A 117,288-nucleotide genomic window follows, 5' to 3' on the forward strand; every position below is an offset into this window, starting at 1 on the left:
GCACCAACAGCTCTAATCATTTCCAGAGGGAGACATTGAGCGAGAGAGACGGATATTTTTTTTTTTTCTTCAGCCAAAACCTCTGTTGTGAGTGCACGTTGAGCAAATCTAAAAATTAGAACACGTGATCTTCGGATGAACTCTAGCCAGTCAGCGGAGACCTGTGAAGGACACTGTGAATGGAGTGTAGAGAGGTCTTTTTATTCAAGGCATGCACTCTCTGCGGAGCGTTTTCTCTGATTGCGTGTTTTTGTGTACGGTCAACCTGTGCAGGAAGCAAGGTTTTAAACACAATCCCCCCCGGTGACTACAAGTTAACCTTGTGGTAAGTCAGGGGAGTCGTTCAAACAAAGATCGGGAGAGGTTATGTTCTCCCGAAACCGCAAAGGAGCTCATTGCTGGGAGCAGCTGGGCGCGTGCGATTCGGAACAAAGTGTTGTCAGGTTTTACTTGAATAGCGAATATTTGATCTGAATCCTGCTGGAGCTGAGACCTCCTTTTATTTATGTCCAAAACAAACACTGTGTTTGTCGTCCCTGGGAAAGTAAATGTAGTGTGACTATCCAGAGCAGGATCTCTGTATCTCCAACCAAATGAATTGATATAAATGACCAGGTGCTGTATACACAAAAAAACAAGTCATCCATCGCTCGAGTCAATGTGGGCTGCGAACAAAGAATGGGATGAGTGTTTGTGCACCTGTGGAAGATCTTTTATGAAGGACACACTGTGGTCTTGATTTTGAGTTTTAGAAGAAGAGGAGGGTGGGACGTCCTCTCACTTTCACTCAGGCTGTTGGAGAGCAGAGAGGAAGGCACAGGAGAGATCAGGCGGGATTCATCGCCATCAGGGGAGTTTGAGGAGCTCGAGAAGCAGCAGATTGAAGTACTTAAGCATCTGAGGCACAATATGTAGGCTCACACTCAATATGAGTACAGGACGAGAAGGAGGAAGAGGAGTCGACTTAAGATTCCCCGAGTTAAATTCAACTTTTCAACTGGAGGAAGTAAAAAAAACGACAACAAGGATAAATGGATGCATTGTTCCGCAGACACAAATGGACAGATTTGAAAGAGAGAGAGAGAAAGACCATGTGTAGTGACAGTTGGTCCCCCACCCCCCCACACACCCCTTGGCAGACCAGTGAGATGTGGGTGTACTGGTTGGCTGGCTGGCATCGCCGGTTCATGTCTGATTGGACAACGGTCAGCGACACAGCCACGCCCCTCTGGGAGCAGGCTAATTCCTAGGTAGCAGGTCCACTAGATAGAAGGCAGTGTGTGTGTGTGTGCATTCATACACACACACTGCGTAAGTGAGAGAGATTAAGAAAGATAGGAGCAGTGGAAACTTTCCTATCTGCACACACACACAAATGCATTATCTTCCACCCCCCCCCCCCCCACACACACACACACCTTTCCAGTTCTCATCCATCCACATGTTTGTGGTTGCAGCTCCATCGGCGTAGAAAGTGACAACATAGAGCAGATCTTGACAGTAAGTCCTTTTCTCAACTTGGCAGATGAGGGCTCAGTGAGTGTCATCAAACAATGGCTGTGCACAGTGAGCTGTGTTTAAGGGGATGTACCTCTCAACACATTGTCTCCGCTCAGCCGTCATGTCTCAGCTTGTTCCTCCGGGTTGGATTTCAGTCCAGCTCAGTCTGTCCCCTTTTCATTCCGTAAACCCTTTCTTTTACGTTTCTCTATTCTCTCCTTTCTTTCCCCGACGACAAGGTGTGTACATTCATTTTGTGTTTTGCACAACCAAGGACATGTGTCACATCTTTATTATATATGTCAGGGATGTTTAGATAAAGCCTTGAAAGCTGCAGAGCCTTGAAAAACAGCAGGAAATTCACTGAAAGCACGTTATGTTCTTCTTTTCTTTTCTTCTCTCACTTTCTTTTACTAACAAGGAAAAACTAGAATTCCACTCAGTAGAGCTCTGACCTCCACCGAGGCCCAACAGTCCCTGGAAATTCAATCAAGCTGCACCAAATCTCTCATAGATATCACTTCCACAAACATGCTGGGTTTTCTATTCATTTGAATACATGAATTATTCCCTGGGAAAATGTTGAAAATCTCTCAAAGTGAAAATAGAAATTCTGGATCTGGACCAAAATTGAATGAGTTCTTTCCTGACCCATATCGAATCCTCCCACCCAGCGTCTTGTTTAGAGACAAAGAAATGGAGAGGGCTGAAAAACATAAACCAATAAATCCTTGTGGGAGATAAAAAAGAGCCAAAGTTTATGGCAGTTTGAGAATGTACAGTTTGTCATTTTGTTTACATACTTACATTAAATGGAGAGCTGGTTACAAAGTGACACACTAGCTAAATAAATGAAACTCTCATTCTAAACTCTGTGGAGTAGATACAAAGGAAAAGGTTATATCCTAATTCATCAGTTAGAGACAACCTGGTGCACAGACCCACTGAGCCGTCGCTCACACTGTATATGAAACCACCAGGTTTCGTTTTTTGTCTTAGTCACGACGTTGAGACACTCATGTCCAGTCTTTTCCTCTTTCTCTACCACAGCTTCTACTTCCTTCTTCAGTGACACTTCCATCACACCCTCCCACTGTATTGCCAGTGTGTGTGTCACGCCTGTCACACGCTCTCTGACACGCCGAGCGCGGCTGCTTATCTGGCTCGCTCGCGAAATTGGCCACGATGCTCCGATGATGCGGTCGGACAAGCCGGCTGTGCACAAGACAGGCAGGGGCAGAAGGCGAGAGAGAGAGAGACAAAGAAGCAGAGTGCGGAGGCCTGTTTCCTGAGAGGAGTATTGATCTTATCGTCTCTGCCTCCGCTCCTCCAGCTGCAGCGCCTCCACTTGGGCGGCCGGCGGAGGAGGAGGTTGAGTGACAAAGACAGGGGGAAGAGGATAGAGACTGAGAAAGAGTGGAGGAGACGGCGAGGAGGAGACAGATAAGGGGGTGACGGCGCCACAGCACTACTGTCTCTCCCTGTCGGGCCCACAGTTCTGCACTATGCGAGGGCACACAGAGGCAGATTAATAATATATCCACACAATCTCTCAAGTGGTGTGGCTCCCAAGCGCTCCATTACAACCACAAGTGCACAAGCTGCAGTAAAGCACTTTAGTCAGCAAGCCCTCAAAATTGCTCTATCTGTCCGTCTAAAACGCACACCCCTCCTGCTCAGGTCCATCTTTATCAATCACGAGCTTAGCCGGAGGAAAGAGGAGGAAGAGAATAAAGGGTCACGGCGGATCCCTTCAGCGAAGTGCATTTTAATTGAAGCTTCCACATCCATCCTTCATATCCCGGCGGTGCAGCGATGACGTGATGTACAAGCTCATCGGGAGGAAATTAACCAACTCAACAGGCCCCGGTTCGTCCGGTGAGACAGAGCGAATGAATATCCTGAGCCGTCTGACCGATCCTTTACGGCGCCGAGGCCACTTCCTCTCACTCTCTTCAATTTAGTGTCGCGAGGGAGGCAAGTGTGTACTGTCAATCATCTTTATGGCAGCATTGTCAAAAGAATCAATGTAGGGCATTCAAATTATCAACTTTATTTTTGCCTGTTCTCCCCATGTTCTGTTAGATTAACTGGAGCCGTTTGCAGACATGAACTTTGCCTTTCACATTTTAAGAACGCTGCGTTGCATGACCAGGAGATTGTCCAGGTCACCTCTTATCACCTCTTATCACCTTAAGCTCTTGAATCTCGTCGTTTTCCCAAGTTGACGTCTTCTTTGGCGAGTTCTTCAGACAATGTCCTGCTCACTTGGGCCTGACTCAGACATTCTCTGAAGTTTTTCTTGGGGGAACTGGCAAGCTCTTGGCTTGGACATTTGCCCTCCTTCTGATAATTTCAGGGGGATAACCAGAGTTTAGTGCAGCTCAAGTCTCCAAAGATATGTCTGGTAATGATTTGCACACAGGAAAGTAATGCAGAACCCTCAACATCTCATTGTAGTTTATATTGACGTGCACCGAAATGAGTAGAATTCAACTGTCATACTGATTTGGAGAAAACAGACTTGACTCACCAACCTGCCAATAAATTCATGCCATATGACATTTCCCTTCCGGAAGGTCATGCAACAGAAGTGTGGTTAAAATGTAGCTTACGTTTTAACTTGTGTTTCACAGGAGGAAGACTACATGTTGGTTGGACTAAAGTTAAAACCTGAAAAGTGAACCCTGAAGCTTATATCATATACAGTTTTAGACACGAGACACAAGCGCGTTTGACAACTGGTACATGAAACTACGCTAACTGCTGAAAACAGGCTGCAGGCTGGGTTAATCAGACCGGACAGGTTTACGGGCACATTTGGTGGGGCCAGTCCTCCCTGCTATCAATGCCCCTCGCCCAATGCCGCCTCTCTGTAAACCTGAGCCTGTCCCCCTGCTGCTATTGGCATGCATGCTGCTAACCTGTAAACAATTCATGAGGGCCCTCTCCATATTTCATGGGGCGGAAATGGATGTTTCATGTCAGGAGTGAGGGGAGAGTGGAAAAAGGGGGAGAGCCAGAGCAACGAGACCGATCGAGGGACCGACGACAAGATCCTGAGCAAAGAATCGAGAGCAGAGAGAGAGAAGAGGAGAAATGAAATAGGAGGTCAGAAACAGGGTCGGAGAGAAAGAGAAAGACAACTCGGGAATCTGTACAATCTGTGCCATTGATTCCCTCTCAGCTCATCGCAGATCTCACCACAATTAACTTCCACCTCACTTCATTCATTCACCGGCCTACCCTTGACAAGTACGTGGAGCTCCATGGACTCGCTGACACCGGCATGGTGGAGGAGCGAGGACGGAGAGAAATAGCAAGAACGGAACAAAGGCCGAGAGAGGGGGGGAAGAAAAGAGAAGAAGAGAGATGGAGAAGGAGTGAGACCCAATCACTCTGCTCAGCTAATGAATGTACGGCGGCGGGTGGCGGCGCCTCCACAGGGAGCTGCCCTCATAACCGACAGGGCCTGGCTGGGTGTAGTAATTGAAAGTAATGATAATTAATATCATCGGCATAATCACCATTCGTTATTACGGAGGGGATGTTTATGGCTTCTTCTCTGAACGGGAGGAATAAGGCACAGTTTGTTCAAAAGAAGGGAGGAATCTCATTAACCTTTCAGCCGTCCTAATCTTGTTTAATATCGGGAAGCGGGGGAAAGTGGTGACGATTTTCCGCAGGAGCGTGGCGGGGCTGTTATTAATAAAGATTAAAAAAATATAACATTAATTCATATCCAAGTGCTTTTCCTCTCTGTTGAACTGAGAATTGATGTTAAATCTGGATAAAGTGGGTTTGATGTCATGGATAACAAGTGGGGATTAACACACACCAAGACTCGCACCGGTGGAATATGCATTTGGCAGATATAGGCGGCCGCAACGTCACACAGCCGAGCATTTGAGAGGCAAATAATGGGAGTCAAATATCGGAGATAAGCAGCGGACTGTGACCAGGAACAGAGAAGGTCCTCAATAAATGGTGGCTCCACGGTTGGTGATGTATCAGCCTCACTAATGTTGTCGGAGTCTACGCGGAGTCGCAAAAGGAGAATGTCAAATTTAGTGCAGAATAAGCGAATGCATATCATGAATACATTTCCATTTGTTTGAGTCAGATATATTATGTATTGCCATGGGAAACATGGAGGCAGATTAGTCACATTTTGAATTCAGGGGGAATGTGATGCCGGCCGTCGGTATATTTATCACATGTGAGCAATTAAGTCGACTCCACTCACTGTATTTTTCACCCTTCCCAGTAACCACCCGAAGAGGAAATGCATTGTGATTGATATCCCACAGAGAGGATGGCACTGGGAGCTTGAATCCAGCTTAGAAAGAAAAAAAAAATCTTTCCCCCTCGCGTACCCTAAAAAAAAGAAAAAAAAGCTAAAGTTATTCAGTTAGTTCAAGTACAATTACGTGCCTTTCAATTGCAAATCAGAGCCGACCTGTGAATCCGAATAGACAATCAGGCGAGGTCGCTTCCAAAAACACAAACCTCGCGTTAAGCCAACTCCAGCCTATTAGGGAAGGGACATATGTAGCTAAATTACACCGTGCACCCCGGGGATATGCAAATGTGCAGGACCTCCCGCGTGACTTACCTTCTATTTCTTTCCTTTTTTTTTATCATGCAAACCATGTTGGCGTAATAAGCCTCCTATGAAAGAGCACGGGGATACTGCCGCACAGTTTGCAGGCGAGCGTTTCTCTTTTGTGAGGAGGTTATCAAACGCTTTCCTAATAACCCAGGCACGCTAACATCGCTGATGCCAAATTCAATTACATTGTTCCGATAACAGCAGCTTTTTAAACGGTCACGGCGAAGAGGTGGGGAGAGGAGGTGAGAGTGGTTATACAACTTTCTGTTTGGTTCATGTGAGCATGAATAGAAATTGTAAATTCTCCGTTCAAGCAAAACGGAAGAAGCCAGTTTTTATAATTATCGTCCAATCCTGAGGCGTCGGCACTGATTTTAAATATTCAGCGGTTTGTTTTTGTTCTTAAAAGTGAATTCCTGTGTATTTTTGAATTACACCTCTTCGGCTAATGAGGCTACTGGAGCGAGAGCTTCTGCGAATAATGAGATATTGACGCGTATCGATTTGCCATAATTGCAGGGATAAAGGGAAACTTCACAAATAGCTGCTTTCCCCTCAGCTGTATTTCACGCCTCCTCCTTTTCTTCCTCCTCTCTACCTCATGGCCTCTATTTTCAACGTCGCTATCCTAACCCAAGCCCTCTCTGTGTCTTTCATTCACTCATTTCTCCTCGGCTCACACCCTCTCTCTCTCTCTCTCTCGCCCTCAGACCACCCAGACAGCCATCCCTGTGTGCTCCAGCTGTTCCCCTGCTGTGGCTCGAGTTTGTGTTACTTTGTTTCCGCATGGCTACGATGGAGGCAGTGCACGCCCACCCCCCCCCCCCCCCCCCAACTCCATTTCTTTCTCCCCCTTTGCTCCTGTTCTCACCCACGTCCCTTTCCTCTCTCTTTCTCTGCTCATGCCCTCGAAGAATTGGAGAGCGATGGCTTTTGTGTCCGGTGCAGGTGTCCCCGGGCGGGTGAAAAGGGGCGCCGGGGCTGCGGCTGCCTACTGTCAGGGAGGGGACGTTATTCAGCCGGGGATCCCCCACCTGTGGCAGGTCCTGACCCACATGAGTCAGCCAGTCTCTCCTGGGCTATTGAACCTTTGTGGCTGGACGCTATTACTCTCTGTGTGGCTAGATACACACAAGAGACCTGGCAACGCTGCAGCGCTGCCTGTTCCTCATGAGTGATTTATGCTGAGCTACTCATCCACGCCGTACCCTCCAGTCCAGACTGGTTTGAGGTGAGAGAAAAGGGAACGGGAGTGTTGAATTTGGTGAGGCTGGATCTTCAGTGGAATGGATGAATAAATGCAGATGGTAAAAACATTGTGCAGGAACGAGAGCCACATGGTGATGTTATAAGGTTTCAAAACACTGGATTTGTAAAACGAAATTGAGGCATGAACTAAAATGAGACAATAGAAATGAGCTTGTTTTTCTTTTTACGGCCCGGCAAAGTGTTTCTGACTGTGTGGCTGGTTGGAATTAATGTCGTACCACGAGGTGTTGCTCATAAAGACAAGGACAAAACCATGAAACTTAAACACGGTGGGTGAAGAAAAAAGCTTGATATCATTCCCTTAAAAAACCTGATCACCATTTTCCCAGTCGTATGCTAACTAATCCAGAGCGCTGTAACATCTGCAGTATACCAGGTTAGTCTGGTCCCGGTTTGCAGTCCCAAGGTGAGCTTGGGGATCACCGGCTCATTAGTGAAACACAACAGCCGCCTGGGGGGGGCAGAAGCAGCAGCAAGCCGTCCCCTGACTCTGATCTTCACACAGTTTTTTGCATTTAGCTTCAAGACAGGTCAACTTAGGGCGCCGCGAAGTGTGCGCTGAGCCTGGTAACGTGCCCGGAGGACAACTGCACCCTGGAGCCCGAGGGCGTCGGTACTCCTCCTGCTGATCGCGCCCCTCCACACCACAGCCGCCGCAGCCCAGGAAGTACAGACGTTCAACATGTGAGCGGAATTAGAACGACCCACCGCCAAAGGGGTTTGAGCGTGTGTTTCGAATCCAGAGCCTTGTAGTTGAGGTTGGACCGAGCCTCGGTCTGTCTCCGTCTCGTCCTCGCTCATATTTGACAAAATTGCTGTGAGTCTACGTGGCTGGTGCCCGTTTTGTTTTGGCAGGGGATTTCTCATGCTGGAGGTGTCCAATTATCCATGGTAGTAGAGTGGGGACTCTCAAGTCCCTCCAGAAGGGGACGTGTACATCTGTGTGTGTGTGTGAGTGTGTGTGTGGGCGCAGGAGTTGTCGAAAAAATAAATTGTGTTTGTGATCTCAATGAGTCCCTGAACACTGGATCGGGAGAGGTGGGTGGGTGTGAGGTGGGGGTGGCTGCGGAGAAGGTTAACCTCGCTTTAATGAGAGTACTTACCAGATTCAAATTTCAGCAGAGTAATTTAAAGCCACCCTGACCCCCCAGTCTGTCTACCTACCATCATCAATACTGAACAAAAAAAAAAAATTACTGAATCGAATGTGTTGAAACAGGGAGAATATGAAGCCTCTGCAAAGCAAAGTTTGACCAGAAAAGTGCCATAAAATGCAGCTGCAACTTTAGAATTGTGTTACAAGTCATTAAAATGATTCCTTTCCTTCAGAGTAGGCTTTAAGATGCAAAAGCATTTACAAAAATAAAGATTCTCTTCCTCTAGTTCAGAGCAGTGTCTCTAAAAAGGATCAGCATCAGCACGTCCTCTTAAAAAATGCATTTCCCAGAATTTGAAATTAGCTGTTTAATCTTATGGAAATATGGATGAATGGCAGAATTTGCTGACTCTCCGCCCAAATGTAATAATGAATTATTTATTTCCAGTAAATATCTTGTCGTTAAAACCAAACAAAGAATGACTTATGAAGTTAAAATGTCTTAAACCAGGCATGAGTACACCTTTTATTCTCAAAACAGGTACAGCATCATTTAAAATCTGAATATCTGCCCTTTCTTGGATGTATAGTTTTGCAGTGTAAAGCTTTATTCTGTCTCTCTTTCCATTTGCCCTCTTACTCTCTTTCACTTATACGCCGTATTCAATATCCTCAGCGCTCGTATTACTTAAGAGTTTTAACAGGCGCCGTGAAAAGGAGAGTGTTCTATAAGCCACGGTTTTACTGCTTCCTTATCCACCCAACCTGCCCTGCCAGCACTGAGGCTGGCTTGTCCCACAGTATCACACTCTGCGAGTTAATTCCATCGCCCACACACACACATACACACACAGACACACACACACACACACACAGACACACACACACACACACACACACATACCTTTACTGTTATTGAACAATAAACATAGTTTTATGAACCCAGTAGACAATAAGTACACTGAAGAATAAAAGTCAGGACTGGATTTCATGACTTCTCCCGTATATGTTATATTCCATTTCATTTGAGTTGTTCTTCTACTCCATCGCTGTGCTAACATCTATAGGAACGTTTGAACTCTCCACAACTTTTGACTGCATCTTTAATATTTTCTTCTGTTCACAGTGTCGTAGGACTTTCTTCAACAGCTTGATTCTGCAGAGTGAAGCTATTGTTTCTACGGTGTAAGTTCATGGGAACTGTTGAGTGATTAAAACATCAGGTCATTGTCAAACTAAACCCAAAGGAAGCATCTCCTGAAAGAGGAAGCAGAATGTGCTGTTATAAAAACATAAAGACATCAAACCCTGTTAATTACTGGCGAACGAAACAATAGTTGGCTGGGAATTTATTTCTTCTTTTATTTTAAGCAGATGTGATTACAATCGCTTGATTTTTTCTTTTCTTTTCCTTCCCTTTGAAAGAAACTCCTTTGGGTTTATTTCCACAATGTGCAATATTTAACCATTCAATCTTTCAACATTAATTTGGGATTCGTTGTCCCCCTTCCCATCCATTCTGCTCAGTGAATCAACCCCACCCACCCAGCGTCCCTCCCTCACTCCCTCCAGCACACACACACACACACACACACACACACACACACACACACACACACACACGCACGCCCTGACTCCCCCTCTTCTTGGCTATCGGACATCAATCTAGCCAGCACCGTCTGCTAAGCCTCACTGGGCAATTAACCACATTGAGAGTGAAAGCTCTAATCAATCCCTGGCCTTCTCCATCACACACATTTACGCACACAAACACACGCACATACACTTAAATTCATTGGCCTAAATGTCTCCATCGCTTACACAAGTGTGCAGCAGTCCAAACAGCACTCGAGAAACCTGCCGTCCCTTCAAGGACACACATAAAGACGACAAGGTGAAAACCCATAACGTTGGACTGGACCATGTGGGGACGTGTGCGAAATTGAAGATGAAACTATTTGTTAATTTTTCCTCATATAGACATTAAGCTGTTGACAGACACACACGTCGCACTTCCTGATGGTGTAATAGCACCTGCTTAACTAGCCAATGGTGTTTCTTGGTCAGTCAATCAGTTACGGCAAAACAGAAAACACACACATCAATCTTTTGTGTCTTTTACTTGCTTGGATTATGAATAAAAACAGGCCAGCCGTGTGAATCCTCACCTCCAACTAGTTTAAAGCTCATAATTTACTCAACACATTAGTCTCTAACGGACACACTGAGTTATTGTACCCAGATACTTAATCCTGGTCTCATAAATGGTTTTGATTTTGTCAGTGAAGAAATACAGTTCGTCTTTTTACGTAGTTTTACACCCTCTGCCCGAGAGGGATTCGGGCTGAAATGTCTCTAATTCCCTGCTTTCCCCTGCACATGGTGAGAGGAGGGCTATCTGCTGTGAAATTCAGGCATCCCTCCACAGCTTGTCTCATTGATTCACGTGGGCCTAAATGTCAGCACCGGCAGGGCAGAGGACCCTGGCAAACCCCCTGAGAGCCGGGGTGATGGGGGCTAAAGGCAGCGTGTTCCACTGCGTCGTCTCAAAATAGCCTCGCTGACTTCCACGCAGCCAGAGGACAAGACATCATTGATTAGAGGTAAAAGGAATACGCTCATATTAAAGGGGCAGCAGCCATTTTTGAGTTTTTTGACATGCCCATGGATTTACCTGTAAATAAAAGATTAAGAATCATTTTACTATATATTAAAAAATGCAAAAAATATTGAGCCGTCTGCTATTGATTTTAGTGCCTTTGTTCATGCAGTCATGGGTAAGTTTAGCGCTTTGATCATTTGCCGCGTTATGCTAAATCGACATCAATCACAGGAGAGCGATCGATGGCTCTTCCTCGTTACAGGAATGATAATGAAATCAGCATGATTGTGCGGATGCTGGAGATTGATTGTGGGAGTGTAGCTTCGAGGGGTTCAGGGTGATGCTGATGCTTCTCTTAACATTCCTCCCTCATACCTATGAGCTGGTTTCCTCAGAGCAGAGACATGTGGGTGAAGTAGCTGTGAATGTTGGGGAACTGCCTGTGGATGTGAGTGTCCGGCCTCAGCCTCTCAGCCAGCGGGAGCTGCAGGGAAGCTCGAGGGGGCCAAACATCCTCAGACTGATAAAGAAGGAGACTCACATGAGAATGTGATAAAAGAAAAAATCAAGCTCATGACGTTCTAGAAGGAAAAGTCAGGGGCTCAATGAAACTCTGTAGGAGGGATTCTCTTTGAATCACGTGTGTACATTTCATTTATGGCGTATCCCCATGGTGGATTGACAGACAGACGGTCTGGTACTTATGGATAGATTGAAAACTTAAATTCAGTTTTCACACCAACTTTATCACACACACACACACACACACACCCTCAGTCATGTCTCAATGACTTCAGAGGACACTGACTTCATTTCCTGGAGATATAATCTACCCTTAAACATACTACTTCCTTATGCCCAACCTAAATGTAAAGCTAAATCTAACCTTACTTTAAAACAAGTCTTCACCTTAGCATTTAGGAATCAAGGATAATAATTATACATGGAATTCAGGCCAAACTCTATGTAACTAACTTCTACAGTGAAAAGATCCCTGAAAGCACAGCCTTTCTCAAAATGCAAGTCTCTGCTCCAATGTGTAACCACACGGTTAGGGTTTGTGGGGGAGGTGCGGGGGTTTGGATCGGACATTTACATAAGAAATTGGGAACCTCCACTTTTTGTATGCCTTTTGTACCCCTACAGGCTCTTCTGGATATTCTTTAGGTTTTTATATAACAATTAAAGGAGCTAAACGATTTAAACTGGACCTTTGGGGGAGGGGTATTTATGATAAGACTCTAATGTAATTAAATCTGGTTTCACAAGGGCCTTGGTTGAGGTATTTGCTCTTTGGGTGACAAGATATGTCCCTAACATCCGCTTGTGGTGACTAGCATCCGCTCACATCAACTGGTGCGATAGGCTTTAATAAGCACAGTAGAACATACAAGGGATATTCTCCATCTTGTCCCATGTTTTAAAATTGGCAGTGTTAACCACATGGCTTTCATAGTACTGCGCTACAAGCCTTTAGCCTCGGCAGCACTCAAATTCGGCCGGGTATCATTCATTACGGGGCCAAAACACTTGATGAGGCTACGGTGGAAACCTGAACTTATGTTCTTAACATCCGCTGGGGGCCACTAACTTAAATTGAGCAGAGGAACTTCACACATACAGGGGACATTTACCATCTTGTCCTGTCTTCTTATGACGGATACCCGGAAAATATGCTATGAACTTACATTATTTCTATAGATATAGGGACACAATGTAAAAAATGATTTAAAGAATAAAATGAGTAACTGAGGGACTGATCAGAGGACATTTAGACTAAAAACATTGTAGATATGACGCAGTTTTGAATCAAATATTCATGTCGGGCCTAGGGACACTTTGATGACACAAGAGGAGCATGCCATTTTCTGATTTTTTTTACGTATAAAGAACTGGTCACCATTGAGTTCATTTTATTCATTTGGCTGCAACGCGGTTAACCTCTGAAACTCCAAGAGGTTTTTATGGACCTAAACACTTCACCCATCCATTGGCCTAGTGGAGAGTAGATGATGAGTCAATTTCCATTTATAAGTGAACTATCCCTTTAACCTTAATACCTGATGTTATAGGTGATGAAATCTCCCCTTTTCATGTGAGATCACTGTACACAGTCTACCGCAGATACCGCAGATTCCATCCAAATGCGTGAGGGGACACGGCGAGGGCAGATTACGTGGTGTTCAGTGTCAGGCGGATTTTGAAGTTGCCGCTGAGTGGTGCAGGATGTGATAGGCTGACGGGGGCCGAGGCTGGGGAAGAAAGGAGCTGCTCTCCGTCAGTAGAGCAGTGCCGCTGGAGAGCTCACTCCCGTCGACCGCAGGCTCCAGCCTCAGAAAGAGAAAAGCCCGGAGAGAAAGAAAGGAAGGCGAAAGGACGCGAGCTTTTTTATTTTTTAACATTTTTATTTATTCGTTTCTCGTCGCAAGATGTAACTTGTTGACATCACGTCGCGCACATACATGCATTTGAAAAGAGCCGGGAGCGAGTGCGCAGCGACGAGGGGAAGAAGAAGAAGAAGAAGCCGCCGACCGAGCCGCTGCTGCCCCGGCGCATGGAACTTATTGTTGTGCGTCCTGCGTTTGACTATGTTACCCGCGAGTGAGTTCGGGTCCCTGCTCGCCGTCGTCGACCCTTGAATCGGTATCTTGTTTTTTTTTGTGGGGGAATATAGTCGAAGGAGAGAAAGACGCCGAGGGAAGGATCGCGCGAAGCCAGCGATCTTTTTTTCCTTCCTACAGAGCCGGGGATTTAAATCGTCGCTTGTGGCTGCTGGTGCTCCGGGAGAGAGAGAAGGAAAAGACATTCATGTGGCCATTCTCTGTTTATTTGAAACTCCTGGGGATTGCATGATGAGCAAGGAAAGACCCAAGAGGAATATCATTCAAAAGAAATACGTAAGTACCCCGTACCGATATCCGTGCGAATGTGCTCGCTCGGTTCAACTTTGGCTTTTTAGCTCGCCTCGGCGAAAACGCGTAAACTTTGATCGGGGGGGGGGGGGGGGGTGAAGGTGACCAGCACCACCTCGATGTGCTCGTTGTGGGTCGAATACCATTTTCTTTCTCAAAAGACAAGTTCAACGTGTTTGCACTTACATGCCTTTGATTTAAAGGGACAGGAGTGTTTATCCAGTGTCCGTGTTGCAGCGTTTCTTCGACACCAGACATGTTTAGGCTATATGAACATTACGGTGGCTGGGGGGGGTTGATGAGGCTATTTTGACCCGTTTGTACAAGATGTGATGTGGGGTGTGTATGTGTGTGTGGCCCATCGTGTGTCTTGGCTGCGTGCTAAAGCCACGCAAGGGGGCTCGAAATGAAAGGACTTGGCAAAGTGTTAACAGGAAAACGGGCTTTTGTTCGCTCCCCGGCCGCCGGTCCCTTCCCTATTCACGGCCGCGGAGACGAGCCCGTGTCGGCCAATGCTCCAGAGGCGATCTCGGCTTCCACCTCGTCCCGGTCCTTTATTTGGTTACGCACATTTTAGAAACCCAGCCTCACGTTATAGCTCCCACCTTGAGTTCACGGGAGAGCTGCGTGTTCCTTCCCCCCGGTGCACCGACATGTTTCCCGGCTCCTCCAGGCAGAGCCGGGGCGAAGGGGGTCAGGCCATTCAGCACATCCGCCCAGGGGGGGTCGGTTCGGCGGTTGTCTTTGCACCTCTTCTGCCCCACGAGGGTCCCTGAGATTTCGTTCTGCAGGTGACCTCTAGTGCAGCAGCCCTCCGAGGGGGTAACACCATCTTTTTTTTGGTGGTGGGTGGGGGGGAGGATTAGCTCTCACGCGTTTGGGTCTCGTCCCCTCTGAATTCACATGGCTGCATGGGAGACGGAGCCCGGCGGCTTCTGAACGAGCAGTCGCATTGCAGGGGCTCATGTATGAAGCGATAACCCAGAAGAAGAAGAAGAAGCGACCATTTTCTCTCCGCAAACACATGCGTGAGGAAAGGGGGGGGGGCTCGTGAGATAAAGTAGTCCCGGGCCTCGTCTGGGTTTGGATCGTAGTCCCGGTTCAGGTTCTGGTCTGGTGAACACATTCATCCTCCTTCAGGCATTAAAGACACAAGAGCATTTTGCCTCCGATAAGTTGCCATGCATCCTCTTTTATTTGGTCACGAGGGGACTGGGCTTTAAAGTTTGTTGCCCTCCTTTTGATGTCCTTCTAATATTGTTGCCCTCACGCGCACCCGTGGACACACTGTTGTGTTTTTAATTGCACGAGGCGTTTCTTTACCCCCCCCCCCCCTCCTCTCTATCTCCCTCCACCAACACTTATCTAAACAACACGTGGAGCCTCTTTCAAAAAGTCTGCTTCTCCCAGGGCAGACGCTTTAAACTGAATTGACCCAAAGCTGAACAGTCTTTGTTTTTGCTAAAATAAAATGATAGACAAAAGGATCAACAGGTTTGCATGAGCAAACAAACAATAATAATTTATATATAGAACTTTGTGTTTAATCTGAACTATTTTTCTGTTGTAAAGTGAATACATTTCAGGCAATTAAAGCATTATTTATGCTGACAAAAGTAAAGAAACTGTTTCAGTATTTGTAGTTTCCCCATGGCTTCAGCCTTTACTATTTAACCAGGTTAATATATATAAAAACGTAGATCTGACACCAGCAGAGCACTTCATTGAGATTTTGTACAATTTTGCTGACCTACTTCTTATTATTCTATTATCTAATAACAGAAAAATGTCTCACTAAAGGGAAGCAATCTTAATGCATCTCTCAAGCTTCTGAACACGATCTGTGTAAATGAATATGAGCTTCCACATTTATTTGTTGGAGGGCGACACAAATGTAAGTCGCTCCAACAAAGACACTGATCTAACATGGCACGCTGCATCTCTCCAGTGTATTAAGTGTTACTGGATGTGTTCTGCTGCAGACATAAACATCCCATGCATTTCATTCATTAAATGTTCATCCATGACAGTAAGGGTTTTTCTGGTTATGACCAAGAAGTTTTAGTCTAACCAAGTATAATTTCCATGCATTGAAAAAGTGGGTGGAAATTTGCAAAAAATGTAGATCCTGTCAAGTTGTTTTTAAGTCTTCCTCTGAATTGAGGAAACAGGATGTGCCATAGAAATAATGACTAACTGAGACAAAAGTCCCCACTTTAAATTGAGCCGGACTGGGACGGGCAACAGTGTCACACTCCCTGAAGCTGGATGGGTCTTTTTTCTTTATTTTGTCTATTCATAACTTGGTGGTATAATTAGAACTGGAGCCAGAGAATGAGGGTTAGGGAAATGATGTGTCTGTGTGCCCTACTGCAGGATGCGCGTTTCTGTTGTCTGTGTGTGTGTGTGTCTGTGCACGCATGTGTGTCACATCTGTCGTGTTTTCTGCAGCTGACGCATTACGACCAATAAGGCTCACAAATGTGCATTTCTGCAACCAACCTGGAGGAGTCCAGATCCCCAGGCCCCCCCTCCAGGCTTTGAGACAGGACTCTTGGCCCCTACTGATCCCCCCCCCCCTCCCCCTCTCCTATCCCCCTTTAATTAGCGTAAGACAATTATACATGCTTGGCTTAACCATTTCCCCTGAAACATGGGTGTGAGTTGTTACCCCTTCCCCACCCCCACCTCATGCCCAACAAACACCTACTTTCTGCGAATGATATTAAAATCCATCAGTCATAAAATTACACAGAAGAAAAGGGGAGGAGGGGGGGGGGGTCCTTAATAAAAGCAAACAAGGCGAGGCAATTGTCATTTTCCACAAGGATTGATTCATTGTGAACAGAACCAAAAAGTAAAGCCAGATTGCTCCCTCAGTTTTTTTTCTCCTAAGATGCTTCGTCACTAACGTCAACTGAAGACAAACTCTGAGCTCCTTTTTTGAAATAATAATAAATATATTTGCTTGATAGAGTTTTAGGGGAAGATGGCGTGTAATGACCGAGGTACCAAGAGCTAATGTGCAGCAGTGTTGTTCGGCCTAATGAAACATGACACACAGTTTGTGTGTGCGTGTGCATGCATGCATGTGTTTGTGAATGCATGTAAGCGAGAATAGCAGAAGAGCACGGCAGAGTGCAGCCAGGGCCATTTTGTGCCGAGTCTGCTCTTCCTGTAGGCCCCAGCTGGGGCTAGGCCTCTGATTCAAAGGTTGTGTGTGAGTGTGTGTTTGTGTGCATGCATGGTGTGTGTGGGACAAGCACAGCTGCTGCAGGGGCCTTTACAAATGTAAAGAGGCTGTCAGTGTTTGTTTCATCAGGCGCACAACTGATGAGGGCCAAGTTGAAAATCCATTGCACCGCGTGTGTGCGTTGAGCATGCACAAAAAGAGGAAACAAAAACAGAGAGTGGGGGCAGAACGGGGAGTGCAAAGGCACAGACTCTCCCCCTCCACTCCTCCTTTTTCCTCTCTTTATCTCCCTCTCTCTCCCCGTCTCTCGTTCTTGGGCTGTCCAAATGAAATGTGGGCCTCATGTAGGACCATGAAGAGAGGGTCACAGGGTTGTTTTTCCACCGTGCCTGGGCGTCAATGCGCTTCATTTAACCTTATGTTTCAATGCAAATTCTTCTTTCATAAGCTCCCCGCTCCTCACGTGTGCAACACGGCAGGGTTCACTTTTCAACCTCCCCGTCACTATGGCTACCAGGGCAAACCAAAGTGTACTGTGGCAAAAGCGACGTTTTACTGCCCGTTTATTTGACTACGTCCATTACGGTTATATTCCACTTGGCACCAGTGAAAGTCCCCATGGTAAAAGATAAAGTGCTCGTCCAATTTCTCAGTGTCGCTTTTTACAGGACAATTTTTCCATGAAGGAATCCTCATGCAAAGTTTACGGTGATGAGTGTATTTCGGGTTTTGAGACAATCAGGATGCAGCGAGACGACAGGTTTAAATTTCAAAGTAACATCAGCCAGCTTCATTGTTTTTCTTTGAGATTTCAGTCCGTGGGGGGAAAAAAAAAAATCAAAGCGGGGCTACTTTGATAATGTTGCCAAACTGTATCAGTGAGAAACTGCCAAGAACATAAAAAGTCCTCATGACGACTGCCAGCAGTTGAAACACAATGGAGCCGTTTCTGTGTCACACACACTCTGCAGAGAAAACCCACCAGACTTCATACTGTGTGGACGAAGCAGCTCGACACATCAGCACTTAGATCTCACAGATCTGAAGTTTACCTGAGTAATTAATGATTGCCAGGCCTCAGTTCATGTCCCGACCTTAGTGTTGTGTTGGAGCATGGAGGAAGCCGTCCTTCCCACGCTGCAGGAACACAACCTCGCGTCCCTCCGGCCTCGTCTCTCCTCTGCTGGGCCTGCCCACTCCACAGGCACTGCCTCTGCGAACCCAGCCTCTTTTTTAATTCAGCCTTATTTATGTATTTATTAAGAGCTCAAAGGACGAGATGGGAAAGCTTTTTTTTTTCCTTTCCCCTTTAAATAATGTCTGCTTTGCCAACAGAAAGTGTACTGCATCATTACAAGCGCTCTGAGAGCTGCCTGTTGCAATTTGGACCGCCGATGGATGTTCGGCGGCCAAATGCATCAGCGCGTAGCTTTTTTTTTTTCTCTTCCCCTTAAGACATGAATACAGACTCTCTCCATGTTTACCCTTTACCGTCTCTGCCTCGCTGTTCTTCTCCAACGCCTGTTTCCTGCAGAATTATGTCACATACACGCCACAAATTCCCTGTTATGCAATATGACCTTTTCTGTTATCAGCTGCTGGCACTGGGAAAGCATCTCCGGCATTTTGCTGGCACCAGCGCACGCTCGCACACGGAGGCAAAGGTCTCTAGGTGTACGGCTGCCGTCAGCGGGTGAGAGAAACCGGTTTTAAGTCCAACCTCGCGAGCTGTCAGCGGCGTAGGTCCAGAGGAGCACTGACACGAAACGGGGGCGTGACCGTCTTTGTTGGACACGACGTGTGTTTCCGTCATGAGCAGTTTGTGAGTAGGCCTGTGTAGGTGTGTTACAGCATATGCTCCAAATGTTGGACACAAGGCATGGTTGGACCCGGTGTGAAAGTGGGCGGCCAACGCAGGCGGATGTGAGTGTGTGTGTGTGTGTGTCACGTACACCACATGCGCTCCCTCCGCACTCGTCTTAATTCTGCCGAGTGATTTATATCCTCCTGCTCCTGTGGGTTTGGACGAAGATGGGGGGGAGCAAGACAGCTGGTCAGGCCCTGAGAGGCTGGCTGTGTGTTTGTGTGTGTCTGTATGTGTGTGTGTGGCTGCCACAGCTTATCCGTTCAGGATCCCTATGAAGCTGAATCAACACTTTAGCTTCGTCTTTGGTTTGGCCTTGCAGGCTTTATAGGGGCCAATGAAGGACGTTTAGACGTACAAGACAATTAACAGTCTCTTTTATTATTTCTCTATATCTTTCTCCAGGCGCTTTGAAATATCTCTTTTTGTTCTTGAACTATCCACAAAATAATCAGACAAACGTTCAGGTGCTGTTGTTTGTAGCTCAAATCAAATTTCAGCTTAGCCCCTGGCTTTCCTCTAAGCTCTCTAAAGCTGGAATACCGAGCATTAAGTTGTTTTTGTTTTTTTTCACTCGTATTTTTTTTTTTGAATCACCAAGCTATTGTAGCTTAGACTGGCATTAGCCTTTAATGACCATTATGTACATGTTTGAGACAACCTCTCGACCGATCTGCGCCCGGCTTTTCCCCCCACCGCTTCATCTCGGCTACATCAGTTTAATAAACACTCCTTACATTTTCATCCTGTGGTCAATCCCATCTGATCCCCTATTGTGACACCGTCGCCTGTACTCATCCAGTGAATTAAGCCTCGGGGGGATGAAGCAACAGCGCGGAGGCTCAGTCGGTATTGATCCTCCATTACTCCCTCTCTTTCTGCCCGGAATACCACAGTTTCACCGTCAAGCGTATGCCGACAGGGCTTTGCAGGCAACATCCGGAAACATCTGGACTGTGCCGCTGAGATTAGTAAATCTTTCTGCCATTCGTGTTCTCCGGTAAAATGCTGAATTATTTGTATTCTACCAGTCAGTGTGCATTCATAACTGCTATGATGCAGCGACTCTCCCTGCCAACAAGCCACTGGCCACTCCTCAGGTCCTCTTGGCTGCCTCATTTAATATCCCATGAGGGTATTTTCCCGTGATAACTGACAACTTGTTTTTAAATATTTAACTCATTATCCCTTTTTTTTGTTTTGGGACAGCTGCCATTTGTTTCTCTCCAACACACATTAGCCAGTTGTGGAACAGTGACCTCCCTTCTGTGAGAGAGCTCTCGAACGCAACCCTGTTTGTTTTTTTTGTTTTTTTTCACAGAGCATTTGGCCTCCTAGTGAGATCTTAATGTGGGACCCCCCCCCCCCCCCCCCTCTCCTCCAGTGGGTGAAAGTGGCTGGATTGACCACAGTTGCTGCTGCAGTTCTACTTTTCAGCCTCCGAAATATAGAACTGTGGCGAAGGTGTCATGGTGTAAATAGGTTAAATGTTAACATTTGTTGATTCTAGGAGGAATGGCCGTGGTGAATCTTTTAAATCTGACTGAATACAGAGGTGTTAAAACTGCATCGGCTGACTCGTGCTGATTATGCAGTCCGGACTGTTATTACAGGACCGGGCAGGAGCACGTTTTAATGCTGTAACATGGTACGAGGGGAGAGGAGGAGGAGGAGGGTGGGGGGGTGGGTCTGCACTGCTGCTGCTGAGTTGTCGGATGCGCTGGTTCACATGTCAGCTTATATGTGAGAAAACAGGAGGTGGTGGTCGGTGGTTGTGAACTAAGAGGCAGAATAAAGGGTTTATTTGACTTGTAGGTCAATATTTATACGCACTTCACTTTGCGTCTATCCCACACCCCCATCCTCCCTCTGCTGTGAGAAATGCTTCACCCCCCCAACCCCAATCTTGTGTCGTAATAGAATACCATGTGCATTTGTTTCCTCCGTTGCACTCACTATCTCTCTCACCTCCTCCCGCTCAGCTCTTTCACTCTATTACTCAGCGCAGCTACAAGAAGTGGGCCGATTTTCTCCTCGTCGAGCTGTGGAATTGACTCGGTTGCAGAGGTGGAGCCCGCGTGTGATCGGCAGCACCTGTTCCCTTGTCTTTGCTTTAGTTTTTCCGCAACGGGCGATTTTGTGTGATAATTGTTTGCCTGAAAGATCCGACTGCTGAGCGACGTGATTGCTGGTTCTGCAGCTCGCACTCCTCTCCGTCTCCTCGCACTCAGTGGGCATCTCGCGTTCTTTCATCCGTTCTGTTTTGATTTGGTCCGCCAAAGGAAACTTTGGAATCCCTCTCCAGTTTGATCCTGCACAGCTGTGTGAATTAACCCCCTCCGCCAACACCCTGCAAGACACACACACACACACACACACACACACTACAACATACATGCATAATTTAGCCCTCTGTGGTCATTTTCCACACAGGAAACTACTTTCCATTTTGATGCTTCATTGCACACATTACATTAACAGTGTTAAATGCCTATTTTCTTGCCATTTATCAAACACGGTTTATCCATGCTGTGATCTTCTTTTTCAGCTTATGTGGTGCACTTTGGTGGTATCCTTCCCTTCTGTTCCTAATCTATTAATATAGATGAAAAGCAGTATTTAAAAACAGTATGAGCTGACGAAAGTCAGTTCAGTAGTATTGATTTTTCTATTCTTTTTTTGCCTATTGATTTTTCTTTTTTTATGAGCAGTAGGAGCTTTTAAGTTTTGTCCGCAGAGAGAAGCAGAGTGTGTCAAAGGTATTGTTCCCCCCGTTCCTAACCTCTGCTCAATGGATGAGGGCTTTCACTTTTCTCCTGGCTGCATGATTTCCTCCAGGCCTCTCAGCAGGGGGCTAGAGTGCATGGTACACGGAGGGAAGGGCGCCATAGTCTGGGCTGAATGTCTGGCCGGCCTCCCCTGGCCCTGGATCAAACATCACAAGGCCCATGGGGTGGGGGGGATGGGGAAGAGGGGGCCAGCCCTGGAAATCACAACCTGTGATTCAAGAAGATAGAAATAATGAAATTAGGCATCATCTCAACTGGAACCTGGCACAGTGATGGCAGTAGAGGTGAGGCCTGCCTGCTGATCTGTGGTTCTAACTCTCAATATACAATGCAACAAATGCAAATCTCACAGAAAGCTCACTCAGCCCTTTGCTGTTTTGGGGAAATGAGGTAACCACTGGTTGACTCAGAGCCCGACTGTCGTACATTCACGCTCACTTTCATACATTGGAAATGAGTAGTGCATGTGTTATGAGCACTTGAGAAAAAAATCGAAACAAACTTACTGTAAAGCGAACTACAATCTGATAGCCAACAAGCAGGACGTTACCATGGTGACAAGAAAGTACCCCCCCCCCTCCCCCTCCCCTCCCTCCAGCCACTTTGCGCTCTCCTCTATGGCGATGTTGTGTCTGTGGGATGTGAGTGAGTGTGATTGTGGGGCTTTCTATAGAAACTGACAACATGCGGCTGACAAGGTTTCTGAGCGAGTGGAACAGCTCTTCCTTTTTGTCTCGGCTCATGAGGGTGTGCGAGAGCGGCAGATGAAGATTAAAGTTTTATTGTTGGTGGAGCATCTGGCTCCCGGCTGCTTTCTGGGGGAAGTGACTAGATCTGTTTTCCAATCACGCGAGTCTGAGAAATCAGGTGTGAGGCACTGAACATGAAAAACTGAGAGAAAGCAGAAAGGGACATTTTCATGTTCTATCATTAGCATCCTGTGTTTGTGGTTAATTTTTTTTCAAAAGTTAAAATAGAAATGTACAGATTCATGATTTGATGTTTTTACTAAAAGCTCTATGAGACCAACTGTGATTTGAGAATATGGGCTGTATATTTTTAATAATATTGTTCCATATTCAGCCACCAGGTATTCTTGTATAACCTTGCTGCTGTGACCTCGTTCAGTAAATTGCAATTCTTCATTGATATTCATTTGAATTTTGGGACAAACACCTTCACTACTTGTTGTGGAATTTCCTATTACTCTTAACTCTCAGTCAGAGATGACAGTTTTAATCCTGGTTTTAGTTCTTGTCTTGTCCCCGAGAAGGATCTGTGATGCATGAATTTATTACAGGTCAACCACTGATGCATTAACAAATATGAATTGGAACCCAGTAGTTTGGTGATTCATTCTAGGAATGGATTGTCGACTGGTTTCCACAACTTAGAACTGAAATAGAGATTGCTTGGTCTAACCCTTTTCAAGTATTCTGACTCGGCTCCAAACTAATTGAATAGTCGACCCTGTGGCTTCATCCGGTTAAAACAGACGCCCAAAAAGCTGCAGTTCTCAACAACCAGTCGTGCACATCATCAAAAACAGGCTGACTTGTCTCCGTTACGATGCTGAGGCTCCGAGGGTGAACAAATCAGAACTGGCACATTTGTACACGCTGGAAAAATGTGGTCATGAATAAAATGGCAGGCCTATGCAGGAACAGGTGCAAGCAGTAAAACCTTGAGCACTGGCCACAACCAGGGTGGGCTGCAGGTCTGATAATGAACCAGAGCTCTGACTCTCAAGCTTTATTATAGTGCCTGATTAACCATTGATAAATTAGAATGAATGAGACCAGTGTGATGTCTTTTTCCGCTTGTTTACCGCCCTCATCATTGTGTATTTATTTGAAAGGCTCACTCACAGAGAATATGCACATTCCAGTAATGATGCTATGTTATTCGTAGATGACTACCAGTAAGCCGAGTGACTCATTAACAAACCCGCTACTTCTACTTGTTGTCATCAAAATATCTCAGAAGTAAAGATGAATCTCCGACTCTCTGAGCCCTGCAGCTTGAGTTGTTCTAAGGCTGACACTTTTTTCCTCTCTTCTCTGAGCTTGGACCTAAATTAATTTATTTCACTTCCAGTCCTGCTGCCCTTTCAGGTCAATTACCAGTGATGGAAGCTGCTATCGGCCTGTGAGCGCGTCTCTCTCATCTTTAGATTTCTAGCTATACACGGACACCGTCTAATTGCTCCTCATGCATCACCCTCCTTCTTCATCCCCGCTGAACTGAGGCCATTACTCACAGCTTTCTCATACTCCTTTGCTTTCCAATCCACTTCTCCATACACTGCATGTTTCTTCTCTTTTGCAATAAAACTTGTCTCCCTGCATTCATGCATCCAGCGCTCTTCTTGCCATCTCTCCGTACCCTGTATCCCGTCGGCCTCGACCCCTGCCTTCTTTTTTCGGGCCCCTCAGGCACCAGAGACTTTGCCTTTGTGTGCATTATAGTGGAGTGAGGTGGGGTGGAGGTACGAGGGTTTTGTCCCGAGCTGCGAGGTGAAAATCATTTCTTAATTGCCTCTTGTCTGTTTTTGTGCCGGTGGCTGTGCCAGGGAATGGACTCCTGCAATACAAGTCCCTTAACAGAGGAAGTCCCTCGCCTAAGCCTTGGCTTTGTTTCTTAATGTTCTCTGGCTACACTATAATCTGCAGACACACACACCCACATGCACACGCACGTACACACACACACACACACACACACACACACACAGAGAGCTTTAAAAGGCTTAAGATGTTGGACACAACAGAACACAGAGAAAATAGGCTTTGGATGTAGCACTGTGAGGTCCAGGTGAGTTGTAAACGAACAGTTGTGCTGCTTTGTAAATGGACTCCATGTGGGAAGCACAGTGTTTATAGGTGTGTTAGATGTCGAGGTGGCAGTTTGAGTCTTTTGCATGGTAAATCATAGTTATCCATATTGTACAGCAGTCTATTTTTCATGGCTACCATCAATGATTTAGTTTCTCTTTTGGACAACTGTAATCTGCTTTTAAATCTAGACTCAATGTTTTTACGCCCTGTCAACATGACTGTGGCTATTTAGCAAAACTTACTTCTCACAAAAACAATGGCGTATCTATGTGATCATGTAAAAGGGATCGATTGGGAAACGAAGACATAAATGTTAGTTAGCCGTTCAGGTTCCAGCTCGTATCGCCGAGGCTCTTTCCCATTGACCACAGAGGCAAGTTAAACTCTCGTCACAGAACGTTCCTGAAAGGGGGTATTTTGTGTGACCGTGCTTGAAGGCACCGCTCCTGCTTTTCCTGTCAACTGTCAGTGCAGGGCTGCGGTGGCTTCTGTTAACCACCACGCTAACTTGTAATCTTATCTCTCTGACAAAATGCATTAGGCTCAGCCTGCTGCTGGTTAACCCTTTACAGGCCACAACGCAGACACATTTTTTCCTGTTTTTCCGTCCCGAGTAGTGCAGCAGCGAGAGGAAGAGTTGTCGATCTGAGTTTAGAGTTTGACTCGTCGAAGCGGCCCGAGCTTCGGTTTGATTGACAGGTCGTGTTCTGCACAGGATCAGTCTGTCATAACTGCGTGGACATGGAACGAGTTTCCTTCTCCTGAGTCATCCTGCTGTCAGTCCCATAAAGAGGCTGTATTCATTTAACAGCCGGCTACTTGCTTATAACAGTGAGCAGCAATTTACTTTAACCAATTTAAATTTACGAACGAAAATCATAATTGCTCTTGGCTGCCATGTGGCACCTAGACCCTGATTGTTGTTCTCTGAGCGCCGGGGCAGTGTTGCTGGAACATAATCATTTAGTCTCCCTCCTGTTGCTCTGGCAAACTACATGGCAAAATCTACCCACTGCTCATTTTCATGGGGAGCAAATTCACCGCAGCTACTGTGACTGCTGCTGGCTCGGCCTATACACCGGATTTACCAGCGTAGATGGATATCTCACCCCCCCCCCCCCTCCCCCCTGCGACACATGTTATGTTCTCGCTTAATATTCTCCCAGAGGTCATGCTCGTGAATTTGATTTCCCTGGCTGAAAAATGATGGTTATCGAGTGACTTGGCCTATATTTAATGTTTTATCTCGGTGCTAACGTTCGTCATTGTGGTGTCATGAGTTGAAAATACCAGAGCAACCTCTTGTATTTTTGAGGTGATGATGTATTTATTTTTTTCTCCGCTCAGGTCAGACTTGTTGACCCTTATTTGATTCAGCAGAGCAGTTAAGCCTTGTGACACATCATCTCGAGTGGAACCGATGGCCAAGGTGGTATCATGGGAAATGAAGCTGCTTGAAAACCAGCTGTCCGCTCCTTCCTTCCGCGTGCACACACATCCACCCGGCCTCTTTCCTCAACATGTCTTTTCTTCTTATGAACGTACCACCGTGCACACTCACCTTTCCTTTCCCTGAGCATGACACCAAATTCGTCCGAGCGCGCATTCGCACACGGCTCTAAATCTCTCATTCACTTGTCTTGTTATGGCGTCTGTAGCACAAGCTAAATCCCATTGATTACTCCTTTCACTCGTGTCACAGACGGGGGGGGCGCCGTGTGGAGAGCGGGGAACCTTGATTGATTCGGGGGGGGCCCCAGAGCTGCACAAAAGCCCTGTAACATGACAGGGATTAGATGTTTATTGTTTTAGGCCTGGAGTGAGATGTTGACAAGAGGCCCAGAGTTCCTAGTTGTGACTGTGGTTTACGAGATCATAAGAGTATTTTAATATCTATTTTTTCCTCTAAAATCTGCTTCAGCCAAGAGAGTTAGATTTAGTTTATGTCACATTTAGCTCTATTCCACGTCAACACCTCAGAGCTCTCCAAGTTCCTGCAGTTAATCATTCTTTCCTCCATAAAAATCATCTTTTCTCCTGCACTGAAAGAACAATCAACCAATCCCGAGGGGGGAATTGAATGAGTCTAACCCTCGAAATGCATCTTGTGCTCGGCGGCATGTTTGCTTATGATTTCCATAAACGAGGGCGCTGATGTATGAATAACCTGTCAGACGGATTGATTCGCCGAGGCAGCTGTCACTCACCGGTGGAGTTTATGCCGAGCGCGCCCAACCTGACCCGTCGGCGGCTGGCTGACTGTGTGATTGAGTGACTGCATGGCTGACTGATAACCAATGCCAGTTATATCTGCATCCAGCGCTTCCTCTATTGGGTTAATTTCAGTAGAGCTCATCTTTTTCAGGAGTGGACTGTATACGTCCTAATGAGAGGAGAGGGTAGTTTTCTATGGGGAAAGTGATCGGCAAAGCACGGAGGGGAATGAATATCCATTGACGGGCTGCGGTGCCGTTTTCCTTCCATTTCTCTTTGTCCCCTCTGTGTGCCTTCACCCTCCCCTTTTGTATCTCTCTAGCCCGGTAGGTGTTATCGCTGCTGCTATTGTCAGGGTTTGAAAGAGCAGGGGGGGGGGACTCATGACACCCCCTGACAATGGGCACATGCGCTCTCCCCCTCTGTGGGCTACCAGTGTCTTGGGTCGGTGTGTGTGTTGTGGTTGGAGACCTTTTGTGAGTCTGGGAAGCACCTCTCTTCCTTGCTCATGTTCACCTGTGTTAGCCGCAGGTGTCATGGCACAAACCGTTGCCATCAACCAGCTTTGTGTCCATGACTGTGGCAAACCGCAAGGCCGTTGATTTTAGGTGGAGACTTCATAAATATCAAGTTTTATCTGGAAATTACCTGGAACTCCACGTTTAACCTCCAGAAGCAGGAGGTCGATCCGAATATTGTTTTAAGTTTAGGGGTGAAACCTGACACAGAGGTGCTTTCTCAAGTTGTTTATCAAGCCACCTTTTTAAGGAGTCGCCTAAAAAAATATAACCATTTATTGGTGGGTTTCTTCCAGAGTATTAAAGTGTAGATCCTTTTTTTTTTTTAAATAAATGATATTCAGGTTTTGGATGGGTTTGGTCAGACTGGCTGGGCAATTTATTTAAGGCTACTTCAGCCTGAGATTTCTCTCGGTTTGATTTCTATAATTAAATTTCACTGCCTGGAAATGACAGATCCGTTGACTGTGTGTGGTAAGACCCTTTTAACACAAGCTTTTACTAGCTGAAACCAACTTCCAGGTGTTAGTCATAACCTGCAAACAAACAGAAGTGGACCTGAGGCCGCGCTCAAACACCTGGTTTTCACATCTGTTTTTTGTGATCCCATCACAAGCCGACAGCTCAAAATGCAGGTGTAAACGCACTCAGATCGAATTTGGTTCCGATCACGCCAGACCGCATTGGGAGCAGGTCTGGACCACATATGAAGGACCTCCTACTCAGCTGACATCCTCTGAGACACTGCAGTTTATTTTGCTGGCTTGTGCCGACACACACACACACACAATGTAAACTCTGACTTCCTCAAAACAACATTGTCTGGTTTTGAATAACACAAATGATGTACGTGTTAATTTGCATGTAGAGCAGGGAACTGAGATCCGATCACAGGAGACACATTCAGGACGCATGTTAATACCAGGTTCTGAACACGCGTACACGCTCGGCCACTTGTGATCGGATCTTTCAGGGCGGATGTAAAAACCAGGTGTGTACGGGGGCCTGAGTGAGGTGAAGAAATCCTTGTTCATGCTTGAGGTCCTTTGAGCTGGAGATCATTCCGGAGAAGAAGTAGAAGAAGCAGGAGATGTAATGGCATTGGCAGCGCTTAGGATCCTTCCATCACAATCATTTTCTGTTTCTAAAAGGGAATCACTAAAGTACGGCAACAGAAAAAGCTTGCCAAGGCTGTTTGTGGTCTAAAGCAGTCTGCAGTGAAAAAGAAAAGACTCGCCGTCTTAGGAAGATCATAAGATAGAATTAAAGATGCAATCTTAAAAATGGTGACATTCATTCAGAATAGCTGAAAGTTTAAAAGGTGCCCGTGTGATGATAATAACACACGTCCAACTCAAGACATCTTTCTGCCTCATTTTTTAAAACTCTTATTCTTCCATTCTCACCCGCACAAGCAGACAAGATGGCTGCTGGAGGCTGTAGCTGGCTGTTAACACCTCCAGTCGAGAGAGAGAGGGGGGGGGGCTCTTTTTGTTGCTGACTCCTCGCCACAGGTTAAAGGAGGGAGCGGGGGCCCTGATGTTAGAGGCCCCCTCTTGATCCTAAACCGTCACACAATGCACACAGTGGTCTTTAAAGCCGAGTTTGTGTTGAATGCGAGTTTGCCCAGTGTTTGCCCCTGAGTGACAGTAAAGAAGTAGGTCAGCGAAGAGACGCCGCTCAACTCGAGCTGAGCCGCTTGTGAGCGAGTGCATACGTGTGTGTGTGCGGGGGCATGTGTAGTGCAGTGTGTAATTTGCTTCCTTCCGCCAGGAACCAACCTGACCTCCCCCAGCTTCCAGTGTTTGTGTGTGTGTGTGTGTGTCTGTACGTGATGGCTGAAGCCCCGGCAGAGCTCTGTTCAGTGTCCCTGTGAGAAGCAGGAGTCAGCAGTCATAAGCCGACTGACAGCTGAGGGAGCAAGGGGGCAGAAGACACAGGGTGAGGGAAGCTCTGTTCTTGAGACGGAGCGAGTGTGCATGAGAGACGTGCAGAGACACACACGAGGTCTCCGGCTGTAAAATACTGGTGGAGGCTAAACCGGCCGAGCAAATTCTCTCCGTCTCTCACGCTCACTTTCACAGCACGCTGCTGTTGTTGGGGGGATGGCTGAGCTGCTCCACCCCTTTCCCCACCACGAGCCAATCCACTATCATATTCCTCCCCATTCTGCCATTTGATTGGTGGGCTGTCGGAGCTTGTGGAATAAAATGGGATTGATGGGTAATCTGGGACCGGAGCAGGGGAAAGAAGGGCTGGGGTAAGGTAACACTGCCTTGGCCTCAGGGACAGAAGATCACACGTGCAAAGACACTGTAATACAAGACAAAAAAAAATAGCAAGTGGTAAATCTATACAGTTAATTTAAGGGTTTCATTTTCATTCTGTAAAAGCGTATGACCCCTCTGCCCCCGGGTTTTCCCCAGGGTCACTAAGGTTGGAGGTTGAATGCCTCCTTTCACACTCTCTGTTCTTAGAATGAGCGGAGACAAAGTATGGTAATTCATTTAAGTCAGACTTTTAGTGAAGAATATCATCATCCTGCAAAACATGTGCGTTCTGGAAGAGTTGGTGTGGTGTATATCTGACGAGAAATGACTTTACAGAAGTAAAAAGCCAGGGCTGCACTGTCTTCCCCCCCTGGGTATTGTCATGGCTCTGAATGGCTAATGGGAAGTGAAACCAGAGCTGGAGATTGCCCCGTAATGGTTGCTGAGTGTCCTTGGGTATGCTGCACACTTTGCCGGAGCTGCATTTGGTCTAGCTGTGTTTGTAAAGGCAGAACAGTGTATAAACATAAGCAAACATTGTGTAAATGCAAGTTTGAGAATTTTTTTTTTTTTGCTTATAGATGTTGTTCCAATACACTTGACGCCATTCGTCTGTGTGGTTTCCGTCTCTGTAGAAGTTGGCTTGTTGAACGCACATTAAAGCTTCACGTACATGGAGGATTTACCTGAAGCGAGTCTGCACATCTTAAAAATGGTCCTCTGTTGTTTTTCTCTCTAAGTGTGTCTGAGTGTAGCTGTGACCACAAGCAGCATTTTTTCTCCTTAAGATGCTTTAAAGCGTCCAAATGAATATAGATGAGCACATGTTCCAATCAATCGTCCGACAAACACAATACAAACCGCTGCCCCGCTACCAGTGGCGTCAATAAAACATTGATTCGGATATGCTGGCGCTTGGCTGCGGCTCTTTACTCTCATCTCCACTTAGTGACTGAGGGTCAGGAGAACTTTGTATATGTGTTTGCTTTTACTCACTTTTTGCATTTGCATTGAAACTGTCTCTTTACAGTATTAACAAATATCGATAGAACAGGTTTTCCATTGCTGTCACTGCTGCTTCTGCATATTTCTCATCATATATGTATTATTGTCTTTGCCTACACCTTGATCTCAAAGAGCACATTTTGCAGAAATCCCCGTGTTTAGGGTCATAACAGATAAGAGGTGCTATGCGTCACCTTAGTTTGCAGAGGGAGTCTTTTCACCCTTATTTAGTTTCTTTCTGCAATGACCACAAACCGCACACTTTCACACCCTGCAGACGAGAACGTGTGTGTTGTGTCTCCGCACGGTCCCTTAAGAGCGGCATCGTTCCCCCCCCCCCCCCACTGGTTTTAGCCAAAAAACCAGGAGGAATTAAAAAGCTTGAGTCAACGGTCCAGCAGCTCTGAATGAGCCCAGAGGATAAACAGGCCCCAAGTTAATTATTCAAGCCAGCAGGAGAGATGCTTGGCACGCAAACATGCACAGGGTTTCCCCACTAATGGGGCAGGGGCCTGCTGCTCGGCCTCCCCGTGGTTTGGTAGTGCAGAATAGTGCTGTGGTAAAATAACGTTTGACACAACAATACACATTTTTAAGGGTAAATCATGTGATGGATGTTTTTTAAAGGGAAAAGCTTCTGTCATGGCTTTGGTCTTGCGAAGAAAAAATTACTTTCAGATAATGATTGGCTATCTTAGTCATCTTTACACTTCCCCTGCGCCACCTCCTCCTCGGCGCTTTTGACAGTAAGACTGCCTGATTTCTGAGGAGTTTCATAATGACGCGGCTGGCAAGAAAAGTCTCCATCACCCAAAAAAACATCCAGAGATTAGTGAGGGGAAATACTGCAACACGTCAATGCTGGTTTTCCAAAAGTCATCATATCCACGGGTCCACTCACCTTCTTTTATTTTTTTTTGCTACCCTCAGGTTCCAGGAATCCTGCATCACTTTTGAATGTTGGCCCTGTGAAAATATCTTGTCAAACAAAAACACACACATACACACACACACTATGACACACTTTTCTTTACAAATAGTGCTGTACACCGCTGTTTTTGAGCAGCAGCTCGGAACAGAACCCATCATTTCCCCCTGTATGCTTCTCCTGTCTTTGATCCCACTTATCCACTCATAACAAAGGAGAAATGGCACCATGCTGTTTCCATACAGCGCATGGCATCATTACGTCTTGTTGATGGTAATTTCAGAGGACTGCTGTTTGTGCTTGTGAGACGGAGTGAGTGACAGCGTGTGTGTAGGTGTGTGTGTGAGCAGGGGGCACCAGCGTTTCTTGACTGCATAGGCCTCGCTTTGACTTTAGGGAGCTTTTCACTTTTTCACGAGGGGAAAGCGGTGGATGTAATGGACGGTGAATCGAGGTGTGGGAACATGTGAATGCACCGACACGTACTCCTCCAATGTGATGAGTAAAGTTGAGATGATGCTGAGCCACACACTCGCACCTACTCCTCCATTGTGATGCGCTGTACTGATACGAATCAAAGAGTCACAGCAGAGAGACGCTGGGAGTTTGTGTAGGTGCTAATGTGATGAAATGCTTGTTTACTCCAATCGGGTGTGACATCTAGAAAGAACAGCATCTCGATTCGACAGTCATTCAATTTAAGCATATTTTTTTCCGTTGCTTCCCAGCACTGCAGCTTGTTGGTAAAGTACCTCCTAAGCTGCGTCTCAGTTCCCAATCATTCTGGTTGGAAAAGTGTCCAAAAATTCAAATATGCTAAATCTAGACTATGCATAATTTCCCAGATTGTTGAGACTGCTGTTGATTTAAAACTGTTGTCTCACGATGCAGCGCACAAAATAAATGAAGGAACTCGGCTCACAGCTGGAAGAACAAAAACAGACTGTGATCCCCTCCAGAAACATCTATGTAAACATGAAGTGATAAATCTTTGAAAAATCCTGCTTTCTCTAAAGTTTAATTGGCATAATTGCTGTTTGTCTGAAATGCATCTTTGCCGTAGCTGCAAAACACCAACACTTAAATAGCGTGTTTTTTATATATATTTATATATAATGTGGATTTGGGACACGGCTCTTGTCCCTCCAGTCATAAGAGCGTATCTGTATCTGCTGGCCGAGAAGCACGTGTGGGTCGCTGGCTGCCTCACAATGGCTTCAGTGTACCGGCCTCTTTTTCCCCCTACTGAGTCCTTACTGTACTGAGCGCTCACACAGAGAATTTCTGGCTCTGTCTGACAGGATACCATCCTCCCCCACGCTCCGCAGCGTTAGTGGGAAAAACGAGTGATCGCAAAACTTTGGTGGTGGAGGGGGGGAACCCTGACGATCGTCAAAATTCCTGCGTCTCCCTCTTGATGGTCGCACGGAGGGAAAAGGAAAACACAGGTCTCCTGCGATTCGCATCATCCTGCGGCCGCACACACAGGGATCGACTGTGTGGGAAAACAATCTTGGGAAGTGGAGCAGAGGACAAAATGGGGCCTTTTCATGTTGTGCATGTGGTTTGTGTGGCTATCAGTAACACACTGTCAAGGCTACACTGAGTCAAATAGGCTTCCCCACCACACATACCCACCACTTACGGGGGGGGGTTGAGGAAGAAAAGAGGACTTTAATTCAGGGTAGAGTGTTTATTTTTTATTTTTATTTTTTTGCCTGGTGGTTGAGCTGCTGACTGACGTAGCTTGGCAAAGACAGACGGGAGGGGCAGAGTCAGTGGTGGGGTAGAGGGGAGAAGGTGAGGGAGCAGGTGTGAGGGAAGGGAAGGAGAGAGAGGGAACAGATGTAGAGAGGGAGGCAGAAAGGGAGCAAGAGGGGAGGGAGAAAGAGGGAGATCAATGGCTGTTCCCTAAATAACGGATGTTTGGGGCGGCAGTCTTCCGTTGTGTGCAGACATTGGCAGTTAACCTGTCTCCACTGCACAGGAACACACACACTGACACACAACACACTCACACACACACACACTCCCTGATGGCTCGCTCCCCTGGTTGGTCTGACTTGAGACCGTGTCAGCTCCCGACTCCCAGACTGCCCCTGTGGTCAACAAATCCCAAAGGGCCTCCTGGGATTTGTGGTTTTTAAAGGCCACAGTCACAGTCAACCCCCCCACTCCTCACTCTTCACCCCTTTACTCCGCGGGCGTGTAGAGTTGATACCCAGCCCAACAACACTGCCTATAGCTGATGCGTCAGAAAGAGACTGTTGATACGTCATTGCTTATTTTTATTGGCTGCCATCTTTGGTAAACACTTCCCTCCTCACCTATTCTTCCTCTTCGCTGTCAGGTGTCTGAGGTCAAACCCAACGCTTAGCCTCAGGAATCCCAGGAATGCAGACGCGTTGACACACACACGCCCATTGCCATGTCATTGTCGCCACAACACATCTCTCTCCTATTGATTCGGTTCTCCTCCCTCTCCCTGCGTCAATGTGAAATGAACGGGACGAGATAGATTAAGATTGATTTTTTTTTTTTCTCGCAGAGACGGCGACTGCAAGCATTTTGCTTTCAGCGCCACACTATGATTGATAGCTGTCTGTGGAACCCCCCGCCCCCCTCCCCCCCACACACCTCTTTGAGGAGCGAGTGGGTGTGCGTTGTGCGTGAAGGTGTTAAGTTTTCCGGGCGTGATACACTCGTCACAGATCCTGGTGAACTTGTTACACCTGCCGGGCCGAGATAAGGATGCACACAACGAAACGCACACTGGTGCACGTTTGATTGTTTTATTACGTGCGCCCCCCCCCCCCCCCCCCCCGCCTCCTTGTGGGCGAGCTGTATGAACGGCAATGTGAAGTTGAGGCTGATGCAAAATGACATTTGAGTGAGAGATCCATGTAAGTCATTGTCTGAAGCCCAGGAGGAGCTCTCCCCCAAAGAAACTCTCTTCTCTCCTCTGCTTGTCATTTGGGAAGGAGGGGAGGGGGGGGGGGGGGACCAGGACATCTTTGGAATGAAAGTCCTCTCTGTCCCTACGAGCTCTTCACCTGCTCTCAGATACACACTGACGTTCAGACATTTTCCGAATGAGCTGCATGTAAAAAGACAGTCAATTGCGGCGCAGATGTTTTGGAATTTTCTCCTTTTCCAGAAAATTCCAAGTCAGCCCATGTGAGAAAATGGTGCGCGAGTGGGTGTGTTGATGATTTTCTAACGCGTGACGGCTGCACCACTGAAAAAAATTCCGATTTCCACAGCGGAATGGATCCATCGTGTCCACACCGGATCGGCTTGATATTTTTCCAGAGTTCATGTCTGAGATCAGTTAGTGCAGCGAAATCGAAGGCAGAATGTACTAATACCTGACCACCGTGGTTTCAGTCCCTTCTTACTCATTAGGTACAACAGTCTGGCAGCAGAGTGCATGAGCAGTGGAATCTCTTCTGTGCACAGAAACCTGTCTGCTCTGTTTCTCATCGCTCGATGACGACATGCCCACACAGCAGCTATTAGCACAACTTCTTTCCCCTGCACACTCGATGCTGTTCTTTTTCTCATCTCGCTTCCCTTACTTGTTCCATCATCATCATACCCCGACTCCCCTGCACATAAATATTTCCTCGTGATAAACCTCCTTCTGGCTTTCATAAAATGATGACGCTGACATGAGAAAGTGATTCAGGGGATTCTGACTCAGACCCAGATTCTCTTATAACCCCTCAAAACTTGCATCACTGCGTCGTTTTGTCTCTCTGTGTGTGTGTGTGTGTGTGTGTCTGTGTGGGTGTGTGTTTTTAAATAACCGGAACAGGTCACTGTGCCTTGTCCGTGACCCAGATTTGAGTCAGCTAAACGATTTCCTGCATGTGCCGCAGCAGCTCCTTATCCACAGCAACGACATCATGGCTTTTGTTGTGGTTGTTGTAACGGCGTCATTTTCCTGAGACTCAACACGAGGAAACCCCTGGAGGTATTTCCCCCGGGCGCCGCATCGGGTCGATGATGTAACGGGGACCGCTGTGACGTGGCCAGACAGAACGTTGTGCGGAAACAAAACTCTGTCTATGGTTTTCAAAATGTGTTTTCTGTTTTCATTATTATTAGTGCTGCCGTTTCCCCAGCTGGAGACGGGCAGTAAAAAGACCCGTGACGGGGGGGGGCTGCACCAGCGGGGACAGAGCCGGGTAGAGTTTCAGTGGAGGGACGAAACACGGCCAAGTTCTTTTGGGGGGGATATTAAACAGACTGCTTAAGCTCGGTCTGCGGTGAATATCAACATCTCACTTGTGGTTTCGAGGGGGGCTTCTGTCTCTTGTAGCTGGTCTGAGTCACAGCGACAACTTTGTTTCAGACTTGAAGGCCGAGATGACGCCGGCTATTAATCCCTCATGGAAAAGACTTGGTTCCTCCCTTCAAATGATGTGAGCGAGGCCAAAAGACAGACACCTGGACTGTCGCAGACACTTCATTCGACCCCGTGACACGAACCTGACCTCGCAGCTCCCGCCTCTCCCCTCTCCCCTCTCCCCTCTCCCCGGCTGGTGTTTCTCTCAGCCATATCAAAGCACGGCCTTGTCTCACTCACCAGTGACACCGCAGACATCGCATAGCCCTCTCTCTACCGTTTCATTAAGAGCCCATTTGGCCGGAGTCATTTTGGAGGCCCCATAAATTGTCCACATAAATCCAGGGGGGGGGGGGTTAATGTGGTTAGGACGCCATATGAAGTGTTTTTATGACAATACGCAGACAGCCAGGAGTTGAACTGGCGAGCCGCGCTCTCTGTTTCTAGTGTGCTCTCCTCGTCCCCCCCCCCCCCCCTTCCCCGGTGCTTACACATCACTCACCCGACCGTGCTCCTCCGGTTATTTAGGTTCGCCTTCGAGCTCGCTTTGATCCTGCCGCGTTAAATCCCCCAGCCCCCCCCCCCCCCCCCGACCCGGTGCACATGGCCGATGATTAAATCAAGGGGTCACAGAGTTTGGTCGGGGGGGTTGTGTTTGCGTATATGTCTACGAGTGTGTGCGAGCACGAATTTGTGTCAACGCAGGGGTTTGAGTCGGAGGATTTCTAATAATAGGCTTTGTAAATCGGTTTCAACAAGCCGGTTGGGCAGTGAGGCCAGATTTGCAGATATATGGGGAATATGCCCTTCCTGTCGGACCATTGGAACAAGTAGGAAATATCTGGACACTCCAGACTGGGGGGGGGGGTAAATGTAAAAGGAGATGGATGGCCGCAGCTGGAGCCAGCATGTCTTGTCCACGTTTTTGTAAAGTGGGGACACGCTGAGGTCGGAGCTGGAATGCAGTTTATACTATGGTGCGGAAGCGCTGATGCTCTTATATGGATTTATAGCAGGCAGGGGAGTGTTGAGTGCAGAGAAGGGAGGATTATTCTAAAGCTTTTTGTTGGCTTTGGAATGTGAAATGTTTGGATCTCCCTCTCTCCGAGCTGCAGGGAGTTTGGAGTGTCCTCTGAAAACGTGCATCTTTCTTAAGGGATGGTAAATCAGGGGGTCGCTGAAAGATGGCTGAGTAACGAGTTTTGTGAAGCAGATATACGAGTGTTGGACTGGAGCAGGAAATGCAACAGGGACAATGAAACCGATAGGTCTGAGCTTTTTTCATGCAGCTGCCCCTAAAGTTTACAAGTATGAAACCGTTTAGGTTTAGTGTTTCCAAGAGATCTCGGGTAATAGACCAATAAATGACATGAATTCAGGGAGATCCATCTCCATACGTTTGTTTCTATATTTAAGAAGGGCTTCTAGTCACTGCTGCCGATATTGGGGAGTAAAGAAACGCTGGTACAGCTAAATTGGCCTATATATCAGAGGCGTGATATATAGGTATTACTTTAACAATTAAAAACACAAATACCACCAAATGTACTTCTATAAAAGAAAATACACATAAATTCACATCTTTTCATTGATTAATCAGTCAAATAAGTTTTTTTATAGGTGTATATCAGTAAACATTATTGTCAATACAGATATATTTTTATATGGATTTGTCGGGGCCGATTCAGATACCTGATATTGGCTGATATATTTATTCAATTCTTTTGCAATGATTGCTAAATTGTCATTATCACACCCTCATGACAAAGAAATTCAATTTTAAAGTACTGCTTTTTCAATCAACTGTGTTAATAATTAAAGAACTGTATTATAAAAAACACAAATACATCCAAATATATAGAATTTGCATTAAGAAAATAAACATTTATATATAAAAAGGAAACATAAATGAACATCGTTTCTTGATTGTTGTCCGGTCAAATAAAAGTTAATAACGATATGTCAGGCTGTAATGTATTTGTGTGTTTTTTCCCGAGCTGTATGTGTGCATGGAGAAATGATCAAAGGTACCAGCTTTACTGAACTGAGGTGTACAAGATTAAAAAAGTAACACGATCAGAAGAGATGATCTGTTTTTACTGTTTGTGTGTATGTGTGTGTTTTAGTGAGGCTGTCTGAATGAAGAGTTGTGTACTTGCTCAGTTGTGTTGTGAAGAAGCCACATTTGCTGGCTGCACATCAAGATCACTTCCCCCTCGCTCAGACCCGATTCCTCTCTGTCTGTCTGCTCGTCAGCCTGACTCACACGGGTCCCCAGCACAGATGCCTTGGCCCACTGTGCATGTGTGCGAGCGTGTTTTGTGTTTTGTGTGTGTATGTGCGAATGTGAGTGTGTGTGTGTGTGAGTGCACCTCCTGCTAGCTCTCAGCAGGACTGCCAGTCAGTCTGTGACTTTACTCCCACACATCTTTTATCTCTTCTGCTTTCTCACCATTCCTCTCGCTACCTCCTTCCCGCCTGTCCTTTCGCCGTCTTTAATATCCCAGCGAACGCCATGAATCACCTCCTCCACGCTGACAAATGAGGTTATAATTACACCGTTCGCCATCTCGCCTTCATTCGCATGACTTCTATCTCGAGTGGAGGGACGGGGGTTTGGGATTTGGACGAGGGCCGGACAGAAGTGTGTGAACTGGTTCTTTCTCAGGCCGCGCCTCCATGATGTAATGTCTGCCACGCTTACGACCAAGCTGTGAGATTGTGTCCCCATCAACTCGAGCTGGTGTTTTGGGGAAGTTGATATGAACGTCTCTCAGAGGCCACATCGTGAGCTTCCTCCCGTCGAACCAGTGCATCAGCACTCTTGATACTGGGGGGTGTCGACTCCCAGCAGAGCCACTGTCTCTCTCTGCTACAGCTACTGAGTAGAAATAGAGTGACAGGACATTGTGCACACACACACACACACACACACACACACACACACACACACACACACACATAGGCAGCCGTCTATTTCTCTCTCTCTCTCGCTCTCTCTCTCTCTCTCTCACTTTGTCTCAGTAATGCACTATCGACCTCTCCTCTACTTTGCAGACCTTGGGCTCTCCAGTGGCCTCAACCTGTTAAGTACACAGACGCGCACGCATGCACGCCATGACCACACTGACCTTTCAGCTCTCAGAACGAGACTTGATTTCCAATATGGGTTTGTCTTACAGCACTCCGCTCCCTCCATCCTTCCTCCAGTCACTGTTAATGTGATTAGGCTCGTGCGCCTGCTTCCGCCATGTTCTTTCCTTTTGTCTTCCCGTCTCTCTCTCTGTCACTTTGTCTCCTTCTGCCTCCCCCGTGTTCCCTCCCTTTTTGCCGATAAAGCTGAGGTAATGCCACGCTGGGGTCCTTCGCTGTGCACCTCCGCTGCAGCTAATTCACTAATTCACTTTATCAATCCCTCTCTTCATGGCGGACCATTCCCTCCGTTCTTAATCTAATCTGGGTTACTGCTGGCCTGTTCCTCCCTCTCCCCCTGTGGTCACTCCCTTTCTCTCTCAACACTCCCTCCACTGCTGGTAACGCTAACACAATGTAATTTCCTGTCTAAATTGGGTAAACGTAGCGGGGCCAAAGGAAACGCAGCATGCTCAATGAAGCTTAGAGGCCACTTCACCTGATAGAAGCCTGAGCTCTTTGTCCCAGCACTATGTGCATGTGCGTGTACATTATATTGTGGCTTTACGACCTCGTATTCCCCTTTGTTTACTTACCAATATGATGTATACGAGTTAATTATAAGTAAAGAGTGCTGCTCAACGCGTGATGACAAGTGTGGAGGGCCCTGCGAAAGTGACTCAACAATTCCAGTCCTCACACTGTTTGGCCACACACTTGTCTTGACCTTTTAAAAAAGCCTCTTGCAGAAGCCCCAGCTCATTTCTGAATATGCTGAATATTTATTTTTTCTTGCCGCACAGAAAATGCCACCAACAGTCAGTCGACACGGCTAAAATATTCAAACGCGGGAAAGAAGTTTATTGAAACCAAAAAATGGTCGCTTCGGCTTCACAGCTCATTCATCCCCTCCAGTGTTCCCAAATCTCATTAAGCGGCGGAGGCCCCCCGTGGTTGGTGGGAGGAGCAGAAGCATATCCAGCTTTGACACACAGAGACGCAGGTTTCTTCTTTTAAAGCGGAGCCTCGTCAGGAACAGTCTGGGCTTATATTTAGCCGCAGTTATCTTGATGTGCAGACTGGGAATAGGAAGAGGGCATTAAATGGAAGGTGGGGCAGACTGAGATACGGTGAGAAATGACAACCAGGGGGGGGGGGAGAAGGTGACCTCACTTAGGAGCCCTCTGTGGCCGGCGCCTCCTGGATGTTCCTGTTTGTTCATCTCTCTTCTCCTCTGCTGCCCCGCTCCAACCTCTGGCAGCAGGCGCCAGGCTGGCAGACTTCGAGTGTGTGTAGCTTGTGTGTGTGTAAGACTGTACCTATATCCACTCGCTGGACAGGAAATTGTGGGCAACTGGAATCCCCTGTGTCTCCTGAACCCGGGGGGGCTGGGGGGGGGGCAAAGGTAATAGCGAGAGCCTGGCAAGAGATGGAAATTTCATGCTGCATTTGGCGGCTTGATCATTTCATTGCATTGTTACTGCAGGTATTGCAGGGGTGTGCGTTTGTGCCTCCTGCCAGAGTGCATGTCAGAGCGAGGCTGAGTGGAGTCAGACGGGGACGGGCATGTGTCTGGGTTGGAGTGGGCGAGGGAGGAACAACCCCAACTCTGTGAGGGCCAACAGCCTATTTGGCCCGAGAGCTTCAGGCTGTTCCCCCGGCCAGCCGCGTCTGCCTACAGCAATATTTACAACCATTTTTTGGCAGGTGAGAATAATTGAACATGCATTTGTTATTTGGCAAACAAGCATCTGGCTGCCACGCCGCGCTCAGGAGAACGCCCCTCGTGTTGTCGTTTTTTTAACACTCCGCTAATTGGGCCGCGTTCAAACAGTGGTTGTAATGTGTTTTTAAATGATCAGATGTAATGTTTTACTGCTGGACGCTTTGCTACTGGTGGAAATGTGACACTTACGGCCCCTTTTTATGCAATGAGCTACATTTGGGATCGCTCATATTTTATTCAAAGTGACAGCTGATGTTGTTATTAATGTGTAGGAATTGTGTTATGTCAGATGTGGTCGATTTCATGAGTTTGAACTTCACTTTCTTGGATAAAGTGGCTGAGACAATCAGGAGAATTGTGCCGAGGAAAGATTCTAGTTCAACTTTTCCACTTCTGGCCTTATTCTCATCAAATGCACGAATGACTCGGCTGGAATATTTTTAGGAGAGGAGGCAGGGAGTTGTACCTGCACGAGAGGCGGCCAATATTTCCATGTCGTTGTAGATATAAGTAATGATTGGAAGGCTTGTGCACAGCAGGGCTTTGCTTTTTCTCACATATAATTGCTCGAGGCACCACACTTACATATGGAACAGGTTTTAATGTTTTTTAATGCAATATTATAATTGAATTCCTTATTTCTTAGCTCTTTTTTTTGCCTCTTGTGATTCCACTGCTGCTCTGCCACGCTCCCTTCTCCCTCCCTCCCTCTTCTCCTTTTTCAATCCACACTTCTAAACGACAGAAGAATTAAAGCCATTGACGGCTCCTCACTTAGCTAATACAGGAAAACGATTGTGAGCATTTGCTAACCTTACACGGGCTTAAATGGCACATTTTATGAGAGCTCAGTAAATCACACAACCAGAGCTCCAGAGATGTAAAAACACAAGCTTTCCTTTAAATGGTACATTGGGCACAATTAAAGGTACTTAACACTGATGGCACCTTCATTCCGGGAAAGGTGGCGGATGGAAAACTGCTCTTTATTGCCAGTCAGCCAGAAGTGAAGTGTATATATATATTGTGAGTGTGTGTTTTGTTAACAGGAGCCTGGTCCCTCGTAACGCGTGTCTCTGCTGTTGTGAGGGTGAATGGGCTGTTTTATCATAAGCTCCATTTGCGAGAGAAAGGGGGAGACGGGATGGCGAGGACAGGGTGTCACTGTGCCGTGAAGCCACCAGGCTGTGCGGGTGAACCGGGCCAAGAGCAACAGCTGACCCACACACAGCTCACAAAGAACCACACACACACACACACACACACACACTCGCTCTCTTTCACAACAGCTCGAGGGGAGCGTGGTTTTCTACTGACATAATTTTTCACGAGCGGACCCACATCAGCTGCAACTGTCTGTCCTCTTATACCCGAATGCTTTGTGCACTCCTTTTTCCTGCTCTTGCATCTGTGCGTCTCAGGCGCTGTGGCACGGGGGTCTTCAAAGCCCCACATTGTTCTCGCTGCTCCTCGGCTGATTTCATGTAACAGGTGCATTCCTCCGGGAGGGGGAGAGCGGGAGCGTTCTTTATTAAAACCCATGAATCAGTTACGAGGCACGGTGCTGCGGGGCACAGGGACGAACATGCGCTCTGCTCCCTCCTCCTATGTTGGATCCTGACAGGAAATGAGCCAGCCTCAATAATGAGCGGAGCGGGGGGCTAGCGAGTATCAACTGGGCGTGTTGTGCCTGGCTTGGTGTCGGTTACCAGCCTGTCCAGTGATAAGTGAGGTTGCCATGGTTGATACTGTGGGTCTGAGTCATAAAATGAGGTTTGGCAGGATGAACAGGTGATACAGGAAGGCTCCTGTCCACATGACGCCATTATCTTGTGAGAGGTCATGGTTGGTTGCTAACAGAGGCGGATCGGGGAAATGGTGTTGGCACCGAGGAGTTGTGACAAAACAATTTTCTACTTATTAAAGCAGCAGTTGTCAGACGTGGAATAGGGAAACGTTTTGGTAAAATGTATCCCAGTTGTGAGTAGATTTTTTTCTGACACAAACCAATTCGGATACCTCTGTTTTTAAAACCATAACAGCTGTATGCTAGGAACCCTGTATAGAAGTCAGGATTGCTCTCATTGTTGTGTGGCCTGGCTCAGGTGAAACCCTTTTTTAAAAAAAATAAAAGCATACAGCGAATAAATGCAATCGAGCTTCTTTCGATATCTAGTTTGATGTCATAACTGAAAAATAACTCGTATAAATAACTCGAGGAATACAAAACAACTGCCTCCATTGAAAAGCTGGTTAAGTGCAGCCACTGTGAGCCTCACTTTTATTAAGGTGAAACTAATTTCTTGAAAGACCTGGTATCGGATCAGTACACCGAATTTTGGGTTGTATCTGAGGCATAACACAAAAGCATAGTCGGGCCTTCTGTTGTATCAGTTACGTTTCTGGACACAGTCAGAAACACTAAAGTATCAATGTGAAACACTTACTGGAAAATGCGTGCCCTCGATGTGAAGCTATCGGCCGTGGACAGGGAAACACTTTCAAATCTAAGGAGAGATTACAACACGGCCTAAAACGTTTGACTCAAACGGATATTTATTTCAAGGCATATGTACTTGTACAGGTCAAAGCGTGCACACAGACATTTAGCCCTTTCTCCTTCTCTTCCCTCCTTCCCTCTCTCTCCTCCCCTCCTCCTGCTGAGTCTGTGGCAGGTTAATAAAATAAACATACATCCAGCAGTGGAGGTGGCAGGCATGTCAGACTCCCTTAGCTGTCATCATCCGCGTGCGAGTGTGTGCCTGCGTGTGTGTGTGTGTGTGTGTGTGTGTGTGTGTGTGTGTGTGTGTGTGTGTGTGTGTGTGTGTGTGTGTGTGTGTGTGTGTGTGTGTGTGTGTGTGTGTGTGTGTGTGTGTGTGTGTGTGTGTGTGTGTGTGTGTGTGTGTGTGTGTGTGTGTGTGTGTGTGTGTGTGTGTGTGTGTGTGTGTGTGTGATTTGATGTTTGTGTGTGAATCTATTTCCAACACAGATTGTCACTTTTAGCCGGGGCTTGTCTGTCAGAGCCTTCTCTCAGTTAGCGCAGCGGAGCCCATATGGGACCGGGCATTAGCTCCGGCACACAGTGAACCAGTCCAGTTAATGGCTGTTCATCCGACTTCACTGCTGTAATTCTATCCTGGTGGGTTAAAGAAAGGACATCCTCCCGTTGGAAAATTGTGATCCCTGTCATTTGATAGCTCTGACTTGGAGTCGTCTGCTTTATTATTGTGTTTCTAAAGATCTTCAAATTGAATATCCTGAGAGTGCAGGAAATAAATAACAACCTGCAGTATGTGTGTGAGGCCGAAATGTGTTTTAAAATCATGCGTTTTTTAAGCTAGATGCAGAATTCTTCCTGAATATTTTCTGATATTTAATTTAATAGTTTGCAGGGTTTGAACTCTCAAAGCTCACCTTGGGCTTTTCCCCCTATTTTATTTCATTCCACGGACCAATAAGGAGATTATTCAGTAATGGAAATAAGAGTTAGTCGCGGCCCCGGTGTGTATTGCTTTGCACAGTGTCGGATTTGTTGTAAATTGATCAGGTCTTACTGTACCTAGTTACTCTCTCTTAGGTGATTAACTGCGGAGGGGATGGTGAGGATTTGAAAGAGTAGTGTGTGTGTGTGTGGGCCCTTGTCCTTTAAAGGCTTTATGGTGTGGGCCAAGCACAACACAGCTGCCCACCCACCCAATCTGTCTCTCTCAGACACACACACACACACACACACACACACACACACACACACACACACACACACACACACACACACACACACACACACACACACACACACACACACACACACACACACCACCTCTCTCTCTCTCCCCCTCCCTCGCTCTCTTTGAAGTCCGTCCTAGTCCAGTAGAGTTGTACAGGGTCAGGATGGAGAGGAGGATTAACTAGGCCCCTGGTATAGACGGATGAAAGGACGGTGGGATGAATGGTCTTTATAAAGAGTGTCAGATGAGAGGAGCGAAGGCCAGGTGATGACGGCCGGGAGACTTTGGTTCTAAAGCAGACATGGCGATAGAGAGCCCACATCTGAGGTTCAGATTAGAGGCGGGATCAGTCCCGACTGCGCTGATATCAGCACCAGGGGCCTGATGTACTTCTTCTCTGTGGTCATATTTACAGTGTTAGTGTTTAGTGCGTCTGTTTCACCTCCGGCTATCGTTGGATGTCTAATGTTTCTTTGTAGGATAAAATCTATAATTTAAGATAAACCTTTTTTCTGCTGTCTTTTTAAGGTGATATACTCAAAAGTCCAATTTGCTTGGATGAGGATGACCTGGTTTTGTCATTTCACTAAATGCAGACTATAGAGAAGTAGTCCTGTTCATAATGTTTCTCATACACAGCGGTGTGGTCTTCTCTGGCTGTTGGGTTAGATTCCTCCTCAACACAGAAACAAATGGCGTCCGTTTCTTTCTGTGTCTTTCATACGCTCAAAAACGATATGCACGCCGCACACTTGCAGGAGCACACAATCCACTGTGCCACTACGCCGCCACTCGCCTGCGCGGCATTAAACAGACAGTGATTGATCTACGGCATGATTGTTTATTTTGCAGTGCTGTCAGTGATGGATGAAGATTTGCACGCGTTTGAAAAGTCTCTGGGAAATATGGAGCGAGGAGAGCAGGGGAGGGGAGTGGGGGTTGTTTAAAATCAACTTCCCCCCCAAGGAGAAATCCCAGCGGGCTTGTGGGACAACCTGCCATCCTACCATCACCTCTTTCTCAAATGAAATGCCCCCCATACTGCAGCGGTAAATCTACAACTGTCACTTCAATAACTCTAATGATTGTAAACAGGTATTTGTCTTGTGGTGTAAAGGGTTTGAGTGTCAGTCGGTCTGAGCCTTGCTTAATTTCAAACCAATAGTTTCAATAGTCAATAGTTCAAAAATCAGACTATAGGCAAAGGTGTCCGCATCATCACTCGCTAACATCTGGCTTTAGTCTGCAATGGGAATGGATTAAATCGCCATTCACTCCCAGGTCAGATGACTCTGCGGTAGAGACAGGATTTTATCGGCTCCAGCTCTGAAACGCTGAGATGGAAACGTGACACCTGAATGAACGCGCTAATTTGGCAAGACAGCGAGGTGAGAGAGGGCTTCAGGTTACTGTGCATCCGTGACATCGAATATGACCCACCATGGGAAAACCGAACAGTTGGCAATGGGAATGGAGTCAATCGACTTTATGGTAGGTCTTTGCCCCCTTTTGAAATTAAGAAATTTAAATCCCCCATGTTCACCCTTTAAATTAGGTGTCAAAGAGGTATTTCTTTCTAATGCAGCCCGAAATTTAAAAAGTAAAAAGTGGGCAAGCAGAAATTCCAAACTTCTTCTTTTGGGACTCTCTAAGACTCCAGATTACTGGAGGGTGGGCCTAAATATAGCAACAGTGATATGTCTTAAACTAAACTGTAGACGTGTGGATGTAGCCTTTATCTGTATTGGCACTGCTGCAGCATTTTAACATACACTCAGCAAGCACCCCATGTCTCTTTTAAATCCTCTGTCTATTGATATTCAGTGGGCCCTGTTGTCTTCGACAGATGCCAGTTGATTGCATTCCTTCATCCCGACACAGAGCACAGCAGACAAAACGTCCCTGTCCACAGATGAGAGCCTCCAAGCAGCAAGACATTTCTAACACCCTCTTCAGTTACCTTCCCCCAAGAGGCCAAAAAGGAACCGGGGTGAATGAATAGAAAGGGGAACTCGAGGCACAATGCTTACCTGTCCTCCCTCCCTCTCTTCCTCTTACCAACTCCCCGGTGACATCCCTTCTTTTCTTCCTTCGCTGGCAGAAACTGTCTGACTCCTCCGATTCCTTTGGCCGCGACTTTGGCAGATGGCTCCGGAGTTTCTCCGGCCCAGACTCGACAACAAAATCAAAACCCCAAATCCTCCCTTCTCTCCATATTGATATATTTCCTTTTTGGCCTCCCAAACTTGACTCATAACAGACGCCTCGTTTGTCTGCCAGTTTTTTTAAACCACCGAAACCAGCCTTCCCCTTTTCTCACATTTTGTTTCTCCCTTTTGCAAAAATGTCCGCTTTCACGTGCCAGTACATCTCTCCGAATCCCAGCTCATTTGAAGACAAAAGGAAGATGGTTTGCGTCTGTTTTCCGGTCCCGTTTTTTGAAGCATCAACCGCTTTTAACAGATTTCACATCATTAGCGAGGGCGAGGTTCAGAGCGAGGTGAGTGCGCCTGCAACTGCGAGCTAAATTTGTAACGCGCTGCAGAAGGATCTCTGATTTGTCTTGTGTTCACAGAGACTCCAAGCCAATTGGTATCTACAGTCTGGCTTGTCTGCTGTTCCAATGAGCAATTCTGATTTCTTTAAATATTGTATCATCAGTGGATGAATTAAAGAATAGTTTTAAAGGACATTGTTTTCTCAGCTTTAAAGGTTAGAAGCAAGGATTCAGGACAACACGGATAATTTCTGATTTAGACACTTGATACGATGCTGAGCCAGGAAATCCAAAGTTCCACCTTTTTCAGTAGTTTTAAATTAGAACCATGTGACCATAACCTCTTGTGGGCAGAGGATTTGCGCCCCATCAGCAACTGAAAGGAGCCTCTTTCTTTTCTCCGTGCGGGTCTTCCACTGCACTTTGTCATGTAAAGAGGCCCTTATCGGGCTCCGGTTGGGGGTAAAGAGGCCGGGGAGAAATAGCTAACTGGATCCCTGGGGCCGGCAGAGATCCACGCATGGTAAATAAGTGACTGTGATTGACGGGTCCTTTTGGCAGAGTAGCTCAGGCCCGCCCACTCCTGTGTCTGCCGGGAGGTCAACTTTGACCCCTCCCCTCCGGCCACCTGCTTGACCCTGACCTCTGACCTTTAGCTGGACTTCTCTGCTGAAAGGCCCAGGATATCCTTTGATGAGATATTAGGCGGTTGATTTGCAAGTCAAATTTTGCTAGTGTTTTTGTCTTTGGTCAACCATACATACATTAACCATGATATAGTTTAATACATACCTGAATTCAGTTTATTCTTATTTCCATCCTCCACTTCTAAGTTACATCGATATTTTTCCACCCGGAAATAGTCACATGACCTAATTTTGCAGATAAAAACACTTATCCATCTTATTATACAGCTCATGATTTTTCTTATTTGGCCCAGGTACCTCACACCCACCCAGTGTTCTGCAATTTCCGCCCATGTCCTCTGGCTTTCCGCTGTGCTCCTCCAGCGTTAACATTTGTAACGCGGCGTCTCATGAATAGCCGGCCGACAATGACAATTTAATGGACGAAACGAGGGCCGGGAAGCGTAGTGATTTCACACGTCCTGATTTAATTTCCCTCATTCGGGCTAAAGTGGGCCGCAGTGATGGGGTAAATAAACAGAATGCGTCTGGGCTGCGGTATAAAGGGGCTCAAACGATGAGACGCTCTGTGAGTAAGAGGTTGTGCCGCAAAGGTTGCTTTTTCCATTCCCCCGTGAACGACTATTGCTTTATTACATAGTGCTTGTCTTGCACTTTGCTCGTGGACCAACTTAGCCTTTTTTGAATGGCGCAGTAAATAAAACTGTAGGTGCTGGTGTGTGTGTGTGTGTGTGTGTGTGGAATGGCCCTTGAGCACGCTTGTGTATCACTACCTCTCGTTACTCATTGTGGTTTGCAGCTTCATCTAACTTTATTGGCTGTGATTGGTAATTTTGGAAAGCTCCAAGTACATGAGATTATTTTGGCACCGCTCCACTATAGCACACTCGATATACATCACTGCTCATTTAAAATTTTGCACACCGGTCACAGCTTCCCTTTTTTTTCAGGGTTTAATACTGAGAGCACATGTGATGGTCTTCGCTCCCAGTTCCTAAGAAACCCTCATTGTGTGTAGTAAGGATTGCAGAGGCCATAAAGCAGCCATTTTGTTGAATGAAACACTCGGTCATGTGTCTGCGTTCGCGCGTGCTTCTCCACTCATGCACTCGAGTGTACTGTTCGCCCCCATACAGGATGAATGATATTTCCATACTGGGGCGTTAAAGACAGGATGAGGAACATTCTGTTGAGCGGTCACAGAACGAGCGACGTAAAACAAAAGAGCGTTACGACACTCGCACCCTCCCTCCCTCCCTCCCCTTTGATAGGACATTATCTGAATGACCAGGAGAAGGAACAAAGTAAAAACAGGCTTTTTACTTTTGACCCACCCCAGAGTGTCCCTGTAGTTCTGTCGTCAGCTCCCTGCTGTTCGATGCAAGCCTCAGTGTCCACATGGAGTCTCAGTTCCATAAGGAAACTAGTTCAGTAGATGCAGAGCCAGAGAATAATTATTTGCTGTGTTAGATTTAGATAATTAACTTGTCACCCAAAGTATATTTGTGGCTTGTTGGCAACAGTTTGATTCGCCCCCCACCCCCCATGTTTAGCAATTGGAGATAATTGTGTTTGTGTAATAATAGTCACGTTGCCCAATTATTGCTTTGTTGGAATGGTCTCATCAATCTGGCATGTTTCATATAACATAGATTTGTTAAGTACATGTCATCAACTTGCCAAGATTTTCAAGAAACGCATAACACATGTTCTGAATTTAGAGTTTGGAGTTATCCCTGTTTGCACTTAAAGTTTGAGCTCAAACACCCGGTGTTTACATCCGTAGTGCGTGATCGGATCTCAAGTGTTCAGTGCCGGTCTAAACGCACACATAAAGGCGTCCTCAGATAAGATCACAAAAACCACATTCCCAGGTGGCCACGTTATTTGCCCTGTAAATGCCCCATATGAAGGAACGCCAACTCAGCAGACATCCTCTGACCTGCTGCAGTTTAAACATACGTATTTACCATACACTGATTGGTTTGTATCCACCACCACAGTATCAAGGCTGTTCTCAAATTGGTCAAATCTTTCTTGATGATGACTGACATATCTATCTATCCATGTTAAAGCCCAGGTGCGACCACACGTACTGAGCCCAGACCACATGTGATCGGATCTCTCAGGAGGGATTTTAATTCCAGGTCTGACTGACGCCTCGGTGCTTGAGGTGTCTTTGGAAATATTCCTCTTCGCTGCAGTTGAGGAGGATGTTGTGTAGGAGGCTCAGGTTCACGTCTTACGCCTTTTGTCTCGGGTTTGATTCAAATGGAAGCTCCAGTAGAAGGTATATAATTAGCAACCCATGGGTATACATAAGTGTGTGTTCACTTTCAGACGGGCATGCACATGTACATGTATAGCACTGAATTGCTTGTCAGAAGTAGCTGTTGTGAGCGGGCATGGATATGCACCGCTTGGCCCTGACTTCGGTGTACATGTGTACTTAACAGTACACAATGTGCCTGTAATGATCCAGACAAGCACTTGTATAGCTTGATCCTTTAAGTCCTTCAGTGGCAGGCTTGTTGTATCTATGTGTAATATGTGTGTGTGTGCAGTGTAGAAAGAGCTCTGTGTTTTGATGTGCTTGTTAGTGAGATAGTCAGCCAGAGAGAGACTTGACCTTACATGGGCTCTACACGCTACTCTGCTGTTGCTGTCATCAGCCCGAGTCACACTGGTGGGAAATGGGTCTCTTTGCTTTGAAACTAAGTGGTGATATAGCTGTTGTTCTACTGTAGGATTACATTGGTTATATCACTAGTGTGGGATGTCTGGCTTCAAGCTAATGTAAATATCAGTGCCCAGAAAGAGTCAAATTCTATTTCACCATCTTATTTCTTTCATATAAACAATCTGGCAAGTTTGTGTGAAGTCATATATCACACTAGATTTTACCTTCAGTCAAACAAAGCTTGTCTGTACAGTTGTGAAAGCGTTGTGTTGTTCTGGAGTGAAGATAGAGCCTGGGAGTCTGAGCCTCTAGGAGATACTATCTTCCATTCCAAGGTTATCCACAGACCTGGATTTTTGCACTGTGTTTTTCAAATGGGATTTCTGGAGCGGCAGCCAATATTTTGTCATGTTCTCATCTGGGCCCGATTTTGGTTTGTTTATGGTCTGTATCCTCACACCATCTTCCACTGAAATAAGCTGCATTTAAGACACACACAGACACACACATATACACCACAGCTGGGGCATGTGCGAACAGTTGCACAAAGTCAGACTAACCCTCAAATGACTTACCCACAAGTGTGCACATGTATCATGGCCAACATAGGGCATCTCGGGACACACACACACACACACACAGCACTGCCCCACCTCCAGCCTGGCTAGTTGTCGCCCGTATGCCCCCACCAGCCGCCTGCCAACAGGCGGGTTAATATTGCCACCAGCTGCAGAGGGGGTGATGCCAACCCTTGCCAAGCGGGAACCAGTGCCAGTGTGGCCACACAGGAGCAACTGTCTCTTCTCTCTTCTCTTCTCTTCTCCATGACATTGCTTTTTCGTGCTTGTTCACACTTTTTTTCTGCTTGTTCACACTTTTTTTCTGCTTGTTCACATTTTTTCAGCTATACCATTCGTCACTGCGTTAGTGCACTTTCATATATGGGGCAATGTGAATGCATGGATCCAGGTCATTCAAGGCCAGTCATCCATCTCATTGAACAACACTGGACAGTGTATTGGGTGCGTGCATGTGGGAGAGAAAGAGGTGCATTGTGGGCTAACAGAGAGGCAGGCCTTCCGTTTCTCTCTCTTCAGGCATGTGAATAAGCTGCTTCTGGTTTTTGGCAGTTTTCTCTTGTGCTTTTCTTGAAAATGTGCATCACAGAAGCTCTTTGTTTTTCTGCCTCGTCATTATTCTCATGTGTATTTGTGTACAAACCACAATCTCTCGCTGTGTTATATTTATCTGTCGTGGAGGTTGAGACATGGTTCTGTTTACCGTGCTGAAATATCATTGAGGGGGTTGCAGAGGTATAAATGTGCACACACCCAAGAAATCACCAACAAGGACAAGGATGTAGCACTGAGGTTAGGCCAACACCCAGCATAACAAGCAAAAGCCAAAGATAAGACCTTTCTCAATCTTTATTCAGTATTGTAGCTGACTTGAGTGGATGCTAAGTGGAAAAGTGCTGGGCTGGGTCACTTTGCAGAGTATTCCAGGTCAGAAAGTGTGAGGAAGTTCCCATTTATCCAAATGACGTCTGTTTGAAATGATCAGAGACGTGAGGACACGCCTGTTAAAAGGGAAGAGCAGGAGAGAAAGAAAGATTCGATGGAGTTATAAAGAGTTTATTTAGCTTACAATAAAACAATGTATAACTTTGGTCGCTGGCCTGGCCAAGACTACTGTTAAAGTGCTGCAGCAGCACTAGCTCCCCCCCCACACACACACCGCTGCTTATAAATCTTTTAAACACTTAATTACACTCTCATCCAGAGACGCTACCACTCAGTGCATCTGAAAGGGATTGTACCGAGACTGAACTTTGGTTTGGATGAGAGCATCGTGAGGAGGGTGCAGGAGATGAGAGAGGGAGGTGCAGAGGCCATCTGTTGTTCCTCTCTCCTCTGCCTTGTTAAATCTCAACAGAGACACAGGCAGGATTTAAACATTCACCGACAACATTTTAGTCGTCTCCGCGGAGAGTTGCTGCTGAAGTGGCTCATTTTTCCACAGTTGAACTCATTTGCGTTGCTCTAAGTAGTGTCTCCCAGTGCTCCGTTATTTAGCTCTTCTCTTGTGTGGGGAAGCGGTGGCCTCTTTCACACCATCGCTATCTTTTCTTTTTGTACTGGTTCTGGAAAGGAGGAATTAATGAGTCTTTCTAGGAAAGTAGCATTGTCTGCGCTCGTGCAAAAGTCTGCGAGGGGAAATGAGTTTCGAGCCTCAGGCGATGCGTTATTGTTGTTATTGTGTGAGTGTGTGCTGGTGCTCGTGTGCGTCTTCCTGTATGATTGTTTACAGCCTTACCTAGCTGCATTCCAGATGTAATCCTACAGTCAGTGTGATGAGTGTGACCATCCAAGGTTAGCATGGATAGTGTCTAGAAGCCCCTCTGAGGCCTTGCCCCTCACCACAGCCCTACGTCCATACAATGGCACCTTCCTCTCGTAGCACACACTCGAGATGCTGCATAAACTGACCAGAGGCCAGTGGTTCTCTGAACACTCCTACGAGCCTGCAGGCGGTTCCTGTCAGACTAGGCACAAGGCTAATGAGGTTACTCTGTTTCCTGTTTCTACTTTCCTGTCCCCTCCTTGTGTTTGTTGGAGTGGGTGGGTGGGTGGGGGGGGCTTTAGTTCTGGGCTGCATTATGTTTACACACAACATAAGTTGTATATGTTTTGAAATGTATTGCGTGCATTAAGACACTTTAAATATTTACAATACCGTGTTATTACCCTGCTGCTTTCAGCCAGGAAATCTATAGTATAGTTTCTGCTTCTTTTGGAGAATCCTCCTCAACATCTTTAAGATTAATCCTATGACCAGTTTGAACTGGACTTTCTAAGATCGTACAGCAGGAAACCAGGGACCATTCTCATCACTGTGTACACACCAGTGACACGGATATCTCCTCAATATTTTTGCACAGCTCATATACGGTTACATAGAGTTAATACATATGAACATAACAGATTTCAATTTGACAGCAATCCAGGATTTTTATAATCTCCAGAGACTCACTGCGCCTGGTGTCACATTTCCTGGATGAGACAGAGTACTTTCCTTAAGCTCTATGAACCTTAAAAAATAGAATATATATATATATATATATATATATATATATATATATATATATTACTACTGTCATATGTTATATTTGTTTTTATAGAGCTAGGAGGTTAGAAAAGCAGTTGTTTTAAGAAGGAGCAGCAGTCTACAGCTCCTGAGGGAATCGTACAGAGGCGTATGAGCCAGTGGCGCTGCGTCCATGATGACTGATTGCAGAGTCGATCAGAACGCACTGTGCATGTGACCATAGTCTGTGTCTGTGTGATTGTGTGTCTGTGTGTGTGTGTGTGTAGCAGCCCAAGAAATTGAGTCAGCCCTCTGGTCAACGGCAAGCAGCCAAAGTAATGAAGATGGAGTTGTGAATCACATGGTAACTCAAGATATGATATTTGAATTTGATATCTCAATAAATTGATTCTGCCTTAATCTATGTTTTGCAATGCAGTCATATAACGATGCATCAGGATATACGTCTGTGTATTTTGAATTGTTCCTCAGAGGTCAAGTGCAGGATTTCTTTATTTATTCACTGCAGCATATTAATAATCAAATATTGCTATATCGATATTTTGTCCGATCCATAGAAAATGAGAGTGTGACTTTTATTGTTGAATGGGAGCCAGTTGTTCGGCAGCCTGTCAAATCAGAGCGCACACACACACACATTTTTTTTGCCTAGTGCTCTATTTGAACACATTTCCACAATACCTCTCTGTCAGTCTCTTGTAAAACCAGACGTGGCCCGAACCCTCAACCTGCCAAGTGCAACTAATAGAATATGAAGAATTTCCCTCAGCTGAGCCCTAAAAACCATGGCATCGAGGCTTGCGAAACTTGACTGAGGCGCTGCTGAAGAGCTAATGCCGCAACTGTTGCGTTTAACATTTGACTTTATGAGAGAAAATTCCCTCAGCAGCGATCCACCGTCCTCCCCTCGCCTGCGCTGCACAGGATGAACAGTTGCTTTGAGCTCTGGGTCTTCTTGCCGTAACGCTCCTCTGGTGCTGCTTGCCCTGAGAGACCTTTAGAAACTCCTTCTACGCACTGTTAGATAATCTGTTTTTAAACTGCTATAAGTGCAGTCGGTGTCTCAGCAGTGTGATGAACAAACCAGCCGCTCAGATTAGAAAGAGATCCGAGGGTTTGTTTGCTTGTTTTTTTTTTTGGATTCACAAATTGATTCGGCCTGTTTTTGACTTCTCAAAATGAACAGTAGATTTGCTTGAATTTGATTATTAGATGACTCAAGTAAACAACCGATTGCATTTCGGTAACAATGTTAATCTGGAGAGTTTGTAGTCTAATCGTTTCCTTTTGAAGTGGTTTGCTGCACATTCCTGTGGTGGACGAAAGGTCAGAGGGTGAATATCTTTCAAAGTGACGGCAAACCATTGATTTATTAAAAATTAAACAGAAGAAAATCTGTAAAAATAAATACTCCGAATGATAAATTCTGGAATGCGAGGATGGAGAATGAGAGGTGTGTATTTGTGTGTGAGAGAGAAAGAGGTCAAGGGTCAGAGCAGAGGTCAGTTGGTCACATAGCGGGTGTGGGTCGGTGTGGGTGGGCAACCCACTCAATTTAAATCTCTAATTATGCAGCCAGCTGGGCTTGTTCTGCACACGCACACACACACATGCACGCACACACACAAACACACTGGATCTTCAGAGCATTGTGACATTTATTTCTCTCAGTCAAAATAAACTCGGTCACCTTTTTAATTTAAAAGCGCTCTGTCTCTCTCTCTCTCTCTCTCTCTCTCCACCTTCCTCTCTCACGCTCTGTCTCTCTCTCTCTCCACGCTCCACTTTTACCAGGCTGGTCGCTTTTTATGCTCCATGGGGCTGAATGGCGCTGGCACTCTGTCACTTGTGTACGCTCAGATAGATTCAGACGGCGAGTGCGTGCGTGTGCAGACGCAGACAGCTGATATGATTGACAGCGGAGACACAGGAGGATGTGTGTGTGTTTGTGTGAGTGTGTGTGTGTGCGAGTGTGCGCCTGTGAGTGAGCTCGGGAGGAGGGACCATCATGACCAGGCTGCAGACAGACAGCATTGTTCTGAGAAACATTCATCTGCCTCGTGTCAGAGTAAAGAGGATGATAGGGCCCATGCGGACTATTAAATCATGACCTGTTTGAGGTGGAGAAAACAGCATCGTCTGGCCTCATCATTTTTTAGTTCTGGTACATCACTGTTACTCTAAGGAAGTTGTACTCAGCAGTATTTCCGCTTATGGAAAGTTTGGCTACATGAAGGTACCTTCAGCCCATGTGGCGTTCCTTTCCTCTCCTGCACATGGAAATGCTCTGGAGCTGTTGGGGCTATCCCAGCATGTCTAGTTCAAAGGGAAGGCCCTGTGGCTGCACGTGCACACATGCATTCCAATGCACTGAGCTTTCGGTGTAATGAGGAGATTATATAGGGCCTCTTGTCCCCGGCAACCCCACAAACCCCTTTTCTCTTCGGCTCGTCTCTTGAGCTGAGCGTCCGGTCTGTACTCTCGGCTGTGAGGGGGACATGGGACCAGGATGTAGTTAGGATTGGAATGTGAGATTTGTTGAGCAAACGCGTTGTTCACGGTCGAGGAAGTTGGCCCTGTTTTACCTCACTGCTCAGCAAAACGCTTGGTCCTGTTCAAGCTGCTACAAAAAGCTTTGGTCTCTGGTTGCTACTTGGTTGCTTCGAGGGAGGAGTAACCATCACTTGCACCAAACGTGAGCGTTGAATTTGGAGACACTTTCTTTTTAACTTCTTTGTTTAAGATACAAAGCTGTGAAAAGTTTACTGTCAGTTTCTGTGGATTCTCTTCTTTGCAAACTGGTGAAAAACCCACTAACATCTGGCTTTTGTCCTGATTGAGCATTGATTTAACCAGCATTCACTCCTGGGTCAAATGACGCTGCAGTAGACACTGGTTTTTATTGGCTCCGGCTCTGATTGGCAGCTATGGAAACATGACACCCGGCTGAATGCGCTAATTTGGCAAGACTGTGAGGTGACAGCCTGTTTAAAAAGCATGTTTGCGTTTAAAAACCTGCATATACACACTACTTTAGGTTTATAGGCTTTCTTAGATGTACTTGTTAGCATTTCAACCCTCTATTTGCTTTGAAGAGCCCCCCCTTATTGTTGTGGGCATCATCTGGAGCTCTTCAAGGCTTTCTTTAATAAATTGCAGTTGTTTTTGTTTCTCCGCAGCACCATAATAAAGCTGTCTTACATGTTTTTTCTAATCCGCAAACGGCCGGTCATGACCCGCTGAGAGGGTACACATATTTGGCAATTAAATAATTGTTATCACTGTCATGTGCAGCACTTGGGAAACCCTGAGCAGTCATATTCTCACAGCCAGTCATCTGGGACCCATGTGTCGGCGAGAGCGAGCCAGCGAGCGAGGGATCGAGATGTGGAAGGAGGAGGAGAGAGGGAGGTGGTGGGATAGAGAGCCTCCCGACCACTGGGTACAATAACCCGGGCCTTATTAAAACAACATCTCTCCACCCGTCCATCTCTCCGTCCCTCCTCCTGAAGGGAAATGTGTAACAGATTTTGGGCCGGTGTTGTAGAGCAGATCGCAGCTGGCGCGTGGCCCACATTCCTCTGCCATGACATCCTCCCAGTCGGCAGCAGCACGGCGCTATTTTTAGAGCAGCTAGTTTGAACGCTTACCTAGACGTGTACACAGAAATGTATGGATATGCAGACGTGTGTGAATCCGTATGTATACATGAGGTCGCTCGAAGAATTTGCTTTACATACGTTTCTTAATACCACAGCAGCTATAGACACATATATCAGTATTTGGGCTTATTGTTGCGTTTGCCACCTTTGTGTCAAAACCAAATGAGTTTATCAGACAATTAACAGATGTTCACAAACTGACACACAAGACAACAAATGTGCAGTTCAGTCGGTGGATTCTCGTGCACTGTACGCAGCGGCATGTACAGGAGCTGCAAAGCTGGCTTTTTGTCTCACACACACACACACACACACACACACACACACACACACACACACACACACACACACACACACACACACACACACTGTGATGTTCTTAAAGGCACAGTGTGTGTACTTGACTGAATGCTGTTTAAAGCAGTTTCACACACATTTTCCGTTTGTGTTTTACAAAGCGCTGCAGCAGTGCCGCTTTTAGAGTTTCATTTTTTACACTAAATGCAATAATAAAACAAAGCCTGGTGGAGTGTGTTTCATGTTGTGAAAAATGAACCTACTGTTTGTGCATGCATCTACTGTGGGGCTTTAACTTGGTTATAAAAGGGGCTTTGTGTTTTTTTTATTATTTATTTCCAGTGGTCAGATCAGATTTTGATGGAAGTTTCTTTGTCTCCAAGTTTTAATAACTCTGTCATCCCCCTTCCCCTCAGCCTTTAGATCTACTCCTACATTCAGGATCTGTTTTTCTCAGCATCCACTGTTTCACACAGCCAGCGCAATCCACTTGTTTCTTCATCAACCATCAGGGTTATTGGCTTTGCCTGCTTTGCAGAGAGGAATGTTTGAACAAGACGGGGGGGTTATGAAGTGGAACCAGCCCCACTTTTCACCCAGCAAGATGAACAGATACAGATGCAGTGATGGATTTAATCCTGCTCAGACTCTAGACCTTGTTTTTTTTTATATTATCCGCACATGGAAACGAGTGGTTTTCAAAATCTAGTTTACTCCTTTGTGCTGGCACTGATTGTTTTTACTTGATGGCAAAACTTGAGCTGAGATTAGATGTTTTTATTCGGCTCTTTACTTAATCTGTTGTGCACATTCTCTGTCATCTGGGAAAGGACTCATTAAGAAAGACATAAACTGACCCTGTAGCTGGAGATGACATTTATTTTGAAGCACTTAAGCCTTGCTGGGAAGGATCCAGTACAATGGCAAGAATTTCAACGTTAGAAGAATTTGAAGCTTTTAGATTACAGGTTTTTTGGCAGATCATTTATTGGGGAAAGTCTTTTTTTTTCAGAAGCCCTCTGGGAATGATATAATGCAATTTACTGCACAATTTGGATTTATTGAAACGTGCATGACAGACACAGTGGACCTATAGATGTCTGTCTGTGTATTTATGTGGTCTTTGCAGGTTGATTTAAGAGGAATTCTTAGGGTTCTGCTGAGATCTGCTATGATCTGCTACAGTATGCACAAACCCCTATGCAGGAATTTGTGGACAACCCAAAATGCAACCCTTCAGACTCTGTGTGAACTGCACATGCTCCGGGTACAATATATCCACCTGCTGGAATGGAATGTGGGATCGGGTACCAGGAGCATGTGACCAGAACAAATATGCAACTACCGACGGATGGGGAATGCCCAGTACCGGTGTATGCACGTGGAGTTGGGGGATGGGCTTTTATAAGTGACAATGCATCCACACAGCGTTCCTGATCCATCTCTTGGTTACACACATACACACACACACTCGTGCTCAGGAAAGGTCCGAGCGCTCATTAGTGGAGTTCCACCGGCCCGATGGAAGCAGGTCATACTGTAGATGTGTGTGTGTGTTGGTGCCAGGTAGCACTCGGCTTGCATTGCTCTCTCTCCAAGAGCTCTGGCAGCACCTCAGAGACATACACACACAAATATAGACACACACACAGCGTTGAAATGAGAAACGGAGACACAACCCAATTTGGTTTTATTGCTTATTTGAGTCGATGTTTCCCTTCCTCTGTCATGCTACACTTACTCTCTGGCAGGCAGAGGGATACAGAGGGATATTGAACGCTGCCGCTGTCCATCGCCGCTCAATTTTACACCTGGAAACCTCCGACACATTCAGAGGAAGGAGCGGAACACCTCGGCCCAAAACCAGATTTCAATCCGCCTCACAGGTCAAAGAAACAGTTAACCTGCCGTTGAGCAAAGGTTGTGAAAACCCATTTAAACGATCTTCTGAAGAATGAAGGCCTATCGAGGTGGTAGAAAGGTGCAGCAGCTGTAAACGGAGCACGGCTGTAACGCTCACTCTTTTCCTCTCAGCTGATGACAAGTCGGTCAGCATTTTTTTTTTCTTCCCAGACCTTGCTGCTGTGTGTGTGTGTGTGTGTTTAGTGTGTGACTGTGTGTTTGTGTGTACACAGCTCAGGAAATATCTGTGGCACGCAGCCAACGAAAACCAGAGAGAAAGTGAGAGAAGTGAAATGTAGATGAACTTTAATTTGGGGGGAAGAACATATTCAGCTTGTTTTCACTCTCAGTACGGTTATGTGTTCTGTCTGCGTGTGTCGGTTAGAGATATTGATACCATAGAAGCTGGATGTGTGAGGGTTTGTTACCCTGTTGTGTGTGTGTGTTGGTGTGCGTTTGGCCTTATGCCACACCACAAGGGAAAGAATGCCAGTGAACTGTCTAGGTAATTGGTGCTTACCTGGCAGGCTTTTACACGCACGCACACGCATGCGCGTACACACACACATACACACACACACACTCAGAGACAGGCACACACACACTCGGAGACATGCACACACACACAGAATGGATTAGATGACATTAACTACAGGAGAAAATGGCATAATTGAACACTTGCTCTCTCTCTGTGTGTGTGTGTGTGTGTGTGTGTGTGTGTGTGTGTGTGTGTGTGTGTGTGTGTGTGTGTGTGTGTGTGTGTGTGTGTGTGTGTGTGTGTGTGTGTGTGTGTGTGTGTGTGTGTGTGTGTGTGTGTGTGTGTGTGTGTGTGTGTGTGTGTGTGTGTGTGTGTGTGTGTGTGTGTGTGTGTGTGTGTGTGTGTGTGTGCACTTGTGACAGTGTAATGAGGGACTGCATACTACACACAAAAAACACACCCTATCAACAGCCCCCTGACAGAGGCTGCAAAGCACCGCTGCGCTGAACAGTAGGCCCGCTCGTGTGTGTGTATATGCGGGTGTGCGTGCATGTGCCAGCATGCCGGCTGCATGCAGGCAGATGTGGCTGTCACCCGTCAGCTCCATCATGTGCAGACACCCAGCGTTTAATCCCCCCCCCCCCCCCCCCCCCTCCCCTTTTAACTGAGTGCTGAGGAGACCTGGGAAATCAAAACAATATTCTGCAAAAGCTTATTTGTATCTGTTAATGAGACAAAAATAAGAAAAATACAGTAAACAAGCAAAATGTCCAGCCTTGTCAATATTGTCAGAACATATTAAGACTTGTTAACTGATTCAATTGATTGAATGGGGTCGGGCCAGTTTTGTTTTAATTACTGAAGTGTTTCATTTCCATTTGCTGCTTCCAGACATTTTCCAGACATTTTCCAGAGGGGGCTGTATATGAGAACGCGAGTCAGTTGCTCTAGACATTTTTTCTGAAACTTTATGTTCCGGGCCAGTTCTAAAATATTTAGAAAATGTCGGAGTAGGTGAAGTTTGAAATACAAGGAGACAATGTTTCCGACATTTTCCTGATGGTGGGAACGTGGACAAACTCCTGCTGCGTTCTTATGTCTGAAACTCCAGGAAATATCCAGACCCCCATAAAGAATCCACTGACCTTTCACTGTACACTTTATAGCCAACACATTGTCCACTATGAAACGCAGCTGAGAAACATTTGCACACACCTTATGTTGATGCTGCTATATTTATCAGTGGGTTGTCTGCACTGCTCGGGACATTTCATGGATCATAACATCTTTACTGTGCATGTTTGACTGACTGGGTGCGAGTAGAACATCAAGACAGGGAGGGGATCGACGGCAGCAGCAGAGAGAAGACATTTAGGACGTGCAGTCATTTCTGACGCATCACTCTCACTTGGTGTGGGAAGATGCATAATATTAGGAAGAGATTAAGCTGCTCTCTTTCATACACCCAGAGAAAAAAAATACCAGCTGACACACACACACACACACACACACACACACACACACACACACACACACACACTAAGTGTCTGTGTAACCCTACCGCAGTCATCTGAATTCCTCTCTTATTTATTTCTTTTCCGAGAGCTCACTCATCCACCCTTATTGGAACGCTGGGACTTTTATCTTGTTATTACAGCTGCGATAGAAACGTCTTGTTTTAATAACTTAAGCGTGAGGTGGAGATTTTGAATTTTACAAAATACCTGCAGCCCCGCGCAGATGTCACCGAGATGTCTGCCAGCCACTTAGCCCGAGCCGGCTGCACTGATCTCAAGTCAGCTGGGTGATCAGAACGCGCTCCCACCCAGGTTCGCTCTTACCATTCGCCTGACTCAGACTGAAGGAAGCGCACTGCCTGGGATGAGTCGACAGGATCAGAAATGTGTTTTTAATTCACATCATTAGCATACATTAACTTTTTTTTTGCACAAAGCCACAAAGTGTTTTCTTCTCTCTCGAAACCTTACAGCTGAGATCGACCCGCCTCGTGGCATGACGAGAGAAAAGCATCGTTCGCGTTCCATTATTTATTAATACCTCTTTGTTGTTGCTCATGTCCTAATCTCATTTCCTTTAGTCATTAGTGTTCGACATCAAACACAGCTGCCAGAGCAGTGAGTGCAGGCAGCGAGGGGAGAGGCGGGTGGGGAGAAGTATGGTTATTGCAGTTGGACGCACTCTAAAGAACCTTTCAACAATGCATGTTGCAGCTGAATATTTTTTTTTTCTTTCTATTAAGCTGTTTAAAGTCTTTATTAGTAATATATTGCAGCATGGATGTGTTATGCATTGTGCCGTCTCGTGCTCGCTGCTCGGATTGGAAACCAACCGGGGATGTGTCTTGGAAAAAGGATGTGTTGTGTGTGTGTGTGTGTGTGTGTGTGACTTCTGTTGACCCCCTGCGACAATAACGTCCTCTGTCTCAGTCGCGCTGGGAGAGATTAGCAACACATGAACTTGCAGTCCCATGATGCTTTTTTCATTTGCTTCCTACCTATTCATCACCATAACGCTCGCCTATCACGGCATTGTGCCGAGATGCCGTCCGTCGCGCATTGTCATGCTAATGCATTGCCTTGTATCTATGGCTGCAAGCTAATGCTATGTTATGCTAATGTTGTGTCATGCTAATATCACGATGGTGGGAGAAAAGGAGGGATGAAATCGTAACAATGCACCAATGGGGATTCCTCTTATAGTCAAACGTGTGTTTGTTTTACTAAAGCTTTCTCTGGTTTTCATGTGTTGAACACAGATTGACTTGTTAGTCTGACAGAAAATTATATAATATAAAAATCACCCTTTAAATTCCACCGTGCTCTGCTCGGTGCAGCTATTGGTTTATATTGATGTGAACAAATATTATTCTAGGCTCTTTTTAGTGTAGATACAGAATAAAATGTTGCTTAGCTTGAAAGGTTTTGTTTTGGCTTGGACGTCTCCAGTAAACATTTCCTGACCTCAACACAAACACTTATTGTGTGACAATAGAAAGAAAGTAAAACCAAATCCAACTTCCAAAGCTGCCGTCCATATTAACAGACTGTTGGTTAGTTCAGACACTCAAAAACGGGGCGAAAGAAACCGTTCCTGTCTGTGATGATGCTCTGTGCTCATGTTCTCTCTCTCTTTTGGATGTTTTCACAGGATGACAGTGACGGGATCCCATGGTCGGAGGAGCGGATGATGCGAAAGGTGCTTTACCTTTCCCTAAAGGAGTTTAGGAGTGCACAGAAAAGGCAGCTGGATGGCGATGGAACCACAAACTCCAACGGTGAGTTCATCCACATCCTGCACATGTACTGAACCTGCACCATAGTGGCCCTGCTCAGGCCTGGGGACAGCTCTGAGTGTGTCAGTTCACATCTGACATTAGAATGCACATCTCACTACCTCTGCAAATGCTCTTGAATGTTCTGCTAGCAAAAACTAAATAATGCTTTTTTTAAGCTGTCCAACTTCTCACATGGGTCTATTGTTGATTTGTTATTCTGTGAGAGCGAGCAGGGCAAGGAGGGGCTGAGTGAATCAATGTGTGATTATTTTACTCCTTTGAAATCATAAAAAAAACACATAGAAGATCAATATCTGGCGGTATTGATATGTGGCAGGCAATGTTAATATTGATAGTGGTGACCGCTAATAAATCGATGCATGGGCACAGATAGGTGTGAGAGCATTTGAAACTGTCGTGGCTCAGAGAACGTTAGCTGAGAAGGCGGTTCTCAGATGTGACCCAGGATGCATTTGCAAGAATATGGCAACATATGAGCCAGAACATCTCTGAATTTGATCGAAGTGATCAGATCTCAATTGCATCTAGATTGCGCTCATGCAGTTCTTCCATCTGTCCATTTGTAATCATATCACTGTGTTAATCACGACCTATGACATCAACTTCCCATCTGTTTGTTTAACTGGACGTTTTGTAATTTTATTGCTTTCAGTTTTCCACAGTATGATATTTTGGGTATTTTAGTGGATTCATTGTCACATGGTGAAAGACAGAAAAATAAAATACCCTGACCTCAGAATTTATTTATTCCCTGGAAAGAATAAAAGGTCCAATGTAAGAAGTTTTCCTGTTGTATCTGTATTTAGCTGAAATACAGTGCAAACAGGGTCTCGTGAACAGCCCTGCAGTAATGAAAGACTTTCAACCAATGCAATAATTTGACATGTTGAAAACGTTCATGCTGTTAAGTCAAAATGAAAGAAGCATGGGATCGGCCCCTCTAGCATTTTGTGGACTAAATGTCAGTGTTGCCAATTCTGTCCGGCTCTGCTGAGGTTAGTGTCTCAGTTTAGCTTTTCATTCCCTTTATTGCAAGCGACAGTTTCATTAGTTTGTTTGCAAGTGAAAACTAAGCAAGTTTTCCTTTTGCCCGGGGCAACCTGATCTCACTCACTCTACATGGAAGGAATCCAACGAGAACAAATGATCAAGGACCCTCCGTCGCCTTTTGTTGTGGGTCAGCGGACTGCAGGCTTCTGGCTCCGCTGGTGCAGTGTCACATCCTCAAAGGGACCCCTCCAACTGAAAGCTTTCCCCACTTGTTTTCAAATGTTGACACTTCGCACAGAGGGACTCTGATGAGGTCTTCCACAGTATCACGCACAAGAAAAGCATGTGTGGACGCGTTGTTAATCGGTTCCAGCTCCACTCTGGGGTCCAGGCTCATTAAAACCCAGTCTAATGGAAACCCCCTTCCGATATGAATTGATACTTTGAATTTGCTGAGATAGACAGTAATGCAATTCCAGGTGGAAGTCGGCTGCAGGAGCAGTTGAGGGAGTTTGCGGTTGAAAACCTGAAACAACACGAGCAGAGCGAGAGCCCAGGGGGAAAGATGAACGGCTTGTTTGGAGCCGAGCTGCCACCGTATCTTTTGTTTGACACCGGTGCTCCCACCCATAAAAAGCCCTCAGCCAGCCATAAGCGGAGATTTGAACTTCACACGTGCCTCAGAAGCTATTCTCAGCTGACATTAACACAAACCAGACACTGGAAGAAAGGAAACAGGAGGAAAAGGGAGAGCCTCTGAAAGTTCACGCCCAGCCGAGGAAGCCAGCCAGTCACCCAGAGAGACAGGAGGGAATTCTCTTTTGAAATGTATCTTACCTTTTTTTCTTTTTATATTATATATTTTTCACACCTTCCTTCCTTCCTTCCTTTCTTCTGTCTGTGCCGAGTGCCCCTCCCCTCCCTGTATCTCTGTGTGTCTGTCTGGCATCTCGCGGCTGCCACTCCACAGCTCCTCGGGGCCTTTTAAGCCACCGCGGGTAGCTGACCTTATCGCCTGAATAAAAATGACTCATTAGAAAGCATCGGCGGCCCGTCGCACCGGGGGTAACGACAGCAGCCCGCGCCGGCACAAAAGGGAGCCGGGGCTGAATAGACGGGTCCCGCTGTTTTAGAGCACCGTGGGTTAGCGAGGCTTTGGAGGCTGGGCGAGCGGCACGGTTTCCTGTTCTCGCGTAAAGACGCCGTGGTGAAACTGTCAGCCATTTTGGAGGATCACACTCAGCGTGCTCTTCGTCCTGAATGGGCCACCCCGCTGTTTTAGAGGACTGCGGGTTATAGAGTCTGGGCTTATGTTAAAGGCATACATGTGCCACAGTTTGCAGGCTCACACAGACAATCCTGTGAAACTATCAGCCATTTTGGAGAGTCAGTCCATGCATGGACATAATAATCATCACACATGTTAGACAGAGTTGGAGCAAATGACAGAGCAGAGATTATTTTCAATTGTCAGTTAACGAGTCACTTAGCAGCGGAAAATGTATCAAGGAAAATGTTGATAATTTAATCATAGCTAAACAAAAAAGGGTCAAAGTTATAGGTCTATTAGGTTTTATTGCTTTTCTGTGTTTGAACTCATAAATTAGGAATATGTGCAATTTAGATTTGTTTATTGGTCACAGTAAGCAAACGTAAGGCAGCACCATGGGAAAGTACAACTTTTGTAGGTTAATAATAATGTTATTTAATCTTCTAAAAAAAGCAATTGACATTTACCGATTATTTTGTTTTCAAATTTGAATTATCGGTTAGTAAAAAACAAAATTGTCCGTCATCAGACTCCAAGGTGATGTGTTGCCGAACTTAAAGCCCTGAACCCAAATACATTCAGTTGACAATCATCTAAGAAAAGCACTTTAATTATCAGGAGTTCCCACTTAATCTTCTGTGAGTATTTTCTTCATCTGCTCCTCGTTGGACAAGGTCGTCTCTTTCAAGATGAGCGTCCACCATTTTGAAGAAAAAGGTATCATCTGATTGATGGAGTTTGAAGCGATACCTGGCTTGATCCTCAGCGGAGCAGCGTTTGTCTCCCCCCCCCCCCCCAGGTGGCTGCTTCTCCGTTTCTCCCCCCCACACACAAACCTCCATCCATCCTCGGCCACCTCCCCTTTCCTCTCTCCGTGACTGCGTGACAGCGGTGGCGGTCTGTTTTTCGAGGGGGTGTGGCGCTCTGGCAGTCAGCTGTATGTGTATGTCCGTGCGTGTCACTCTATCTCCCCCACCCACCCACCCATCCAGCCTCTCTCTTTCTGCTCATAACCAGCAATCATGCCGTCTCCCCTGGCCACTTTCCCCCCCCCTCGCCGTTGGCAGCCGTCCATCTCTGCGTCCATCACACTTCCTGCCTCTCGTGCTCGTTCCGTGCATTATTTACCAAATGACATTATGCCCTTCTGCGTGCCAGCTTCCGCTCATTCACCGCACTCCCTCCATCACGGCAATGTTCTTTCCTCTTCCTTTCTTACTCCTATCTCCCTCCATCCATCTGTCCTTCCGGTCCCCCCCCCTGAAATGCAGGGTTTCATTACACATCAATAGGACTCTGGTTACTGCGTTCTCCGCGTACTCCCCTTTCCCCCCCTATCCCTCCTGTTCATCAATGTGCTCGATTATGTAGCTCCACCCCCCCATTACACCCCCCCCCCCACCCCACCCACCAAAGCCCTTTTCTCCTTCCTGCTCCCTCCATCCATCTCTGTCTCCCTCTTTCTCACCCTCTCCTTCTTTTCCGCTTTGTCCTTCCTGTCCTCTGCCCTGTCTGTCTCAACTATCTACAGTATCTGTCACCCAAACCCTCTCTCTCTCCCTCTGTTTCCACCACCACCCCTCTTTTCCTTCCCCCTGTCCCTTCCCACCCATCCTCTCCAGCTCTCCGAATCGTTAAAGCTGCATCTTCTTCCTGTGCCTCCTGACTTCGCCATCTCCCTCCGCTGCGCTCGTCTGTCCCGCTCCTCTCCCCTCACGTCCTTTCCTTTCCTCTCTCTCCATTTCCCTGAGTGCTATTGATGGAGGATCTGGCTGCCGGCCAAAACCCAGGAGGGGCTGAGGAGAGGGTTTGCCCATTCCTCCGACTGCCCCCTCTCTTTCTCTTGCCGTCCGTCTGGACCTGCCGCTCCCACCCATTTTGATGCACGTCGTCCCCTTTCCCTCAGCACTCTGTAACTGTAACTCTGCTGTCAGTCTGTATTCCCACACGCCGCTCGCTCCTTGCGCGGCCAGAGTGGCAGCCGTGGCGGCTAAAGCCTCTGCGCCTGTGGAGAGATGAAGGAGTACCAGCGGAGAGAAGGATAGAAGGAGGGATGAAAGGTGGTTAATGAAAGAATCTCAGCCAAAAAGGAAGAGTTTAGGTATTTAATTAAGCCAGTGAAGGAGATTGCATCTGTTCCGTTTCCCATGTGCTCCTTTTCCACAGCAGCTCAGACCATTACCAAATACCATCTTTGATGCTGTGGATTTACAGCCTTGAGCTGCACAAAGCAGATGCCATGTTTCTAACTGCACATTGCTGCTTGCTTTTGTTCTGGCTTGTGGTGAGTGTCATGCAGTGTTGTGGGGTCCAATTTTGGAAGGAAGGACAATGTATCTGGGGCTTTTTTCAAATTCTATTTCCAGGCAGTCAATTTTAGTATCCGCTTCTACTTCCAGTATCAAATAGAATGGATACTATTGGGGATTTCACCAAAATAAAATTACCCATTGTTTCTTTTTATACTTCCATCCTTTTTTAATTACATACAGGCACAGGGGATTACTTGCACGAAGGACATGAGATAGAATTTTAGTGCTCTTGTCTACAAGAGAGAAAATAAGATTAAAGTCTTGTATAACAGTAGAGATTCAACTGCAAAACGTTCAGAATTGTTTATTAATGAGAGGGAAGTTAAAAGGAAGATTATTACCATATATCTGCTAACCTAGAAACAAGCATTTTCATTTTTTCGCTGTATTCACAGCCTTTACATCATTCTCCCTCCATTAGTTGTGGCAGAGCACTCATTTTCACACTTCAATCTTTAAGGGCACCCTCTGCCCCGATGATTGTCTTTGCTATGCCACGACTGCTCCACCATACCTCCCCTTATTGCCGCAGCTCCCACTAATAAGCTCCTCTCAGCCCTGTGATGTGCCGTGTTACGGTATGTACCTCTGCTCTCCCCTCTTGTTCTCCCGGGACTCTGAGGTGAACGTAGCGAGGCGATGGGCTTAGTTAAGCATGCGTAAATCTGATTAGAAACCCACCCCCAATGGAGCAGCAATTGGGATGGCACACTAGCACGACCCTCTGTCCCCCCCCCCCAGGTCTTAAGCAGCCAGTCGTCGCCGTCCTCCACCACCACCAGGACGGTTGAGTTACGAGCACAGGACCCTTGGCTCCCCGCCTGTCTCGCCCATCCCCAGGCCTCTCTGCCTTCCCCATGATTCCCCGCTCTGCCCCTCAGAAGAGCACTCATGTGCAACCAGCATATGTCAGACAACTCTTTGGAGGGATGTGTGTGGGGGGGGAGACGAAGAGGAGGGGGGCGGTGAAATGGGCCTCGGCATGTTTGTTTGCGTCCTGTGGGGACATCATGCGTCAGTCATTTTCTGAGCACAATTAAAGCTAATTAGCTCCTTTGCTTTTTTATTTTGCTCCGGTGGAAGTTTCACTGACAAAACCCACTGTCCTGAAGGTGTGATTAGAGCCTTTGCTCCGTCTCCCCCTTGTAGTGCCTCGACTGGTTATCATTTTGGAAATCGTCTTCTCGAGGAAACACATTTTTCGCCCCACATTAAGTAATGAAATGTCTTAATGAGTCTTAATCTTTTGAATTTGGCTTTTTTATAAAATGAAGGGGAATCCTGATTAATTGAATTTTCCATTTGAATTTTTCCCCTCTACTCTGTGTGATTACTTCAAAGCACTTTTTCTGAAACTCACGATTGATTAAAGACGTACAGATGTAAGCCTTGCATGCAAACCAAGGCAGTGATTCACCCACAGCATATAGACTAAGTGGCTCTCCGACTGCAACTTTAAACATTGACAAAAGTGCGATGGCGTTAGTCATCGCACTTTTGTTAACTCTCTGACCGCAATGATGTGTATCCGATGACTGTACCTCCGCGTTCAGGTACTGACGTGCCGTGCGTGTGAGAAAACCCAACATCCTGTCTCTGCAGCGAGGAGAATGCTTCACTGCGTGTGAGCACATTCAGCTCACAGCACATTTATTAATCTGTTACATCATAAAAAATATCTCTTACCTGTTTCAGATTGCTCATCTTCATCCTGTCTCAAAGACTATCATTTAATCTTACTACTCCTTTCCTCGTCCCAATTTCTCTTTTCTGCCTCGGATGACGCAATGCCCGGGCTTGTTGAACAGTAGCGTCCTCCCAAGCAGGATATCATTCAAGTTGCCAGTTATCCCCACCCGTGCTCCACTGGCCTTGTTATCTTAATTTATTTTCCTTTTGACACCCACCATTAGGCGTGTGCGCGGCGGAGTTTGAGTGGCACGTCCCTGTGAACCTTCAGCCAAGTGGAATTTCACTGGGTGTGCCGGGTAGGCAATGAATGCTCGTGCAGTGAGAAAGACGGGAATAGTAGAGGGAAGGTGTTGATGGAGGAGAAGATAGCAGAACTTTGAACCTGCTTTCAGACATGCACTGAAGCCCAAATGTTTTCCTGAACATTTCCAGGGGAGACGAATGTGAGAAGGAGAGTCAGTTGCCCAACACATTTCCTGGCAGCTCCCTGAGTAAAATGAGATAAATAAGAATTCAACATGAAAATGTCTTCAAAAATTCAGTGGACGTGTTGATGGCATTTCTGACACAAAACCGAGAAAAGCTAAAATAATAAAAATATTTCAGGATGAAAAAGAGGTGCCATACACTGCGGTAAACAAAAACACCTGATGGACAAAATTGTTGAATGCCGTTAATGTCAAATCTTGACATATCTACATAAATCTTTTGTTATCTCACCAGCATACTTTTAATCATGTGACTGACCTTTTGTCTCTGGTTGGTTCACACTCTATTTTTTATTTGGCCTCTATGACACGTTCCAAAAAATTGCAAGAAATGCCGATACCACCTTGTCTAATCTTATCTTATTAAATTATCTTGTCTCCCTTAATTACCAGTGACTTCCACTCCTTTGTTTGACCTAATTTGAATTCTCGGAGCCCGCTGTTGCTTTTGATTTAAGAATCTGTCCAGGGGCCGATTTTTGTTTGTGTGTTGCTTGCTAAATATTTAATTAGGTCTATGTCAATTGGGCTCACTGAGAATGTCAAGTCCAGCAAAATGCCTTCACTTCCCTTGCTGCCCGGGGCTTTTTATTTTATAAATCCGTTGTCGAGGGACACACATCCATTACGTCAGCAGCATTGGCATTCAACGAGAGAAAATATGGACTCTCCGATCAGCCTGAAACTAACCTCCATGATGCTGCAGACGCGTTCAGTGTCGTAGAATTGTGTCATTTGTATTGTTCAGTCTAGATGCTTCAATTTATTTATTATCTCTGTATTTGTCCTGTTCACTCTGACTGTCTTTCCATATTCCCCCCTGTATTCTATACACTCTGATACAACAGAGGTAATCTTATCAGTAGAAATGTATTTGCACAAAATCAGAAGACTATAATAACCGCGTCAGATAAAAACGTTGCATACTCCCCAAATATTTAGGCTGTATATCAAGCCCCACAAGTGGCTCGCTGACAAAGGGCCATGGCAGATATCCGGAGGTGGAATGTTTCAAACGAGTGGTCTGTAAAACATATGTCGGCCCTGACTCTGAGCCTTTTTGGCGCTTTGTGTTTTCCAGGTTCCCTCGCCAATGGGCAGCTGAACGGATCGGGATCAAAGGGCAGCCACAAAGAAGATGGGTCCTTGCGCTCTCAGGGCCAGGACGGGAGGCGAGAGTACGGCGAGGGCGGTCCTCCGAAGAAGAGGTGAGCCCAGATGCTTATAAGGTTTTATAATCCTGTTTGTGAGTCAATGGGTCATTAAAGAACTTTATAGAGCCCTTGCTCTTGTAATTTTGGAGATGTGTGTTTGTGTGTGTGTCTGTTGGCATCTGTGTGTGTGAATTCATGCCAAAGAAGGCTGCTGCTGATACTGTGAGTGTGAACAGTTGGGTTTGCGGCTGTGGTTGGGAACTTAGGACACATGTTGCAAACTGTAAGTGCAGCTAAAGCCAAGTTCATACTCCACAAAGGTCCAAGTCCTTGGATCACAGTGCAGTTCATACTACACAACTGACAGGGGGCCACACACTGCACTAGTTTGACTGGTCCACAAACCCCACAAGTTGAGTCCTGCTCTTATGTGTCACCCTGCTCTCAGACCGACACATCGAGCTGGGGGAGAGGTGAAACGCCTTAGTGGACGTCACAGTTCCAAAGAGTTGAGAGCAGCTGAGGCCATATTGTTCTGTCCGGACCTGAGAGAAAAACCTAATGGGGTCTGACCCGAACCCGACAGGCATTCAGGATTTTTTTCCATCTGAACGAAGCCAGATGCTGTTAATAGCTGCACTGGGTTCCTTACCCTGTCCTTCACATGCATGGTTATGGCAGGTTTCTCCCGATTACAGATGTGTCCAGAGTAAAAAGTCTGGGGGCATTTCGCCACTAAATAATCCTGCACCCTATTCCCCCTGTCCTGCGCTCTGATTGGCCATAGTTGCTGCTGACTCATGCAGATATTATCATCCTAGAAATCTGTTATATCAGTGACTGGAAGACAAAAATCATAGTGTGAACCCGGTTTTAGAGTTGATGAGTTAATGATTAAGAAGCTTTCACATAGTACAAACTCTTTCTTACTGCCCTCTCTCCCTTGTCTCTCCATGCTTCCCATATATCCCGTTTATAAAAACTCCTTTAACAATCCTCCTTTCCCTCATTCTTAAGTGTGCGCGCAGTGAATTGTTTGGAGAGGAGCAAGTTGCCCATCAGTCAACAAAGAAGTGTAAATAGTATCTTCATTTAAAGAGCACTGAGTCCTTTATAATGAGAACACCCCCTCTTCTTTCAACACAAAGGCCGTTTTAGTCATTTATAATCAGCCACTTAAATGTTGCCATGAATTTCTTAAATCAATTATTTAGAAATTTAAGTTGTTGCACAACACAATAAACCACTAATTTCTGCCCGCCATCATTTTTTCATGAAGTCGTTTAGATCATGAGGGAATTATTGAAACAGATTTTGTTGTTGTTGTGAGAAATAGCAATTTTTGCTTTAGACACTCTCTTAGACAAATGTTCTCGAAAAATGGAATAAAGTAAATTTGGAAAATGACACTTCTGATGTATTCAGAGTCAAGCTGGTTTTGAAATCACAAGCTGGAAAATATGATTTAGCTGCAAATACTTGTGCTCTATACAGTGAGCAGATTAAAATGGATGTTGTGTGTGTGTGTGTCTCGGTCTCAGAGCTTGTGTTTTTTCCTCTGCCTCAGCACCACATGCAAACACACACACAACCCTAACCCTTTTTTCCTTGAATTTGTATTTATCTAGCAAGCAGCGTGCTCCTGTAGGTGGCAGGTGTGTGTGTTGTGAGTGTGGGTGCGAGCGAGCCCGTGTGTTGTTTTGTTCTGCTCACACACACACACATTGACAGGGCATCAAAGCATCAGTGCAAAGCTAGGGGCGGAGCCTGGGAGCACGGACAGCAGCAGATGTCCCTCTGTAATGAGCGGCCCATACAGGCTCCATTCACAGCGCTTCGAGCACCTGCCTGCGTCTCATCCGAGCCGTCATTCGATACTGTAACCTCCAAATCTGAGCTCGGTCATTACCAGCTTTCATCTACCTGGCTTTGAAACAGAAGGCCAATCGGAAGAGATGATAAGAAATTGAAAAACTTTCCAGGAGGTCGTTCCAGACTGCAGATTTTGTATTTCTTTCTCAAACTGTTCTTCCTGCTACTTGCCTTTCCTGAAAGTAATAAGAGATAAAGACACAAAGTGCAGAGTTGAAAACAAGTGACCTTGTAGATTACAGTAAAGCATAAATACGAGTCTACTCTTTAGCAGCTGAGGAAGAAAAACGCTGAAGGAATAAGGTAAAAGGAGGGCCGGCTCACTCTTTATATTCTCTCCTGCTCCGACGGCCTGCAGTGCTGTTGAGAGGAGCTGAGTGAGAGGCCAGCCTGCTCCATGGTTTTCATTAGCTCACCACACACACACACACACACACACACACACACACACTCGCTGAATGAAGAAAGGCTTTCTATCTGATGCTAATGAAACACAAGCCCAGCCAGTACTTGGCAATACCTCATGCCCTCTTAAAAAGCTTATTTTGTGTGTGCGAGAGTGTGTGGTTGTGTGTGTGTTTCGTGTGTGAAGGCTGACTCCGGTGACCCTGGCATCGGTGGCGCGCTCTGTTCCCGAACAGGACCAACTAAGGCCGATGCCAGGAGCTGTTACACCTGGCACTGGCCGAAACAGAAGGGAGGAGCGGTGGCGCAGAGAAAAGAAAAAGTTTCACACTGTGGAGAGAGGGGAAGACTGGGAGGAGCAGGGAGAGGAAGGGAGGCAGGGACAGAAGGACAGGTGCAAGTGATTTTTGGCAGGAAGCGACCTCCTTTAGAAGTCTTTGAGATCAACTCTGTGTTTGCCTTCCCATGCTCCTGAGATCGGTGGATATACTGGCAGCACATCCCCGCCAACATGCCAGCTCATTGTAGAAGCCCTTTATCATGACCATATTCTCCAAACGGGGTTCCCCTGCCAAGTGTTGGCCCTGCACACACACAAACACAGACACACACACACACACACACAAACTTACATTCATAACCTAAGTCTCGTCTTCACTGCCTTGGTTTACTGACCTAGTTATTTTTCCTGTACCTCGGTGCATGAATACCGCCTGTGTATTCACCAGTGACTTCAAGGCTGTTCCCAGAAAAAAGCTCTCAAACCCTTTTTTCCATGAAGTTGTTGTCTTGGCTTATTTCTCTTTTTTTGCTATTTTCCCCCGGTTGCTTTGCACATGACAATATTTTTGTGTTAGCCATAAAGGAAGTCCGGTGCGGTCATAAAACCAGACTGCTGATCCAGATGCGTCTTCATTAAGTCAGTGTCTCGTAAATCTTTTAAAGTCATTAATGAAATTCATTGGTATTTTAATTTTGTATTATGACTGTCATGGGTGCAATCTAGACGGGAGTCCAGTGTGGTTTTTCTCTCAAACAAGAATGAAATCGTTGCAGCTATGAAGGAGAATGTTATTGAGGAATTTAGCTATTTCAAAATGTGTCAAACAATGTGCTATACATTTAGTGGCCTCTACACTCGAGCACTCTATCCGATGAAACAGGAACCAGAAGAGTGAGATCAATATGCATCTCACTTCAGCTCATCTAATTAATGCTTACCAGAGGTTTTAATGGTCCCTGGCAACTCGGCTCGTTTCTCTGTGTGTGAGTGTAAAAAAGAAAAGAAGTGAATACAAACTTCTGAGGCGCTGTGAAAGTGTGTGTAGAGTGTGTCTGGATCAGAAGTTGAGTGCCCCTCTCAGAAAGACTTCTCAACTTAATTTCTTTGTTCTCTCTCTCTCCCTCGCTCTCTCTCACTCTTTCTCTGTCCCTCTTTTCTTTTCGTCTTTTTTTCCTCGCTTTTCATTTTTACTGAACCCCACTTTTGGCTCTCTCACAATCTGTTCTCTCTGTTGTCCCGGCCAAGACACACATTCAAACACTCAGCTGCTGCCGCTTGTTTTGTTTTGACTTAATGAATTCCAAGTGTGCACGCTCACATACACACACACACACACACACACACACACACTCTTCTTGTCTAGCGTAACCAATGACTCTTGTCAGTAATGCATAATCACCATTCCCATTTATGAGGGATTAGGTGCATGTGTGCACGCACGCACACATGCACACACACACACACTGCGAGTGTGTTTTAATAGAGGGCCATGATGTGTGTATTGATTTTCTTTAGACGCTATTGCAAGGGAACCTATATGCAGTGCAACACCACGCTGTACTAACACCTAATGATTAGATGAATACAAAGTGGAGTACAAGTTCCTGCACACTGGACAAGCTTTTAGCCACTTGATCAGACCAGCATTTGAAACTCTGGTTATGTCTTTGTCTGCGTTTGTTTTATCAGCAATATTACGTAAAAGAAATTTACTGATTTCCATAAAATGTTGTGGAGGGGCGAGGGAGAGAACCAAGGATCATGGGGCAGAATCCATGAATTTTTTATATTTCCACTTTCGTCAACATTGCAAGATTTTGACATTTTCTTGGAGAATAATTCATGAATCAATAAAAGAAATCGTGGATATTTAGGGGACTGATATCAATGAGTCTGTGCAATTTGGTGCTGCTTGATTGAATCCAAGGCGACTGCTGGGCCTTGGCGCTCCACTGAGTGTAATTCTAGTTGGTTGTGCAGCCGAAGGAAGGCTCTGGAGTACTGAGTCTTCACTCCTGTACAGTACAATCCTGTCTCTCTTTTTTTTTACTGACTCCCTCTTTCTCCTGTCAGTCTGTCAGTGACTCACCCCTCCTCTGCATGTCAGAGTATCAGTCTGCAAAATCTTCTCTAAACTCTTGTCTCATTGTTGCTGCCTCGCCGCGGCTTTATGAAAAGCCTCCCGCTCGGCTGGAATGGAAGAGGCGAAGGAGCATTAACCACCCGGCACAGTGTGTAATGTCTCTCAGCGCACAAACCCGCTCCCATAATCGCTGTCAAATACAAGTGTTGGCACCGTGATTGTAGCGCAGATTAGCCATGTTACAACTTGTGTGCATCGAGCCTTCACGGCACAATGCAAAAGGGAAATTCTAAATGCTTTAAGGGGGTTTGCCGTTTCATTGTTAGAATACCTGTTGTTAGCCGAGGGCAAGTCGAGTCTAAGCTTATTTATATTGCACAATGTCACAAATTTGCCTCAAGGGGCCTTAACAGCTGTACACCCTCTGTCCTTAGACCCTCGAGTCGGATAGAAAGAACCTCCCAGGTGTTAAGATGCTGGTGATAACTGTAATATGAGAATATTTCATCGTGTCCGTATGTGTAAAACAGCACCATCTCATAAAATACCTCTTATTGAGGTGTTCCCTTAAATGAGAAGCATGACCTCACATATTGTATTCCAAGTTGTGTATTCAGGGATAGTTAAAGCTAATCCTGCTCAGCTATTCTAGGCGCCTCAGCTGGTGGTTATGTGTGAAAGAGGGGAAATGGTTTCAGAGGTGTAGCAAGAGGAGCTCCACTGCACAGAGCAGTGACCCATTATAAAGGCCAGTGTTGTCACCGCAACCTGGGGATCTTCTCTGAATTGGAAATACACCCAAGACGGATTGATCAGTTAAGGACAATCTGTGTGTGGCTGTGTGTGTGTTCTCATTGTTGTTAGGTCTTTCCCAGCATTAACACTGGCCTTGTCAGGACCAGTGGACCTCATGAGAAGCAAAGTCTGGTGCTAAGGAGGCAAAACTTAATATCTGAGGTCATGGTTAAGGTTAGGGGTAAGATGTTAATTGAGGTTTGGGTAAAATGAAGGTTAAACATTAACTGGTTATGGCTAATGGTTAGGGAGAAGGTTTTGGTTTGGCTGTCCACTATGAATACAAGTTAATGCGAGGTCCTAATAAGGATATCTGTGCAAACCTATGTGTGTTTGAGTTGGATGAGCCTAGATTACTCGTGGATCCCTAGATACTTTCAACATGTTGTCATGAAGCTGACATTTTGTAGGAGAAGTTTGAAAACCAATGTTTACTCTTCATTTAATCTACCCTGCTTTTGATGTATATGAACCACTGCACACTGTTTAATGGCTGATCCTTTGTCTGAGCCACAGCCCCCTGCCTCTGCAGCCTCAAGGCCTCAATCCAGTCCACTCTAGCCCTGTGAAGGTCAACATATGGGACTCAAGCTTAATTAGACTGATTGCTAAACACAAATAGCAACGTCCCTGATGTTTATCGACCTAACCTGGTTGTGGTCAGTCGCTCCCAAGGGTGACTTAAGGTGGACTGCAAGGTCAGAGGTCAAAGGGTTTTAAGTTCCACATGCATGGTGGAGTGGGGGTGGCAAATAGCCCCGAGCAGTGGACATTGACTAACAAAGCCTCCATTTCAACCTTTGGTTTTATTTAACTTTTCGGCCCCAACGAATGAAAATCATGAGGCGTTGTGCAGTTACAAATTCACAAATTAAAAACCTTGGTACATTAAATGTTTTGAAATCATCACGGTGACATTTAGCTTAAGTGCAGCACCACTCTTGTTCGACGCACATTAGCATTTTTAAGGCGACAAAGGGACAATGGGTGACTTCCATCCGACCTAATATAGCATGTATATATTCACAGAAATACAGCTACGCTCGATCTATTGTCAAGATGTCTTTTCTCTGCACATCTGCCTATCAGGCCATCTCCCCGTCTCTTTGTTTCATTCATTCATTCCAAAAAAAGTGTCCCAGCCCGTAGCCAAGGTTATATTTAAATACGCACCCGGGCCCTGCTGCATCTTTTATCTCAAATGAATATCAGCCATATTGTGACGGCTTGAAGCATATAGCTGTCAGGGCTGAACTTGGACAAACACTATCACACCTCTGAAAAACACAGACTCACATTAATCTTCATGTCAAAGCAGTTTAGCATTAAAAACTGAATATACAGAAATACTTGCATCTATACATCACTATCATGGCATTTAAAGCTTGTATAGAAAACTACTGGGTCTCCTTCCAATATAGTGAGTGTGCATACAGATTTGCAGACTCGCTGACTAATGATTGTGTTTATTTGTGTTTGGTGTGCATGTACTTGCTGTGTATATTCAACCGGGGGTCTGAGGAGGTGCTGTTTGCATATGTGAAGGTCACAGGGTCGGCGGGTCAGTCCACTGCAGGGACATATCTCTCTCCTGAATGCACGGAGACAGAAAAGCAATAAACACATCAAGTAAAGTGAGCGTCCACTTACGACTGTTTGCACTGAGCACGCATCGGCCATTTTAGGGTTTTGTGTTGGGAAACCAAGGGTTTTGCAAGCTCAAGTTGAATATGTCATGGTGGACTTTTAACCCCTGGCAGAGTGGGAAGTCTGGAGTATCTGTATAGACCAGTTTCTACATTTGAGACACAGGCTTAATCTGTTATAACTTCTGACTTGTCAAAACAAAAGGTAAAAGTCTGGGTTCCTGCTAAACACAATGCAAAACCCCCCCCCTTCTCAAACAGTAACCTTGGAGCTTAGACTCATGCTTTAGCACACATGGTGTCAATTACAGGGCGCTCATCACTTTCAACATCACATTTTAAAGACTGAAAACTCTTATGGGCTCAAGAAATTGTGCAAACACAAAATGTCTTGTCATTTATGTGCTGATGGATTTGGTCTGAACACGCTGCCAGACACACAAACGTAAACACACACAAACGCAGAAAGAAATATAAACAGACACACACGCAGAGTTTTAATACACGTTTCACTCTTATCTACGTAAACATGTACATTTGGGCTGCTCTACTAAAATACATGTGCACTCAAAGACAGACAAACACGCACCCGCACGTGCATACACACTCGCAAACGCAGAGCCAGATGCAGTGAGGTAGTCTTTTATGAGGACCATGTGGGCCATCTGGAGCCAATTACTACAGTCCCCCAAGGAACAGACTCTGGATCAGTGCTCCTCGCCTCACACAATAACCTTTACCATGGGAAGGAACACAATGTCTGACTGGAGCCCAGCCTCATGCCAACATCTCTAAAACCTGGACCACGCTGCGGACACGCTCAAGGCTCCGCTTGATTCACTCGTGCCACTTTCGAGCAAAAGGCAGAAAAGAAGTAGCCAGGTTTTGAATGTCGGACATGGCACAAGGATTACTTAGTCTGGTGTAGTGGATGCGTTCACTAAATTCCTGAAACAGTTGGGATTACAGAAATACTTCCATGTTAAGTCTACATATCTTTTTTGTGTTATCTTTTGTAAAGTTCTGTCAGTATAATGCAGTGACTAAGGAAGTTATTTGGATGAGGTACCTGTTTTGTTCTTCATCAAAACTCTTCGTGTTTCTGTGGATTTTTTGGGCCTTGGCCATTTCAGTTTTGCCATGTTTCTTATCATTCTCTTTCTCGTGGGCTATGTTGAGTTTCAGAATTAATGCATTTAAGACACACAATAAATTGTCCATCATATAGTGTAGCTAGTGTCTGCTTGTATCCAAAGAAGTCAACAGTATTAAGAATGCAGATAGCTATTAGTCAGAGGCTGACACATTCACACAAATCATCACCGGCTCCACTGGCTCATGTTGCACTCGCCAGCCGGAGTGGACAGTTCAGGTTTCAATGGTACAGCAAATGTCTGAAACCAAACCAGACAGCGACCGGCACGCACACATAACAGCCAGGGAACCGGGTGTCGCCTACAAGGGACACAGTGTACAGTACGTGACCCCGTGACTTCCGACACACGTCATTAAAGCTCCTCTCACGTTAAGACTAGTGACTTGTTCATTGGGTCATTTTACCCAGTAATTCATTCCAGGATTAGTTCTGATGCGGCATTAAAGATATGATATCCAACAGACCTACGTTATACAGTCTGTTGACTTTCGCACTTTATCCAAAATGTTTTCAACGTTCTTCAAGCTGAGAGAAATCCCAGATTTTATTCAAGATAATGCAACATTTCATTTTAGTTGCCTTGTAATTGCATCATATCTGCTTTTCCCATGAGTTGACTTGGCTCTGTTAAAACTTCCAGGTATGACGAACTAGCAAGTCAGCTAGTAAGCTGTGTTTTTCCTTCCACTGTCTGGATCGTTCACACTTAAAAGGTCAACATTTTTCAGTTACCTCCCCCGTGAACATCGTTTGTATCTGAGTCACATTAGGGAGATATTCATTGGAAATGCTGGTGAAGACAACTCCCAGGATCCACGCTGTCTTTTGCTATTGTTTGAAACACTCCTAGTGGCCTAAGTGATGAATAGAAAACCTCTTGGTTCATATTAAATATTGGATTGAATGTGCATTAAATCAAATAATTGGATTCACATACAGTTAAAAGCTCAGTATAGGTTTTTTGGTTTCCGAATTTCCCCAAGCCTGAGCAATGTAAAACATGCTGTTGATTTCAAGTCTCGACAGTCTTTAGGTCTCTACACTGCACATGGCTTGTACTTGCACATATTGGATTCCATACTTCAATATTTAATAACCATAAAGTATTGACAGATGCTGATATGCTGAGCAAGCAGCTTATTCAATAAATCAAACATGCATGGGAGCCCACGGTTTCCAACAATCAACACTGCCTAATTGGCCTTTATAGTTTTTTTTTCCTACTGTAATTGTTATGCAATTATTGTAACTATTTTATGCACAAATGGATTGATGTGCCTTTTAATAAATCAGCCGTTGTCAGCTGCACAAATACACAAATGTGCTGAGTCAGCTCCACCGTGCTGATGTGTTTTGGCCAACACTAAACTGGAGGCCTGTTGGGGAGCAGGTTTCTCTTTCTGATGCTCTTCTCTCACACTTATTGAGTTATTGACCGAGTGCAGAGGAGAAATTCTGTTTTTACTTCCACTGACAGTTACTGATCTGACATCTGGAGGTGGTGGTGGACAGTGTAGGAAGTGTCTTGCTCAGTGGCACGTCAGCAGGCAGGATGCTTACATAGACCTGTGAAAGGCAAATCAAGGCGACCGCACTGGGAAGTCCTGCCAACGTCAGGGTTCCCATGGAAACGCTCATTACTGGGAAGGTGTTGATAAGGGGACTTTGATTGACAGGATGCACGTGTGTGAGTCCAGTAGATCATCTTTGCCGTAGCTCCTCTTCCTCTCGTCCCTGTGTCTTCATCATCAGCGCCAGCCCCATTTTAATCTGACTGCACTTTATATGTTAGAGGGAAATAACAAATTGCCCTTCATCCTCTTCCGATTTTCTCCTTTTCATCTTCCTTTCCCAGGATCGCCGGCTGACGGGACTGTCAGATTTCCTCCCTCGGAGATAATCAATGCTCTCGCAGCCACGGTGGCATGTGTAATATTAGACATTAGAGGAGCTCTTTGAAGGGTAGATGGCTGGGGGGGTGGCAGTAAAGGGTTGGATGGATGGAGGGAGGAAGGGATGGATGAAAGGTGGATTAGAAAGGGATGAATGGGGACATCCTGTTGTAATCTCTTTGCTTTTTCTGCCGCTGTTGGATCTCGGTTTCCTCTTTTTCTCTCCCCCTCGTGACTCCGCAGCTCTCTCCTCTCGTTCTCCTTCAATCAGGGCGATCGCTCTAATTTAAACTTGTATAAGCCTCGCTCGCCTTCCTACACTGGAAGGTACACACACACACACACACACACACACACACACACACACACACACACACACACACACACACACACACACACACACACACACACACACACACACACACACACACACACACACACACACACACACACACTGAGCAGACAGGGGCTCAGGTTCCCTCCAGCCTGTAACTCTGTGGCAGCACTTAGAAAAACACTCATGTCATTGCAAATTGTTCCCATGCTGATTTCCCAATATTTACCTGATCCTTGGCACTCTTAGGTGTGTTTTTGTGTGTGTGTCTGCTACACTCTCATGCCTGTTTGTCTCCCCGAATGAATTAAATGTGTCTCAGCCCTGAAAGAAGATCTTTGGGGGATGATCCACAGTTTCAGAGGAAGTGTTACCGCAATTGGCTTCAGTTCCTTGTGCCTTTTTAATAATGATGAACGACCCTAATTCTGTTTTGCCACCTGAGGACTATATTACCAAAGAACAGAGCCGTCTGTCATCTTTAAAATAATTACTTATTACTGAAGTTGTTGCCCTTCGTAATGTGAGACGCTCTGGCTTTATTTATCTCCTCCCCTGCTTATATAGATATCCTGCCAAAACCCAAATGTTCCCATCATCAGTGAAGCAGAACAGGTTTTATCGCAGCTCTTTAAGCCACAACGCTGCTGTTTGCATACCTTTTTCAAAAAGGAAAAATGAGTTCACATCTGAACATGCACAATGGAAACAGAATTAAATCGAATCACTACAGAAATATCCGTGACAATAAATGTAATTTAAGTGTTTGAGTTTGGGAAAAGCCCGGCAGCGTATCTCCCATGTAAGTTAATAGGTAACAGATAACAGAGGATTGTCCCAGGAAGACTCTGCTGAAAAGAGGCTCTCTGTGACCGTCTAGACAGGATGTAGTAAGCACATCGCTTTATTAGCTCATCTCTCTCTGTCCTCATTCCTTTTACACAATAGCTTTTGCTTTATTTCCGTCGCCATCCTCCTTTTTTGGTGTGTGTGTGTGAATCATTTATCCCCTCTGTCTCTCTTTCTTTAAACGGTTAAATAGGGCCCTATTCATCTACGGCTGAGGCAATAAAGGCTATCCAGGGTTTGGCTTTTATGGGGAGCCCAGTCTCCCCTCTCTCTCTGCCCACTGTTTCCTTAAGTGTTCATAGCACAGTTTAGTCTGCGTCTCTTCCTCGTCTGCGATTCTAAATCTCAGTTGATTTAATTTAGAGGGATGACAGGACAGGGTCGGGTGGCTGCACATTTGAACTGTGCATAAGCAGCAACTGCACACCGGCAGTGTGCTCACATGGCCGTGGTTAAAGTCAACTGAGGGATTTTATTAATTCAAAAGTGCTATTTTTTTTTTATTAAGGCGCAGGGTGGAGAGAGTGGTGTGACGTTTTGTGAGTACAACAAATAACTGCCCTGTCGGGGTTCATTTGAGTCTACAAGCATGCATGCACTCAAACAGCAAACACACTCTGACACTGAATGCTTTTCTGTCTCCGGGCAAAGTATGAACAGAGGAGGGGGAAAGCAAGACGTTAGGTAAAAGAAGGAATTATATTAAGGAGGGGAGGGGGATAGAGAATGCACCAGAACATGAAAGAGAAGCTGGGCAGCGACAGAGAAAGCTTGACTTGATGATTCTCAGTCGACTGTGGGGGTCAACGATTTTTAAGATTAATTCCTGGGAAACACAGACTGGTTTCACTGGTTCAGAAGTTAATATCAGCTTTTAAAGGGAGTACTAAAATAAAGAAGTCTAAATCGACTTTTTACGTGGAGAGTTAATATTAGATAACACTTTCTACTTAAAAAAAAAACCTAGACTGTTAATAAACTCACTTAATATATGTCTCTAGAATATCTTTGCAGTTAAAATGATGTGTTTGCTTTGCCTGTGGTGATGCTGGTTTCAGCTTTATTTCTAAAATTGGGATCTGCTGTAATTTTGTAAGTAAAGACCGGCTGCTGGTTTCAGTCTGCAAAACCCTGAAGCTGCTACACCGCTGCTGCACAAAGAGCCGCTCACCAGTTTGTTCAAAGTTCGGAGGAGCTCGACTGAAACCCAGAAACCGAGTGTCTGCTCCTGTGTATCTTAGTCTATATGTGCAGATATATATGTATATATGTATATGTATATATAAGAATGTGGCGCATTGAGATGCTTCAAGGGACGTAGTGTCACATCTGTGGTAAAACGTACCCCACTGTGGCTGCATTGTCTGTGTGTGTAGTGCGTCTTTCTTTCTCTCACCGTTTCCTTCCACTCGGCCTTGCATATCATCTTCTCACACACTCTATCTCTCCTAGTCTTCTAGTCACGCAATCCTCCCTCCTGCTTTCAACTTCTCTTTGCACACACCCGTCTCACCCTCCCCCCCTCTCCCTCTCTCTCCATCCCTTCATCTCACTTTCTGGCTTCGGCCTCATCCCGCTGCACACTCCTCTCTGTCAGTATCTCCTGCATCCTCCATCCCCAGTGGTCACACAGTTTTTTATTACTGCGTGCGAGCCAACAGAGAAAGTAAAAGTTTCATGAGGATAGGCTTGGAAATCGAGGGAGGCGAGAGCTTAACTATGTATTGCGTCTCACTTCTGTGTGTTTGTATCCGTGTGCTTGTTCGATCTCTGCAGTCAGGCAACAACGAAAGGCCAGCCTTGCAGACATAATGTGGATGTGTGAAATCAAGAGGGTGTGCTCTTCCTCTCTACCTCTCCATCTGTTTATCACACCTTTCTTCTGCTGCTAACTTCCGACGTGCGAATTGCACTCGTTCATTTGCTGGATTTACTTGTTTTTTCATGATTTTCCTTGTCGTTTCTTTTTCCCTTTTCACATCCTCAACTCTCTTGTCATTCTGTGTCCCTTTCTCTCTTTTCTTCCGCTCTCCACAACTGTTTTTATGCTTTGCGGCCCTATTTCTTTATTCTTCTACCAAATAAATCCCAGCAGAATATTAAGAGGCACCCGCCCCATTGTGTTATTTCATATTCTTTTTTCTCTAATACCAGGGGAAAACGTTCCTCCTCCTCACACCTACCTATTAATGTTTTGTTGAAATAAAGCAGCTTTATACATCCTTGTATTCGGTCAAATTAGTGATTAAACTCTTGACTGTGAAGTTTGTTTGGGGACTAAAAGTTGGTGTTATGTGTGTCGAGGGAAATTGCTTTAAATGATGTACGCACAAAAATAGAAGCTGACTAGATTTGTGCAAATGCAGATCACTTTTGCGTGCGATTGAATTCCAGCTCATAATTGGCGACACTGATCAGTCATGTGATTTTGTTTTTTTACCGATTGTTTGGCTGTAAACAAACTAGGCTGGTGCAAAACAGTTGTTTGTTCACTTTTCTCACACATCACGTTCCGAATGCATCGCTTTGTGTGCAATCATCTCTCAATTTCTCACATATTGAGCTTACACCCACGTCGCGGCAGGAAATTGACACGTTTTGACTCCTGCGCCGTTTCCCTGATTGAAGCGTAATCGCAACTCTGCACCTTTCAGGCGGCTGCGCCGAATCCATTGTGGGTGTTCTCCAGACATGATCCTATCTCCCCTTACTCTTCAATCCTGTCCGCGGCAAATTGACAAATAATACCAGGATATCACATTGCATTGAGAGTGTAACTCCTGTGCACGCACACACACACATACTCGCAGCAGCACTGATCGATTGAGGCCACTTGCCGGTTCATGTGGCCCCTGACGATTCTAGAACGTTTTCTATGTGCGTGCGTGTGTCTCCATGTCAACGGTGTGCGGCACTGAAATGTGTGCACGTGTGTTGCGTATGAGCGAGGCGGTGTGGCCAGTTCGTCCATCGCCTGCTCTCAGGCATCCGCTCCTTTTAATATTCTCCTCTGTCCCTGCCGCACGTCGTGAAAGAAAGAGAGGAAAGAGACGAGTGGAGTGAAAAATGAGAGGGACGTCTCAAAGGCTCTGTGGACGGCGGAGGGAAGCAAGCACGTCAGGGGGAAATGAAACGGTCGAAAGTGTGAAAGCGACAGGAGTAATGGAGAAAAAATGAAGAGAGGCCGAAATATAGAAGCAACTCTTCAAGTTGTTCTCTGGCAGCGTGTGGTGGTATTTGGCAGATGGTTCCTGTTTATTTGGTTATTATCAGCCGTCAATGACAGCTCCTTATACACGGCTTCACTATCTTTCAGCAACTGCCACATGGGTGCGGAGCTGTGACTATGCAAATTACATAAAATGTTTGCATGATGCACCAACTCACTGGCTGGCCCGGTGGTTCACTGAGTGTGTGGGTGCCCGCCCATCCGAGCGCCTGTGACGAGCTCACACTCGATCTGCTCTTCACTACAGGTTAATTGTTTCAGTGATCCACTCTAAACAGAGACAACAGGCACACAGAGCCACAGGAAGTGTGCGTGAGAGTGTGTAAAAAGTGCACGATTGTGGTTTTAATCAGCTGCAGACGGCTTCCTCTCACTGAGGTGTGTGTGTGTGTGTGTGAATGAAATCCACCTCCCCTTGCGTCATACGACATACTGGGTGCATGAAATCTGTTGGAATTACACAAGGCTTGATTTGACTTTTGTCATGTATTTCATAGTGTATTAGTGATAATTTAGATAATCACAGTGTGTATTTTCATGTGATTGTAGAGCATTACTTCATGAACTTTATCTTTTATGTGGTCATGCCAGTCTTGTTGTGGCCGCCCTCCCTCTCAGTTGTTGTCCGCTATGCTCATCTGTATTTATCTGCCACTCATCGCAATCCTTGTTTCCTTTCTCCCTCCCTCAGACCTCGGCTCCAGGCCCAGCGGAAGTTCGCCCAGTCGCAGCCCAACTCCCCGAGCACGACGCCCGTCAAGGTGGCCGAGCCGGTCAGCCTGAGCGCCGTCCTGCCCGCGGTGCCCTCCTCCTCCTCCTCCTCCTCGTCCCTCCCGCTGCTCACGTCCTCGTCCCTGCCCTCCATTCACGACCTGTCCCGGCGCAAGCCCAAGACAGAGGACTTCCTCACCTTCCTCTGCCTCAGAGGTAAGACGCGGCGGAGCGCAGCAGATGGAGACATAATTACATGCGCGCTTACAGGGCGAGGGTAGAGCTGGGGGGGGGGGTGTTGTTGAACAAGCGGATACGTCTTGTTCAAATGTAAGGCGATTTTATAAAGGTCCCCGCTTCTTATTTCCTCTGAGGCTGGACAGCGTTTTGCTACGGTTTAGCTCCCTTTGCATTGGCCTGCAACATGTAAGCATCTAATAGCAGGAGTGATATCTGGCAGACATCAGGTCGCAGCCTTCCCAAGACCTGTCAGGGCTGACATCACTCTGCATCGTCTCATTATTAGAATCCAAAAGGAAACCTGAACAAATGGCTTTTTATTTCTATTTCTATTGTTATAGTTTGACATGCACATAAAGATGCAATCGGGATTTAATCACCCTCCAGCCGCTCGTGCACACACACACATACAAAACCACACACACGTACTACAAATAGTTGTCTACTTGCCCGAGGCTGAGATTATCCTGCATTTCATCAGCTCACACATCTCCACCTCCCACCTTTCAACAACTCTCTGTCTCTTTAACACTCTGCCTATCACCTTCTACCGCAGCAGCTGTGAATGCATAGTGTAGTGGCACAGTCGACACCCTACACTACGAACCCGAGGTTCATCGACACTATGTAGCACCTTGGATGTCAAATGAACCGTAAAAGCCAAAGCCGAGCAATTAGCAGTTTTTCCTGTGTGTGTGGGTGCGCTACAGGCTGCAGTGTTGTGTATTGGGATTGATTTAACAAGGGAAATGATCTATGTTAATTGACACTATCACACTCCTAACACGTGCACATGTACACACTCGCATGGCGATACGTACAGCAACCACACAAGCCCTGCTCTCTTTACTTCTGAGGTTAATTAAGTTCTCATGTTTCTTATGATCGATGCTTTGCCGGCCGGTGCTCACACGCACGGATCGCCCACTGGCAAAAGTTTCATTTCTATCACCGCTCCCTTAACTTCTGCTTATCAGAAAACTTCAAGACCAAAGACACATAAATCCCCCGATCTCTGAACTTGTAATGGAATTCTTATAAACTCAAGCCTGGATAAAAGGCTTGAGTTTTATCCAGGCTCTTAAAAAATCGGTTTCATCAGTAAAGCTGTTTTCAAACATCGCCTTTCGCATATGAAGAACTTAGCTTTGAGGTTGTAGCATGACAATCCCTTAACGCCAAAAGCTCTTGAATAATTTGACATATTCATCAAGCTCTTCTAGGTGTTTTTAGAAACTTCATCAACACGCCGTGGATTTTTCTTTTTCATATTCTTGCTTTATTATCAAATGGGTTCAGGGCATTTTGCGAGGACATTTTTTTATTTCCATTCCGGTCTGTTTAAAATCGTCCTCTTTCTTGTGGAATACAAAAGACGAGGCAGTTTCATATTCAAGGCCTGAACAATACAAAGTTTGGGCAATTTTCTCAGACAACCTTGGCTGTGACTTCTCTGTTATCTTAATTCTATCCTTTTTGTTCAACGTCCCACTCACCTTTTTTCTTCAACATGTCCTCGCCACCAGAATTAACTCATTTGGAAGGATAAACCCCCCCCCCCCTTTGCTTCAGATGAATTTTCTGTTATCGTTATTAACCTCCGCCCGTCGTACAAAGTAGGCTAAAGATTCAGGGGAGGCAAATTTAGATTCCAGTCTGTTGGGACGCGGTGGCTATACGTCGACTTCCCATCATGGAATGTCTTTTCAACCTGTCAGGGCTCATTCAGGAACATTTTAATTGGAGGTTTCTTAAAGTGACTGAAGCCTGCGTTAGTACGGGTTTAGATTTGCATATATAGGCCAGGATGTTACATAGGTTAATGATAAAATGTACCATATTCTTTGAAGTCGGGATTATTCTAAGCTCAGGTTGCTGAAGTAGCCCCACCCCTTGCACGCGGGGTGGCAGACTAATGAGGTGCAGGTGGCTGGTCCTGATTCCGTTTCGCTGCTTTCATTCTTTCTAATTAAGGTCGAGAACGGCGCTGTGCGATCCTGTTTCTGGTCCCTGTGTGTAAGATCAGCTGTACCCCACCGCAATGCTACTGCTAAGTTTAGAGTTGGGCTGCTAAGCTAATGATTGGACAGTTTTCCACTGGGCTTTTTCCACTCTGCTGCTCCCTGCTTTACTGCCTATTTATAGACTCTTTTTAGCTGTGCGTGGGTGTGTGTGCACATAATAACTATCTATAGTTATGAGGGCCACTTGTGGTTCAATGCCATCATTCTGAGGACATTATGATGTTGTGAGGATATTTTGCCGGTCCTCACAAGTTTAAAAGCCATTTTTAGGGTTAACACTTGGTTTTAAGGTTAGGATTAGCATTAGGTAAGGGTTAGGAATAAATTGTGAGGGTTCAAGTTTAGGGAATGCATTACGTCAATTAGTGTCCTCACAACTATAGCGAGACAAGTGTGTGTGTGTGTGTGAGTGTGTGTACAAATTTTTGTTAAAATGAGCCTGGTCCTAATTTGGTAAACACACATTCCTGAGGTCCTAGTTAATGTCAGGCGTAAAATGGTAGTTAAGTTCAGGGTGAGGCATTAATTGGTCACAGATTTGGGATAAGGTTGTGATTAGGCTGTCCACAATGAATGGAAGTCAATGCAAAGTCCTTTTAAGAATAGCTGTGCAAAACTGTGTGTGTGATCCATGCTGTGAGGATGACATTCTCCTGCGTGGGCCGCTCTGATTTTATCCCTTGGCCTCTTATGTGACCCATATGCTGGGACCTTTACCAAGACAGGGACATGGAAGAATGTCAGCAGAGCCCTTGAGGTTGTGTGTCTGAGTGTCTTCAAGCTTGTGCATGAGCTAAAAATCCACACTCACCACTGATGTTGCCTGAGTGTGCATGTTAGTGTGTTCTTGTGTACCTGCACACACTCAGTGGCCGGGGTGTTTGAGGCGACACAGCCCGTGAGGACGTCTGTTACCCTGGTTGATCTTTTCAAAGACGTTCAGGTCTCTGATACCGTCTGACCCCCCCCCCCCCCTTTAGGTTTCTGGTGATCACCCATCAGGCTCCTTCATGTCTACTCCCAAAATACCTCTGACAGATTGACTAGCTCTATGACAGAAATGTCAAATCCATTATGTCCCCAATTCCCCTTTTATTTTTAATTTGAGTCCGACTATTTATAGCTTAAATGGGGCATTTAGCAACATTTCTCCCCCGACCCCCCCATCAGTGGTGATTTCTGGGTTTCGTCCCAGGTCAAACGTTCACCACGTGTAAACACATACTTCCACACCCCCCACACAACTCACACACCCTCTGCACTTTTTGCTTATCTTATCTGGTAAACATTACGCATCCACCCCAAAGGCTTCTATCATCACTCATTCTGACAGACACATAAAAGTAGGTAAAACATGACGGGTTTGGAGTAATAAGGTGAACAACAGGAAAAGAAAGACAAAAGCAGGACTCGCGTGTCTCAGCTAACTTTGTATCGTGCTCCCACGTCCAATTGATCTTGTAATTGATGGCATTTTATTAATTTGGGTTGAATTGGCTGCTGCTGCTGGTGGAAGCATTGTTACTGTATCTGAGCAGGAGTTATTTTTGAATTCCTTCAGGGGGTAAGCAGGGGTGCCAGATTATTCTGATGCAACGTGGGAGTAACAGGAAAGAGAAGTGAAAAACAAGACTTCTGTCTCTATAGAAGGATGCACACACTTGTATACTCTCACCACCCACACTGTCTAGGGCTTATAATCTGTATTTATCTCACTGCTCATCTCTTTTTCCTGCACACACACACCCACACACACACACACACACACACACAAACCAGAGTGCTCAGTCCTCGCCAGCGTGCTCAGAATGGTGTTTATGTGTGGTCCAGGCCTGTAGTTGGGCTGTTTATATCCATGGAGAAAGCCATTTGGGTGGTAGCCAGACAGTCTGCCTCTGGCCCTGTCTGCCTCTGGTAACCTGGAGGGTGCAGTGCGGCTGCTGGCAGGATGAGGGCAGCACTGAGAGGAGCTGCCTCCTCCACTTTATAACAAGGGTTCATTTCAATGTGAGAAACCTACTAATTAATTATAGTGAAAGCACAATCTTTCAGGAACAAGAGAACACGTATTTGTCTTGAAATTATTTGACTCAGAAAATCGCTAATCTTTGTTTTCTACTATTTGACTCATGCATTTGGGAAACGAGTAAAACAACACATATGCATTCACCCCCCCCCACAGAGCATACACACCGGCATAGAATAGATAAGGGAGTCGATATGCAACTGTCTGCACACACACTCTTGGAAATGGGTCTGTTAAATAAGATTATTTTCCTGCAGTGTGATATATATTTTTTCCCTGCGTTTCGGTGTGCATGTGCCTGCGTGCCAGTTTACCAGTTTACATGTTGCACCACTGCTGTGTTTACCTCTCTGCCCTCCGGGTCTTCGATGGCGCCTGCCAGACCCAGCGTGGTGCCTCTCTATCTCAGGTTCAGCGAGGGCAGCCTCTCTGCTCTGCTTACATAACCCCTGAAGCTCTGACCTAGTGAACCAAAGACCTCGGATTCCCATTGCGTGATCACGTGTGTGTGGGACAAATATAGAATTCAGGGAATTGTGCTCGGGACCTATATCTTTGCTGCGGGACTGCTGAATTAGATCTTTGTTTGATTTTTATTTATATTGGCTTAGAACCCTGCTTTACTAGAAACACGTTTTAACTCCTGGGAGTAGAATTTAAAATCCCACAGCTACTCGTGTGTCTTTCAAGTGCGCCGCCGCTGTGACGAGTGAATTTCCCTCAGGCAAGAGGTGCTTCTCTCTCCCTCCAGTGTATGATTGCATTTTGATTAAAACATGGAAACTGTTTGTGCGGAGGTGTGACATCCCATGCCAACGATGATGCCACGTGGAAATTGGTAGTGCAACAACAACTGATTCTGCATTCTCCTCCAAGAGCAGAGCCACTGTTTGTAGGGTTAATAGTTTTGCTGACATCTAGGAATGTCAATTGGTCGATGTAATCCCTAATCCTCTCCCGTCTCTCTCTGTTTCTCTGCTAAAAGACTGATGAAGAGTTTTTGGCACGACTCGGCCGAACGAGATAACCGCTCCTCCCCGAGCCAGAAAACCTACATTTGCACTCGCGCCTCCTGCAGCAATTTGTACCAAGTCAACACGTCCATATGTCCCAGTGACAGCAAAACCCTCTTGATTGAGTATACAAATTGTCCTCATTGTTTCAGTTCCAGTTAAGGGGACAAAAGAAGGGTAGCCAGAGAATGGAGGGTTTGTAATTATGCCCCCTCCCCATCCCGCTCTGTTAAAAATGACAATCCTAATAGACTCTTTCAGACCTAATTATGGTTTGTCTGCGGCCGGAATGAGGTGGATGAAAAGACAGTGTAATTGGGGGATTGGGCTCGAGCCCTGTTTGAGATCTCGGTGGAGGACAAACTTGTGTTATTTCACCATGTTTGTGTGTAGCTGATGGATTTCACGTCTCTGGGCCAGAGATGGGCTCTGTAAATTTCTTGTATCGGCCCCAGAAGTATTGCTGACACTACTGTTGTGGTCTGTATTGGACCAATAGATCTGTTGGACAGGGTTGCTCTCTCTCTCTCTCTCTCTCTCTCCCTCTTTCTCGCTCTCCAGACTCCTAGACAGTCTTATTGTGGAGGTTTTCATATGTGTAGCTGGAAACACTTGGGTGCTGGCCTCACATCTTCCTCTTTTCAGTTTTTGTTCCGTATGAACACTTCTCTGTCTGAACTTCTGAGAACCTTGAGGCATTCATCCCAAACCCGCAACCTTCACCGAGATGAACTTAACTTCCTCTGCTGGGTTTGTGCGCTCTCACTTGTTCATATCCGCACCCCTGCGCCCCCAAACAAACACACACATCTCCCTCCATGTTCTGCCCCAGGGTGCCCCTGAGGTCTGTTTGCCATTTGCCCACTGACCCCTGTTCAGGGCAGTAAATTACAGCCATTTAGCTAATGATGCGAGCCATTAGATGCTGATTGGGCCGGTGTTTGTTAGCGTGCGTGTGTGTGTGTGTGTGTGCTGCCTCGTTGTGTTTGTTTGGTCTAAGAGAGGAGTGTTTGCGCTGTCGCCAAAGATAAATGAGGTGTCCCTGCTCTGGGTTTGTGGGTGTGTTTGCTCATCTTTAGGTGCATGAAACAGCGGGACAAATTAGACTGTGGATGCCCGGCACAATTTAATTGGTCTGGACACAGTTTTACGAGGAAGCAACGTTGTTACAAAATAACATAAAATCATAAATTTGCTTAGTCTCTCTTTTTTATCTCATACAGACTGTATCTCTGTAACAGTCGGACTGACCATTAGAAACACTGGGAGTAAGTAGCTGTAGCTGTGCACCTTCCTTGTGGAAGGCACCAGCCCTCTCTCTGTACTGGGGCAAAACCTCACCACTGGTTCGTGATTCAAAGTGACACTGCTCTGTGCACTTTTTCTGATTCCTATTTGAGAACAACAAAAGACTGATGTCGGGGCTACTTACTTGCCAGGTGCAGTGAGAGAATCTCTCTCTGCCTGCGGAGGAATAGACCCGACCATGTGGCTATATAACAGTGGCTATATAAAGGCCATATTTCACAGGTATTAAATGGGGACTTCTTGCCCTCTAGACCTCCTTTAGAAGTTAAAGAGAGCAGGTAAAACTCGGCTTATTATCGGCTCAGGGAATCTACGGCAGCTACAGATATTTTTTTTTTCTCTCCCTCCCATTCTCTGAGGAGACGTTAGAAACTGGCGGGGCTGCTGTATGAAAAGTGTAATCCAAGGCCCAACCAGATTTATTATTACCTCGCTCTACTTTTAAGTGTTTTTAAAGCCTTTATTTGACTATGATATTTTAAGCTAAGCTTGCAAAATAAATGTGAAGTGACATGTGGATACCACAGGTCCCCCGACTGGCCAATAACAGTTGTAAGCGCACTTTTAAATGAAAATGAAGCAAAGTTCAAAGATGAAGTTTGTTCTTTAGAAGAGAAAACAATTTAGGGAGCGATGATTTCCATTTGTTTATTACTTGATGTTCTCATTTTTAAAAGGAGAAAGCCATCTAATACCATTATGTACAATGTGCAGAGAGAACAGGGACTTTCCAGCCTTTGCACCGCTGTATTCTCTTAAACTTTATTTAGCAGTGGAGGCTTTTTAAAGTCCATTGTTTCAGTGTTCAACAGCAGTGTTGTCTGTGGGGTGTTGGTTAACAGCAGTTAAGCCTTGCATCACATCTTTTCCTCTATCATTAGAAAGCCCACGCTTAGTCGGGGTGTCTTTTAGGTGCTGAGTGTATCCTCAGAAACACGTACACACACTTGCACACACATAAACAAAGGTTTAGTATATCCAAGCCAAATTCTGTACTACAAATGTGTCTGTGTTTTTCACATTGCACAGATATTGATTACACAGGGTTGATTCCTAAACAGTTATTATTTTCACAGCCGTGTCATTGCAAGGATGCATTATTGTCATTCGTGGCCTAATGAATGGGATTATTCTCTTTACGCTAAAACAAAGGCTCTTTTCTTATCAAGAGTCATTTAATTGTGGGTAACATTATTCACAGGCCACACTCACATTGAATATATATATTACACTAACCTCTTTGATGCGGTGACTGGAACTCTGGTGAGGTGTATGATGTCAGATGGAAGTGTTGATGAAAATGACAAAGCTTCTCACATTTGTTTTTAAACTAGCAAATACTCACCTTCGGCTGTACCACACATGGCCAGATTGGCCCTTTCCCTTTTTGTCAGCAATGACATGTAATGTGTTTTCGTTAACCCTGCCTGTGACCTGCCAGGCACACTGCTGGAAGGCACCACCCTGAAGGACATTTTAATCTGCTGATTTATGTCATTTTCATTTATCATTGAAAGAATTAATAGCGGACATGACATTTCTTTGTATTTATGAGGCGTCTCCAGAGCTGGCTCAATTTGTCTCATAGGCTTCAGGCTCCTCGCCCCTGATCCAACTCCCAATGTCAGAAACCTTGTGAATTACTAATTACAGTTTTGTTCCAATCATGAATATACCTTGTGTAAGTCTAATCAGAAATGTAATTATTTTGATGTCCGCATACTTGTTATCTCTTTATTTCAATTAGGCCACTTAATAATGTATTGAGTGTGTAAAATCTTAAGATAAGTATCCAGCAGCCCCCCATAACCAGTGCGCTAATTAAATAATTGGCTCATCTAATTCTAATTTTAGGTCCTGTGAAAAGCTCCATGCGGCCTAAATGAACTCCGTCTGTTTTTCAGAAGCTTAAAATGATTCTAACTGACATATAATCACACATTGCTTCTCATTAATGCCCTTTAAACACTGCACCTCCCTAAAAGGGTCATAAAAACCCCAGTAGTTGCTCAGGCCATGCAACGGATTCAGTCATAAAGGTCTCACAACTTCATAAAATCCACTGTTTCCTGCTCGTAAACAGCCAGATTTAATCAAAGTTATGAAGATGTTGCATAACCACACATTCATCTATTATAAACTAACAATCAAAAACACACTGTTAGACATTTACGAACCTTAGTTGTACAAATTAATAATAATTGCATTTTGACGACCTTGCCAGGCTTTTATGAGTCCCTCAAAGCCTCATGAACATGCACGCAGATACACATTTCGGTTTTGAGGAAAACTTTATGTCCTTCATTTATTTCTCAGCGGTCGAGGCTAAGAATATAGAATACGCAGTGTTGTTAACAAGCTGTGTTTCTGCTACTTTGTCACAGTTTTATATGGTGTTTCTTGATGCACAGGGAGGCAAGATACAGTTTAATAGGAGAAACATGGAGCTATATATGACTCTGCCCATGTGTGTATGTGTAAATGCTGGGGTCCAAAAGTCTGATGGGAAAGTAGCCTCAGACTTTTGGACTCCACTGTACATAAATCCGCCTCACAGTGCCAGTCTCTACTGCCGCTCTCCACAAGGCCGCCTTAGTGTTTTTCAGATTCCCGCATCTGCACGGCTGAACCAGCTGTTTGCACGCTGATTTACGGGTGCAACATTATGAGATTTAATAACACAGCTTTGGGCTTTATGACCTTTTACGAGAGCGTGCGTCTACATTCAGCTAACCGAGGTTGTAACATTATAGGCCATCCACTGCCAAACTCCATTCACCTCCTCCCAGCACGTATCGCTCTGGATCTCCCGGCGATGACAATGAAACTGATTGAGTGCGGCAGAAGAAGGAAAGAGAGAGAACATTCGTTTTTCTTCTCCAACAGGGGCAGAGATTGACAGTAATCCTGTTTAGGAAGAGTGAAAGCGACAGATTTGGGATTAGCTCAGCGGCAAGAGGAAGTCAGACTCTTTGGATTCTTGAGTAACTCTGATAGTTTGATATTTGAGCACATGTACAATATATATATATATGTGTATATATATATATATATATATATATGTGTGTGTGTATATATATATATATATATATATATATATATATATATATATATATATATGTGGGTATATGTATATATGTATGTGTATATATGTATATGTATATATGTATGTGTATATATGTATATGTATATATGTGTATATATATATGTGTATATGTATATATATATGTTTATATATATATATATGTCTCAATAAAGCTGTCAACATGGCGAGGCTATGTGAAATGTCTCCTTAATGCTCTGGCTTCAGCTCTACGTATCAGAATGTGCTGCAGAGTCGCCCCCTCCACTTCCCTATCACCAGTGATACAGGTTGAACCAGTGCCAATGTAAGTAAAGAAATCAAAACCAGAACAAAAGACTGGATGAAGGGATAACGGGATTAAAAACCATACAAAAAAAAGCTCAGTCATATTTTAGACGTAATGGAGGATTAGCCCGATTCAGACAGAGTACAAATTCTGCATTGCTTTGTATTTCTTACTAACTTTGTGCTGTGTGTGTTTCTGTGTGAGTGCGACTAGGACGCTGTGATGTGCAAAGCTTCAATAGGCCACCAACTGGGATAATAACCTGAAAAAACTGGTGTCACAATCGCGACTATTCGTAAACACTTCAGCGATGTATGCGTTGATGTTTTATGTGTAGCGTCTCAGATTGAAATATAAGAGGGATGGATGTATTTTTATTTTTTTTATAACTTGACCTACAGTGAATCTGTGCGTAACTTCATTCATCCTTCCCCTTTCCCCCTCCTTCCTCTCCCCCAACCCACCTCATGATTATTCATCTCCCCCATTTCCTCCCTGTCCCTATCGCCTCCCCATTTTCTCCACCTCCCTGCACTCAGGTTCAGCGGCCCTGCCCAACAACATGGCCTACTTCGGAAGCTCCCAGGAGGAGAACGACCTGGAGGAAGAGGAGGAGGAATTGGAGGAGGAGGTGAGGAATGGCAGTGGTATCCACTCTCACAGCGGCGGCGGAAGCAGCAGCCTAGCCTCGGCCTCCTCGTCCTGCCACTCAACACCACGCAAGGGCAAGTTCCCCACTAGGCAGCCGCTCAATGGGCATGGTAAGGACAGCACTAGCGCCTGGAACAAAGCATGTCATGTTTTTATCACTAACACATTTCTCCTGTCGTCAACAACTGGACAATTAGTGACTCTCACCACAGGGATTGTCAGTATTAATTGTCTGAGGCCAAGGGGATGAGATGGAAGAGTTAAGGGAGCAGAGAAAGAGAAGAATAAGCTTTGTGAAGGGGTTGAAGAAGAGGGAGAGAGAGGGATGAAGAGAGAGGTGAGGACAAAGAAAGAAGAGGAGGAGTGAATGATGATGCGCCAGCAGAAGAGCTCCAGAGGAATGGAAAGATTCGGAGAGAGTGAAAGATGGGAGAAAAGAAAAACAGACGACGAGAATAACTCAGGATAAACAGGAGCAGATAATGAATCACGGGACAGGAGACAAAGTAGTAGTAGCACTTGTCTGTGTGCGTGTGCATGTGTATCCCCCAGTTGTGCGTGCATGTGAGTAGTTTCCTGGGATTGCACTCTTGTTTTCCACTGCAGAGATGGGATAAGTCACATGGGATGGCAGAGCAGCTCATCGAGTCTTTCCACCCCAATTAACACTTAGCTAGCTAAGCCCCTAACAAGGTGTTTATGCACACTCTGCAACAGCTGTCCGGGGCACTCTGCACACACACACACACGCACACACACACACACACACACACACACACACAATGCAGTGACAGCACATGTACAACCCTCGGGGGCACATAGACATTCAGATGAATACACACACGTGTGAACAACATTTAGGAAATTGAATGCGTGCAGCTGAGCCTTTGCCAACAGATTCGTACGCAATCCCAACATTGACAACTCTTGTGTCACATGTTTATTTTTAGTGGCTCGTCACACGTTTCTGATATCTGTGTTGTAGAGTTGAATCTACGGTGCATTAGAGGAACCATTTTAACCTTGAGGCCCTCCCTTCCTTAGAGACACACAATCCTTACGGCCTTCCGTACCCCCCCCCCCCCCCCCCCCCAGCAAGGGTTGGGTTTCATAGTTCCTCCTCTCCGCCCTCCCTGACTAACTCCCTCTCTCCCAACCTCCCCAGTCTGCACAATCACGGCTAGAAAGGTTCAAAAGGTGAACGCTTTGCTCAGCTCTTTCCTATGCCATCCTCAAGTGGAATGTGGAGGAGGAGGAGAGACTGGTGGGATTAAGAGAGGAAGACGGAGAGAGGTCCATAGATTCCCCTGCATTGAACTATCTCTGTAGTGGAACTGCTTTTGTGTAGTTCATTCGAGAGTGAACTGCTTATTCTCTCTCATTCTCAGAAGAACATGTGTAGCTGCAGCGTGAAACACAATCTGTACATTTGCACAATTCTGCACAATGTGCACAGACAGCCGGACAGTGAGACCTGTTTCAACAACTCCAGGCTTGTTGTGCAGACGATGACGAGGTGTTCTTCCCCCTTATCTCGTAGAGCAGAACTGTTTGCAAAGCAGCTTGGCGCCTTCACTGTGATATGCTAAATAAATAGATAAGAGGGAAATAAGCAGATAAACTGTGTTGGGGGACAATAAGAGATGAGGGGGTTAAGGACACGGAATGGGATGTTTGTGTACATAAGTAGGTGTGCACACCCTATCAAGACTGGGTCATTGCTGCAGTGTTGAGACTGTCTTTATACTGTGTTGGATGTCAGGCGCCCACACACACACACACACCTAGGTTAGTACATTTGAGATTGGTGTCAAAAGTGACACTTTAATATGCAGCTTTGGGCTGCTCTCAAACAGAAGCAGGGGTTGTATGGGCTCTCAGGGAGGGAGGGAGAGAGGGCAAGGGGGTGAGGCAGTTGAGGAAAAGGAGAAATATAATTAGCGACGGAGAGAGAAACATTTTATTCTGGGAGGTAAAGAGAGACAGGAAGGGCCCCGGATTGTGGGCCATTCATCAGCGCTCCGTCTCTCCGCTCCTCTCCCCTTCTCTCTTTCTCGGCCATGTGCCATGTTGACAGAGCTAAATTAAACAGTTTTTATTGAGCTCACTCTCTTGCCTAGCTCGCTTCTCAAAATGTCCGGCTTCCTCCCATTTTTCATGGCCCCCGGAGGCCTGTGAGACCCACGGGCGCTCGCTCCCAGTCATGACTGGAGACACACAGATATAACACACACGTGAAAAGCTCTGCAGACACAAACATGTACTGATGCTCCGAAGGGTATATACAGATCGTCTAACACCCTCACTGTATATGCTGTGTATTGCACTGTGTGTGTGTGTATGCTTGTGCCATTGCCTCCTTGTCATTCTTTCCACTCGGCCTGTTGCCTGTTGATATTAAAATGCCACGAAACTCCAAATTGACCCTCATAAAATCTGAGGAGAGAGAGAGAGCTGCCGAATGTGAATGTTAATTGCCTCGATGCTGTTCGGCTCGCTTAGCATCATCCCTGGGGGGGGTTGATGTAGTCCATGTCCATTTTTGAACAGGTTCATTGATATGTAGCATAAAGGCGTTTTCATGCACGCCTTAAATCATGCATATTTTACTGATTGGGGGACTATATGTCAGCCAAGAGCTTGTCACTCCAATGTTTGTGTGGGCTTTTCCACTTGGTCGTTTGTGGTTTTGGTGCCAAGGGTTTATAAGCCATTCTACACAGTGGGTTTGAGGGGGGGGATTGAAACTGTCTACACATTGGCGTTGGCACAGGTACACGGTAGCCTGCAAAAACATAGCATATGTATATAGTGTAATCTTCCACAGTGTGTTATTTTCTTAAGAGTATAAGTTTATTATTGTATTTATTGGTTTCAGCACAGTTGCGAACATTACGAGTTTTACTTTCTCATGCACACATGTTCACACAACGATGTCTGCTTCATATACTGAAGGAAGCTTAGGAGGAAACGATAGCCTCATCCTCACTGATCACTTGTTCAATGGTACTACCTCCACTGCAGTTTTCCTCTGAGACCGTCTCTACTAAACATAATCTGATGACACTTTTCTCCTTGAATTAATTAGAAATCACACAGGCAGCCCTCCTGATTTCTCTGTTTCTCTCTCCCCCCCCCCCCCCCCCCCCCCCCCTCCAGTGTTCAACGGCCACAGTAAAGCAGGGACCAGGGAGAGTCCGAGGCCCAAGGCGGGAACCTACGGCAGGGACGTGCCTACCCCGCCGCTTCCCCCCCCTCCACCCCCGCCTCCGCCCCTACTGAGGGAGCGCAGCGAGCGGGCGGAGGCACGGGAGCACACCAGGGAGCTGCAGGCCAAGGCCAGCAGTCGAGGCTTGGCCAACGGGCTGCCATCGAGGAGAGCTGCTGAGGAGCTGCGCAAGCAGGTACTGTTAGGCCAGGAGAATCCATGCTGCGCTTTCAGAGGGGAGAAGAGAAAGTGTTTTTAAAATGCTTCCCTATGAGGGCTTCTGAAATGTGACAGTAGCATGTGTGGAAGGCGTGAGGATGTTTCTAAGGCATGTCAAAGGTTTGCATTAGTTGCAATACAACTGGAGACATCTTAAAGTGCAGCGTCCTTGTTTGGCTAATATGCTAATCTGAAATCCTCCTTTCTTTTTCCTCCTTGTGTCATTTACTCATCTGTCACATCCTCTCCTTTTATCTTCCTCCACTTTTCTCCCTGTCTCGTCTCCCTCCTATACTTTATTTTTATTGCTCATTTCCTCCTTCTTCACACTCTCCCCCTTTTTACTTTCCTCTCTCCGTGCTGCTCCTTTCCTCTTGTCTAGCTCACTTTTATCTTCTCTTCTCTTCTTCTCTCCTCTTCTCCTCTCTTCTTCTCTCCTTTCATCTCCTTTCTTCTCCTCTCCATCGTGTCTGGGAGAGTAATGATTGTGTTTTGTCCTGCCGTGTCTGCAGCTATATTTAGCCGTGCCGGCTAGGGGCTGTAAAAGCCTGCCTCCCTCTATGGCACTTAGCAGATTTCAAGGAACCCCACAACATGGAAGAGGAGGGGTAGAAAGGGGTAGAGGTAGCTTTAGTATGAAAACTGGCATCGTTATCATCACATTAGTTAAATAGAAGAATTGTCTGCTAAGGGCAGTTTGTTGTATTCTGTCTTTCTCTCACTTATAATCCCCTACTTTTCTCCTTTTCCTCTTTTCTGCCTTCTTCCATTTGCCTCCTCCGTCTCGTTGACTGCCAGCCTCTCTGCAGTTTTGTTGTTGTTGTTGTTGTTGCCGATGAAGTCTCAGGCATGTGTTTCGGGTTTGTAAAGTGGCTTGAATTGTCCAGTAAAACCAACAATGAATCTCAATGAGAGTGACCGCCTGCCAAGACAAACTTCAGCCTCACTTACTCACTGGTCTTTGTTCGGCAGCTCTTCCTCTACACTCGCTCTCCTTCCTTTTCAATCCATCGTTGGCATCCTGCACGATTCTTTTGACTCCTACCCCACTGTGTGTTTTGTTTTTCCTCCCTCAGACTCGTTCCACCTTTCTCTCTTAATATATCCGTCTCCTTCGGTGTCTTTCACTCATTTTCTCTTCACGCTCTTCTATCTCTCTCTCTCTCTGTGTCGCTCTCTCAGTTCCCGTGTCAAACAGACGGATCTTGCCCTTGACAACATGGCTCCAATCATTTGGAAGGATTAGTGCTTTTTTCTCTCCGTTCAATTAGCATGAACAGTGGGTGTGTGTGTTCACGACGTGCACACACACACGTTCACATTTACTCACTGTGAAAATACAGGCTAAGCCATATAAAAGGTTAAGTGATTATGTAGCCGTAAAATAAACTATGGGTTGTGTTAGTGTGTAAAACCGAAGGCTAAAGGCATTATCATAATTTAATTCAGTGATCTAGTTCTCCCTAATTTAATAGTAGCTTGTATAAACAAAATGCATGCGCCAGAACAGGACTTTTTTTTTATAAAACAATATGATTCTATCCATTTTAATTAAATAACAGTGTCAGCAAAGCAGCTGCACGCAGCACTAAGTACAGGTGGGCTGTGCAGGGCCGAAGCGTTTAGCCGACTCGGCTTCATTTCAAAGAATTCTGCACTGTTCTTGTTTTGTTGTTTGTCCTCAGGCGTCATCAGTTATCCCTGAAAACATGTATGAATATATAAATATATATATATATGACTAGCAATCCAATAAGAGGGAAATGCCCTTTGATAAAATGCCTTTTTGCCTTTTTGCGCTGTGTGTTTCATAAGCAGCAGCCTATGGTGACCTTTCTCTAGCTGCTTTAAAGTCAACTTGCTCAGGGCATGATGTGTTCCGGACCTAATAGAACAGCGGAGCGGACAGAGGACTTTCTTCCTCATCGTCGAGGTGCTCTGGTCTCGCCTTAAATAAGTCTGTTCAAGGAATGAACAATGGCTGCAGATGATAGAGGGTTTGGCTGCGATCAAACTGGGAGCTCAATGCACCGCTACTTAAGAAAACAAAAGCATACTGACACGATGCATGCAAATTTAAAACGAGCTGCAAATGCAACACAACCCGATACTCACGACACACTAAATGAATATCTGAGCTTTTTTCTATTTGCATGACGCCTTCAGTGTAGGCATCTGAAACATCCTTGAAGGAAACACAAAGCCTTTGTCGTCCTGATGTGTTGTTAGACTTTTGAGAAGGAGCTTGTCAGAGCTGTTAGAGTGAAAGCCTTCATTCACTACGTCCTGACAAAGGAGGTAGAAACGTGGCCGTGATCACCTGTGAAAGTGTGACTTCTCTTCAGTCATCATTATGATGTGATCAACAGAACAATGCCACGTGTGCCCTCTCCTCCTTCATCTCTGCAGGATTTTCAAGGGTTAAACTTCCTCCTGTCGTCTTCTATCCTCTGGCTGGCCTTCTCTCTCTCCGTCTCTTGCTCCGTGTCCCCCCCCCCCCTAGTTCTCTTCAGGGCTGGCTCCTGCAGATGTTGCCTGTTAAAAATCTTCCTGCCAGGCCTCAGCTGGGCTATAGCAACACATGATGTCATCTAGACCCACCTCCCTCTCCCTCCCCTTTCCCCGCTCACGTGCGACCGAAATCCACTCCAGAACAGTCTCTGGCTGCCTGCCTGCGTGTGTGTGTGTGTGTGTGTGTGTTCTATTTTTTCTCTTTGGCTTCATTGTCTTTCTTGTTCTGTTCATCGTCCTCGTCATTTCTCTCTCTCTCTCTCTCTCTCTCTCTCTCTCTCTCTCTCCTTTTTTCTCTTCTGTCTCCCTTTCTCCTTACCACCCCTTCCTTCCTTCCTTCCTTCCTTCCCCAGCACACTATCTAATAAACCATCTCATCACCTCTTTATTCCATCTCCTTCTCTCCTGATCCCTCTCATCATCCATCCTTCTTTCCAAAAGACCAAATCATTTAACAGAGAGAAGTGAGGCTTCCCTGAACACAGTCAGTGCACTGAGCCCTCCGGTGGCCAGAAGTGGCCACGACAGCGTGTCTCTCGTACCGGCGCTTTGTCAGCAAACTGGGGTTTGGACCAATATAGCAGCTGTGTGGACAAGTGCTGCTGTAGCTACTATTTCATCATCAGTGTGACACTAAAGAAACGCACACATTGAACTTTGCATTGCTCTGACTGACAGGAGTGAGATTATGAGCAGATCGGTATCTTTAATAAGTGAAATTACAATGACACAGATGTGCTTTTTAGGCAGTGAAGCCTTCCTTCATCCAATCATATCAATGCTGCATTTTCTCTCACCCCTTTCCTCTCCTCACACCTCTGAAAATACCCCCCTTTTTCCTCACTCTCGGCCAGTCACCTTTTGTCTTTCTATTATGTGCGTGTGTGTGTGTGTGCGTGCGCTTGTGAGTGGTGTTGGGGGAGTGATTGACGGAGACAGGGTTAGGTTTCAGTCCCCCCCTTATCTTTTAATGGCCTGGTCTTTGTGTCAGCCCTCGCCACCTGAGACGAACACAATACAGTACATGCACATTGCACGCACACACATTCTCACACACACACACACACACACACACACACACACACACACACACACACACACACACACACACACAGCGACACACACAGCGACACGAGAGCCCTTCAAAGGCAAACCTGTCAATGGGCCGGCTGTCACCTCCCTCCTGTGGCGCCCTGACTGTGATTGATAACTCTGTCTCGCCACATTCTCCTCCCTCGTTTCTTAGGTCCCTGATTCACTTCTAGCTGATCTGCACAGAAAGTCACACAACTACTTACATAGATAGATGAGAGCAAAACAAGGTTATATTTGCAGAATTGTTTTAATGATGGATTATACATGTGTGATTTTGATATTTGATAAAAGAATGCAAGCCATAAAATACCAATTTCGTGTTAAAACTAGTTTAGAATAGTGACCGACCCCCAGCTTAACCTTTTCAGATATTGGCAGCCAAATACTAATCTGTAACTTAACTATAACTTCGGGCTTGGCTTCCACTAAGGAAAGTAGAGAAGGCGAGGACAGAGGGAGTGAGAAACTCCTGGCACCGCTGAAACTGGGCCATGAAAACAGAGAGTAGATTGATGGAGAGAAGGAAACTTTTATTCTTAGAAATGGCAGTATGAGTGAGTAAAAGGAGAAGCAGGGAATAAAGTGATGGTTAGAAACGAGAGTGAGTATGTTAGAAAAATCCAGACTTTAAGACCGACACAAATGGAAAGACAGAAATACACAATGGTTTTTAACATGTGGCTCTAAAGCGGGGGGGGGGGGGGGACCACGTTTCTTGCCACAGCTGCAGCCAGCCAGCGAGCCGACCGCCGAACCAGACACCACTGTCCCAAACCTCTGATCTACAGCTGGGGGCCTCAAAGGCTCCACACACACACACACACACACACACACACACATGCACGCTGGACCTTTAATTCATCGCACAGAAATTGAATTATAGCATTTAAGGAAACCGATAGCAAATAAAAGGCAGTTTTTATGTGCTCAGATGGGATTTAATTCCACCTCAACGACCCCACCTCCCACCTCCTACCTCCTACTGTCCGGCCATCTGCTAACAGAAGCCACGGAGCCAACAACCCTGTGTCTCCTCTCATGTCTACCACCGCCTCTCCCCCCCTCCCCATTCTAAAGTGTTGTTTATCTCGGGATGTAGCGGTTTTGACAGCAGTTTACAAAAGTGTTCTGCATTTGAGAGGATAGTAATCTTGACAGTTGATTTGTTCCCTAATGAGTAGCGTAGGTTTCCATAAATAGCTCTGGCCAAATGTTTAACTGCAGAGCTGCAGTCTGGATTTGGCGTGTGGGTGTGTATATGTGTGTTTTGTGTAATTTTATCTGAGTGGGTGGTTTTTCGTATAATATAATAGTAATGTATTTTCTTCGACTCTACAATCTGATCAGACAGGATAATTTTTTTTAAATTGAGGCCTTCTTAGCATATCACTCAATTTTGCTCACATAGTATTTATATTACTTTCATGTATAAGACGATCTATGCTGGCATTTGAATGTGCATCATCTTTCCTCTCTCCCACGCTCAGGTCTCTAAAGTGAACGGGCTGACGCGGGCGGGCTCCGCACAAGGTGTCGGCGGTGCCAGAAAGAGCCGCGACTTCCGGCTGCCGTCCAAAACTGTGAAGAAGTACACAGCCACCGTGTCCAAGGGCCACGTCACTTACACCAAAGCCAAACAGAAAGAACTGGGCAAGAAAACCAAACTCAGCAGCAGCAACAAACACAACAGCGCCGCCTCGGCACCGTCGTCAGCGAACAATCACAATCAGCACAGCCAGTCAGCAGCCAGCAACGGGCTGGCCAACTCAGGAAAAGCAGCGGCGCCAGCCCACCACAGCAATGCAAAAACCCGCAAACAGGTGCTACTATCCAATGGGCTGCACAGCGCGGCAGCCGGCATCCGCCTCAACGGGAGGCTTAATGGTCTGCGGCACAACAAGGAGGACGAGCAGAGGCAGTTCCAGCAGAGCAACGGGGAGTGCACAGGACGAGACGGACTGCGTAACTCCAAGCGGCGTCTGGAGGTGGTGCTCAACTCAGTGGGGACAAGTGTTGTAGAGCAGAAAGCCAAAACCACTGGCACTGAGGCCAAGAAGGCCAAACTCCAGCCGGCTCCTCTGGAGACGCGCAGCAGCAGCAAGAAGGTGGCACATCACGAGAAGGCCGCCGCGCAAGCTACCGCCCTTACCACTCCACTTTCTAATGGACATGAATCCGAAATGCCCCCTTCTCCCAAACAAGTTACCCCACCTCCGACTCCCCCCCCTCCTTCTACACCAGCAGCCCATACAGAGCCGGTGAACCAGCGACCCAAGCGGGCATCGGCCGGCAAGCTGATGTTGATACGACAAGCACAGCAGCAGAGCAGGTCTTACGGTCGCAGCTTCTCCTCATCGTCCCCCACAGCCGGCCAGAATCAACCACAGAACCCCAGTCGTGCCAGCACTACCTCAGACCCCCAGCAAACCTCTGTGTCCGCCTCCTCCACCACCGCCTCTCTGCTTACAACCACCAACAGCCCCGGACAGCTCAAGCCAGCAGCGGTGCGTCCCGCTGAGCGCGACAAGGACTGGGAATGCGAGAAAGAGATGTCGCGCCAGAAAGAACACGAGCAGGAGAAAGAGTGGGAGCGCCAGAGGAGCAGGCCCGAGGGCTGGGCGGCGCTCGGCGAAGTCCCCATCTTCCGGCCAGCGCCACGGGAGTTCCAGGACCCCCTGGTGTACTTGGACGCGGTGAGGGAACAGGCCGAGGGAACTGGCATGTGCCGCGTGGTGCCGCCCGCAGACTGGCGGCCCGAGTGCAAGCTGAGCGAGGAGATGCGTTTTGTTACACAGGTGCAGAGGGTCCATATGCTGGGCCGGCGCTGGGGCCCCAACGTGCAGCGTCTGGCCTGCATCCGCAAGCACCTCAAATCTCAGGGCATTACCATGGACGAGCCACCGGTCATTGGTGAGTGAGACCAACACAGAGACGCGTATATAAGCATGTGTACAAGACGCTTGAGACAAGGAAACAAAACTGGACTGATTTGATGAAACAATAAACCAAAGAGGAGCAAGGATATTGATTTAGTGGGAGAGAATCAAACCCCTCATGTAAACTGAGTCCTCCACTCGCGCCTGTTTAAACAGTTTGAAACTCATCACATTAGCTCCTCAATATCCAGCAAACAGATATATCATGTTCATTTGTATCAGGGGCTTCTTCATGATTGTATTGTCTGCTTTATAGATGACAATAACAGTGTGGAACAACTTGGCGAGAGGCCTGACAGGCGGCAACAAACAATATTTCCTTCAGTTTACCTCGTCACTTTCCATTAGTCACCAGTTTATGAACATTTTAACAGCCCCAGTTCAAACGTATATTGGAATTTTCTAAAAACTGAGTAAATACTTTGTTTTTGAATTTGAAGGGTTTTACACTGCCTGGTGTTGTGCGTGTGCTGGTAGCCTTGTATACAGCGGTGTGCAGATTAGCTCAGTGTGAGTACAGCTATGAGGCTGTGGGCCAGACAGACCTGGCAGCCAGTGACCCACAGCGGAGCGGCTTCAGCCAACCAGGAGGCCCGGTTCCAAATGACTTCCTTTACTGTGCCCAGGAGATCAGATCTGCATTAACAGTAATTTGTGTCTGTGTGTGGCGCAGTGATGGTCCAGATCATTTTAAAAGCTGATAGCTCAACTGGCCATTTCAGATGAAGTGAAGTGGGCTGGAGGAAATGGCCTGTTTAGCCACAGGAGCAGATGCTCCAAGATGGCTGGCCTCTTCATTCGATTTGATTTGAAAATTGAAAACAGATGACTTCCTGTGTACGTTTTCTCTGAAGTAACCTCGTCTTTGTGTTTCCGTTTCCACACAGGTGGCTGTGAAGTGGACCTGTCACGTTTTTTCCAGCTCATCAACGACATGGGCGGCATGCAGCAGGTGATGGACCTGAAGAAGTGGACCAAGCTGGCCGACCTCCTGCGCATCCCTAAGTCAGCGCAGGACCGGCTGGCCAAGCTGCAGGAGGCGTACCTCCAGTACATCCTCTCCTATGACTCGCTCAGCCCCGACGAGCGCCTCCAGCTGCAGCTCGAGGTGCTGCAGGAGAAGAAGAAGCTGGAGGGGCGCCGGGGGCCTCTGGAGGGTCATTTGGACTCCACAGCACCTAGTGCCCTGGTCCTGCCGCGCTACGAGCCCAAGAACGGGCTAGCGGGTGGGATTGTGGGAGGCCCCACGGGGAACCAGCGCACCAATGGAGTGTATCACCATCTGAAGGAGCTGGAGGCTCAGGTCAAAGCGGGCCGGCGCCGGCTCTTCGCTCAGGAAAAACAAGGCAAAGAGGACAAGCAGCATGGAGAGGAGCAGCCGCGGGAGGAGGAGGACAGGGGCGTCCTCAGTGACCAGCACAAATGTATTTACAAGGTGAGGATGAAGAAGACATTCGCTGTTACACATTTGAAACACACACACAAGACACATTTAGGTGGATCTTTTTGTTATGTTTCTTAAAAACGTTTAGAATTTACCTTTCAGAGCAAGAGATTCTGTCTAGAGATGATTTCACTAAATCACTGAACGTCCAACACTGAAGTCCGGATCTTCTCGCTCCGACATTTGCATTCTCACCTACAGCCCCTCGTGAGAGAGTCAGGCGGAGCTCCAGAGTTAAGAGCATGTCTGAGTGCAGCTTTATTAGTTTATAGCCGTACAGTTAATCATTGTGTTATAAACACGTCTGTGGATGATGCCCACGTACTGAACCGTCTGCCTTCTCGTCATGGTCGCCCTTCTTTTCATTACAGAGAATAGAGTGGTCATCAGAAAAACACCTACGAGCAGCTTGTTTGATTGTGTTTGTGTCAGGCTTTGTTTCATCGGTTCAATCCATCAAGCTGTTAATGGCATTCCTCAAGAATTACCTGATTGACATCTCACTTCTATCTACACCTATCAACAGTCTACAACTTCCATGCTATCACCACTGAAACAGCTTGTTTTGATATCGCTTCATTAGATCTGCGTCCTGTCTTTAAAAGGAGCTGAGCTGTGCTATAAATTGTTACAGCTATAACTGGCTTTCTCTTGGGGACAATGTTACTGTGCTGCAAGTTGATGATGCCAATTGAAATTCTTCTGCAGTTTTCTCACTAACATTATCGTGCATTTTAACCGTATTAGTTTTATGGTCTATTAAAGCAAACCAAAATCATTTGCACTCCTGTTTATGCGCAGCGGCACTTGTAAATGTGTCATGCAGCCTTTAAAGACCTGGTTTGTGGTGATTAGAGTGAGGGACAGCAGGTTCTGTACCTTGCACGTGTGGTGCTGTTGTTGAATGTTGCTGTGTCTGTGTGTAATAAGGTGGTCACTATTCTCACGTGTGGTGTGTGTGTGGTGTGTGTGCGTGTGTTTGTGTGTATGCACTCGAGCTCATTCGATGTGCTCCCGCCCATCCAGCCTGCGAGCAGCTGTGTTGATTCTGGCTGGCTGAAATGTAGGTCAAAGAAAAGGCAGCCCCCGAAAGCAGCCGCGCTCCGCCACGCCTCCCCCCCGGCTCCAAACCCCACCTTCCTCCAGCTCTCTCCACCCTCTGATCCAGCCCTCTCCCCACGGCTCCTCTCCTTCAGCCGTCGCTCGTAGCCATTTCCTCAAATCTCCGGTCCTCCCGCCGCAAACCCTCTCCCCCCCGCCCCCCTCCCCTCTCGAGCTCTGTCCACATGCCAGACCCTCGACCGAGCCCCTCTTTCTCTGGCCACAGATGCACATGTAGGCAAAGGCTGGCGGTTCTTAGTCCACATGCCAACATGGGAATCCAGGTTGTGTCATACACCCTCTAGATTTGCCACAGCATCTTGACAAGTAATGATTTTAACACAACTTTGTCTCTGTGTCTCTCACACTACATAACTCTCCTCCCAGTGTCAATTAGGATCCAATTAGATTTGTTTTCCCCCCCCTCCAGTTCACTTGGAGACTAAATCCTTCTGAAAAGATGAGATTACTCTGAGCGGACTCGACCCCTGTACAGGCTGCAGACGTCTGAGTTATAGAAGCACCATTCAGCGCGGTGACAGGTGAATGGCCATCACCGTGCGGACGGGACGAGCCTGTCTAAACACGACCCATCACTCCTCTGCTGAACTCAGATTTGTATGCATTTTTCATCAGCGCTGCTCCCCGAGAGGATCTTAGATTTCATTTTCTTGTATCCAGAGAACAAAGTGCACGTCAGGGGTGTAATTATCTCTAATTACAGCCGGAAAGGCTCAGATAAGTGAGCCCCTCACTGGCCCAAAGCACTGCTTGTCCGAGCTCACCAGGTCACTGCTACCCTGTTTTATTTAACTGCTGTATTTAACACCTCTGTGGATTATTGAATAACCAAAACTATATCAGTGATTTCAATAAAAAACCTCTTCTCTGCTTCTGCTCACATGAGAAGGACAAAAAAAAGGACATAAGACAAAGTGTCGCTGTGAGGATGAATAGGCAAGGTCATCATTCAGCAGGGTCCATTCATCCCCAGAGCTGGAGCAGGCAGATTTATGGCCACCTTCAGAGACTACACCACCTCTCTGGCGGTGGAAATATATGTGGGAGCTATAGAGGAGGCCCAGAGGTGGAAAGATATTGAGAGATGTGTAGAGATGATACATTTCAGGGCACGGACAAGCATTCGTTTGACCCTAATGTTTTCCTGACTTGTGTCCAGCACTATTTGTCTTAGCATTTGTATTCACACTCTTTATTCATATCCCTTATATTTGTTTTCCCATGAGTGAAGGCCATAAATATAGAGTCAGGAGCTTTTTCTCATTCCCCCAGTTTCCTTCAACACAACATGACTCATGATGTTTTTTTGCTTTCAGGGGAAATCGGTGTCTTTGACGAACTTCTTCAGGATAGCCCGGAACACCATGACCATGTGCTTTAACAAGGAGCCGGGCGCTGCGGAGGTCGAGGTTAGCACGCTCATCATTTCTTATCAAACCACAGTTACTGAAACTGGTCTGTGGTGCCTTGGCTTCAAATGTATGACGTCAGTTCTCAGATGAATTATCACCTGAAACCTGCAGCGTGTTTCATGCATTCTTCACCTAATCAGCTTTCCTTTTCTTTCTCCTTTCTTTCCTGCAGCAAGAGTACTGGAGCATTGTGGAGCATAGAGACAGCCACGTGGCAGTGCATTGTGGGAAGGTGGACACCAGTACACACGGCAGTGGTTTCCCCACAGGAAAGTCAGAGCCATTTTCAAAGTAAGTCGCCCATTGACCTTCCACCTCTGTCCCTGTTGACTCAACTATCTTGTCACAGTATTGTTTAGTATCCTAGAAAGGATTATTTAATGTCTTATCTCTACCTCAGACATGGATGGAACCTCACTGTCCTCCCCAATAACTCTGGATCCATTCTGAGGCATCTGGGAGCTGTGCCTGGTGAGGACACATGGGAAACTAAAACACAAATATCCACGAAAGTTACTTGTAGCTGCATCTGTGTGATCTACAGTGAGTAACGACCAATGCTCTTCCTCCACAGGGGTGACGATTCCCTGGCTAAACATTGGCATGGTATTTTCTACCTCATGCTGGTCTCGAGACCAAAATCGCCTTCCATTTATCGATTATTTACACACTGGTGCTGATTGCATTTGGTGAGTATCCGCTGGTATTTTCTTTTGCAAGATCACAATGAAAAATCTGCCTGCATTTCTCAAGCAATGTTTTGGAAGCATCGAAAGCCAGTAGAACCAACTGGGAAAACCTTTCTGACTTATTCTTCTTTCTGCATCTTCTGCCCACAGGTATTCTGTCCCTGCTGAGGAGAAGGCTAAGCTGGACAAGGTGGTCCATACACTGCTTCAGGCCAATGGTACCCCAGGACTAGAGATGTTGGAAAAGAACATCATGGTCAGTGTTTTCTCTGTTTATCATATTGTTTTGTACAAATCCATCTTTATCTGCCTTGCATTGACGACAAGTTTGAATCCCTATGCTATCAAATGAGAAACCTGGCCTAGAACTGTGTCTCTCTCTCTCTCTCTCTCCCCATTTCACGCTTGCACTGTCCCGTCAGTAAAATGCCTCAAAAAATAGTACAAAGTAAAATCCTTCTCTTCCTCCTCCAGATCTCTCCAGAGGTGCTGTGCCGTGAAGGAATCAAGGTTCACCGCACGGTCCAGCGGAGCGGCCAGTTTGTGGTCTGCTTCCCCGGGGCCTTCGTCTCTAAGGTGTGCTGTGGCTACAGCGTGTCGGAGACCGTGCACTTTGCCACGCCACACTGGATGAACCTGGGTTACCAGGCTGCAAAGGTCAGCATGAGAATATAGGAAGATGTGCACATGTGGAAATATCATATCTAAAATCCAATGTGTTTGGCTTCTGGAGAATGTTTTTTTTTATTTGATTTCACTCAAACACAACACTGGCAGTTAAAGCTCAGATTTATGTAGAGCTGATTGAAAAGAGAACCTAGAGCATAGAGCTTGATTCTCTAATCAGCCGGCGTGTTGAACTGAGGAGTAATTGCAGCAGGAAGTTTCCCCAGGAGGTGAATTTAGATTTTCTTTCTTCGGAGCGAGCCCGGACCTCATTAGAGCTCTGCCAGGTTTATGGCCACTATAGTGATGAAAGAACACAAACCTTCATCCATACCATCATATCCATAGTCACAGCAAAGATTACTCTCAGGAGTCATATGACATTCATGCATTATACTTCCAAATAATGAGCATTTTCATGCCTGGCGACAGCTGAGAGTGATCCCTCCGTCCCATTCCCGTGAGCACATATCTTCATTTACACACAACTACAATAAACAACACTGAAGAAAGTCAAGTCCAATCTGTTTTATTTATATATCCCTATATCACAAATCAAAAAATAGACTTAATTCCTTCAATACATACGAGTCACAACAGACATCCACAGTTACACTGCAAACTCACTTTAAGTTATTATCAGCACTGTTAGAGCAGATCTGTCATATGTACTTAAAAGTTTTAAACATTGAGGCAATTTGTTTTTATTAAATGACTTGTGGTGGAGGAGAAAAAACATGTTTTTGTTATTAGAAATAAATAGCACATGTAAATCCACCAGGAAATCATCTGTTGGTGAATCACAGAACCAGAATTTGATCTGTTCGGATTTTTTTTTTTTTGCAGGACCTGAAATGTCGTCGCATAGCTAAACCCTTCTCCATGGAGAAGCTACTGTACCAGATCGCCACGGCCGAGTCCAAGAGGGACAACGGCCTCCTCCTCTCCACCATCTCCTCCCTACTCAAAGATCTCAGGTAGGATCCAGGAGTGCACACTTACCCATTACTGCATATTATGTATAAAATGATATAACTGTTTAAAAGACTATGATTTTATCTGCAGGTGAAAACTTGTCACCTCCACATCCTCCCACAGAGGAAATCAAACATAGCAAAGGTTTTATTTTGCGTGGTCTGACCCTAGCGTGCACGTTTTTGTCCGACAGGAACATAGAGATGCACCAACGGCAGGAACTTTACAAGGCGGGTCTGGTCTCCTCTGCTCGCTACGGCACGCACGACGGCAGCCTGGGGCCGGTCGAGGGCCGGAAGAAGCCCCGCGGGAAGTGGCTGGCACTGGAGTCTTCAGAGAGACGCTGCCAGATCTGTCAGCATCTCTGCTACTTGTCCATGGTGAGAGCGGGGGGGTTTAACACACTGCGGTTATAAGATATGACCACTTGCATTCCTATTTGCTGTAGTGCCGGTTTGGACAGGTGTTGGTGTTTTACTTTAGTCCCACTGGATAACAGTCAGATTTGATCTTCTAGGAAAGTTTGTGACTTCAACAACGTTATGCAATAGTGACTCCAATCTTTGTAAGTTTGCATTATGCCTGGCAATAACCCACAACAAATGAAGAAACAAAAAAATGTAGTATTAAAACCAAATGATAGAATTAGACAGTTTGCAATAATGTTATCAAATGTAACACCATAACAATGTTTTTAGATGCAAACTTACAAACTGCTCTTTTTATGATAAAATAGGAGTAAAAGACATACGTTTAAATAATTGATCATGTTTCCCACCACAGAATCTCAGTGGTAGGAGAATTCCCAGCCGCGTCTCTGGTGTCTATAATAAACGTGCGAGTCTGGCTTTGTGTCTCCAGGTGGTTCAGGAGACGGAAAACGTGGTGTTCTGTCTGGAGTGTGCGCTGCGCTATGTGGAGAAGCACAAGTCCTGCAGAGGCCTGAAGATGATGTACCGATACGACGAGGTGAGCTGCTGCCGCTCCGCCTCTGCTGTGGTGCAGTTCCCTCTGCGTCCAGCTGGGGGAGACATCAGACTGCTCGTAGATTAGTCACCATGACAGAGTTCATGTGCTTTCTTGTAACGGATCTAAACTGGGCCTCAACAAAACAAACAAAATGCACATTATTAATTCTTTAAACTGTGTCTTTCCCTCCTAGGAGCAAATCAACAGTTTGGTGAACCAGGTGTGCGGCCGAGCCCTGTTAAAAAATGGCAGAGGCGTCGGTGCGGCAGTCGTGGTCAGCGGAGGTGGAGGAGGAGGTGGAGGAGGAGGGGAACCCTGTCTCGGCTTGAGCCCCGCCAAACCATCACCGGCCAAGCGGGGCCCCCGGAAGCGTGCCACTGTGGAGGTGTCCCTGTCACGTCTGTCCTCCAGCCACATCCCCAAGGCTGCAGCCGTGTCCTGAGCCCCCCCCCCCCCCCCCCCCCCCCCGTGCGCTGGGCCCACGTCCGGCCCCTTCACGCCGTCTCCAATGATGTTTTCTTTTCACCTAAAGCAGGATCACTATCAATCCACCGCTCCGATATTTCAAATCGATTGTCTTTGAGCTCTGGAAAATCCCCTCATCCCAAAAAAATACAAATTCACCTCCCCCCTTAGTACGACAGGCTTGTTTATATTAAAGGAAAGTGAGAAAAGAAAAAGTAACAAGTTGTCTTTTTTGCACTAGTGTGAAAGAAGAATTGGTTTTTATTCTGGATGATTTTACCCCCCCACCCCCACCAACCCCACCCTGCTTGATGTCGCCCTCAGCTGCATCGCGAGCATTAAGTTCAGAGGAAGACTCGATACGTCCCATTCTTTACCCTTTTCCTTCACCCCCTCTTTTCCAACCTCCTCCCTCTGGAGCCCCCCCCCCCTCTCATCTTGCATCACTCGACTGTGAAAGTGGGACAAATAATCAGGCAGCCCCCCTTTCTTATTTTCCTGCACTCCCTGATTTTCTGATATGAAAATGATATTGAGTAGATGCCCAAAGTTTCTCTCTGTCCTCACTCTGAGGAAGAAGAGCCCTTTCTTTTCTTTTTTTTTATTTAAGTCGTGATGCAGCTCCTGCATTGTGTGTTTTTGTTTTTAAAGGGGTGCTGGTGACGCGAGGTAAAAACTTGAAGGACGATGATGTTGGTTTATCGTTGGTCGGCTTTTAGTTTTTTCAAGTTCTATTTTGAATTTTAGCTTTGTTTTTTCTAGTTTATTTTTTTGTTTGCGAGAAGTCTTCTGTGTATTTTTATTTTTGTCGTCATTGTGGATGTTTCTCTTTGTTGGTGGACGTGAGAGAGGGGAGGGGGGGTGGGGGGGTCACCGCTCACCTCACTCCCCGGTCGCATGGAGGGATCCCTCCTTCGCTAGCGAGTGAAAACCGTGCCTGATACTCAGCGAGGAGATCCATTTTTATTGGTGCTGTTGGTTATCATTACTGTATAACAACACAAAAAGTAAAAGCCGGGGGGTCGGCGGCGCCTGCTGTTGGCGAACGGCTCGCTCGCGCAACCCCGCCCCACAGGGCAGGAAAGCTTTTCAGGCTTTTCTGGTTCTAGATGTGCAATCGTGTTAACATTCCATTCTTCCAGTCCTCTTGTTTCATCTGTACCGGTAAACATTAATTATTATATTATATTATTATTATTGTTGTGTTATTTTTTTTCTTCTTTTTTTTACTTTGTTGAATCTGATGTGTTATCTCGAGTAGAGCCACTAGTCAACGAGTGTTAAATGTGAAATATTGAATCCAAGTTTTTTTTTTTCTTTGTCTTTTCTGGGGTTTTTGTTTTTGGCTTTTTGCATTTGTTCCCTTTTCCAGATATATTCTGAGTGATTTTTTTTTTTTTTTTTTTGAAGAGAGAGAGAGATAAAGTCCAACACAAACAAAACACCAACTTTTTTTGTACATAATCCTGTAAATTTCTTTAAATACTTGAGCCTTTTTCTGGGGTTAAGGAAGGAAGAAAGGAAGGAAGGAAGGAATAAAAGAGGAGAGAGAGAGAGAGAGACAAAGTTCCAGAGGCGTGCGCTCGATGAAGAAAAAGCCTTACATTTTCCCTTTCTTCATCCGTGTGAGTTTGATGCTCACAGGGTTGCTCTGGTAAACGTGTATAAAATGTTTAAGTGCTGCTTATATCACTAAGAAAGAAGATAATGAGTAGCCGATGACTGCCCCCCCCCCTCCCCCCAACCTAGTTTTGTTTGTTTAGCTTTACTTTTTTAAAGAAAAGGGAAAAAAAAAAGATATGTTCACAAAAAAAAAATGGGTTTTTACATTTTCATTACTGAAAATTCAACAAAAATGTAGTAGCTACTCATGTTGCACTGAGCTTGCCAGTGGTGACTGTCAAGGAAAAATCCTATAATCCAGTTTGTTGGTTGTCGTCCCTCGCAGAAGACTGAACTGTTTTAGGACTATTTAATGAAATACCAAGTCGGGTGTTTTCAACATTAAAAAAAAGTGGTTGTCAAGTTTTTATGGCCTTACAATATATTTTATTCTGGGATTTTTTTTCTTTTTTCTGTCTTGTTTTCTCAGTTTTTATTGTTTTGTTCTTTTCTTCCATTTTCTACAGTATAAAATACTTGCTCCCAGTGGGGTCTCTGGTGACTTAATTTATTAGTGCCGCATCTCGGCCTTTCCCTCCACTCGGAAAGAGAGTCTCATGTTGGTTATATTGACAGTTTTTTACTTTTGCAGTTTGTACTTAAGGTTTAATAAAAACTTACCGACACTTCACTGTCATTTCTTTCCAGCCTGTCGTGTGTCTTTGTGTGCGGACGATGAGAATCAGTGGTTTCAACAGGATCATTATACTTAGATTTCACCATCTCACAAACAGAAAAATGTATTCTCTTGCATCTTCTGTGGAAGGGTATTAAAAAAGAAACCGCCAGCTATTCGCAATATCAATTTTCTATTAATTTTTTCATGAAAAAAATACTTAATTAATTCAGGAAAAACTGATTTTTTTTAAAACTCCAATTCACTTGCGAAATTTAAATGGTTTCGATTTCTTTTATATGATTATCAATTTTTTCAGTTGTCCGAGAAAAAACAATTGGGAAAATGATGAGCAGACGAAACCATCCATTA

The 117,288-nt window shown here is 45.9% G+C and overlaps 1 protein-coding gene across 1 annotated transcript; it reads left to right on the plus strand.

Annotated features, from left to right (window-relative positions):
* The first annotated feature begins 13,382 nt into the window (after window positions 1-13,382).
* jarid2b (jumonji and AT-rich interaction domain containing 2b) lies at window positions 13,383-114,631 on the plus strand. The gene is made up of 18 exons (XM_062410188.1): window positions 13,383-13,976; window positions 62,986-63,112; window positions 70,967-71,093; window positions 86,275-86,510; window positions 96,816-97,037; window positions 100,087-100,331; window positions 105,448-106,870; window positions 107,784-108,331; window positions 110,779-110,871; window positions 111,047-111,165; window positions 111,275-111,345; window positions 111,449-111,563; window positions 111,714-111,819; window positions 112,038-112,220; window positions 113,076-113,206; window positions 113,398-113,584; window positions 114,066-114,173; window positions 114,367-114,631. Exons 1-18 carry the CDS (start codon window positions 13,929-13,931, stop codon window positions 114,613-114,615), a joined length of 4,338 nt encoding a protein of 1,445 aa, XP_062266172.1. The 5' UTR covers window positions 13,383-13,928; the 3' UTR covers window positions 114,616-114,631.
* The last annotated feature ends 2,657 nt before the right edge of the window (window positions 114,632-117,288 follow it).

Source organism: Platichthys flesus, chromosome 17 (genome assembly GCF_949316205.1).
Source record: "Platichthys flesus chromosome 17, fPlaFle2.1, whole genome shotgun sequence".
In the NCBI taxonomy this organism is placed as follows: Eukaryota; Metazoa; Chordata; class Actinopteri; order Pleuronectiformes; family Pleuronectidae; genus Platichthys; species Platichthys flesus.

Coding starts and splice junctions, on each gene's coding strand:
- jarid2b (XM_062410188.1), top strand. CDS start 13,929: ATGATGAGCAAGGAAAGACCCAAGAGGAATATCATTCAAAAGAAATAC. Junction 13,977..62,985: donor ATATCATTCAAAAGAAATAC/GTAAGTACCCCG, acceptor ATGTTTTCACAG/GATGACAGTGACGGGATCCC. Junction 100,332..105,447: donor CTGAGGAGCTGCGCAAGCAG/GTACTGTTAGGC, acceptor TCCCACGCTCAG/GTCTCTAAAGTGAACGGGCT.